This window comes from Pantherophis guttatus, chromosome 11 (genome assembly GCF_059756535.1).
Source record: "Pantherophis guttatus breed Tessera chromosome 11, ASM5975653v1, whole genome shotgun sequence".
In the NCBI taxonomy this organism is placed as follows: domain Eukaryota; kingdom Metazoa; phylum Chordata; class Lepidosauria; order Squamata; family Colubridae; genus Pantherophis; species Pantherophis guttatus.
In genome coordinates, this window is record NC_142073.1 from 20,265,716 (window position 1) to 20,409,176 (window position 143,461).

General features: G+C 38.6%; 6 protein-coding genes across 9 annotated transcripts; all 6 read left to right on the plus strand.

The window, feature by feature from the left end:
* Positions 1 to 4,256: 4,256 nt before the first annotated feature.
* On the plus strand, positions 4,257 to 21,198 carry LOC148112297 (cytochrome P450 2J6-like). Its single transcript, XM_087877110.1, has 9 exons — positions 4,257 to 6,462; positions 7,771 to 7,933; positions 9,945 to 10,097; positions 11,767 to 11,924; positions 12,443 to 12,616; positions 15,113 to 15,251; positions 15,916 to 16,103; positions 16,537 to 16,678; positions 17,641 to 21,198. Exons 1-9 carry the CDS (start codon positions 6,304 to 6,306, stop codon positions 17,829 to 17,831), a joined length of 1,467 nt encoding a protein of 488 aa, XP_087733236.1. The 5' UTR covers positions 4,257 to 6,303; the 3' UTR covers positions 17,832 to 21,198.
* A 2,162-nt stretch (positions 21,199 to 23,360) lies between these two features.
* LOC148112298 (cytochrome P450 2J6-like) lies at positions 23,361 to 49,122 on the plus strand. 3 transcript variants are annotated; one of them, XM_087877111.1, is made up of 9 exons: positions 23,361 to 24,034; positions 28,490 to 28,652; positions 36,361 to 36,513; positions 37,870 to 38,027; positions 38,370 to 38,543; positions 40,804 to 40,942; positions 41,607 to 41,794; positions 42,228 to 42,369; positions 43,339 to 49,122. In XM_087877111.1, exons 1-9 carry the CDS (start codon positions 23,876 to 23,878, stop codon positions 43,527 to 43,529), a joined length of 1,467 nt encoding a protein of 488 aa, XP_087733237.1. In that variant the 5' UTR covers positions 23,361 to 23,875; the 3' UTR covers positions 43,530 to 49,122. The 3 variants fall into 3 exon arrangements, with proteins under 3 accessions (XP_087733237.1, XP_087733238.1, XP_087733239.1); XM_087877112.1 differs by having other exon boundaries at positions 23,619 to 24,034; positions 28,494 to 28,652; XM_087877113.1 differs by lacking the exon at positions 28,490 to 28,652 and having other exon boundaries at positions 23,619 to 24,034.
* Positions 49,123 to 57,303: 8,181 nt separating this feature from the next.
* On the plus strand, positions 57,304 to 73,717 carry LOC148112299 (cytochrome P450 2J6-like). 2 transcript variants are annotated; one of them, XM_087877114.1, is made up of 9 exons: positions 57,304 to 58,074; positions 59,383 to 59,545; positions 61,556 to 61,708; positions 63,380 to 63,537; positions 64,056 to 64,229; positions 66,702 to 66,840; positions 67,505 to 67,692; positions 68,078 to 68,219; positions 69,176 to 73,717. In XM_087877114.1, the coding sequence occupies exons 1-9, from the start codon at positions 57,916 to 57,918 to the stop codon at positions 69,364 to 69,366; spliced, it is 1,467 nt and encodes a 488-aa protein (XP_087733240.1). In that variant the 5' UTR covers positions 57,304 to 57,915; the 3' UTR covers positions 69,367 to 73,717. The 2 variants fall into 2 exon arrangements, with proteins under 2 accessions (XP_087733240.1, XP_087733242.1); XM_087877116.1 differs by having other exon boundaries at positions 57,946 to 58,074; positions 59,387 to 59,545.
* Positions 73,718 to 76,128: 2,411 nt separating this feature from the next.
* On the plus strand, positions 76,129 to 91,724 carry LOC148112300 (cytochrome P450 2J6-like). The gene is made up of 9 exons (XM_087877195.1): positions 76,129 to 76,522; positions 78,038 to 78,200; positions 78,802 to 78,954; positions 82,770 to 82,927; positions 83,368 to 83,541; positions 84,503 to 84,641; positions 85,613 to 85,800; positions 89,131 to 89,272; positions 89,952 to 91,724. The coding sequence occupies exons 1-9, from the start codon at positions 76,364 to 76,366 to the stop codon at positions 90,140 to 90,142; spliced, it is 1,467 nt and encodes a 488-aa protein (XP_087733321.1). The 5' UTR covers positions 76,129 to 76,363; the 3' UTR covers positions 90,143 to 91,724.
* A 2,713-nt stretch (positions 91,725 to 94,437) lies between these two features.
* Positions 94,438 to 121,178, plus strand: LOC117670376 (cytochrome P450 2J6-like). The gene is made up of 9 exons (XM_087877194.1): positions 94,438 to 94,785; positions 101,522 to 101,684; positions 106,708 to 106,860; positions 109,003 to 109,160; positions 109,583 to 109,756; positions 117,324 to 117,462; positions 118,126 to 118,313; positions 119,829 to 119,970; positions 120,672 to 121,178. Exons 1-9 carry the CDS (start codon positions 94,627 to 94,629, stop codon positions 120,860 to 120,862), a joined length of 1,467 nt encoding a protein of 488 aa, XP_087733320.1. The 5' UTR covers positions 94,438 to 94,626; the 3' UTR covers positions 120,863 to 121,178.
* Positions 121,179 to 127,406: 6,228 nt separating this feature from the next.
* Positions 127,407 to 143,314, plus strand: LOC117670375 (cytochrome P450 2J5-like). Its single transcript, XM_034425453.3, has 9 exons — positions 127,407 to 127,609; positions 130,824 to 130,986; positions 132,099 to 132,251; positions 135,014 to 135,174; positions 136,245 to 136,418; positions 138,191 to 138,329; positions 138,528 to 138,715; positions 139,617 to 139,758; positions 140,800 to 143,314. The coding sequence occupies exons 1-9, from the start codon at positions 127,448 to 127,450 to the stop codon at positions 140,988 to 140,990; spliced, it is 1,473 nt and encodes a 490-aa protein (XP_034281344.1). The 5' UTR covers positions 127,407 to 127,447; the 3' UTR covers positions 140,991 to 143,314.
* The last annotated feature ends 147 nt before the right edge of the window (positions 143,315 to 143,461 follow it).

The window sequence follows — 143,461 nt, forward strand, 5'->3', positions numbered from 1 at the left end:
TTAAAGCGAGAAATGTTATTAATAGAAAAAATGTGAATACTTTGAATGAATTCTCTAAAAATATTAATAAGTGTTTTAATGGTTATAGAAAATGGATTTGAAAGTTGTTTAAAATGTTGTTTTTCTACAGCAAACAAGAGAATGGGAATGAATTCTTGAATAACAATAAGATTTGCTTATAGATTCTATAACTATGGTGAGTTGGCCTATAAATGGTTTAAAATGTTGTTTTATAGAGAAAAGTGAGAAACAAATAGGAAATGGGATGTTGCGTAATTTTAAGGATCAGACTCAATAAATGATTCAAGAACGAAGTATTCAAACATAACACTATTTATTTACAGTAGGCATTCTATATTCTCTGAATGATTGTAGATAGAAGCAAGTGGGAGGTCCATACATCCCCTTTTATATTAGTGAGGCGGAGTAATAGATGGGAGTGGTTACATATGAATACATTAAGAAGGAAATATAAATTAACCCCTGATATTCTGTGAATATACATTTTCCTTATTTGAGAATAAGGCATTTACTTGTAACAAATCCCCCTCTAAATGCCGATTCGATATACAACAATAATTACATTCAGATTCAAAGCAATATAAAACTTGTAGTTTAGAAGTTAAATATTTGTGTTGTTTAGATGGCAAAGGCTTAGTTAGTATGTCAGCTATTTGTTCTGATGTTTCGCAGTGAATGGCTTTAATAAATCCATCTTGAGATAACTGTCTTACGTGTTTGAATTTGATATCTATATGTCTGGATCTTTGACCAATAGCATCAGATCTAGATATCTCAATAGCAGCTTTATTATCTTCATGTATGATAAATGGTAATGAAGGATTTTTCCAAATATCTGATAATAAATCATTAAACCATACAAGATTGTTGGAGGCTTTAGACAAACAAACATATTCTGCCTCGGTTGTTGATGTGGCTACTAAATCTTGTTTTCCAGTATACCAGTAGACTGGACAATCGTTAAGAAAAAATATATAACCTGATGTGCTTTTTCTGCATTTAGTATCACCTGCCCAATCCGTATCAGCGTAACAAGTGAGGATGGGCTCTTTAACATTATTAGGTTCCAGTAGTAGGCAGAAGTCTAAGCTGTGCTTTAAATACCTTAATATTCGTTTAACGGCTTCCCAATGATACATTAAGGGTTTGCTAACATACCTGGATAACAGATTGAGGGGTAAAGCAATATCAGGTCTAGTCCAATTAGAAATATACAAAAGGGAACCAATAACTGATCTGTAAAGTGTATTATCTTTAAATTCAGGGGATGATTCATCCATGTTTCTTAAGAAATCTGTCTGCATAGGAGTATCACAAGTCTTAGCATCATTTAAATTACATTTGTTCAGAAGTTCTATAATTTTATCTTTCTGAGAAAGTTTAAATCCTTTTTTGGTTTTACTGATTTGAACTCCAAGATATTTATTTACCTTTCCCAATGATTTTAAAGAAAAATGTTCATTTAGTTTTGTTACAAATGTATCTCTTTTCTCTTTGTGTTTACCGATATATAAAATATCATCCACATAAATTAACACAAATTCTAGAGAGTCAGCTTCTTTTTTAACAAAGAAACAGTTGTCTGCAGTGGTGGCATTGAAATTCATAGTTTTGAGTATGTTGACTAAACATTCATACCAACGTTTGCCAGATTGCTTTAATCCGTACAAACTTTTATTCAATAACCAAGTTTCATTTTTGTTTGTGTATTGGCTATGAGGTGCTCTTACATATATCTCTTTATCAAGCTTTGCGTGTAAATACGCAGTCTGTATGTCATATTGAAATACATCAAGATTAAGTGCAGATGCTATAACTAAAGCTGTCTTAACACTCTCAGTCCTTACTGTGGGAGAGTATGTGTCTGTGTAATCCTCAGGATATTTTTGAGCATAACCTTGTGCAACTAATCTAGCTTTATATAATGTGTTGCCTTCTTCCAGATTTTTAATTTTGAATATCCACCTGGTGCCTATAATAGTTTTGTCCTTAGATGCAGGGGTAGGTGTAAATACACTTAATTCTCGCAAACTGTCCATCTCTTTGGCCATGGCTAATTCCCATTTTTTTCTTTCTTCAATGGGGAGCTTTAATACTTCCTCGTATGTGTTTGGTGTTGATGTTTCGTTATTCATGTACATTAAGTAATCCTTGTATTTACTTGGCACCTGATTTCTGTTACATCTGATTGTTTTTTCTGGTTTGCTATCATTATCGTGTAGGTATCTTGCCTCCTTTTTTGTTAATGAATCTGTTTTTATTCTGAGATGACTGTTTGTCCATGTTTTATTTTTGTTTCCATGTGTGTTGTGATTGAGTTCTTCTCTATCTATTTTATCTTGATGTTCAGTGTCTAAATTTGTGGTTGGGAATATCTCATTAAGATGTATTTTAGACCAATTGGCCTGTTCATGAAATACAGCTGTTCTAGAAATTATGAATTTGTTGTTATTATCAATAAATCTGTACCCTTTTGTGCCTGTTTCATATCCTATGAATCTAAGTCTTCTGGATACGTTCTCTCCTTTACGCCTCAATTGTTTTGGTATGTGTACATCCGCTGTGACTCCAAATATGTGCATGTGTGTTATTTTGGGTTTTCTATTATACATTAATTCGTATGGTGTTTTGTTTATGATGCTGGACCAAGTTCTGTTTTGAGTATAATTGGAATATAGTAATGCTTCTGACCAGAATTGTTTTCCTAAGCCAGCATCTTCTAATGTACACCTAATCATGGTTTGTAGTGTTGAGTTCTTTCTCTCTACCACTCCATTTTGGAATGCAGAGAAAGGGCTAGATGTGAAGTGTAGCATTCCTTTGTTTTTTAGCCATTGGGAGAATTCTTTTGACATGAATTCAGACCCCCTATCTGTCATGATTTGTTTTATTTTAATATTATGCTGTGTTTCTACATGTTTGTAAAACTCTTTAAATTTTTGAAATGTTTCATCTTTGTGTTTCAAAGTATAGACAAATCTGTAACGACTATAGTCATCTACAATAGTCAGAAAGTATCATTTTCTATATGTGATTGATGGGGTTAATGGACCAACCAGATCCATATGTACCAGATCAAAAATTTGATTAGTTGATCTTGTTGCCTTTTTTGGCTTGGGATTAGTTCTGAGTTTTGTGGACTTACATACTGAGCATTCCAAATAATTTTTACAATTTTTTATGTTAACACCTTCAGCATGTTCAATCATTTTTTGTACTACAGGAAAACTAGCATGTCCCAATTTTCTATGTAATATATGTGCACATTCATCGTGGATTGGTTTTCCAATTGTAGGTTTTTTGTTATTGAGTGTGTCATTAATAGATGTGTCTTTGTGGTTATGATTTGTTTCATGTTCCTCATTATCACTATTGCTATTGTCTTCATTTTCTATGTTAGTGTCATCTTCCATGTTTGAATCAATATTGTGTAGCCATTTTTCTTTTATGACCAAATATGGTAGACCCCCTTTGATAACCACACTACCCAAACTTGTTTTGTTTTTCTCTAGTGTTGCTTTTCCTTTTGAGAATACTATATTTATGTCAGAATCTCTACTTAGTTTTATTGCACTAAGTATGTTATGAGGTATTTCTGGTATTAATAATACCCCCTCTATTTTCCCTAGACCGGGTAAGTTTACATTTCCCCTACCAATAACTTGGACTTTTTCTTGATTGGCTACCTTAATTACAAATTTATCTTCTATAAAGGAAGATAATATATTTTTGTTATGTGTTGTGTGATTAGTTGCCCCAGAATCAATGAGCCAATCATTGATTGTTATATGTTAGTTATATTATGTTTATCTAATCCATTTAATGATCCAGACTTTCTATCTCTCGAATTATCTCTGCCTCCTCTATGCTCTCTAAAATTAGGTGAGTTTCTATATCTATGTCTATCAATGGACGATTGTCTGTTATGGTATCTGCTTCTATAGTCATGTTTTTGTCTTTCTCTAAGAGATTTAGGACAATCTCTTCTACAATGTTCTTTGGATCCACAATTATAACATTCAACTGATTCTCGATATTTTTCTTGAAATACTACTCTCTTACTTTGTCTATGTTCTATGTGAGTATTACAACGGCTCCTTCTTAAATTATCTTCAGCTATTAGCTTATTTGATAAATTCTCTATGGATAAGTATCCCAAATTAATTGTGTCTAAATGTGATATGTAGTTATCCCACGATGGGTCTAATGAATTAATGGTAACACTTTTCATTGTTTGATCTGAAATTATCTCTCCCCTTAAATGTAGCTCTGCTCTGATTTTGTTTAGAGATATCAAATGTTCACTTATAGTAATCCCAGGTTTTATCCTAGCTGAGAAGAAATCTTTAGACATTCTTGTAGTGGTCGCTACACTTTCACTATGAAACAATTTAAACATGCAGTGAATAATTTCTGAGACAGTCAAGTTATGCTTAATACTATGGTACATAGCAGGAGATATACTAGATATTAATAGGTAGAATGCTCTGTGGTGCAGGCAGTCCAATTTTAGAGTTCAAGGCCTTTTGGGGGGGTTAGTTATAAAGAATAATAAGTTCTCTTTTAGAAAAACAACCTGAAGTTGTTGACACCATTCCTGCAAATTAATACCATCTATTCTCAGTTTTGGGAAATCATTGGGCAAGTTCCCAATATTAGTTGTTCCATTACTTACAACTGGAGGTTGTCCATGATCTTGTAAATGTTGATAGTTGCAGAATGGTGTGGGTATGCTTGCGATGAGTCTGAATGGCTCTCTCTGCTCTTCATGTCCTCCGTAGTTGTCTGCGTGTGTTTGCGCATGCGCGTTGCTCATTTCGCTTCTGAAGCTGTCGGGAGAGGTTCTCATTGCTGTAGCTCCCTCGTAGTGTTCTTCTTCCGATGACTCGGTCTCCGGTTCGATCTTGGGTGTCCAGGTGACGACTGGCGCTTGTTTCTTTTCGCTGAAATAGTTCCTGTTGAGGTCTCTGGTCCCTGGAATCGTCTATGGCATGGGGGAGTATTTACAGGGTTCTCTGGGTTCAGGCGTCGGTGCTCTCGTCGTTTGGATAGAAGCGGGTGGATTCTGAGATGTTTGCTTGCTTGCTTGTCTTTTCTTTATTCTTTGATTGCTAGCTTTCGTTGATTCTTTTGTAATTCTTAATTTTGGGCCGAATGTTGCAAAGAGAGTTTTCATTGCTGATTCTATTTGCATTTCGATTTAAGTTTCTTCGATGTCTGTATCAGATTCTTCTGAAGAGTAGATTTTTTCTTTTTTACTTTTTGCACTATGTAGGGCTTTTCGCGCCAGACATTTTGAATTCTGTTTTCTGATTGGCTCTGGTTCGCTCATCTTAGTGGTCTGTTGAAACCAAGATGGCCGCCATTCAAAATTTTGTGCGGGACCGTTAGTCTTCTTTTTTGTTATATTCTTATCTACAGGCAATTCGCTCACCATTTTTAGTTCTTTAGATTCATCTGTTACGATGTGTTTTTCTCTCGCTGCTCCGCTGTTTTTTATGATGTCTTGGAGGTTCGCGATGAGATTTTCATCATCTTTTTGGCTTTTCAATAGTTTCAGTATCTCTGATCTGAATTCATTGTTTTCTATCTCGTTCTCTTCCTGGTCATCAGTTTCATCAATTATCTCCTCGTTGTCTGTAGTGCAGTCTTCAGATTCTTTTGTTATTATAGTTGTGGATTCATTGATCATTTCTTGATCCGTTTCCATCTCTTTATTGTGTGCCCTGGTGTTGGGTCTTTCTCTTTGTTTCTGGAGTTTTCTCTTTTAGGCATATCTGATTTTTATTGAGTCAATCCAACCATCCTCTGCTACCAGATTGTTGCGTAATTTTAAGGATCAGACTCAATAAATGATTCAAGAACGAAGTATTCAAACATAACACTATTTATTTACAGTAGGCATTCTATATTCTATGAATGATTGTAGATAGAAGCAAGTGGGAGGTCTATACGTCCCCTTTTATATTAGTGAGGCGGAGTAATAGATGGGAGTGGTTACATATGAATACATTAAGAAGGAAATATAAATTAACCCCTGATATTCTGTGAATATACATTTTCCTTATTTGAGAATAAGGCATTTACTTGTAACATGGGAGAAGGATTGAGAAAGATTATTATTATTAACCGCATATAACCACATTTTCCTCTTTGTTAAGTTGCAGCTTGTGAAATCTGGCTTCTCTTCAAAGTTTATCTTTCATCATGACGTTAAAGATTTAATCTTTACTAAAATCACAGCAGCAAACAGACACACAGAGAGGCGTCTTTTCTACCAACATGGCTATTCTCAGCTGGCTGATCGTTCTTTCCCTCCTGTTCCTCTATTTATGGAAGAACCAACGTCCGAAAGGCTTTCCCCCTGGACCATGGGGCCTCCCCCTGATTGGGAACCTGCTTCAGTTCAGGAAGAAGGACCCTCTCAAGGTCCTGGATCAGGTACGGCTTCTTAACCGATCCCTCATTAATTCCCACTGTGTGAGTCAGCCAAAAACGGAGGACATTTTCTTGCAATTATTTAAGCGTCTTGCTGCAAAAGAGGAGATCAAATTAAGATTTAGGGAAAGAAACTTTCAGAATGTTACCTAGATATTAAAGGATTCTGCTTTGTAGAGATGCATGTTTGATTCAAAGGAATTCTGATAGTTAATGGAATTGGGCTGCTCTCGACAGAACCATTAGCTTTTTGAGATGGAATAAGTTCTGGAACTATGTCTGACTTTCATGGGCTTTGAAAGAAATTTGGTACTTTGGAGAACATAAATACAGATCATTTAAGAAGAAAACAAATGTTTTTTCAGTAATCAAAAGATGGTTATATAGCAGCCACTCTTGATTATTTGAAGTGAAGGTATTGGTGGAGCTTTTTTGTTGTCATTGTTGAATCTTCTCCCTATTCTTGTCCCCTCTTTCAATGGCCTTTCTTCAATCTACATCTGTATTGCAGTGCTTTACATTACATTTCTACTTGTTAATTTATTCTTAATTAAATGCTTGCTTACTGAGCTTAGTTGAATGTCAATTTCATAACCTTGTGTTCTATTTTTTGGCTGTGCTTCTTTCACTTTTAAGCTAGGTAAGGTTGCAATATTTTTCTAGCGCTTATGAAAGAATAATTTGATCTGATCCATAAACTAGGCTAAATTAAGAAAGTAAATTTGAGTTGTGGGAAAGGAGGGAAGTGAGGCTACTTGATAAATGTGATCATCCTGTGTCTATGGAGATTCTCAAGCATCCAGGTCATACTTTTCCCAAAGGTGCTTTTTCCAAAAGGTAAATGGACTTTCTTGATTTTGTTTAGCTTTTCACCCAAGAAGCTTCTTCAGTTATGAAGAGAAGTGAAATATTTTCAAAGGGAAAAAAACCCCCAAGAAAGTCCAGTTGCCTTTAGAAAAAGCACCTTTGAATGACCATACTATATTTTTAAACATCACATTGAAGATAATTTGGCCTGTCTGCAGATGTATTAGAAGAAAATCCAGTTTTGGACGGGTCACAATGTGCAAAAAAGGCCATTTCATTTAATGGAATAATTCTAATCAAGAGATCCGATTATTCTTCTACGTCTAAGAAGTTATATCTATGCCTGAACAGGAGGGGAAAGGATAGGCTGAAGGTTTTTGAAGGAGATGGCATGTGATGGAGGTTCAGGTAATCTCGCCTCTCCTCCGTGTTGCATCCTTGCAAGTGATTGCTTCCAACCGATCTCCTGATGCTTCTAGATTAACCCTGGTGATTTCATTTCAGCTAGCCCAAAAATATGGTCCCGTCTTCAGTCTCAACATTGGAGGAACGCTTGCAGTCTTCACTCATGGGTTTTCTTCAGTCAAAGAGGTCCTGGTCACAAAAGGCATAGAATTTGCTGGAAGGCCAGATAATCCAATAGTAGATGATATCATGAAGAAAAAAGGTACCAATATATCCTTTCCAAACACTGTTTTTCCTCTCTACTTTTGTTGTTCGCTTTGTTGGATCTTTATGTTACATTGGCAATTATGAGATGGATGAATCCAAGGAATGATTGATTAATTGATCAGGTTTTACGATTAGGTATGCAAAAGATAAATACATGTAGTCCTTAATGTACAACCACAGTTCAGCCCAAAATTTCTGTTGCTAAGCAAGGCAGTTGTTAAGTGAGTTTTGCCCCATTTTATCACTTTTCTTGCCGTAGTTGTTAAGTGAATCACTGCCGTTGTTAAGTTAGTAAACACGGTTGTTGGGTTTTTTTGTAGTTTTTTTATTTTTTTAAACAAACATATCATACATCTTTTCTTTTTTTTTAATAAAGTTTTTTTATTTTTAAGGCAAACAAACATTTAGTACTTCATTCATTTCTTCCATGTGACATTTCGCTGTTATCCTCAAAAATTTCTTCTCTTCTCTGTCTCTTCTGTCTTCAATCTCATCAAATCCATTACAAAGGTTTTCCATTAATATAATATTCTAATTACAACAAAAAAAATTTTTCTTCAATCTCTTTTAAAACTTATTTATATCTCTTTTCTAACCAACAGTAAAATTTATTCCATATCTTAAAATATTCCGAATCTTCTCTTTCCTTTATCATCATAGTTAATCTATTCATTTCTGCACATTCTAAATTTTTTTTAATTACTTCTCCCTCCGATGCAGTGGTGGGATTCAGCCAGTTTGCACCACTTCGGGAGAACCGGTTGTTAACTTTCTGAGCAGTTTGGTGAACTGGTTGTTGGAAGAAATCATTAGGGCAGAGAACCGGTTGTTAAATTATTTGAATCCCACCACTGTTCCGATGGTATATTCTCTGCTTTCCAATTTTGTGCATAAGCCATCCTTGCTGCTGTTATTACATGTATAATCAAATATATATTATCTTTACTAATTTTCTCTGGTAAGATACCCAATAGGAATAGTTCTGGTTTTAAGTCTATATGTTGTTGTATCATTTCCTCCACCCATAACTTAATTTTATTCCAGTAGCTTTTTGCTTCAGGACATGTCCACCACATGTGGCAATATGAACCTGGTAACTGGTGGCATTTCCAACATTTAGCTGATTCATCATTAAACATTTTTGCCAGTTTCTCAGGGGGCATATGCCATCTATAAAACATTTTGTATTGATTCTCCTTATATGCAGTGGACATTGTTAATTTATAATTTCTTTCTATAAATAATAATAATTTATTTCCCATAGTTGTTGCCATTTGTCCAATTCAATTGAATATCCAATTTTTTTTGCCCAGGCTATCATTGTTTCTTTTACTTGTTCTTCCTCTAGTTCTATATTTAGTAAAAACTTGTAACATTTTAAAATTAATTTATCTTTTGTTCCCATGAGTATCTAATCAAGCGCAGTCTTCTCTAAGTAAAAATTCTGTAGTTTAATATCTTTTTCGTATCTAGTTTGTATTTGCATATACATATACCAGTCCATTTCAATTCCCTGTTCTTGATTCCCTTTCAATTCCACCTTATCTGTTAACAAATCTTTACCTCCAACAATATTTCCAAAATTAAAAACATTTGGGTGAATTAAGGCTTCCGTTGTTGATAACCATATTGGTATTTTCACATAATATTTATCTCTAACTTTTTCCCATACCAATAACAATGCATTTCTTATATAATGTCTATGAAAGCACGTGTGTATCTTATTTCTACCATACTATAAAAAAGCATGCCAACCTAATTGTAGATCATGTCGTTCCAGTGTTAATAGTCTTCGTAAATATGAGTCAGGTGCCAAGCATCTGAATTTTGATCATGTGACCATGGGGAGGCTGCAACAGTCGTAAGTATGAAAGCCAGTCATAAGTCACTTTTTTCCAGTGCCGTTGTAACTTCCAAGGGTCACTAAACGAAGTGTTGTAAGGTCTACCTGTACAAGGAAATCACTGTAGTTCCATTGCTTCATTTTCCCTCTCTCATTTTTACAGGCATAATCACAGCACCCTACGGCCAAGTGTGGAAAGAGCACCGAAGGTTTTCACTGATGCTTCTCAGGAACTTTGGACTGGGCAAAAAATCAATGGAAGAGAAGATCTTGCAGGAGGCATCATATTTGATTGAAGCAATTGCTGAAAACTCAGGTAAGCTCACCTGGGACATGATCGGATAGCTGGGAAATCATCACACCAATGTTGCTTCTTTTTTTTCCACAGGACAGAATTCAGTTGATCTCACAGTTAGACCCATGTTTGTATGTTTGTGTGTTGATGCAGAATGGGAGGAGTTGTATAAAACTGTATTGTTGTATAAAATTCTTTGTATAAAGAATTGTATAAAGTTGTATAAAATTCTGGTTGTATAAAACTTCAAGCAAATTCCAATGGAAGAGAATATTTGTAGGTTTCAGATATTTCATTCCCCTCCTAGGATGATGTTATGTAGCTGGGTAATGAAATGTCTACAAGCAAACAATCAAGCTCAGAGATCATCAAGGACTCCATAGTTAAAGCACATTAAAATAAAATTGCATCTCAATCAATCAGAATAGAGCTGGAGATCCTATACCATTTCAGTCAAGTGACTGTCCAGTGAATTATTGGTTATTAGAGGTGACGAAGCACCCACAACTTCTGAAGGCAAACTGTTCCTCTGGTTAATTGTCCTCTCTGTTAGGAAGTTCCTCCTTAATTCCAGGTTGCTTCTCTCATTCAATAGTTTCCATCTTTTGTTTCTTGTCCTGCCTTCTGGTGCTTTGGAAAATAAATCGACCCCTTCCTCTTTGTGGCAGCCTGTCAAAATACTAGAATCCTGCTATCATGTCCTCCCTGGTCCTTCTTTTCTCTAGACTAGCCAAATCCTGCAACCGTTCTTCACATGTTTTATATGTATCACATGTTTTCTACAGTCCTTTAATCGTCTTAGTTGCTCTTCTTTGCAGTTTTCCCAAAATATAGATTGAGGATATGAGAATCTAGGTAAATTGAAAACGTAAACTATGAATTTGGTGAAGGATGCACAAAAGACTTGTAACCAACCGACACACTGTTTGCAAATTGAAGATGGTTTTATGGTTGTTTGTTTTAAAAATAAAAATTCTTTTTTTTAAAAAAAAAAAAATGAAGTGCCCAAACGTGGAGCTCCTTTCCATTTTTATTTTTTTAGAAGACACGTGACCGATGGGATAATGAAAGGTGATAGTTCACAAGTACATATAGTTAGTCCTCAACATATGATCACAACCGAGCAGGGGAATTACGGTTGTAAGTCGTGCTTTTGGTTAAGTGGGTCACCACGTGACTGCTCAGATTTTATGAACTCTTGTTGGTTAGTAGAGGTGGTTAAGCAAATAATCATGGTCATTCAGTGAATCTTTGGCTTCTGGCAAAGTGCATAAATTATGGTTGTGTGATCTTGGTATGCTGCAGACAGTTGTAAATGCGGGCTATGAAACCCAAGATGAGATCACATAATTACCTGGGGAAAATGGCCATTGGAACTTCTAATCCCAGTCTAATTACCTTGTTTGTGATCTGTTGTAACTTTGAATGGTTGTAGGTCGAGGATTCCTTGGAGAGTAACCATTTTGGATGGGAGGAAGGCCTAAGTGAGGAGCATTCAATCTCACCTCCCCTTGAGTGATTTAGAACCGTCTCTGGTCTTTCCCAGGAGAAAGCTCCCAGTCTAGGGAGATTCCTGTATTACAGGCAGAGAACAATAAAGTAGCTAGCTTGAATTATACACATATGAATCTGTTTGTTCATGCATCACAGGACTATCTCTAATCTTATTTTCTTTTGCATTGTATTGCAGATTCACCTTTTGATCCTCATCCATTCCTTGAAACTGCAGTCATCAACATAATGTCTTCCATTCTGTTTGGGAAACGTTTCGAAAACGACAGCTCTTTCAACACTGTGTTGGACTTGATACATCAAAATATCGAAATGATGATGGGACCCTGGGCCATGGTATCCTCGATAGGAGGGCAGGAAAATGGTCATGATTCCCAGAATGCTAGTGGGAATTTTATCCAATTTTCCTTGAATAACTTTATTTATTTTTAAAAGAACATCATAATTTTATGACTGACTTGGAGGCGCCAGTAAGAATCAGAGTAAATTAGGGCATGACACCTCTTCGTTGAAATATTAACTTAGTTTAATATTTGTGCTCTATCAAAAGGTGAACATGAAATAACATACATGAACATAAATAGCTGAAGGTATTTTTTTCTCTCCCAACGCACCCTACAGCGTATATTACCCGGTGATCATTTTAATTGATAAAATTCTTTTAATCAGTTTGTGATTTCTTAACTTTCGGGCCAAATTTATATATATTTTTAACTGTTTTTAATATTTGTATTCTATGTTCTTATCTTGGCTGTACACCGCCCTGAGTCCTCAGGGAGAAGGGTGGTATATAAATTGGAAATTAAATTAAATTAAATTAAATTAAATTTGATTTATTTTCTCCTTCTTGGCAGCTTTACAATGCTGTGCCCTTAGTGAGGAGGCTTCCCCTGCCCCATCAGAGAATGGCAAGAAATGGCCATAAAGTCTTTGCTTTCATTGAAAAGGAAGTGGAAGAACACAAGAGAACCTTGATTCCTGGAGAAAGCCGAGATTTCATTGATGCATACCTAGAAGAAATAAAGAAGGTAAAAAATCCACTCCCCTTTGTTTGATTTTACACTCCCCCACCAATTTTTATTTTATTTTATACACAAACAAACACTTAATACATCAGTCAATCCTTTCGTTTGTCATTTCGGTGTTTCTTCAATGGCTTTGTCTTCTTGTTGTTTCTTCTTTCTTCATTTTCTCTTAATCTAGTACAACCTCTCTTCAAAAATACAATATTTTAATTATACCATTCTCTTGCATAACTATTAATTTGTTTATCTATATCTCTTTTCTAGCCAATGGTAAAATTGACCTCATACCTTAAAATATTCTGAATCCTCTCTTTCTTTAATTATCAAAGTTAATCTATTCTTTTCTGCACAGTCTAATGTTTTCTTGATTACTTCCTCTTCCAGAGGTATTTTCTCTGCTTTCCAATTTTGTGCAAATACAATCCTTGCTGCTGTTATTACATGAATAATCAAATATATCTTTTCTTTACTAATTTTCTCTGGAAGGATACCCAATAGGAACAGCTCCGGTTTTAATATGTTGTTGTAGCCATATCTTAATTTTACTCCAATAATTTTTAGCTTCTGAGCATGTCCAACACATATGATAATAAGATCCTGGTAACTGGTGACATTTCCAACATTTAGCTGATTTGTCTTTAAACATTTTTTCCAATTTTTCAGGAGGCATATGCCATCTGTAGAACATTTTATATTGATTTTCTTTATATGCCGTGGACATTGTTAATTTATAGTTCCTTTCCCATAACTGTTGCCATCTATCTAGATCAACTGAATATCCAAAATTCTTTGCCTACGCTATCATTCTTTCCTTTACTTGTTCTTCCTCTAATTCGATGCCAAGTAAGAAATTATAATTTTTTAAAATTATTTTATCCTCTGTTCCTCTGAGTATCCTATCCAACTCTGTCATTTCTAAGTAAAAACCATATAGTTTACATCTTTTTCATATCTTGTTTGTATTTTCACGTACGTATACCAATCCATCTCAATCCCCTGTTCTTCTAATTCTCGTTTCCCTTTCAATTCCTCTTTATCTATTAGTAAATCTTTATATCTAACAATATTTCTAAGATTAATAATATTTGTATATATTAATGTTTCCATTGTTGATAACAAAATTGGTATTTTCAAATAGTATTTATCTCTAACCTTCTTCCACATTAATAACAATGCATTTCTTATATAATGTCTATGAAAGTACATATGCATCTTACTTCTACCATACCATAAAAATGCATGCCATCCCAATTGTAAATCGTGTCCTTCCAAAGTTAATAATCTTGTGTTTCTTAATCCATTCCCTCATCCAAGTCAATACTGCTGCTTCGTAATATAGTTCCCAATTTGGCAGTCTAAATCTCCACATAATCTTGCATCTTGTAGCATTTTTATACTTATGCTTTTTTCCCTTGCCATATAAATTTCCTTATTATCTTGTTAAGATGTTGGAAATAAGTCTTTTCAATTTTTATTGGTACTGTCTGGAATAAGAACAATAGTCGATTTTACACTCTTATATAGTTGTTCTGGTCTTGTATCTGTGGCTACCACATTACAATTGTGTGACTATGAAAAGGAGGTCTCTGGTGGATGGCCCTCACCTCGTTTGATAATCTAAAAGCATACATAATTCATTGCTTGGTCAGTTAAACAACTTCCACACAAAGTCTTTTGAAATTTGTGTGAATTAGAGTTTTGTCCTAAAGAAAGGAACAAGTTATTGTGTTATCTGAACTCATCTATGGGACTTTGCTTAGCCTGTTGCATAAGCCCTGCCAACCCATTGCTCTAAATCAGAACATGAATGAATATGAACTTCATTCAACAGATGTGATTGGAAAATATTCTAGAATAATACAAATGGCCCTCAACCTATAACCCCAGTTGGGACTCGAACTTCCATCACTAAGCAAGGCACTTGTGAAGCAATTCATACCCGATTTTACAACCTTGTTTCCTGTAGTGTTAAGTGAATCACTGGGGTTGTTAACTGAATCACATGGTTATTAAGCAAATCCAGCTTCTCCCATGGACTTTGCTTGTCAGAAAGAGAGTGGAAACCTTATAAAATGGTGATCAACATGGCCCTGGGATGCTGCATCTGTCATGAATGCATGCAGGTTTTCAAGTGCCCGAATTTTGATCCTGTGAATGCAGGATACTGTGATGGTCATAAAGTCCCTAAAACATAAGAGATTGGACAGCCAGTTGTCTGAAATGGTATAGATTTCCTGCCTAAGCAGAGGGTGGGACTTGAAGATGTCCAAGGTCTCTTCTCTTCTCTTCTCTTCTCTTCTCTTCTCTTCTCTTCTCTTCTCTTCTCTTCTCTTCTCTTCTCTTCTCTTCTCTTCTCTTCTCTTCTCTTCTCTTCTCTTCTCTTCTCTTCTCTTCTTCACTTCAGCACTGTCATAACCTCAAACTATCAGTGTACAAATGGTTCAGGACTATATGTTGAGGATTATTTTCTCTTTCTTTCTTTCTTTTAATTAATAAAAGACAGAGAGGAAAGCTTCAAGTTTTGAAGGAGAACAATTACTAGTTTTACTGACAGACCTTTTAACTGCTGGATCAGAGACAACGGCTGCAACACTTCAGTGGGCATTGCTGTATTTGGTAGCCTTTCCAGAGGTCCAAGGTACGGAAATAGCAAATGACGAAGGTCTTCTATTAACCATGCAAAATCAGGATGGGTCTTGAAGGTGTGATTCCAGACCTTTCTAAAAGCTTCATTTGGATTTCGACAGATTCATCCCTTCTGGTATGTTTAGAACTGTAACACCTAGAAGAATTCCCAGATAGAGATGCATTGCTCTCCCACAACTCAAAGAGAGCACCAAGTTGAGAAGGACACGAAACATGGGGAATCAGTGTGAAGTTTTCAAAAATGTATGTAGCAGATGACATGGCTGAGCCTGAAGGAGGAGTCAAGTGCATCATCAGTCTCGAGTCCCTTCGTGTCCACAAGAGGTCTAAGTCCTGCCCACTTTGAATTCCCTTGACTCTTATCTCTCTCCAATTTGCTTTGACCAGAAGAGTCAAAGACCTCCAAGGTCTCTTCCAACTCTATTGTGATTGATTGATTGATTGATTGATCTTGCACATCTCATTTGGCTGGATATCCTCCCCTTCTTATAATCCAGTGAATTAGGGAGCTGTCTTCCAGATACTCTTCTGAATGTTGCCTCGTTGTTCTAGACTTAAAGATGCTTCAGCCCTTTTTCGCAGGGAGCGGTTCCTGCATAATTGTGTTGAAGTCCCTTTCCTTACCCTCCTTAGTAACTAATTTATTTGCACTGCAGAGAAATGCCAGAAGGAAATAGATGCTATTCTGGGAAGTAATTCAAACCTGCAATGTGAAGATCGGGAAAAGCTGCCCTACACAAATGCCGTCATTCATGAAATCCAACGCTGTACAACTGTTGGTCCTCTCGGAGTACCTCACACACCTATCCAAAATGCACAGCTTTGTGGCTATCAAATTCCCAAGGTAAAACTGGGAACTTTCACAGGTGGGCCATGGGTCTGGAGGCTAAACTGTGCAGTGAAGGCTAAGGGAATGATGCATATTTAGCCAAATGAAGGGAAGGATAAGGGGAGGCATGACATCATAGCAGTCTTCCAATACTTAAAGGGCTGCCAGAGAAAAGAGGGGGTCAGTTTATTGTCCAAAGCACCTGGGTGAAAACACATCACAGGGAGCTCCAGACAGGAAATAAGAGGAAATTTCCGGAAAGTGAGAATGGTTAATCAGTGGGAAAACTAGCTTCACCATTGCAGGAGGTTTTCCTGAAAAAGTTGGAGAGCCAACTCTTCAAGCCTTACGATTCCATGAAAGATTCTTTTCACTATCATCAGTTCATTTTTGAACCAGATCTCAAAAGGGCTAAGCCAAATTGATGGTTGTGCCCTGATATTTGCAGGGCACGACCATTTTCACCAACCTCCATTCTGTTCATCACGATGAATCCCAGTGGAAGTTCCCACACGAGTTCAACCCCTCCAACTTCCTGAATGCAAAGGGAGAGTTTGTGAAGCCGGAAGCCTTTTTGCTATTTTCAGCAGGTAAATTCTCTCTCTCTCTGTTTTCCTTTGAATGGGAAGGGCTGCACAATAGGCAGAATCAGGGATTAGACAACCCTGTGAACTCAGCTCCTGTACTTAAGCCTACTTCAGGGCACCATTGGGTGGAGAAAACTAGGATGCATGCTTTAATTATTTTAACTGTTTTCAATTTTTGTGATGGGTTTGTTTTAATATGGCTGTATACCGCCTGAGTCCTTCGGGAGAAGGGTGGTATAAAAATGTAAACAAACAAACAAACAAACAAACAAACAAACAAACAAACAAATAAATATCCTGTGAATGCTGCCAATGGGGAGCAACTGAAAAGCGTATTCACTTTGGGGATAACATCACCCATATTTGTGAAAGCACTCCTTCTCTGCATGAGTGTATCCTTCAGCAGGCTAAAATATGCCGTTTCATCAACCCATTCCAGAAACCAGGAAATACATGTTTTCCTTTGCTATTCTCTCCCTCTCCCCTCCCTCTCCTTCTCCTTCTCCCTCTCCCTCTCCCTCTCTCCCTCCCCTCCCCTCCCTTCTCCGTCCCTCTTCCCTCTCCTTCTCCCTCTCCCCTTCCTTCTCCCTTCCCCTTCCCTCTCCTATTCCCTCTCCCTTTCCTCTCCCTTTTCTTTTCCCTTTCCTTAACCTACCCCTTTCCTCTCCTTCCCCATCCCTCTCCTATTCCCTCTCCCTTTCCTTCTCCCTCTTCCTCAACCTACCCCTTTCCTCTCCTTCTCCTTCTCCCTCTCCTTCCCTGTCCCTCTCCTTCAGCCTCTCCTTCTCTCCCTCCCTCTCTCTCACACACAAAGATATAAATCCATTAATCCTAAGGATACTAGTTAGTTTCACATGACACTACAAAACCACAAGTCTGAGTTTCAGGGGTGCTGTTTTATCATCAAAGTGTGTGCTGCTCTAGATGAATAGCTGTGATCGTTCATCTTGTCTTTTACTTTTCAGGACCAAGGGTTTGCTTAGGAGAAAATCTGGCTCGGATGGAGCTCTTCCTCTTCCTCACCACCATCCTGAGAAACTTCCGGCTATCTTGGCCACATAAATCCCAGGCACCAGATCTCACACCTAAATTTGGTCCCACACAATTCCCATCAAGCTTTAAAATATCCATGAAAGATCTCCAGGAGAGTGACTAGATCAAGGGAAGGTTTTTTCCATCACTCAAAGCAAAGTCATCAACTCCAAAGACACTTGAAAGACCCAGATGAAATTCATAGGCTACGTGGCTTAAACCAATTATGTGAACAAAAGATTTATCCTAAATGATATGAAAAAATTATGTCCAATAGTATAAAATTGATTTAGAAAAATAATGCTGTTTTTTGGATGTAATGGTATGTGGACCTGTCCTTGGGAGACAGGAGGAAGAGCTGCAGACTAGGCAATAGTGAGTTAAGAGGCAGCCGAGCCTGTGGAAAGAATGGAGACAAGGCAAAGATCTTAGAAGGGACCCTCCCTAGTTTCTTGGATTGTAAACATGAGGGGGGGGGAATACTTTCAGACTTACAATATTACTGCCAGCCTTGTGAGGTACTCCAGAGAAGTAGCACACTGAGGACTACTAGCTGTATCGGTAGTCCTCGACTTACAACCACCTGCCTACAAAAAGAGGGGGGGGGAAAGAATAGAGGGAGGGAGGGAGGGAGGGAAAGACCATTCAAAACAACAACCAAGAAAAGGAATCATCCATCCATCATCTCTTGCGTGCTTATACTTTAATTGCTAAGCTTTAAAAGAAAGAGGGGGAAAAGGAAAAACAAGTCAAAAACAACAATAAAGGGGGAAAAAAAGAAATCATCTACCCATCGTCTCTGGCCCGCTTTGATACTTCAATTGCTATGCTGTTTTGTTTTGTTTTTTTACTTACCTCCCCCATTCCTCTCTTAAATCTCCATCTATATCTATTTCTTGGATGTCAAACCTAGGTATTTCTCCCACCTCTACCCTTTTTCACTGCCTATTTTCTAAAGTTTTTACCGAGGCCCCTGTCTCTTTTTCAAGCATATCTTTGCATTTTTAAAAAATATTGCACAAAGTCAGGGGTCCTCAAACTCCTCCCTGGGCCGGATATGGGCAATGAACGTTTGTGTTACTGCAGAGAGTCTCCCCCTTTGGGGTCTTTTTGTGCATGTTGGAGGAGGACAGAAATTCCAACTTCGGGTCTGCTTCGGCCTCCTGATGCAGGGCTTTGGGCGAAGGCTGGAGGGAAGCACCACTGGTAGTGAAGAGCTGGAGGGTCTTGTTCCAGTGGGACTGCATCATGGCCTGGAACTGGCTGACCATCTCAGCCCACTGAGCCTCCAGGCGCCTGTACCTGGCCTTGCACTCCCACAGGTCTTCCCTCTGCTTGGAAAGTCTATGCTCGTAGTCCTCAGTGAGGTGCTTTTGCTGAGTCTCCTTCTCGGTCAGATCCAATTTGAACTGAGCCAGCTGTTTTGCCAACTCTTTCTCGTGGTGGCTGCCTAGCTCCAACAGCTGCTTCCTGTTGGGGCCCTAAGGAGCCCGGGCGGGGAGGCGAGGAGTGGGTGGCAGGAGAGGGGTGAGTAGAGGCCGGCAAGGCGCCCTTTGATGTGAGTGACATTGAGTTGGCCATCAAATTGGCCACACCAGCCCAGTCACATAACTACCTAGCCACACTCACCCAGCCATTCATTAGGTAGATCATATTAGTGGTCTGTGGGATTTAAAATTATGAATTTAGTGGTCCTTGAGGTCCGAAAGGTTGGGGACCCCTGCACTAGTCCCAATTTTTTATATCTCTTAAGTTAACACTCAGTTCTATTCAGTGGTGGGATTCCACCAGTTTGCACCGGTTCAGTAGTACCGGTTGTTAAATAGTTAAGCAGTTTTGAGAACAGGTTTTTAGAAGAAATCTCCTTTTGTTTATTTTCCACTGTACAGGGTTAGTCCTGTAAGGAATTATTGTTTCCTAGCCTAATCGTTTTTGCCCTGCTTACAGAAACTGCCTCTCCATTAACCCTTATTACATTCTTGGCAGTATGCCTAGACTTACTGTCACTTCTGGTTCCGGAGCTTCTCAGAGGGTTTTTTGTTTTTTTGTTTTGGCTTGTCTTTCTTAAAGGGGAAGGGTTGTTTTAAGCTTTTTACACCACTGTTGGGAGGAAATACTCCCCTGTTGGAGTTCTTCCAGCCAGAGTGCAATGATCAGCACTTTGAAGAAATAATTGAATAACGAAGCAGACGCTTTTAATGACAAGGAATCAAGATGAGTGACATTCAGCAAGGCTTCTTGGCTAGCTAGAAAGATTGACATTCAAAAGTGAGTTTACATACCCTTTCTGACTTTTGGCCTAAAACTGGTTTTTGGTGTAGTTTAATTCTGTGCTTGGTGATGTTTAATCCTGTGTTTAGTGATGAGATAATTTTCCCTATTCAGCTTTGTTTGGAAGGAAAAATATTAATCTCTGTTCCTGAAAGGAAGCAGCTTCAGAAATCTGACTAATTCCTGTGTCTAGGACCGATCAGAAATGACTTTTTTTAGCCCTCTGAGTGGTCCCTATGCACATAGCCATGCCCACCCGGTCACATGACCAGCTAGACAACCCCCTGGTCACATGACCACCAAGCCATGCCCCCCAAATAAGCCACAGAACTGGTTGTTAAAAAAATGAATCCCACCACTGAGTATAAGCATGAATTGAATACATAAAATGAATACAATTAAAGGGAATATTAGGACAGGGATGATAGGGGTCTGTAGATATTTCCTCAGCCCTCTTTCTGGTTCATGCAGGGAAAGCAGGCTGGTTGCAGTGTTTTTTCTTTCTTTCTGCCATTCCGACTTTCTGTTGAAGTCTGTACCTGTCCTGTTAACCAAAGATTGTTAATCAAGGACTACCTGAAATAGACTTGTTATTGATCTACCTTTACTCTATCTCACTGTTTCATTTCTTTATATTCTTTCAACATGAAAAACAGTATTTGGGGAGGAGGGGGTGGGGGGGGGGTAGGAACAAATAGAGCTGATTGACATGGTGGGGAATCACCTGAATCATACATTATTGATTGATGAAGACAAACAGAAGCCTTCTTTAACCTTCTAGAGTGCCAAATTTCTCCAGCAGATTTTGGAAAGCCAGTGTTTAACTTGAAAATTTCAAAGGCAAACTTAATTCCCAGCTGATGAATCTTTAAGAAGTTTGATTCAAATGGGAATGAGGATACATTTATATACTGAACAATAAAATAGAAAAAACAATACAAAACCAAACAAACAAACAAACTAAATATAGATAGATAGATAGATAGATAGATAGATAGATAGATAGATAGAGACTTATTACATCATTTATCCTGTTGACGGTACCTGTTTGTTAATTGTATTTTCATACAAACTTTTACATTTATTCTCTTTTTTTTTGACTTATCCAATCGTACCATCTATTCCATACCATATAGTATTTTGAGTCTACCTTGTCTTTTAACTCAAATGTAATTTATCCATTTCCGCACAAATAAAAAAATTTCTGGTTTAAACTCTTATTTCCTCTTCTGTTATTTCTGTTAACCACATTTTTATTTTTTCCCAGTATTTCCTAATTTTTGGGCAAAGCCACCAGACATGAAAGAAAGTACCCTGTGCCTGTTTACATTTCCAACAAGTTGGGTTTAAATTTGGATACATCTTCGCTAATCTCGAAGGGGTCAGATACCATCTATACCACATTTTATACTGATTCTCCTTATAAACTACTGATTTTGTCGTGATATAATTGGTGAAAAAAGTGACACGACTGTTTTTTCACCCTTATGACCATTGTTGCAACCCCATGGTCACAAGAGGCCAGGTGAATAACTTTATGGATATTGGAACTGGAAAAAAGGGAAAAAAAGAAGAAGAAAGAGTTTAGACAGAATGAGAAAAACACCATAGTTTGATTAAAATGGATGTAAATGCTTTTTATGTAATTGATTTCTAAACAATGTAAGGAGGAGAGTTTCTCTCTCCTCTTTCTCTTTCCTCTTTACCTTTTTCTTTTTTTTTACCTTTTCTTACCTTTTACCTTTTCTTATTAACAAGCGTGGTTTAAAATGCTGTAAAATATAAGGAATATGAAGATTATGAATGAATCTTTGATTACCAATAAGAATTACTGATAGATTTAACAATTACAGAAAACTGTCTCTTTAAAATGGTCAAAAATATTGTTTTTTATAGAAAATAAGAAAATGTGAACAAAGCTTTGAATATTGTTAAGAACTACTTATACACGCTCATTTTTAAAGCGAGAAATGTTATTAATAGAAAAAATGTGAATACTTTGAAAGAATTCTCTAAAAAATATTAATAAGTGTTTTAATGGTTATAGAAAATGGATTTGAAAGTTGTTTAAAACGTTGTTTTTCTACAGCAAACAAGAGAATGGGAATGAATTCTTGAATAACAATAAGATTTGTTTATAGATTCTATAACTATGGTGAATTGGCCTATAAATGGTTTAAAATGTTGTTTTATAGAGAAAAGTGAGAAAGAAATAGGAAATGGGAGAATTAATAATTCGGGAGAGAGTAGGAGAGAAGATATATTTCAAAACAATTTACTATTTTAAATTGCTAAAGAAGAATGATTTGGGGAATTAGATGATTAAAATTAAATTGTGAATTTGTTAAATATAAGGTTAGGAGTGGAGGAAAACATCCCCGGAGAGCAGCTAATTAAGCTGTGAACCAGCCAAAAATAAATTTAGGAGGAGTGGAGGAGGCAACGCTGGGGACCAGTTAAAGCTAAACTGTGAACCAGTTAAATATAAGGTAAGGAGTGGAGGAAAGCATCCCTGGAAAACAGCTTATTATGCTGTGATCCAGCAAAAAATAAACTTAGGAGGAGAGGAGGAGACATACTGGGGAGCAGTTAAAGCCAAACTGTGAACCAGCGAAATATAGGTTAGGAGTGGAGGGAAGCATCCCTGGAAAACAGCTGAAAAGCTGTTATCCAGCTAAAAATAAACCTAGGAGGAGTGAAGGAGAAAATGTTGGAAGCAGTTAAAACTAACTGTGATCCAGCCAATAAATAAGGTTAGGAGTGGAGGAAAACATTTGAATAGAATAGAATAGAATAGAATAGAATAGAATAGAATAGAATAGAATAGAATAGAATTGAATTGAAAAGAATAGAATTCTTTATTGGCCAAGTGTGATTGGTCACACAAGGAATTTGTCTTCGGTGTATATGCTCTCAGTGTACATAAGGAGAATAAAACACATTCATTAAGAATAAAAAGATACAGCACTTAGTGATAGTCAAGGTTACTAATAAGCTATCAAATCGTACTAGGAAACAAATAAAAACAATATAATTGAAAGGTACAAGCAACATCGTTATAGTAACAGGTTGCCTGCTTCCTTTCACAAGCACTAACCACTAACAAACCACGTTGCACAAGCCCTCTGGCTCTGGTTCAAGCTCACACTGGGTTTCTCTTCTCTCTGGTCTCTCTACAAGTTATACAAGCTATTTAGAGAATGATGAGAGCTAAATGGCTTGAAATAGATCTATACTAGTCTCCCTTTATTTCTTTATCAGCGAAATGTAAATTTGGTATAAAATGGTTTGTCATGAATGCGACTGCTTGAAGGCTCCTGGATTGGAGCTGAAAGGCGATAGGGATGCAGTACGCTCCCTCCCACATGCTGGGTGTCTCGATAGAAAAACACTTCACACACACACACACACACACACACACACACACACACACACACACACACGTAATACACGTACTAAGCTAAACCAGGCAATCAATGAATCCTCAACTATAACAGGATGCATACACGGAGAGAAAATACACGGAGAGCTCTAATGGAGATAGAACATGAGGAGAGAGAGAAGCCAATGGCTTCCCCTATATAGACAGCTTCTTAATGTGGCAGTAACCCTGCTGACTCATTCTCATTACGTCATCTCGGTTTACAGTCTTACAGCAGGTGGTCAGCTATTAAATCATCCTTACCCTAACAAAAGGCCACTTGTATGGCACTCCTGTTGATGAAGAGAAAGAGTATTTTAATTGCATGTAACCCAAATTTTCCTGTTTGTTAAGTTGCAGCTTGTGAAATCTGGCTTCTGTCCAAAGTTTATCTTTCATCATGACGTTAAAGATTTAATCTTTACTAAAATCACAGCAGCAAACAGACACAGAGAGAGGCGTCTCTTCTAACCAACATGGTTATTCTCAGCTGGCTGATCGTTCTTTCCCTCCTATTCCTCTATTTATGGAAGAACCAACGTCCGAAAGGCTTTCCCCCTGGACCATGGGGCCTCCCCCTGATTGGGAACCTGCTTCAGTTCAGGAAGAAGGACCCTCTCAAGGTCCTGGATCAGGTACGGCTTCTTATCCGATCCCTCATTAATCCCCGCTGTGTGAATCAGCCAAAAATGGAGGACATTTTCTTGCAATTATTTAAGCGTCTTGCTGCAAAAGAGGAGATCAAATTAAGATTTAGGGAAAGAAACTTTCAGAACGTTACCTCGATATTAAAGGATTCTGCTCTGTAGAGATGCATGTTTGATTCAAAGGAATCCTAATAGTTAATGGAATTGGGCTGCTCTTGAGAGAATCATTATCTTTTTGAGATGAAATCAATCCTAGACCTATGTTTGACTTTCATGGGTTTTGCAAGAAATTTGGTACTTTGGAGAACGTAAACACAGATCATTTAAGAAGAAAACAAATATTTTTTTCAGTAATCAAAAGGCGGTGGTTATATACCTGCCAGTCTTGATTATTTAAAGTGAAACTATTGGTGGAGCTTTGTTGTTTTTGCTGTTGAGTCTTCTTGCTAATCTTGTCCCCTCTTTCACTTGCCTTTCTTCAATCTACATCTGTATTGCAGTGTTTTACATTACATTTCCACTCGTTAACTTATTCTTAATTAAAATGCTTGCTTACTGAGCTTAGTTGAATGCCAATTTCATAACTTCGTATTCTATTTTTCCCCCCTGTCCTTCTATAGCTTTTAAGCTAGGCGATTGGTAAGGTTGCAATATTTTTCTAGCGCTTATGGTGGAATAATTTGATCTGATTCATAAACTAAACTAAATTAAGAAAGTAAATTGGGTTGGGTTCATGGGCTTTGAAAGAAATTTGGTACTTTGGAGAACGTAAATACAGATCATTTAAGAAGAAAACAGATGTTTTTTCAGTAATCAAAAGGCGGTGGTTATATACCTGCCACCCTTGATTATTTAAAGTGAAACTGTATTTTTCTTGACTGTACACCGCCTTGAGTCCTATGGGAGAAAGGCGGTATAGAAATGTAATAAATAAATAAATAAATAAATAAATAAATAAATAAATAAACAAACAAACAAACTATTGGTGGAGCTTTGTTGTTTTTGCTATTGAGTCTTCTTGCTAATCTTGTCCCCTCTTTCACTTGCCTTTCTTCAATCTACATCTGTATTGCAGTGTTTTACATTACATTTCCACTCGTTAACTTATTCTTAATTAAAATGCTTGCTTACTGAGCTTAGTTGAATGCCAATTTCATAACTTCGTATTCTATTTTTTCCCCCTGTCCTTCTATAGCTTTTAAGCTAGGCGATTGGTAAGGTTGCAATATTTTTCTAGCGCTTATGGTGGAATAATTTGATCTGATTCATAAACTAAACTAAATTAAGAAAGTAAATTGGGTTGGGTTCATGGGCTTTGAAAGAAATTTGGTACTTTGGAGAACGTAAATACAGATCATTTAAGAAGAAAACAGATGTTTTTTCAGTAATCAAAAGGCGGTGGTTATATACCTGCCACCCTTGATTATTTAAAGTGAAACTGTATTTTTCTTGACTGTACACCGCCTTGAGTCCTACGGGAGAAAGGCTGTATAGAAATATAATAAATAAATAAATAAATAAATAAATAAATAAATAAATAAATAAATAAACAAATAAATAAATAAATAAATAAACTATTGGTGGAGCTTTGTTGTTTTTGCTATTGAGTCTTCTTGCTAATCTTGTCCCCTCTTTCAATGGCCTTTCTTCAATCTACATCTGTATTGCAGTGTTTTACATTACATTTCCACTCGTTAATTTATTCTTAATTAAAATGCTTGCTTACTGAGCTTAGTTGAATGCCAATTTCATAACTTCGTATTCTATTTTTTCCCCCTGTCCTTCTATAGCTTTTAAGCTAGGCGATTGGTAAGGTTGCAATATTTTTCTAGCGCTTATGGTGGAATAATTTGATCTGATTCATAAACTAAACTAAATTAAGAAAGTAAATTGGGTTGGGTTCATGGGCTTTGAAAGAAATTTGGTACTTTGGAGAACGTAAATACAGATCATTTAAGAAGAAAACAGATGTTTTTTCAGTAATCAAAAGGCGGTGGTTATATACCTGCCACCCTTGATTATTTAAAGTGAAACTGTATTTTTCTTGACTGTACACCGCCTTGAGTCCTACGGGAGAAAGGCTGTATAGAAATATAATAAATAAATAAATAAATAAATAAATAAATAAATAAATAAACAAATAAATAAATAAATAAATAAACTATTGGTGGAGCTTTGTTGTTTTTGCTATTGAGTCTTCTTGCTAATCTTGTCCCCTCTTTCAATGGCCTTTCTTCAATCTACATCTGTATTGCAGTGTTTTACATTACATTTCCACTCGTTAATTTATTCTTAATTAAAATGCTTGCTTACTGAGCTTAGTTGAATGCCAATTTCATAACTTCGTATTCTATTTTTTCCCCCTGTCCTTCTATAGCTTTTAAGCTAGGCGATTGGTAAGGTTGCAATATTTTTCTAGCGCTTATGGTGGAATAATTTGATCTGATTCATAAACTAAACTAAATTAAGAAAGTAAATTGGGTTGGGTTCATGGGCTTTGAAAGAAATTTGGTACTTTGGAGAACGTAAATACAGATCATTTAAGAAGAAAACAGATGTTTTTTCAGTAATCAAAAGGCGGTGGTTATATACCTGCCACCCTTGATTATTTAAAGTGAAACTGTATTTTTCTTGACTGTACACCGCCTTGAGTCCTACGGGAGAAAGGCTGTATAGAAATATAATAAATAAATAAATAAATAAATAAATAAATAAATAAATAAATAAATAAATAAATAAATAAATAAACTATTGGTGGAGCTTTGTTGTTTTTGCTATTGAGTCTTCTTGCTAATCTTGTCCCCTCTTTCAATGGCCTTTCTTCAATCTACATCTGTATTGCAGTGTTTTACATTACATTTCCACTCGTTAATTTATTCTTAATTAAAATGCTTGCTTACTGAGCTTAGTTGAATGCCAATTTCATAACTTCGTATTCTATTTTTTCCCCCTGTCCTTCTATAGCTTTTAAGCTAGGCGATTGGTAAGGTTGCAATATTTTTCTAGCGCTTATGAAAGAATAATTTGATCTGATCCATAAACTAGGCTAAATTAAGAAAGTAAATTGGGTTGGGTTCATGGGCTTTGAAAGAAATTTGGTACTTTGGAGAACGTAAATACAGATCATTTAAGAAGAAAACAGATGTTTTTTCAGTAATCAAAAGGCGGTGGTTATATACCTGCCACCCTTGATTATTTAAAGTGAAACTGTATTTTTCTTGACTGTACACCGCCTTGAGTCCTACGGGAGAAAGGCGGTATAGAAATATAATAAATAAATAAATAAATAAATAAATAAATAAATAAATAAATAAATAAACTATTGGTGGAGCTTTGTTGTTTTTGCTATTGAGTCTTCTTGCTAATCTTGTCCCCTCTTTCAATGGCCTTTCTTCAATCTACATCTGTATTGCAGTGTTTTACATTACATTTCCACTCGTTAACTTATTCTTAATTAAAATGCTTGCTTACTGAGCTTAGTTGAATGCCAATTTCATAACTTCGTATTCTATTTTTTCCCCCTGTCCTTCTATAGCTTTTAAGCTAGGCGATTGGTAAGGTTGCAATATTTTCCTAGCAATTATGAAAGAATAATTTGATCTGATTCATAAACTAGGCTAAATTAAGAAAGTAAATTTGGGTTGTGGGAAAGGAGGGAAGTGAGGCTACTTGATAACTGTGATCATCCTGTGTCTATGGAGATTCTCAAGCATCCAGGTCATACTTTTCCCAAAGGTGCTTTTACCAAAAGGTAAATGGACTTTCTTGATTTTGTTTAGCTTTTCACCCAAGAAGCTTCTTCAGTTATGAAGAGAAGTGAAATATTTTCAAAGGGGAAAAAAAACCCCAAGAAAGTCCAGATAAAGCGCCTTTGAATGACCATACTATATTTTTAAACATCGCATTGAAGATAATTTGGCCTGTCTACAGATATACCTGAAGAAAATCCAGTTTTGGATGGGTCACAATTTATTTTTATTTTATTTTTATTTTATTAAATTTCTATACCGCCCTTCTCCCGAAGGACTCAGGGCGGTGAACAGCCAAAAGATAAAACACAAAGATACAAAATTTAAAATAGATTAAAACAGATTAAACAATTTGGCTAAATTTTAAAAATATCCCATAATTAAACAAATTAAAATTAGTGTTTAAAATTTAAATTTAAAAATTTTAAAAGGGAGAAGATTTACAATGTGCAAAAAAGGCCATTTCATTTAATGGTATAATTCTAATCAAGAGATCCGATTATTCTTCTACGTCTAAGAAGTTATATCTATGCCTGAACAGGAGGGGAAAGGATAGGCTGAAGGTTTTTGAAGGAGATGGCATGTGATGGAGGTTCAGGTAATCTCGCCTCTCCTCCGTGTTGCATCCTTACAAGTGATTGCTTCCAACCGATCTCCTGATGCTTCTAGATTAATCCTGGTGATTTCATTTCAGCTAGCCCAAAAATACGGTCCTGTCTTCAGTTTCAATATTGGAGGAACGCTTGTGGTTTTCACTCATGGGTTTTCTTCAGCCAAAGAGGTCCTGGTGACAAAAGGCATAGAATTTGCTGGAAGGCCAGATAATCCAATAGTAGATGATATCGTTAAGAAAAAAGGTACCAATATATCCTTTCCAAACACTGTTTTTCCTCTCTACTTTTGTTGTTCGCATGGTTGGATCTTTATGTTACATTGGCAATTATGAGATGGATGAATCCAAGGAATGATTGATTAATTGATCAGGTTTTACCATTAGGTAAGCAAAAAATAAATAGTCCTCAATGTACGACCACAGTTGAGCCCAAAATTTCTGTTGCTAAGCAAGGCAGTTGTTAATGAGTTTTGCCCCATTTTATCACCTTTCTTGCCGTAGTTGTTAAGTGAATCACTGCAGTTACTGTGTTTTTCGGTGTATAAGACGCACCTTTTTACCCCCAAAAAGGGGGTGAAAATCTGGGTGCATCTTATACGCTGAATGTAGCCCTGCCCACCTGCCGGCCCCCACCCTTCGGCCATTTTCGGGCAGTTCCAGGCGGCAGGGATCTGAGTCGGGGCACTGCCTGAGGAACAACCCTCTTCGGGACGGTCTGGGGAGGGGGGAATCTGCCCGGCAGCTTCGGGGAACAAGGCGGGTGTCACGATTTGCGGCTGGTCACCCCTCTGGCCACCCAGCAGGCAACTTAGGGCAGGCAATGGCCGCAATGACTTCACTCCCCTGCAATGTGAGGTGCTGCCGCCTAAGCCCTCTGTGCCCAGGAGCCGAGCGAGAGCTCCTAAAGAAAAATGCCCCTCCTTTTCAGCCACCGCTGCCCGGATTCCCCAACGCAATAATCAGAGCCGTGTTTCAGGCGGCGGGCAGCCAGTTCCCCTGCAATGTAAGGAGCTGCCGCCTCTCTGCGCCCAGGAGCCGAGCGAGCCGAACGGGAGCTCCTAAAGTAAAACGCCCCTCCTTTCCTGCCACCGCTGCCCGGATTGCCCAATGCAATAATCAGAGCCGCGTTTCAGGCGGTGGGCGGCCAATTCCCCTGCAATGTGCAGCGGGGAACTGGGAACCATTTTGGATTTGGGGAGGGGATTGCAGCGCTGCGACCTGAAAGTGCTTTTCTTCTCGTTGGGAATGTGTAACTGGTGGCATTTCCAACATTTAGCTGATTTATCTTTAAACATTTTTGCCAGTTTCTCAGAGGGCATATGCCATCTATAAAACATTTTGTATTGATTCTCCTTATATGCAGTGGACATCGTTAATTTATAATTTCTTTCCCATAGTTGTTGCCATTTGTCCAATTCAAATGAATATCCAAATTTTTTTGCCCAGGCTATCATTGTTTCTTTTACTTGTTCTTCCTCTAGTTCTATATTTAGTAAAAAATTGTAACATTTTTAAATTAATTTATCCTCTGTTCCCATGAGTATCTTATCAAGCACAGTCTTCTCTAAGTAAAAACCCTATAGTTTAACATCTTTTTCATATCTAGTTTGTATTTGCATATACATATACCAGTCCATTTCAATTCCATGTTCTTCCAGTTCTTGTTTCCCTTTCAATTCCGCCTTATCTGTTAACAAATCTTTATATCTAACAATATTTCCAAATTTAAAAACATTTGGGTGAATTAAGGCTTCCGTTGTTGATAACCATATTGGTATTTTCACATAATATTTATCTCTAACTTTTTCCCATACCTATAACAATGCATTTCTTATATAATGTCTATGAAAGCATGTGTGTATCTTATTTCTACCATACCGTAAAAAAGCATGCCAACCCAATTGTAGATCATGTCCTTCCAGTGTTAATAGTCTTGTATTTCTTAGTTCAATCCATTCTTTCAACCATGTCAATGCTGCTGCTTGGTAATACAATTCCCAATTCAGGAGTCCAAATCCTACTCGTAATCTCATATCCTGAAGCATTTTTAAATTTATTCTTGCTTTTTTAGCTTGCCATATAAATTTCCTTATTATCTTATTTAGATATTGGAAATAAGTCTTTTAAATTTTGATTGGTATTGTCTGAAATAGAAATAATAATCTTGGTAATATATCCATCTTTATGATTACTATCTTTCCCACGAGTGACAATTGATGATTTTTCCATTTCTCCAAGTCTTTTTCAATCTGTTCTTTTAATCTATAATAATTGTGTTCTTTAATCGTTGCACATCTTGAAGTCAAATATATTCCTAGATATTTAACTTTTTTCACCACTTATATGTCTAATGTCTCTTCTATCTCTCTTTTTTGTTTTTCTGTAATAATTTTAACCAAAATTTTTGTTTTTTCTTTATTTATTTTCAGTCCGGACACTTTTCCATAGTTCTCTATTTGAGTTAATAATTTTGGTCCTGTAGCTTGTGGTTCCTCCAAAATGAATACTAGATCATTGCAATTTGTATTCCTCTTTTTAAATTTTCATTTCCTTTATCTCTTTATCTCGCCTAATATTTCTATTCAGTACTTCTAAACTCAGAATAAACAATAATGGTGATAGAGGACATCCTTGTCTGGTATCCTTCATAATTCCAACATTCTCTGTCTTTTCCCCATTTATCATTATCTTAGCAATTGGTTGTCATAAATCGTTTTTACTGTATTTATAAATCTCTCCCCGAAGTCCATTCTCTTCAATTGTTCTGTCATGAATTGCCAATTCACATTGTCAAAAGCTTTTTGAGCATCTAAAAACATCATCGCCATTTTTCTTTCTGAATGTGTTTCATAATACTCCAAAGTGTCCAAAATTACCCTCATATTGTCTCTAATTTGCCTTTTAGGTAAGAATCCATTTTGATCAGTATGAATAAGTTCATTTAATGGTCTTTTTAATCTACTTTTTATTCAAATAGACACTTATCATGGTTGAGGTTAGATATGATATGGATGTCAACAGAATTTATGGATAATATTGAAGAAGCAAATATTGACTCAAACATCTGGGCGGATCATAACCCAATGATAATAACATGGAAAGGTCAAAAGAAAAGGACAAGATTGACTTTAAATGCAACAATATTAAATGAAGAAGACTTTCAATAGCTTATGGAAAAAGAATTAGAGTTTTTCTTTAAATAAAAAAGAGGATATATCACTTCAGATTGTATGGGACATTATGAAAGTTTATATTACAGGACTGGCAATAACTTATTTGGGCAAAAGAATAAAAAGAAAAGACAAAAACAGATAAGATTGGAAGAGGAGTATAAGAAATTAGAAAAAGAATTACAAAAAGATACACAAAATAAAAAAATTAAGAAGTTGATGGAAGTGAAAAAAAATGAAATAAACTTAAATGAGCAGGAACAATTAGCAAATAAATTAAGGGCAACTAAAAAATGCAAATAAACTAGGAAGGTGGTTAGCATATAAATTGAAAAAAGTGAGATAATTGTTTTTTCTTGTAACTTATCTGTTGACACTAATTTCTCTTCTAATTCTTCAACTTTCTTCTCTGTAATATCTGTTTTTTCTTCTACTTTTTGGATTCTCTCTTCATTTTTCCCCATCAACTCTTTCATCTCTTTTAACTCTTGTTTTATATCATCATGAAGCGATTGCATAAAATTTCTTAGTTCCATCATCTCTGACGTTATTATATTATAAACTGGTCTTCAGGGAAGAAAGGAAGAATTATATAAGATCAAAGCCAGAATAAAGGGGAAAAAAGTTCAAAAAGAAGTTCAGAGTCTAATCTTCTCTCCTCCACAGCTGTTCAATTATCTTTCAGCCAAAATGTCAAAGTCAGTTATTTGTTAAAATTTCTTCAATGTATTTTTTCTTTTTTCTTTCACCACTAAATGAACTGCAAAATCAACTTTTAACATTAACACAGCACTTTCCCCTTCTTTATAGTTTGTTGATTCAAAATCGCTGCAACGATCATCCCGATTCTCAGTGGTGAAATCCAATTTTTTTTACTACCGGTTCTGTGGGCGTGGCTTGGTGGGCATGACAGGGGAAGGATACTGGAAAATCTCCATTCCCACCTAACTCCAGGGGAAAGATACTGCAAAATCCCCATTCCCTCCCCACTCCTGGGGGAAGGATATTGCAAAATCTCCATTCCCATCCCATTTTGAAGGACAGCCAGAGGTGGTATTTGGCGGTTCTCCAAACTACTCAAAATTTCCGCTACTGGTTCTCCAGAACCTGTCAGAACCTGCTGGATTTCACCCCCTGCCCATTCTGTAATAGTTCATTCAAATGGGATTTCCATCTTCAATTTAATTCAATTCTTTGTCCCAATTCTTATTATCAGTTTTTAAAAAGAGTTTAAAATTCCCCAAATTCTCTTTTTTTCCCCGATAGCAAAATAGTAACAAGCTTCCCGTTTCACTTTCCTCACCGCTAAAATACTGGAAGTGAGGGTGGATCCCCACACACTCTCACTCCTCTCTTTCAGCTGATCTTTTCCACCCTGTAAATTTTCCAGCTAGAGTTGAAGAGAAACCTTTAGTACAAATAACTCAAAGCACTACATCTTTTCTGAACAGAATATTGGCCCGGTCTTAAATTTGTACAAATTTTTGTTCATTTTTAACACAATTTTATATGTTCAATTTTTATATGTTCAATAACATTTATTTTCTCTATTTTCAAGAAAAATATTACCTTTCATCTTAACTTCTAATCCTGATATAATTCAAATTTTCTTTTCCCTCCCTAAGGTTTGAACCCCTATATTTCAATTCACACAACATAATACAATCCCCAATTATTTCTTTACATTCTCTTATTCTAATGACAATTAGTAGAAACCAATTAAGTATAGATCTTAACCCAAATGTTCCGACTACTACAATTTCATATATTAAACTTATTCATATTTCTAAGTCTTATTTCAATTCTTAAACATCCATACATTTTGTCATTTCTTCATATTGACTTAATTAATTCATTATTGCATTTATCATAATTTCCGTAATTAATTAAGAATATTCAATTAAAAATCAATTAAATATAAGTCTTAATTCAATACCCCTAAATTTAAATTCATATAACATAATACAATTCCCAATTATTTCCTTGCATTCTCTTATTCCAATATCAATTTTTTTAATCAACTGTTCCAAATAATACACTTCAACATATTTATAAAACCAATTAAGTATAAATCTTATCTAATTAATTCATCATCCAATATCATTTCAGCTTTCTTTTTTTAGTTAAATTCCAGATATGTAGTTAAGAATATTCCAGTTGTTACAATTTCCTTAATTTGAAAATATTCCAATTGTTACATTCATCATACATCCATATGGTTTTAAATTACTTAGTTAATAACACAATTTCATCTTTTCTCTAATATTCATTTCATTTATGATTTATGATTTATGATTTATTTATGATTTATTAATTCAATTTATATGCTGCCCTTCTCTGGAGATTCAGGGCGGCTTACAATGCATTAAAAAAAAACCATTATAAAAACATTAAAACATTAAAACCCATTCACATCATTTATGGCTGGATCTCACAAGATCGCCAGGTCTTCACCACTTTTCGGAAGGCCAATAGGGTGGGGGTGGTCCGGACCTCAGGAGGTAACTGGTTCCAGAGAGCTGGGGCAGCCACAGAGAAGGCCCTCCCCCGCGGGCCCGCCAGTCGACATTGTTTAGCTGACAGGGCCCGGAGGAGACCAACTCTGTGGGATCTTACCAGTCGCTGGGAGCTACGTGGTAGAAGGCGGTCTCGAAGATAACTTGGCCCTGAGCCATGTAGGGCTTTAAAGGTAATAACCAACACCTTGAATTGTGCCCTTTCCATATATTCCTCTTCCATTTCTTCCATTTCTTTCTCCCTTTCTATTGCAATTTTTTTTCTTTTTCTTTCCCCTTCTTTTCCTTTGTGCTTCTTTTTTAAAAGTTTTTTATTTTCAAACAAAACATAAAAACATCCATCATCCATTCCAATTACAAGTAGTGTGTTGGTCCGTTACAAATCTTTTGTGCTTCATCTCATATTCATCTTTATAAATTCTCTAATTTCTCACATTATCAATCTAACATATATTTATATCATTATTCTCATTTGTCATTCATTTAACAATGGCATTTTCATCCCATTAAAATCATTTCCATAAATTGTATTATAACATCTATTTTGTATTTCATATTTCATTTCCATGTTTTATTATCTAGCCATTGATAAAATAAATCCCATATTTTATAGTATTGTTTATCTTCCTGTTCTCTAATTTCACATGTCAATTTGCTCATTTCAGCACATTCCATAATTTTCCTAATAACTTCATCTTGTTTAGGTATTTCCTCATTTCTCCAATTTTTAGTAAACACAATTCTAGCCGCTGTCAATACATTCACAATCAGGTAACTCAATTCTCTATTATATGTTTCTGGTAAGATCCCTAATAAAAAAATATCTGGTTTGAAGTCAATGTGCTTTTTAATCAACCATGTATGGATTTTAGTCCAATATCTTTTGGCTTCTACACATGTCCACCACATATGAGCCCGGTGTCTGATGACATTTCCAGCACTTTTCCGATTTGTTCTTGAACATTCTGGCTATTTTCGTTGGGAGTAGATGCCACCTGTAAAACATGTCATACAATTTTTTTTCCTTTGTGCTTTGAACTCCTGAACTCTCTTTTCCCTTTTTCTTATCTTTCCACTGTTAATCCCAGTATAATCATTTTGTTTTTTAAAATCATAGGCTCTTCTACTTTGTTGTGCATTTCCTGTTATTTTCCATCCCTTTTCCCTTTTTCTTATTTTCCCACTGATAATCCCAGTGTAATCATTTAAGTTTTTTATATTCTTTCTATTCCACCCTCTTTTCCTTCTTTGTTTCTTTCCCCCTTTTCTATTTCTTCCATTGTTTATCCCAATATAATTTTTAAAGTCCTCCTTTTTATTATTACTATTCACATAATCATTTAATTTTCCATAATCAATCTCCTTGTCTTTGTCTTCTTCTTTATTGTCAGTCTCTCCTTCTTGCTTCTCATTAGTTGTTTCCTTGTCAGCTTGAATATATCCTAAATCAATTTTTTGCTCGTCAAATTTTGGTTTTCCATGCAACATTGTAGTCATTTCCCTTATTTCCATTTTCAATGATAAGTACATCATTTTCATCATTTCCTTTCCCCACATGTATTAGCCGCTGTTGTACTGCTAGGACATTTATAATTATTTTGAAAATCCTCTTTTTTTCCCTTTTCTCTGCCTATGAGTTAGTTGTCACTCACCCGGCATCAATGTTCTGCTCAGTTCTCCGCTCCTGCACAATGCTTGGTCCGGTTGCCCCAGCTTACTGATGGTCGCAATGGCCGCCACTCCCCACTGCAGAGTCATGGAGAGTTTCCTCTGACCTCCGAGGAACTTGCCTGTTCCTCTTGGTCTTCTGAAGTGCCTCTCCTTCTTCCCTGTCCCTACAGGACAGATCCGGTCTGAAGACCCCTCTGCAGCAGTTTGTCAGTCTGGGATTTCACAAGACTCATCAGAGCCTGCTAATCACCGACTGTCTCGCCGTGACGCTTTCAGTCAAATCCAGTAAACACGGTTGTTAAGTGAATCTGGCTTCCCTGTTGACTATGCTTGTCAGGGGGTCACAAAGGGGAATAACATGACTCCGGGACACTGCAACCATCGTAAATATGAGTCAGGTGCCAAGCATCTGAATTTTGATCATGTGATCATGGGGAGGCTGCAACAGTTGTAAGTATGAAAGCCAGTCATAAGTCACTTGTTTCCAGTGCCGTTGTAACTTCAAAGAGTCACTAAACGAAGTGTTGTAAGGTCTACCTGTACAGGGAAATCACTGTAGTTCCATTGCTTCATTTTCCATCTCTCATTTTTATAGGCATGGTCACAGCATCCTACAGCCAAGTGTGGAAAGAGCAACGAAGGTTTTCACTGATGCTTCTCAGGAACTTCGGACTGGGCAAAAAATCAATGGAAGAGAAGATCTTGCAAGAGGCATCTTATTTGATTGAAGCAATTGCTGAAAACTCAGGTAAGTTCACCTGGGACAGGACAAGCTGTCTGGGAAATCATCACACCAAGAAGTGCCCAAACAGCAGCTAGGATTGTTTTTGCTAAAAATTGGAAAAATAAGAAAATAACAACGCAGGACAAAGTTATTAAGAAAATTATGGAATGTGCTGAAATGAGCCAATTGACACTTGAAATTAGAGAACAAGAAGATAAACAATACTACAAGTTATGGGATTTATTTTATCAATGGCTAGATAAAAAATATGGTAGAGATTTTTACAATACAAGAATTGAAGAACGATGTGAAATATAACATAGAGATGTGTGATTATTGGATAGATTCAGAAGGTTGAAATAAATGTCATAAATAAAAATTAACTCAAATCTTTTGAATGATAATGCGGGAAGAAAAAAATTAACTCAAATCATTTTGAATGATAATGCGGGAAGAAATAGTTATATTTAAATAAACGATTAATGAGGATAACAATATATAAATTGAATCTAGGTAAATTGAAAACTGTAAACTATGAATTTGGTGAAGGATGCACAAAAGACTTGTAACCAATCGACACACTGTTTGCAAATTGAAGATAGTTTTATGGTTGTTTGTTTTAAAAATAAAAATTCTTTTTTAAAAAAAAAAGAAATGGAGTGCCCAAACGTGGAGCTCCTTTCCATTTTTATTTTTTTAGAAGACACGTGACCGATGGGATAATGAAAGGTGATAGTTCACAAGTACATATAGTTAGTCCTCAACATATGATCACAACCGAGCAGGGCAATTACGGTTGTAAGTCATGCTTTTGGTTAAGTGGGTCACCAGGTGACTGCTCAGATTTTATGAACTTTTGTTGGTTAGTAGAGGTGGTTAAGCAAATCCCCACAGTCATTCAGTGAATCTTTGGCTTCTGGCAAAGTGCATAAATTATGGTTGTGTGATCTTGGTATGCTGCAGACACTTGTAAATGCGGGCTACGAAACCCAAGATGAGATCACATAGTTATCTGGGGAAAATGGCCATTGGAACTTCTAATCCCAGTCTAATTACCTTGTTTGTGGTCTGTTGTAACTTTGAACGGTTGTAAGTCGAGGACTTGTTGGAGAGTAACTATTTTAGATGGGAGGAAGGCCTAAGTGAGGAAGCAGCTTGGTGTCCCTACATAAACACCAAGAGCATTCAATCTCACCTCCCCTTGAGTGATTTAGAGCCTTCTCTGGTCTTTCCCAGGAAAAAGCTCCCAGTCTAGGGAGATTCCTGTATTACAGGCAGAGAACAATAAAGTAGCTAGCTTGAATTATACAAATATGAATCTGTTTGTTCATGCATCACAGGACTATCTCTAATCTTATTTTCTTTTGCATTGTATTGCAGATTCACCTTTTGATCCTCATCCATTTCTTAAAACTGCAGTCATCAACATTATGTCTTCCATTCTTTTTGGGAAATGTTTTGAAAACGACAGCTCTTTCAACACTGCGCTGGACTTGATACATCAAAATATCGAAATAATGATGGGACCCTGGGCCATGGTATCCTCAATAGGAGGGCAGGAAAATGGTCATGATTCCCAGAATGCTAATGGGAACTTTATCCAATTTTCCTTGCATAACTTTATTTATTTTTAAAGGAACATCATAATTTTATGACTGACTTGGAGGAGCCAGTAAGAACCAGAGTAAATTAGGCCATGACACCTCTTTGTTGAAATATTAACTTAGTTTAATATTTGTGCCCTATCAAAAGGTGAACATGAAATAACATACACAAACATAGATAGTTGAAGGTATTTTTTCTCTCCCAACACACCCTACAGCGTATATTACCCGATGATCATTTTAATTAATTTTGATTTATTTTCTCCTTCTTGGCAGCTTTACAATGCTGTGCCCTTAGTGAGGAGGCTTCCCCTGCCCCATCAGAGAATGGCAAGAAATGCCCATAAAGTCCTTGCTTTCCTTGAAAAGGAAGTGGAGGAACACAAGAGAACCTTGATTCCTGGAGAAAGCCAAAATTTCATTGATGCATACCTAGAAAAAATAAAGAAGGTAAAAAATCCACTCCCCTTTGTTTGATTTTACACTCCCCCCCCCAATTTTTATTTTATTTTATACACAAACAAATGCTTAGTACATCAGTCAATCCTTTCGTGTGTCATTTCGGTATTTTTTCAATGGCTTGGTCTTCTTGTTGTTTCTTCTTTCTTCATTTTCTTTTAATCTATTACAACTCTCTTCAAAAATCCAATATTTTAATTATACCATTCTCTTGCATAACTATTAACCTGTTTATCTATATCTCTTTTCTAGACAATGGTAAAATTGACATCATACCTTAAAATATTCTGAATCCTCTCTTTAATTATCAATCTATTCTTTTCTGCACAGTCTAACGTTTTCTTAATTACTTCCTCTTCCAGTGGTATTTTCTCTGCTTTCCAATTTTGTGCAAATACAATCCTTGCTGCTGTTATTACATGAATAATCAAATATATCTTTTCTTTACTAATTTTCTCTGGAAGGATACCCAATAGGAACAGCTCCGGTTTTAAGGCAATATGTTGTTGTATCATTTCTTCTAGCCATATCTTAATTTTACTCCAATAATTTTTAGCTTCTGAGCATGTCCACCACATATGATAATAAGATCCTGGTAACTGGTGACATTTCCAACATTTAGCTGATTTGTCTTTAAACATTTTTGCCAATTTTTCAGGAGGCATATGTTATCTGTAGAACATTTTATATTGATTTTCTTTATATGCAGTGGACATTGTTAATTTATAGTTCCTTTCCCATAACTGTTGCCATCTATCTAGATCAATTGAATATCCAAAATTCTTTGCCCACGCTATCATTGTTTCCTTTACTTGTTCTTCCTCTAATTCAATGCCAAGTAAGAAATTATAAATTTTTTTGATTATCCTCTGTTCCTGTGAGTATCCTATCCAACTCTGTCATCTCTAAGTAAAAACTATATAGTTTACATCTTTTTCATATCTTGTTTGTATTTTCAGGTAGATATACCAGTCCATCTCATTCCCTGTTCTTCCAATTCTCGTTTCCCTTTCAATTCCTCTTTGTCTATTAGTAAATCTTTATATCTAACAATATTTCTAAGATTAATAATATTTGGGTGTATTAATGTTTCCATTGTTGATAACCAAATTGGTATTTTCAAATAGTATTTATCTCTAACCTTCTTCCACACTAATAACAATGCATTTCTTATATAATGTCTATGAAAAAACATATGCATCTTACTTCTACCATACCATAAAAATGCATGCCATCCCAATTGTAAATCGTGTCCTTCCAAAGTTAATAATCTTGTGTTTCTTAATCCATTCCCTCATCCAAGTCAATAGTGCTGCTTCGTAATATAGTTCTCAATTCGGCAGTCCAAATCCTCCACATAATCTTGCATCTTGTAGCATTTTTATACTTATTCTTGCTTTTCTCCCGTGCCATATAAATTTCCTTATTATCTTGTTAAGATGTTGGAAATAAGTCTTTTCAATTTTTATTGGTACTGTCTGGAATAAGAACAATAGTCGATTTTACACTCTTATATAGTTGTTCTGGTCTTGTATCTGTGGCTACCACACTACAGTTATGTGACTATGAAAAAGAGGTCTCTGGTGGATGGCCCTCACCTCGTTTGATAATCTAAATGCATACATAATTCATTGCTTGGTCAGTTAAACAACTTCCACACAAAGTCGTTTGAAATTTGTGTGAATTAGAGTTTTGTCCTAAAGAAAGGAACAAGCTATTGTGTTATCTGAACTCATCTATGGGACTTTGCTTAGCCTGTTGCATAAGCCCTGCCAACCCATTGCTCTAAATCAGAACATGAATGAGTATGAACTTCATTCAACAGATGCGATTGGAAAATATTCTAGAATAATACAAATGGCCCTCAACCTATAACCTCAGTTGGGACTGGAGTTTCCATCATGAAGCAAGGCACTTGTTAAGTGATTAACACCTTATTTCACAACGTTGTTTCCTGTAGTGTTAAGTGAATCACTGGGGTTGTTAACGGAATCACATGGTTATTAAGCAATAATCTTGTAAATGGTGATCAACTTGGCCCTGTTGATGCTGAAACTGTCATAAATGCATGCTGGTTTCCAAGTGCCTGAATTTTGATCGTGTGAATGCAGGATACTGTGATGGTCATAAGGGTGAGAAGAGTCCCTAAGACATTTATTTCAGTACTGTAATAACCTCAAACCGTCACTGAACAAATGGTTATAAGTAGATGATTATTTTCTCTTTCTTTCTTTGTTTTAACAAATAAAAGGCAGAGAGGAAAGCTTCAAGTTTTGAAGAAGAACAATTACTAATTTTACTGGTGGACCTTTTAAGTGCTGGATCAGAGACAATGACTTCAACACTTTGGTGGGCATTGCTGTATTTGGTAGCCTTTCCAGAGGTCCAAGGTACGGAAATAGCAAATGACGAAGGTCTTCTATTAACCATGCAAAATCAGGATGGGTCTTGAAGGTGTGATTCCAGACCTTTCTAAAAGCTTCATTTGGATTTCGACAGATTCATCCCTTCTGGTATGTTTAGAACTGTAACACCTAGAAGAATTCCCAGATAGAGATGCATTGCTCTCCCACAACTCAAAGAGAGCACCAAGTTGAGAAGGACACGAAACATGGGGAATCAGTGTGAAGTTTTCAAAAATGTATGTAGCAGATGACATGGCTGAGCCTGAAGGAGGAGTCAAGTGCATCATCAGTCTCGAGTCCCTTCGTGCCCACAAGAGATCTAAGTCCTGCCCACTTTGAATTCCCTTGACTCTTATCTCTCTCCAATTTGCTTTGACCAGAAGAGTCAAAGACCTCCAAGGTCTCTTCCAACTCTATTGTGATTGATTGATTGATTGATTGATCTTGCACATCTTATTTGGCTGGATATCCTCCCCTTCTTATAATCCAGTGAATTAGGGAGCTGTCTTCCAGATACTCTTCTGAATGTTGCCTCGTTGTTCTAGACTTAAAGATGCTTCAGCCCTTTTTTGCAGGGAGCGGTTCCTGCATAATTGTGTTGAAGTCCCTTTCCTTACCCTCCTTAGTAACTAATTTATTTGCACTGCAGAGAAATGCCAGAAGGAAATAGACGCTATTCTGGGAAGTAATTCAAACCTGCAATGTGAAGATCGGGAAAAGCTGCCCTACACAAATGCCGTCATTCATGAAATCCAGCGCTGTACAACTGTTGGTCCTCTCGGATTACCTCACGCAACCATCCAAAATGCACAGCTTTGTGGCTATCAAATTCCCAAGGTAAAACTGGGAACTTTCACAGGTGGGCCATGGGTCTGGAGGCTAAACTGTGCAATGAAGGCTAAGGGAACGATGCATATTTAGCCAAATGAAGGGAAGGATTAGGGGAGGCATGACATCATAGCAGTCTTCCAATACTTAAAGGGCTGCCAGAGAAAAGAGGGGGTCAGTTTATTCTCCAAAGCACCTGGGTGAAAACACATCACAGGGAGCTCCAGACAGGAAATAAGAGGGAATTTCTGGAAAGTGAGAATGGTTAATCAGTGGGAAAACTAGCTTCACCATTGCAGGAGGTTTTCCTGAAAAAGTTGGAGAGCCAACTCTTCAAGCCTTACGATTCCATGAAAGATTCTTTTCACTATCATCAGTTCATTTTTGAACCAAATCTCAAAAGGGCTAAGCCAAATTGATGGTTGTGCCCTGATATTTGCAGGGCACAACCATTTTCACCAACCTCCATTCTGTTCATCACGATGAATCCCAGTGGAAGTTCCCACACGAGTTCAACCCCTCCAACTTCCTGAATGCAAAGGGAGAGTTTGTGAAGCCGGAAGCCTTTTTGCTATTTTCAGCAGGTAAATTCTCTCTCTCTCTGTTTTCCTTTGAATGGGAAGGGATGCACAATAGGAAGAATCAGGGATTAGACAACCCTGTGAACTCAGCTCCTGTACTTAAGCCTACATCAGGGCACCATTGGGTGGAGAAAACTAGGATGCATACTTTAATTATTTTAACGTTTTTTAATTTTTGTGATGGGTTTGTTTTAATATGGCTGTATACCGCCCTGAGTCCTTCGGGAGAAGGGCGGTATAGAAATGTAAATAAATAAATAAATAAATAAATAAATAAATAAATAAATAAATAAATAAATAAATAAATAAATAAATAAATAAATATCATGTGAATGCTGCCAACGGGGAGCAAATGAAAAGTGTATTCACTTTGGGGATATCATCACCCATACTTGTGAAAGCACTCCTTCTTTGCATGAGTGTATCCTTCAGCAGGCTAAAATATGCCATTTCATCAACCCATTCCAGAAACCAGGAAATACATGTTTTCCTTTGCTATTCTCTCCCTCTCCCCTCCCTCTCCTTCTCCTTCTCTGTCTCCCCTCCCCTCTCCCTTCCTCTTTCCTCTCCTTCTCCCTCTCCCCTTCCTTCTCCCTTCCCCTTCCCTCTCCTATTCCCTCTCCCTTCCCTCTCCCTTTTCTTTTCCCTTTCCTCAACCTACCCCTTTCCTCTCCCTCCCCCTTCCCTCTCCTATTCCCTCTCCCTTTCCTTCTCCCTCTTCCTCAACCTTCTCCTTCTTCCTCTCCCCTCCGTCTCCGTCCCCTTCCCTGTCCCTCTCCTTCAGCCTCTCTTTCTCTCCCTCCCTCCCTCTCACACACAAAGATATAAATCCATTAATCCTAAGGACACTAGTCAGTTTCACATGACACTACAAACCAGAAGTCTGAGTTTCAGGGGTGCTGTTTTATCATCAAAGTGTGTGCTGCTCTAGATGAATAGCCCTGATCGTTCATATTGTCTTTGACTTTTCAGGACCAAGGGTCTGCTTAGGAGAAAATTTGGCTCGGATGGAGCTCTTCCTCTTCCTCACCACCATCCTGAGAAACCTGCGGCTATCTTGGCCAGATAAATCCCAGGCACCAGATCTCACACCTAAATTTGGTCCCACACAATTCCCATCAAGCTTTAAAATATTCATGAAAGACCGCCAGGAGAGTGACTAGATCGAGGGAAGTTTTTTTCCATCACTCAAAGCAAAGTCATCAACTCCAAAGACACTTGAAAGATCCAGATGAAATTCATAGGCTACGTGGCTTAAACCAATTACGTAACAAAAGATTTATCCTAAATGATATGAAAAAATTATGTTCAATAGTATAAACTTGATTTAGAAAAATAATGCTGTTTTTTGGATGTAGTGGTATGTGGACCTGTCCTTGGGAGACAGGAGGAAGAGCTGCAGACTAGGCAATAGTGAGTTAAGAGGCAGCCGAGCCTGTGGAAAGAATGGAGACAAGGCAAAGATCTTAGAAGGGACCCTCCCTAGTTTCTTGGATTGTAAACATGTGGGGGGGGGGAAAGTACTTTCAGAGTAACAATATTACTGCCAGCCTTGTGAGGTACTCCAGAGAAGTAGCACACTGAGGACTACTAGCTGTATCGGTAGTCCTCAACTTACAACCACCTGCCTACAAAAAGAGGGGGGGGAAGAATAGAGGGAGGGAGGGAGGGAAAGACCATTCAAAACAACAACCAAGAAAAGGAATCATCCATCCATCATCTCTTGCGTGCTTATACTTTAATTGCTAAGCTTTAAAAGAAAGAGGGGGGCGGGGAAAGGAAAAACAAGTCAAAAACAACAATAAAGGGAAAAAACAAGAAATCATCTACCCATCGTCTCTGGCCCGCTTTGATACTTCAATTGCTATGCTGTTTTTTTTTTTTACTTACCTCCCCCATTCCTCTCTTAAATCTCCATCTATATCTATTTCTTGGATGTCCAACCTATTTCTGCCACCTCTACCCTCTTCCACTGCCTATTTTCTAAAGTTTTTACCATGACCCCTGCCTCTTTTTCAAGCATATCTTCCAACTCCCTTAATAAGTTTCCCCCCTAGTTTAATTCACTAATCATTGTTATTTTCGTTATAATCTCCTCCTTGTCTTCTTCCTTTTTTATTTCTTCTTTTGACTCCTCCGTTTCCTGAGCGCCTTGGTCTGTAATCATCATCCCTTGTATAGTGTTTTCCATTTTTTCCATGATATCCTTAAATCCTTTGTCCATAATGTCTTCTATATTTTGAAAAAGTAGATCCATCTCCTGGACAATTCCACTCATCTCTCCTTCTTCATTATCTTTTTTTAAAAAACTGATCTAACAGTCCAAAAATTATTTATTTAGTCTTTAAACTATCTTTCAAGGAGTACGCTAGTCCAGCGGTCACCAACTGGTGGTCCGTGGACCACTGGTGGTTTGTGAGAAAATTTTGGTGGTCCGCAGAAAAATTATTTGCATTTTTAAAAAAATATTGCACAAAATCAGGGGTCCTCAAACTATCCCCCCTGGGCCGGATATGGGCAATGAACGTTTGTGTTGCTGCAGAGAGTCTCCCCCTTCGGGGTCTTTTTGTGCGTGTTGGAGGGGGACAGAAATTCCGACTTGGGGTCTGCTTCGGCCTCCTGGTGCAGGGCTTTGGGTGAAAGCTGGAGGGAAGTGCCACTGGTGGCAAGGAGCCGAAGGGCCTCGTTCCAGTGGGACTGCATCATGGCCTGGAACTGGCTGACCATCTCAGCCCGCTGAGCCTCCAGGCGCCTGTACCTGGCCTTGCACTCCCACAGGTCTTCCCTCTGCTTGGAAAGTCTATGCTCATAGTCCTCAGTGAGGTGCTTCTGCTAAGTCTCCTTCTCGGTCAGATCCAATTTGAACTGAGCCAGCTGTTTTGCCACTCTTTCTCATGGTGGCTGCCTAGCTCCAACAGCTGCTTCCTGTTGGGGCCCTAAGGAGCCCAGGCGGGGAGGCGAGGAGTGGGTGGCAGGAGAGGGGTGAGTAGAGGCCGGCAAGGCGCCCTTTGATGTGAGTGACATTGAGTTGGCCATCAAATTGGCCACACCAGCCCAGTCACATAACTACCTAGCCACACTCACCCAGCCATTCATTAGGTAGATCATATTAGTGGTCTGTGGGATTTAAAATTATGAATTTAGTGGTCCTTGAGGTCCGAAAGGTTGAGGACCCTTGCATTAGTCCCAGTTTTTTATATCTCTTAAGTTAACACTCAGTTCTATTCAGTGGTGGGATTCTGCCGGTTTGCACCGGTTCAGTAGTACCGGTTGTTAAATAGTTAAGCAGTTTTGAGAACAGGTTTTTAGAAGAAATCTCCTTTTGTTTATTTTCCACTTTACAGGATTAGTCCTGTAAGGAATTATTGTTTCCTAGCCTAATCGTTATTGCCCTGCTTACAGAAACTGCCTCTCCGTTAACCCTTATTACATTCTTGGCAGTATGCCTAGACTTACTGTCACTTCTGGTTCCGGAGCTTCTCGGAGGGTTTTTTGTTTTTTGTTTTGGCTTGTCTTTTTTAAAGGGGAAGGATTGTTTTAAGCTTTTTACACCACTTTTGGGAGGAAATACTTCCCTGTTGGAGTTCTTCCAGCCAGGGTGCAATGATCAGCACTTTGAAGAAATAATTGAATAACAAAGCAGAAGCTTTTAATGACAAGGAACCAAGATGAGTGACATTCAGCAAGGCTTCTTGGCTAGCTAGAAAGATTGATATTCAAACGTGAGTTTACATACCCTTTCTGACTTTTGGCCTAAAACTGGTTTTTGGTGTAGTTTAATTCTGTGCTTGGTGATGTTTAATCCTGTGTTTAGTGATGAGATAATTTTCCCTATTCAGCTTTGTTTGGAAGGAAAAATATTAATCTCTGTTCCTGAAAGGAAGCAGCTTCGGAAATCTGACTAATTCCTGTGTCTAGGACCGATCAGAAATGACTTTTTTTAGCCCTCTGAGTGGTCCCTATGCACATAGCCATGCCCACCCAGTCACATGACCAGCTAGACAACCCCCCTGGTCACATGACCACCAAGCCATGCCCCCCAAATAAGCCACAGAACTGGTTGTTAAAAAACTGAATCCCACCACTGAGTATAAGCATGAATTGAATACATAAAATGAATACAATTAAAGGGAATATTAGGACAGGGACGATAGGCACACTGGTGCTTTTATACACACCCCTTACAGATCTCTTAGGAAAGGGGTGAGGTCAATAGTAGACAGTCTAAGGTTAAAATTTTGGGGGGTTTGGGATGAAACCACAGAGTCAGGTAGTGCATTCCAGGCATTGACCACTCTGTTGCTGAAGTCATATTTTCTGCAATTGAGTTTGGAGCGGTTCACTTTTAAATTTGCATCTATTGTGTGCTTGTGTATTGTTGTGGTTGAAGTTGAAGTAGTCATTGACAGGTAGGACATTGTAGCAGATGATTTCATGTCAAAGGTCCCTTCATTTAGGATTGACATAACTTTGAATGGACATTGAACAAAATTCTTAATTCTTTATTGGCTATGTGTGATTGGACGGACAAGGAATTTGTCTCTGGTACACAAACAACAAAGTGATAGGTCATAGATCATAGATCCTAGTTGCAATCCTCAATCGTAGGATACAACAAGTGATAATCATAGATACCAATAGGAGAAGGTAGTAGGAAAGATGAGAAGATGAGAAAAAGAATAGCAATACAGCCTAGTACATGAGTAAATATCCTAAGACATAAGACAGTACTGGGAGAATTAAGCGTTCAACAGAGTGAAGGCATGAGGGGGGGAAACTGTCCCTGTGTCCAGATGTTTTGGCATGCAATGCCCTATAGCACTATCCTGAAGGGAGAATTTCAACTGGGTGAAATCCAGAAGGTTCTGTCAGGTTCTGGAGAATCGGTAGCAGAAATATTGAGTAGTTTGGAGAACCGGCAAATACCACCTCTGGCTGGCCCCAGAGTGGGGTGGGAATGGAGATTTTGCAAAATCCTTCCCCTGGAGTGGGATGGGAATGGAGATTTTTGCAGTATCCTTCCCCTGCCATGCCCACCAAGCCACACCATGCCCACCAAGCCACGCCTGCAGAACCGGTAGTAAAAAAAATTGGATTTCACCACTGATGTGAGGGGTCTGTAGATATTTCCTCAGCCCTCTTTCTGGTTCATGCAGGGAAAGCAGGCTTGTTGCAGTGTTTTTTCTTTCTTTCTGCCGTTCCGACTTTCTGTTGAAGTCTGTACCTGTCCTGTTAACCAAAGGTTGTTAACCAAGGACTACCTGAAATAGACTTGTTATTGATCTACCTTTACTTTATCTCACTGTTTCATTTCTTTATATTCTTTCAACATGAAAAACAGTATTTGGGGAGGAGGGGGCGGGGGGGGTAGGAACAAATAGAGCTGATCGACATGGTGGGTAATCACCTGAATTATACATTATTGATTGATGCAGACAAACAGAAGCCTTCTTTAACCTTCTAGAGTGCCAAATTTCTCCAGCAGGTTTTGGAAAGCCAGTGTTTAACTTGAAAATTTCAAAGGCAAACTTAATTCCCAGCTGATGAATCTTTAAGAAGTTTGATTCAAATGGGAATGAGGAATCCTCCACCCTCAAATGACAGGGATTGTTCACATGTCCCCAAGATTCTAAATGTTTTTCTCTCAATCCTGAGCCAAGCAGATATCGGTTCTCACGTAGCAAAGTTAAACAACCGCACCGGTCCCTTTTTCAGTTGTTTCCTCAGCAACAAAAAAAGATTGACGGATTCCCCTCGTCCAGTTTAACATGAGAGAAGGTAAAGGGCTTTACCTGGTCCAACTCCTTCAGAGGGAACGTCGTACTGAAATAAATCAGATTCCCAAGTAGAGGCAGCCTCCATGGTCCAGGGGGGAAACCTTTGGGATGTTGGCTCTTCCAGAAACAGAGGAATAGGAGTCGAAAACCGCCATGTTGATAAGAAGGAACACCTTGTTCTGCGTTGCTCTCCTGAGCCAAAGATTAAATCTCTAAAGTCAAGATGAGGGTACACGGTGTTCTGAAGTCAGATTTTGTTCTTTGGCAAGCCATAAAATGGCATTTCAGTCAAGCCTGGGCACATTAGGAACCTCAGGAAAAATACAGCATTACACATTTGTCTAAAACCGCAGAAATCATTTCATCTGTGAATCTGAAGAAGATGGCCCCACAATTAAGTGAATGAAAAGCAATACTTGTCAGACCTGGAAGCCATCTTTTTTTTTTTTTCATTTTAAAAACAAACTTTATTAAACATAAAAAGATAAAATATCATATCAAATACATACAAAATACATTTATATACAGAACAATAAAATAGAAAAAACAATACAAAACCAACCAAACAAACAAACTAAATATAGATAGTTAGATAGATAGATAGATAGATAGATAGATAGATAGATAGATAGATAGAGATTTATTATATCATTTATCTTGTTGACGGTGCCTGTTTGTTAATTTTATTTTCATACAAACTACTCTCTTTTTTTTTTTGACTTATCCAATCATACCATCTATTCCATACCATATAGTATTTTGAGTCTACCTTATCTTTTAACTCAAATGTTAATTTATCCATTTCTGCACAATTATAAATTTTCTGGATTACTAGTTTATCCGTTGGCAATTGATCCGTTTTCCAATGTTGCGCTAGTGCCAATCTGGCTGCCGTAATTATATGTAATATTAAATATTTTATTTCTCTCCTAATATTTTCTTTGATCATGCCTAATAAAAAAATTTCTGGTTTAAACTCTATTTCCCCTTCTGTAATTTCTGTTAACCACATTTTGATTTTTTCCCAGTATTTCCTAATTTTTGGGCAAAGCCACCAGACATGAAAGAAAGTACCCTGTGCCTGTTTACATTTCCAACAAGCTGGGTTTAAATTTGGATACATCTTCGCTAATCTCGAAGGGGCCAGATACCATCTATACCACATTTTATACTGATTCTCCTTATAAACTACTGATTTTGTCGTGATATAATTGGTTTCGCATACCCTTTCCCATTCTTCTAACTATATGTTATGTCCAATGTTTCTTGCCCATGCTATCATTTGTCCTTTAACCAATTCCTCTGCTAGGTCAAATTCTAATAAGTATTTATAAATTTTTGAAATTAATTTTTCTTCCTTGGTTGCTAAGAATTTATCTAATCGATTCGGTTTTGGGTCTATTCCTCCTTCCTCTTGACCCTTTTTATATTTTATTTTTATCTGTAAATAGGGCCACCAGTCTATTGATATTCCTTGCTCTCTAAGTTCTTCCTGTGTTTTCAATACTCCCTGAGAATCCAATATTTCCTTATATCTTATCGTTTTTTGTGTTGCTAGTGTGTTGGGGTGCATTGTTGCCTCCATTATAGATAATCATCCGGGAACTTTCAAATAATGTTTGTTTTTGATTTCTCGCCATGTACAAATTAATGAGTCTCTTATTATATGGTTACTGAAAGGTTTATATGTTTGTTCCCGGTGTTCCATAAGAAGGCGTGCCACTCCTTCATCAGATCATGTCCTTCTAATTTTAATAATCTTTGATTTTCCAAGCTCACCCACTCTCTAATCCATGTTAGACTTGTTGCTTTATAGTATTTTTCCCATGCTGGCAATCCAAATCCACCTCTAGTTTTATCGTCTTGCAAAATACTTAATTTGATTCTTGGTTTCTTCCCTTCCCACACGAATTTTGTAGTTATTCTATCCAAATTAATAAAGGATGTTTGTCTTTATCGCTGCAATCCTCCCTAGTAGTGATAATTTCAATTTCCCCCATTTTTCCAAGTCGTCTTTTATTTTTTGGACTAAGGTTCCATAATTATTGTCCTTTATAGTTGCACTTCTCGCTGTCAGATTTATCCCTAAGTACTTCACCTTTTTTACTGCCTGTAATCCTGATTTGTTCACTAATTCTTCTACTTGTTTTACTGTTATATTTTTCGTTATCATTTTAATCTTTTCTTATTAATTTTTAGGCCCACCACTTTTCCGAATTCCTCTATCTCTTTTATTAGTATTGGTGTTGTTTTTAATGGATCCTCTATGAAGAGGATGCTCTATGGATGCTTTTGGTGCATCCAGAAATACCAGTGCCACCTGCCTTTCCAGATGCACCTCGTAATATTCCATTACATTGATTACTGTTCTTATATTATTTTTAATTTGTCTCGTGGGTAAGAACCCATTTTGATCTGAGTGTATTCTGCTATTCAATAATTTTTTCACCCTATTTGCCATTATATTCATGAAATTTTGTAATCAGTGTTTAATAAATAGATGGGTCTATAATTTTTTATTTGAGTTTGGACGTTGGCTCTTCCAGAAACAGAGGAATAGGAGAGAAAGAACAATCAGCCAGCCAAAAACAGCCATGTTGATAAGAAGGAACACCTGCGTTGCTCTCCTGAGCCAAAGATTAGATCTCTAAAGCCAAGATGAGTGCAGTTGAAACCACCCCAAGTGTCAGCAAGAATGGACTAGCTGTAAAGAGAAAGGAGGAGAAGAGGAAACAGAATGTCTTTTTTAAAAGCTGCGAAAACAATAAGCGGAGGGAGTTTAAGATGGATGCTTGTTAACAGAAGCGAAAGTGGAAGCTGCAAATTGTGTATTCCTTGCTGTTTGAAGAAGAAACTTTGTCTTTTATCTCTCGAACTGGAGTATATTGAGGAAAAACTAAGGAGGTTTGATTTTGGATGTATTCAATTTGTTTTTGAACTACTTATGGACATTTGGGAAGAAGAAGCTATTTGGAACAGTTAAACAATTGTATTCCATATATGGAATACAAAAGAACTAAATCTGTTAGTCTTTATAACTTTATGGATATTGGAACTGGAAAAAAGGAAAAAAAAGAAGAAGAAAGAGTTTAGACAGAATGAGAAAAACACCATAGTTTGAGTAAAATGGATGTAAATGCTTTTTATGTACTTGATTCGTAAACAATGTAAGGAGGAGAGTTTCTCTCTCTCTTTCCTCTTTACCCTTTTCTTTTTTTACCTTTTCTTACCTTTTACCTTTTCTTATTAATAAGCGTGGTTTAAAATGCTGTAAGATATAAGAAATCTTATAGAAGATTTCTTCTATAAAAGAATCTTCTATGAAGATCAAAATAAGAATTACTGATAGATTTAACAATTACAGAAAACTGTCTCTTTAAAATGGTCAAAATATTGTTTTTTATAGAAAATAAGAAAATGTGAACGAAGCTTTGAATATTGTTAAGAACTACTTATACACGCTCATTTTTAAAGCGAGAAATGTTATTAATAGAAAAAATGTGAATACTTTGAATGAATTCTCTAAAAATATTAATAAGTGTTTTAATGGTTATAGAAAATGGATTTGAAAGTTGTTTAAAATGTTGTTTTTCTACAGCAAACAAGAGAATGGGAATGAATTCTTGAATAACAATAAGATTTGTTTATAGATTCTATAACTATGGTGAGTTGGCCTATAAATGGTTTAAAATGTTGTTTTATAGAGAAAAGTGAGAAACAAATAGGAAATGGGATGTTGCGTAATTTTAAGGATCAGACTCAATAAATGATTCAAGAACGAAGTATTCAAACATAACACTATTTATTTACAGTAGGCATTCTATATTCTCTGAATGATTGTAGATAGAAGCAAGTGGGAGGTCCATACATCCCCTTTTATATTAGTGAGGCGGAGTAATAGATGGGAGTGGTTACATATGAATACATTAAGAAGGAAATATAAATTAACCCCTGATATTCTGTGAATATACATTTTCCTTATTTGAGAATAAGGCATTTACTTGTAACAAATCCCCCTCTAAATGCCGATTCGATATACAACAATAATTACATTCAGATTCAAAGCAATATAAAACTTGTAGTTTAGAAGTTAAATATTTGTGTTGTTTAGATGGCAAAGGCTTAGTTAGTATGTCAGCTATTTGTTCTGATGTTTCGCAGTGAATGGCTTTAATAAATCCATCTTGAGATAACTGTCTTACGTGTTTGAATTTGATATCTATATGTCTGGATCTTTGACCAATAGCATCAGATCTAGATATCTCAATAGCAGCTTTATTATCTTCATGTATGATAAATGGTAATGAAGGATTTTTCCAAATATCTGATAATAAATCATTAAACCATACAAGATTGTTGGAGGCTTTAGACAAACAAACATATTCTGCCTCGGTTGTTGATGTGGCTACTAAATCTTGTTTTCCAGTATACCAGTAGACTGGACAATCGTTAAGAAAAAATATATAACCTGATGTGCTTTTTCTGCATTTAGTATCACCTGCCCAATCCGTATCAGCGTAACAAGTGAGGATGGGCTCTTTAACATTATTAGGTTCCAGTAGTAGGCAGAAGTCTAAGCTGTGCTTTAAATACCTTAATATTCGTTTAACGGCTTCCCAATGATACATTAAGGGTTTGCTAACATACCTGGATAACAGATTGAGGGGTAAAGCAATATCAGGTCTAGTCCAATTAGAAATATACAAAAGGGAACCAATAACTGATCTGTAAAGTGTATTATCTTTAAATTCAGGGGATGATTCATCCATGTTTCTTAAGAAATCTGTCTGCATAGGAGTATCACAAGTCTTAGCATCATTTAAATTACATTTGTTCAGAAGTTCTATAATTTTATCTTTCTGAGAAAGTTTAAATCCTTTTTTGGTTTTACTGATTTGAACTCCAAGATATTTATTTACCTTTCCCAATGATTTTAAAGAAAAATGTTCATTTAGTTTTGTTACAAATGTATCTCTTTTCTCTTTGTGTTTACCGATATATAAAATATCATCCACATAAATTAACACAAATTCTAGAGAGTCACCTTCTTTTTTAACAAAGAAACAGTTGTCTGCAGTGGTGGCATTGAAATTCATAGTTTTGAGTATGTTGACTAAACATTCATACCAACGTTTGCCAGATTGCTTTAATCCGTACAAACTTTTATTCAATAACCAAGTTTCATTTTTGTTTGTGTATTGGCTATGAGGTGCTCTTACATATATCTCTTTATCAAGCTTTGCGTGTAAATACGCAGTCTGTATGTCATATTGAAATACATCAAGATTAAGTGCAGATGCTATAACTAAAGCTGTCTTAACACTCTCAGTCCTTACTGTGGGAGAGTATGTGTCTGTGTAATCCTCAGGATATTTTTGAGCATAACCTTGTGCAACTAATCTAGCTTTATATAATGTGTTGCCTTCTTCCAGATTTTTAATTTTGAATATCCACCTGGTGCCTATAATAGTTTTGTCCTTAGGTGCAGGGGTAGGTGTAAATACACTTAATTCTCGCAAACTGTCCATCTCTTTGGCCATGGCTAATTCCCATTTTTTTCTTTCTTCAATGGGGAGCTTTAATACTTCCTCGTATGTGTTTGGTGTTGATGTTTCGTTATTCATGTACATTAAGTAATCCTTGTATTTACTTGGCACCTGATTTCTGTTACATCTGATTGTTTTTTCTGGTTTGCTATCATTATCGTGTAGGTATCTTGCCTCCTTTTTTGTTAATGAATCTGTTTTTATTCTGAGATGACTGTTTGTCCATGTTTTATTTTTGTTTCCATGTGTGTTGTGATTGAGTTCTTCTCTATCTATTTTATCTTGATGTTCAGTGTCTAAATTTGTGGTTGGGAATATCTCATTAAGATGTATTTTAGACCAATTGGCCTGTTCATGAAATACAGCTGTTCTAGAAATTATGAATTTGTTGTTATTATCAATAAATCTGTACCCTTTTGTGCCTGTTTCGTATCCTATGAATCTAAGTCTTCTGGATACGTTCTCTCCTTTACGCCTCAATTGTTTTGGTATGTGTACATCCGCTGTGACTCCAAATATGTGCATGTGTGTTATTTTGGGTTTTCTATTATACATTAATTCGTATGGTGTTTTGTTTATGATGCTGGACCAAGTTCTGTTTTGAGTATAATTGGAATATAGTAATGCTTCTGACCAGAATTGTTTTCCTAAGCCAGCATCTTCTAATGTACACCTAATCATGGTTTGTAGTGTTGAGTTCTTTCTCTCTACCACTCCATTTTGGAATGCAGAGAAAGGGCTAGATGTGAAGTGTAGCATTCCTTTGTTTTTTAGCCATTGGGAGAATTCTTTTGACATGAATTCAGACCCCCTATCTGTCATGATTTGTTTTATTTTAATATTATGCTGTGTTTCTACATGTTTGTAAAACTCTTTAAATTTTTGAAATGTTTCATCTTTGTGTTTCAAAGTATAGACAAATCTGTAACGACTATAGTCATCTACAATAGTCAGAAAGTATCATTTTCTATATGTGATTGATGGGGTTAATGGACCAACCAGATCCATATGTACCAGATCAAAAATTTGATTAGTTGATCTTGTTGCCTTTTTTGGCTTGGGATTAGTTCTGAGTTTTGTGGACTTACATACTGAGCATTCCAAATAATTTTTACAATTTTTTATTTTAACACCTTCAGCATGTTCAATCATTTTTTGTACTACAGGAAAACTAGCATGTCCCAATTTTCTATGTAATATATGTGCACATTCATCGTGGATTGGTTTTCCAATTGTAGGTTTTTTGTTATTGAGTGTGTCATTAATAGATGTGTCTTTGTGGTTATGATTTGTTTCATGTTCCTCATTATCACTATTGCTATTGTCTTCATTTTCTATGTTAGTGTCATCTTCCATGTTTGAATCAATATTGTGTAGCCATTTTTCTTTTATGACCAAATATGGTAGACCCCCTTTGATAACCACACTACCCAAACTTGTTTTGTTTTTCTCTAGTGTTGCTTTTCCTTTTGAGAATACTATATTTATGTCAGAATCTCTACTTAGTTTTATTGCACTAAGTATGTTATGAGGTATTTCTGGTATTAATAATACCCCCTCTATTTTCCCTAGACCGGGTAAGTTTACATTTCCCCTACCAATAACTTGGACTTTTTCTTGATTGGCTACCTTAATTACAAATTTATCTTCTATAAAGGAAGATAATATATTTTTGTTATGTGTTGTGTGATTAGTTGCCCCAGAATCAATGAGCCAATCATTGATTGTTATATGTTAGTTATATTATGTTTATCTAATCCATTTAATGATCCAGACTTTCTATCTCTCGAATTATCTCTGCCCCCTCTATGCTCTCTAAAATTAGGTGAGTTTCTATATCTATGTCTATCAATGGACGATTGTCTGTTATGGTATCTGCTTCTATAGTCATGTTTTTGTCTTTCTCTAAGAGATTTAGGACAATCTCTTCTACAATGTTCTTTGGATCCACAATTATAACATTCAACTGATTCTCGATATTTTTCTTGAAATACTACTCTCTTACTTTGTCTATGTTCTATGTGAGTATTACAACGGCTCCTTCTTAAATTATCTTCAGCTATTAGCTTATTTGATAAATTCTCTATGGATAAGTATCCCAAATTAATTGTGTCTAAATGTGATATGTAGTTATCCCACGATGGGTCTAATGAATTAATGATAACACTTTTCATTGTTTGATCTGAAATTATCTCTCCCCTTAAATGTAGCTCTGCTCTGATTTTGTTTAGAGATATCAAATGTTCACTTATAGTAATCCCAGGTTTTATCCTAGCTGAGAAGAAATCTTTAGACATTCTTGTAGTGGTCGCTACACTTTCACTATGAAACAATTTAAACATGCAGTGAATAATTTCTGAGACAGTCAAGTTATGCTTAATACTATGGTACATAGCAGGAGATATACTAGATATTAATAGGTAGAATGCTCTGTGGTGCAGGCAGTCCAATTTTAGAGTTCAAGGCCTTTTGGGGGGGTTAGTTATAAAGAATAATAAGTTCTCTTTTAGAAAAACAACCTGAAGTTGTTGACACCATTCCTGCAAATTAATACCATCTATTCTCAGTTTTGGGAAATCATTGGGCAAGTTCCCAATATTAGTTGTTCCATTACTTACAACTGGAGGTTGTCCATGATCTTGTAAATGTTGATAGTTGCAGAATGGTGTGGGTATGCTTGCGATGAGTCTGAATGGCTCTCTCTGCTCTTCATGTCCTCCGTAGTTGTCTGCGTGTGTTTGCGCATGCGCGTTGCTCATTTCGCTTCTGAAGCTGTCGGGAGAGGTTCTCATTGCTGTAGCTCCCTCGTAGTGTTCTTCTTCCGATGACTCGGTCTCCGGTTCGATCTTGGGTGTCCAGGTGACGACTGGCGCTTGTTTCTTTTCGCTGAAATAGTTCCTGTTGAGGTCTCTGGTCCCTGGAATCGTCTATGGCATGGGGGAGTATTTACAGGGTTCTCTGGGTTCAGGCGTCGGTGCTCTCGTCGTTTGGATAGAAGCGGGTAGATTCTGAGATGTTTGCTTGCTTGCTTGTCTTTTCTTTATTCTTTGATTGCTAGCTTTCGTTGATTCTTTTGTAATTCTTAATTTTGGGCCGAATGTTGCAAAGAGAGTTTTCATTGCTGATTCTATTTGCATTTCGATTTAAGTTTCTTCGATGTCTGTATCAGATTCTTCTGAAGAGTAGATTTTTTCTTTTTTACTTTTTGCACTATGTAGGGCTTTTCGCGCCAGACATTTTGAATTCTGTTTTCTGATTGGCTCTGGTTCGCTCATCTTAGTGGTCTGTTGAAACCAAGATGGCCGCCATTCAAAATTTTGTGCGGGACCGTTAGTCTTCTTTTTTGTTATATTCTTATCTACAGGCAATTCGCTCACCATTTTTAGTTCTTTAGATTCATCTGTTACGATGTGTTTTTCTCTCGCTGCTCCGCTGTTTTTTATGATGTCTTGGAGGTTCGCGATGAGATTTTCATCATCTTTTTGGCTTTTCAATAGTTTCAGTATCTCTGATCTGAATTCATTGTTTTCTATCTCGTTCTCTTCCTGGTCATCAGTTTCATCAATTATCTCCTCGTTGTCTGTAGTGCAGTCTTCAGATTCTTTTGTTATTATAGTTGTGGATTCATTGATCATTTCTTGATCCGTTTCCATCTCTTTATTGTGTGCCCTGGTGTTGGGTCTTTCTCTTTTGTTTCTGGAGTTTTCTCTTTTAGGCATATCTGATTTTTATTGAGTCAATCCAACCATCCTCTGCTACCAGATTGTTGCGTAATTTTAAGGATCAGACTCAATAAATGATTCAAGAACGAAGTATTCAAACATAACACTATTTATTTACAGTAGGCATTCTATATTCTATGAATGATTGTAGATAGAAGCAAGTGGGAGGTCTATACGTCCCCTTTTATATTAGTGAGGCGGAGTAATAGATGGGAGTGGTTACATATGAATACATTAAGAAGGAAATATAAATTAACCCCTGATATTCTGTGAATATACATTTTCCTTATTTGAGAATAAGGCATTTACTTGTAACATGGGAGAAGGATTGAGAAAGATTATTATTATTAACCGCATATAACCACATTTTCCTCTTTGTTAAGTTGCAGCTTGTGAAATCTGGCTTCTCTTCAAAGTTTATCTTTCATCATGACGTTAAAGATTTAATCTTTACTAAAATCACAGCAGCAAACAGACACACAGAGAGGCGTCTTTTCTACCAACATGGCTATTCTCAGCTGGCTGATCGTTCTTTCCCTCCTGTTCCTCTATTTATGGAAGAACCAACGTCCGAAAGGCTTTCCCCCTGGACCATGGGGCCTCCCCCTGATTGGGAACCTGCTTCAGTTCAGGAAGAAGGACCCTCTCAAGGTCCTGGATCAGGTACGGCTTCTTAACCGATCCCTCATTAATTCCCACTGTGTGAGTCAGCCAAAAACGGAGGACATTTTCTTGCAATTATTTAAGCGTCTTGCTGCAAAAGAGGAGATCAAATTAAGATTTAGGGAAAGAAACTTTCAGAATGTTACCTAGATATTAAAGGATTCTGCTTTGTAGAGATGCATGTTTGATTCAAAGGAATTCTGATAGTTAATGGAATTGGGCTGCTCTCGACAGAACCATTAGCTTTTTGAGATGGAATAAGTTCTGGAACTATGTCTGACTTTCATGGGCTTTGAAAGAAATTTGGTACTTTGGAGAACATAAATACAGATCATTTAAGAAGAAAACAAATGTTTTTTCAGTAATCAAAAGATGGTTATATACCAGCCACTCTTGATTATTTGAAGTGAAGGTATTGGTGGAGCTTTTTTGTTGTCATTGTTGAATCTTCTCCCTATTCTTGTCCCCTCTTTCAATGGCCTTTCTTCAATCTACATCTGTATTGCAGTGCTTTACATTACATTTCTACTTGTTAATTTATTCTTAATTAAATGCTTGCTTACTGAGCTTAGTTGAATGTCAATTTCATAACCTTGTGTTCTACTTTTTGGCTGTGCTTCTTTCACTTTTAAGCTAGGTAAGGTTGCAATATTTTTCTAGCACTTATGAAAGAATAATTTGATCTGATCCATAAACTAGGCTAAATTAAGAAAGTAAATTTGGGTTGTGGGAAAGGAGGGAAGTGAGGCTACTTGATAACTGTGATCATCCTGTGTCTATGGAGATTCTCAAGCATCCAGGTCATACTTTTCCCAAAGGTGCTTTTTCCAAAAGGTAAATGGACTTTCTTGATTTTGTTTAGCTTTTCACCCAAGAAGCTTCTTCAGTTATGAAGAGAAGTGAAATATTTTCAAAGGGGAAAAAACCCCCAAGAAAGTCCAGTTGCCTTTAGAAAAAGCACCTTTGAATGACCATACTATATTTTTAAACATCACATTGAAGATAATTTGGCCTGTCTGCAGATGTATCAGAAGAAAATCCAGTTTTGGACGGGTCACAATGTGCAAAAAAGGCCATTTCATTTAATGGTATAATTCTAATCAAGAGATCCGATTATTCTTCTACGTCTAAGAAGTTATATCTATGCCTGAACAGGAGGGGAAAGGATAGGCTGAAGGTTTTTGAAGGAGATGGCATGTGATGGAGGTTCAGGTAATCTCGCCTCTCCTCCGTGTTGCATCCTTGCAAGTGATTGCTTCCAACCGATCTCCTGATGCTTCTAGATTAACCCTGGTGATTTCATTTCAGCTAGCCCAAAAATATGGTCCCGTCTTCAGTCTCAACATTGGAGGAACGCTTGCAGTCTTCACTCATGGGTTTTCTTCAGTCAAAGAGGTCCTGGTCACAAAAGGCATAGAATTTGCTGGAAGGCCAGATAATCCAATAGTAGATGATATCATGAAGAAAAAAGGTACCAATATATCCTTTCCAAAACTGTTTTTCCTCTCTACTTTTGTTGTTCGCTTTGTTGGATCTTTATGTTACATTGGCAATTATGAGATGGATGAATCCAAGGAATGATTGATTAATTGATCAGGTTTTACCATTAGGTATGCAAAAGATAAATACATGTAGTCCTTAATGTACAACCACAGTTCAGCCCAAAATTTCTGTTGCTAAGCAAGGCAGTTGTTAAGTGAGTTTTGCCCCATTTTATCACTTTTCTTGCCGTAGTTGTTAAGTGAATCACTGCCGTTGTTAAGTTAGTAAACACGGTTGTTGGGTTTTTTTGTAGTTTTTTTATTTTTTTAAACAAACATATCATACATCTTTTCTTTTTTTTTAATAAAGTTTTTTTATTTTTAAGGCAAACAAACATTTAGTACTTCATTCATTTCTTCCATGTGACATTTCGCTGTTATCCTCAAAAATTTCTTCTCTTCTCTGTCTCTTCTGTCTTCAATCTCATCAAATCCATTACAAAGGTTTTCCATTAATATAATATTCTAATTACAACAAAAGAATTTTTTCTTCAATCTCTTTTAAAACTTATTTATATCTCTTTTCTAACCAACAGTAAAATTTATTCCATATCTTAAAATATTCCGAATCTTCTCTTTCCTTTATCATCATAGTTAATCTATTCATTTCTGCACATTCTAAATTTTTTTTAATTACTTCTCCCTCCGATGCAGTGGTGGGATTCAGCCAGTTTGCACCACTTCGGGAGAACCGGTTGTTAACTTTCTGAGCAGTTTGGTGAACTGGTTGTTGGAAGAAATCATTAGGGCAGAGAACCGGTTGTTAAATTATTTGAATCCCACCACTGTTCCGATGGTATATTCTCTGCTTTCCAATTTTGTGCATAAGCCATCCTTGCTGCTGTTATTACATGTATAATCAAATATATATTATCTTTACTAATTTTCTCTGGTAAGATACCCAATAGGAATAGTTCTGGTTTTAAGTCTATATGTTGTTGTATCATTTCCTCCACCCATAACTTAATTTTATTCCAGTAGCTTTTTGCTTCAGGACATGTCCACCACATGTGGCAATATGAACCTGGTAACTGGTGGCATTTCCAACATTTAGCTGATTCATCATTAAACATTTTTGCCAGTTTCTCAGGGGGCATATGCCATCTATAAAACATTTTGTATTGATTCTCCTTATATGCAGTGGACATTGTTAATTTATAATTTCTTTCTATAAATAATAATAATTTATTTCCCATAGTTGTTGCCATTTGTCCAATTCAATTGAATATCCAATTTTTTTTGCCCAGGCTATCATTGTTTCTTTTACTTGTTCTTCCTCTAGTTCTATATTTAGTAAAAACTTGTAACATTTTAAAATTAATTTATCTTTTGTTCCCATGAGTATCTAATCAAGCGCAGTCTTCTCTAAGTAAAAATTCTGTAGTTTAATATCTTTTTCGTATCTAGTTTGTATTTGCATATACATATACCAGTCCATTTCAATTCCCTGTTCTTGATTCCCTTTCAATTCCACCTTATCTGTTAACAAATCTTTACCTCTAACAATATTTCCAAAATTAAAAACATTTGGGTGAATTAAGGCTTCCGTTGTTGATAACCATATTGGTATTTTCACATAATATTTATCTCTAACTTTTTCCCATACCAATAACAATGCATTTCTTATATAATGTCTATGAAAGCACGTGTGTATCTTATTTCTACCATACTATAAAAAAGCATGCCAACCTAATTGTAGATCATGTCGTTCCAGTGTTAATAGTCTTCGTAAATATGAGTCAGGTGCCAAGCATCTGAATTTTGATCATGTGACCATGGGGAGGCTGCAACAGTCGTAAGTATGAAAGCCAGTCATAAGTCACTTTTTTCCAGTGCCGTTGTAACTTCCAAGGGTCACTAAACGAAGTGTTGTAAGGTCTACCTGTACAAGGAAATCATTGTAGTTCCATTGCTTCATTTTCCATCTCTCATTTTTACAGGCATAATCACAGCACCCTACGGCCAAGTGTGGAAAGAGCACCGAAGGTTTTCACTGATGCTTCTCAGGAACTTTGGACTGGGCAAAAAATCAATGGAAGAGAAGATCTTGCAGGAGGCATCATATTTGATTGAAGCAATTGCTGAAAACTCAGGTAAGCTCACCTGGGACATGATCGGATAGCTGGGAAATCATCACACCAATGTTGCTTCTTTTTTTCCCACAGGACAGAATTCAGTTGATCTCACAGTTAGACCCATGTTTGTATGTTTGTGTGTTGATGCAGAATGGGAGGAGTTGTATAAAACTGTATTGTTGTATAAAATTCTTTGTATAAAGAATTGTATAAAGTTGTATAAAATTCTGGTTGTATAAAACTTCAAGCAAATTCCAATGGAAGAGAATATTTGTAGGTTTCAGATATTTCATTCCCCTCCTAGGATGATGTTATGTAGCTGGGTAATGAAATGTCTACAAGCAAACAATCAAGCTCAGAGATCATCAAGGACTCCATAGTTAAAGCACATTAAAATAAAATTGCATCTCAATCAATCAGAATAGAGCTGGAGATCCTATACCATTTCAGTCAAGTGACTGTCCAGTGAATTATTGGTTATTAGAGGTGACGAAGCACCCACAACTTCTGAAGGCAAACTGTTCCTCTGGTTAATTGTCCTCTCTGTTAGGAAGTTCCTCCTTAATTCCAGGTTGCTTCTCTCCTTCAATAGTTTCCATCTTTTGTTTCTTGTCCTGCCTTCTGGTGCTTTGGAAAATAAATCGACCCCTTCCTCTTTGTGGCAGCCTGTCAAAATACTAGAATCCTGCTATCATGTCCTCCCTGGTCCTTCTTTTCTCTAGACTAGCCAAACCCAAATCCTGCAACCGTTCTTCACATGTTTTATATGTATCACATGTTTTCTACAGTCCTTTAATCGTCTTAGTTGCTCTTCTTTGCAGTTTTCCCAAAATATAGATTGAGGATATGAGAATCTAGGTAAATTGAAAACGTAAACTATGAATTTGGTGAAGGATGCACAAAAGACTTGTAACCAACCGACACACTGTTTGCAAATTGAAGATGGTTTTATAGTTGTTTGTTTTAAAAATAAAAATTCTTTAAAAAAAAAAAAAATGAAGTGCCCAAACGTGGAGCTCCTTTCCATTTTTATTTTTTTAGAAGACACGTGACCAATGGGATAATGAAAGGTGATAGTTCACAAGTACATATAGTTAGTCCTCAACATATGATCACAACCGAGCAGGGGAATTACGGTTGTAAGTCGTGCTTTTGGTTAAGTGGGTCACCACGTGACTGATCAGATTTTATGAACTCTTGTTGGTTAGTAGAGGTGGTTAAGCAAATAATCATGGTCATTCAGTGAATCTTTGGCTTCTGGCAAAGTGCATAAATTATGGTTGTGTGATCTTGGTATGCTGCAGACAGTTGTAAATGCGGGCTATGAAACCCAAGATGAGATCACATAATTATCTGGGGAAAATGGCCATTGGAACTTCTAATCCCAGTCTAATTACCTTGTTTGTGATCTGTTGTAACTTTGAATGGTTGTAGGTCGAGGATTCCTTGGAGAGTAACCATTTTGGATGGGAGGAAGGCCTAAGTGAGGAGCATTCAATCTCACCTCCCCTTGAGTGATTTAGAACCGTCTCTGGTCTTTCCCAGGAGAAAGCTCCCAGTCTAGGGAGATTCCTGTATTACAGGCAGAGAACAATAAAGTAGCTAGCTTGAATTATACACATATGAATCTGTTTGTTCATGCATCACAGGACTATCTCTAATCTTATTTTCTTTTGCATTGTATTGCAGATTCACCTTTTGATCCTCATCCATTCCTTGAAACTGCAGTCATCAACATAATGTCTTCCATTCTGTTTGGGAAATGTTTCGAAAACGACAGCTCTTTCAACACTGTGTTGGACTTGATACATCAAAATATCGAAATGATGATGGGACCCTGGGCCATGGTATCCTCGATAGGAGGGCAGGAAAATGGTCACGATTCCCAGAATGCTAGTGGGAATTTTATCCAATTTTCCTTGAATAACTTTATTTATTTTTAAAAGAACATCATAATTTTATGACTGACTTGGAGGAGCCAGTAAGAATCAGAGTAAATTAGGGCATGACACCTCTTCGTTGAAATATTAACTTAGTTTAATATTTGTGCTCTATCAAAAGGTGAACATGAAATAACATACATGAACATAGATAGCTGAAGGTATTTTTTTCTCTCCCAACGCACCCTACAGCGTATATTACCCGGTGATCATTTTAATTGATAAAATTCTTTTAATCAGTTTGTGATTTCTTAACTTTCGGGCCAAATTTATATATATTTTTAACTGTTTTTAATATTTGTATTCTATGTTCTTATCTTGGCTGTACACCGCCCTGAGTCCTCAGGGAGAAGGGCGGTATATAAATTGGAAATTAAATTAAATTAAATTAAATTAAATTTGATTTATTTTCTCCTTCTTGGCAGCTTTACAATGCTGTGCCCTTAGTGAGGAGGCTTCCCCTGCCCCATCAGAGAATGGCAAGAAATGGCCATAAAGTCTTTGCTTTCATTGAAAAGGAAGTGGAAGAACACAAGAGAACCTTGATTCCTGGAGAAAGCCGAGATTTCATTGATGCATACCTAGAAGAAATAAAGAAGGTAAAAAATCCACTCCCCTTTGTTTGATTTTACACTCCCCCACCAATTTTTATTTTATTTTATACACAAACAAACACTTAATACATCAGTCAATCCTTTCGTTTGTCATTTCGGTGTTTCTTCAATGGCTTTGTCTTCTTGTTGTTTCTTCTTTCTTCATTTTCTCTTAATCTAGTACAACCTCTCTTCAAAAATACAATATTTTAATTATACCATTCTCTTGCATAACTATTAATTTGTTTATCTATATCTCTTTTCTAGCCAATGGTAAAATTGACCTCATACCTTAAAATATTCTGAATCCTCTCTTTCTTTAATTATCAAAGTTAATCTATTCTTTTCTGCACAGTCTAATGTTTTCTTGATTACTTCCTCTTCCAGAGGTATTTTCTCTGCTTTCCAATTTTGTGCAAATACAATCCTTGCTGCTGTTATTACATGAATAATCAAATATATCTTTTCTTTACTAATTTTCTCTGGAAGGATACCCAATAGGAACAGCTCCGGTTTTAATATGTTGTTGTAGCCATATCTTAATTTTACTCCAATAATTTTTAGCTTCTGAGCATGTCCAACACATATGATAATAAGATCCTGGTAACTGGTGACATTTCCAACATTTAGCTGATTTGTCTTTAAACATTTTTTCCAATTTTTCAGGAGGCATATGCCATCTGTAGAACATTTTATATTGATTTTCTTTATATGCCGTGGACATTGTTAATTTATAGTTCCTTTCCCATAACTGTTGCCATCTATCTAGATCAATTGAATATCCAAAATTCTTTGCCTACGCTATCATTCTTTCCTTTACTTGTTCTTCCTCTAATTCGATGCCAAGTATGAAATTATAATTTTTTAAAATTATTTTATCCTCTGTTCCTCTGAGTATCCTATCCAACTCTGTCATTTCTAAGTAAAAACCATATAGTTTACATCTTTTTCATATCTTGTTTGTATTTTCACGTACGTATACCAATCCATCTCAATCCCCTGTTCTTCTAATTCTCGTTTCCCTTTCAATTCCTCTTTATCTATTAGTAAATCTTTATATCTAACAATATTTCTAAGATTAATAATATTTGTATATATTAATGTTTCCATTGTTGATAACAAAATTGGTATTTTCAAATAGTATTTATCTCTAACCTTCTTCCACATTAATAACAATGCATTTCTTATATAATGTCTATGAAAGTACATATGCATCTTACTTCTACCATACCATAAAAATGCATGCCATCCCAATTGTAAATCGTGTCCTTCCAAAGTTAATAATCTTGTGTTTCTTAATCCATTCCCTCATCCAAGTCAATACTGCTGCTTCGTAATATAGTTCCCAATTTGGCAGTCTAAATCTCCACATAATCTTGCATCTTGTAGCATTTTTATACTTATGCTTTTTTCCCTTGCCATATAAATTTCCTTATTATCTTGTTAAGATGTTGGAAATAAGTCTTTTCAATTTTTATTGGTACTGTCTGGAATAAGAACAATAGTCGATTTTACACTCTTATATAGTTGTTCTGGTCTTGTATCTGTGGCTACCACATTACAATTGTGTGACTATGAAAAGGAGGTCTCTGGTGGATGGCCCTCACCTCGTTTGATAATCTAAAAGCATACATAATTCATTGCTTGGTCAGTTAAACAACTTCCACACAAAGTCTTTTGAAATTTGTGTGAATTAGAGTTTTGTCCTAAAGAAAGGAACAAGTTATTGTGTTATCTGAACTCATCTATGGGACTTTGCTTAGCCTGTTGCATAAGCCCTGCCAACCCATTGCTCTAAATCAGAACATGAATGAATATGAACTTCATTCAAGAAGATGTGATTGGAAAATATTCTAGAATAATACAAATGGCCCTCAACCTATAACCCCAGTTGGGACTGGAGCTTCCATCACTAAGCAAGGCACTTGTGAAGCAATTCATACCCGATTTTACAACCTTGTTTCCTGTAGTGTTAAGTGAATCACTGGGGTTGTTAACTGAATCACATGGTTATTAAGCAAATCCAGCTTCTCCCATGGACTTTGCTTGTCAGAAAGAGAGTGGAAACCTTATAAAATGGTGATCAACATGGCCCTGCGATGCTGCATCTGTCATGAATGCATGCAGGTTTTCAAGTGCCCGAATTTTGATCCTGTGAATGCAGGATACTGTGATGGTCATAAAGTCCCTAAAACATAAGAGATTGGACAGCCAGTTGTCTGAAATGGTATAGATTTCCTGCCTAAGCAGAGGGTGGGACTTGAAGATGTCCAAGGTCTCTTCTCTTCTCTTCTCTTCTCTTCTCTTCTCTTCTCTTCTCTTCTCTTCTCTTCTCTTCTCTTCTCTTCTCTTCTCTTCTCTTCTCTTCTCTTCTTCACTTCAGCACTGTCATAACCTCAAACTATCAGTGTACAAATGGTTCAGGACTATATGTTGAGGATTATTTTCTCTTTCTTTCTTTGTTTTAATTAATAAAAGACAGAGACGAAAGCTTCAAGTTTTGAAGGAGAACAATTACTAGTTTTACTGACAGACCTTTTAACTGCTGGATCAGAGACAACGGCTGCAACACTTCGGTGGGCATTGCTGTATTTGGTAGCCTTTCCAGAGGTCCAAGGTACGGAAATAGCAAATGATGAAGGTCTTCTATTAACCATGCAAAATCAGGATGGGTCTTGAAGGTGTGATTCCAGACCTTTCTAAAAGCTTCATTTGGATTTAGACAGATTCATCCCTTCTGTTATGTTTAGAACTATAACACCTAGAAGAATTCCCAGATAGAGATGCATTGCTCTCCCACAACTCAAAGAGAGCACCAAGTTGAGAAGGACACGAAACATGGGGAATCAGTGTGAAGTTTTCAAAAATGTATGTAGCAGATGACATGGCTGAGCCTGAAGGAGGAGTCAAGTGCATCATCAGTCTCGAGTCCCTTCGTGTCCACAAGAGGTCTAAGTCCTGCCCACTTTGAATTCTCTTGACTCTTATCTCTCTCCAATTTGCTTTGACCAGAAGAGTCAAAGACCTCCAAGGTCTCTTCCAACTCTATTGTGATTGATTGATTGATTGATTGATCTTGCACATCTCATTTGGCTGGATATCCTCCCCTTCTTATAATCCAGTGAATTAGGGAGCTGTCTTCCAGATACTCTTCTGAATGTTGCCTCGTTGTTCTAGACTTAAAGATGCTTCAGCCCTTTTTCGCAGGGAGCGGTTCCTGCATAATTGTGTTGAAGTCCCTTTCCTTACCCTCCTTAGTAACTAATTTCTTTGCACTGCAGAGAAATGCCAGAAGGAAATAGATGCTATTCTGGGAAGTAATTCAAACCTGCAATGTGAAGATCGGGAAAAGCTGCCCTACACAAATGCCGTCATTCATGAAATCCAACGCTGTACAACTGTTGGTCCTCTCGGAGTACCTCACACACCTATCCAAAATGCACAGCTTTGTGGCTATCAAATTCCCAAGGTAAAACTGGGAACTTTCACAGGTGGGCCATGGGTCTGGAGGCTAAACTGTGCAGTGAAGGCTAAGGGAATGATGCATATTTAGCCAAATGAAGGGAAGGATTAGGGGAGGCATGACATCATAGCAGTCTCCAAAGCACCTGGGTGAAAACACATCACAGGGAGCTCCAGACAGGAAATAAGAGGAAATTTCCGGAAAGTGAGAATGGTTAATCAGTGGGAAAACTAGCTTCACCATTGCAGGAGGTTTTCCTGAAAAAGTTGGAGAGCCAACTCTTCAAGCCTTACGATTCCATGAAAGATTCTTTTCACTATCATCAGTTCATTTTTGAACCAGATCTCAAAAGGGCTAAGCCAAATTGATGGTTGTGCCCTGATATTTGCAGGGCACGACCATTTTCACCAACCTCCATTCTGTTCATCACGATGAATCCCAGTGGAAGTTCCCACACGAGTTCAACCCCTCCAACTTCCTGAATGCAAAGGGAGAGTTTGTGAAGCCGGAAGCCTTTTTGCTATTTTCAGCAGGTAAATTCTCTCTTTCTCTCTGTTTTCCTTTGAATGGGAAGGGATGCACAATAGGCAGAATCAGGGATTAGACAACCCTGTGAACTCAGCTCCTGTACTTAAGCCTACTTCAGGGCACCATTGGGTGGAGAAAACTAGGATGCATGCTTTAATTATTTTAACTGTTTTCAATTTTTGTGATGGGTTTGTTTTAATATGGCTGTATACCGCCCTGAGTCCTTCGGGAGAAGGGTGGTATAAAAATGTAAACAAACAAACAAACAAACAAACAAACAAACAAACAAATAAATATCCTGTGAATGCTGCCAATGGGGAGCAACTGAAAAGCGTATTCACTTTGGGGATAACATCACCCATATTTGTGAAAGCACTCCTTCTCTGCATGAGTGTATCCTTCAGCAGGCTAAAATATGCCGTTTCATCAACCCATTCCAGAAACCAGGAAATGCATGTTTTCCTTTGCTATTCTCTCCCTCTCCCCTCCCTCTCCTTCTCCTTCTCCCTCTCCCTCTCTCCCTCCCCTCCCCTCCCTTCTCCATCCCTCTTCCCTCTCCTTCTCCCTCTCCCCTTCCTTCTCCCTTCCCCTTCCCTCTCCTATTCCCTCTCCCTTTCCTCTCCCTTTTCTTTTCCCTTTCCTTAACCTACCCCTTTCCTCTCCTTCCCCCATCCCTCTCCTATTCCCTCTCCCTTTCCTTCTCCCTCTTCCTCAACCTACCCCTTTCCTCTCCTTCTCCTTCTCCCTCTCCTTCCCTGTCCCTCTCCTTCGGCCTCTCCTTCTCTCCCTCCCTCTCTCTCACACACAAAGATATAAATCCATTAATCCTAAGGATACTAGTTAGTTTCACATGACACTACAAAACCACAAGTCTGAGTTTCAGGGGTGCTGTTTTATCATCAAAGTGTGTGCTGCTCTAGATGAATAGCTGTGATCGTTCATCTTGTCTTTTACTTTTCAGGACCAAGGGTTTGCTTAGGAGAAAATCTGGCTCGGATGGAGCTCTTCCTCTTCCTCACCACCATCCTGAGAAACTTCCGGCTATCTTGGCCACATAAATCCCAGGCACCAGATCTCACACCTAAATTTGGTCCCACACAATTCCCATCAAGCTTTAAAATATCCATGAAAGATCTCCAGGAGAGTGACTAGATCAAGGGAAGGTTTTTTCCATCACTCAAAGCAAAGTCATCAACTCCAAAGACACTTGAAAGACCCAGATGAAATTCATAGGCTACGTGGCTTAAACCAATTACGTGAACAAAAGATTTATCCTAAATGATATGAAAAAATTATGTCCAATAGTATAAACTTGATTTAGAAAAATAATGCTGTTTTTTGGATGTAATGGTATGTGGACCTGTCCTTGGGAGACAGGAGGAAGAGCTGCAGACTAGGCAATAGTGAGTTAAGAGGCAGCCGAGCCTGTGGAAAGAATGGAGACAAGGCAAAGATCTTAGAAGGGACCCTCCCTAGTTTCTTGGATTGTAAACATGAGGGGGGGGGAATACTTTCAGACTTACAATATTACTGCCAGCCTTGTGAGGTACTCCAGAGAAGTAGCACACTGAGGACTACTAGCTGTATCGGTAGTCCTCGACTTACAACCACCTGCCTACAAAAAGAGGGGGGGGGAAAGAATAGAGGGAGGGAGGGAGGGAGGGAAAGACCATTCAAAACAACAACCAAGAAAAGGAATCATCCATCCATCATCTCTTGCGTGCTTATACTTTAATTGCTAAGCTTTAAAAGAAAGAGGGGGAAAAGGAAAAACAAGTCAAAAACAACAATAAAGGGGGAAAAAAAGAAATCATCTACCCATCGTCTCTGGCCCGCTTTGATACTTCAATTGCTATGCTGTTTTGTTTTGTTTTTTTACTTACCTCCCCCATTCCTCTCTTAAATCTCCATCTATATCTATTTCTTGGATGTCAAACCTAGGTATTTCTCCCACCTCTACCCCTTTTCACTGCCTATTTTCTAAAGTTTTTACCGAGGCCCCTGTCTCTTTTTCAAGCATATCTTTGCATTTTTAAAAAATATTGCACAAAGTCAGGGGTCCTCAAACTCCTCCCTGGGCCGGATATGGGCAATGAACGTTTGTGTTACTGCAGAGAGTCTCCCCCTTTGGGGTCTTTTTGTGCATGTTGGAGGGGGACAGAAATTCCAACTTCGGGTCTGCTTCGGCCTCCTGATGCAGGGCTTTGGGCGAAGGCTGGAGGGAAGCACCACTGGTAGTGAAGAGCTGGAGGGTCTTGTTCCAGTGGGACTGCATCATGGCCTGGAACTGGCTGACCATCTCAGCCCACTGAGCCTCCAGGCGCCTGTACCTGGCCTTGCACTCCCACAGGTCTTCCCTCTGCTTGGAAAGTCTATGCTCGTAGTCCTCAGTGAGGTGCTTTTGCTGAGTCTCCTTCTCGGTCAGATCCAATTTGAGCTGAGCCAGCTGTTTTGCCAACTCTTTCTCGTGGTGGCTGCCTAGCTCCAACAGCTGCTTCTTGTTGGGGCCCTAAGGAGCCCGGGCGGGGAGGCGAGGAGTGGGTGGCAGGAGAGGGGTGAGTAGAGGCCGGCAAGGCACCCTTTGATGTGAGTGACATTGAGTTGGCCATCAAATTGGCCACACCAGCCCAGTCACATAACTACCTAGCCACACTCACCCAGCCATTCATTAGGTAGATCATATTAGTGGTCTGTGGGATTTAAAATTATGAATTTAGTGGTCCTTGAGGTCCGAAAGGTTGGGGACCCCTGCACTAGTCCCAATTTTTTATATCTCTTAAGTTAACACTCAGTTCTATTCAGTGGTGGGATTCCACCAGTTTGCACCGGTTCAGTAGTACCGGTTGTTAAATAGTTAAGCAGTTTTGAGAACAGGTTTTTAGAAGAAATCTCCTTTTGTTTATTTTCCTTTCCTAATCCTTTACAGGATTAGTCCTGTAAGGAATTATTGTTTCCTAGCCTAATCGTTATTGCCCTGCTTACAGAAACTGCCTCTCCGTTAACCCTTATTACATTCTTGGCAGTATGCCTAGACTTACTGTCACTTCTGGTTCCGGAGCTTCTCGGAGGGTTTTTTGTTTTTTGTTTTGGCTTGTCTTTTTTAAAGGGGAAGGATTGTTTTAAGCTTTTTACACCACTTTTGGGAGGAAATACTTCCCTGTTGGAGTTCTTCCAGCCAGGGTGCAATGATCAGCACTTTGAAGAAATAATTGAATAACAAAGCAGAAGCTTTTAATGACAAGGAACCAAGATGAGTGACATTCAGCAAGGCTTCTTGGCTAGCTAGAAAGATTGATATTCAAACGTGAGTTTACATACCCTTTCTGACTTTTGGCCTAAAACTGGTTTTTGGTGTAGTTTAATTCTGTGCTTGGTGATGTTTAATCCTGTGTTTAGTGATGAGATAATTTTCCCTATTCAGCTTTGTTTGGAAGGAAAAATATTAATCTCTGTTCCTGAAAGGAAGCAGCTTCGGAAATCTGACTAATTCCTGTGTCTAGGACCGATCAGAAATGACTTTTTTTAGCCCTCTGAGTGGTCCCTATGCACATAGCCATGCCCACCCAGTCACATGACCAGCTAGACAACCCCCCTGGTCACATGACCACCAAGCCATGCCCCCCAAATAAGCCACAGAACTGGTTGTTAAAAAACTGAATCCCACCACTGAGTATAAGCATGAATTGAATACATAAAATAAATACAATTAAAGGGAATATTAGGACAGGGACGATAGGCACACTGGTGCTTTTATACACACCCCTTACAGATCTCTTAGGAAAGGGGTGAGGTCAATAGTAGACAGTCTAAGGTTAAAATTTTGGGGGGTTTGGGATGAAACCACAGAGTCAGGTAGTGCATTCCAGGCATTGACCACTCTGTTGCTGAAGTCATATTTTCTGCAATTGAGTTTGGAGCGGTTCACTTTTAAATTTGCATCTATTGTGTGCTTGTGTATTGTTGTGGTTGAAGTTGAAGTAGTCATTGACAGGTAGGACATTGTAGCAGATGATTTCATGTCAAAGGTCCCTTCATTTAGGATTGACATAACTTTGAATGGACATTGAACAAAATTCTTAATTCTTTATTGGCTATGTGTGATTGGACGGACAAGGAATTTGTCTCTGGTACACAAACAACAAAGTGATAGGTCATAGATCATAGATCCTAGTTGCAATCCTCAATCGTAGGATACAACAAGTGATAATCATAGATACCAATAGGAGAAGGTAGTAGGAAAGATGAGAAGATGAGAAAAAGAATAGCAATACAGCCTAGTACATGAGTAAATATCCTAAGACATAAGACAGTACTGGGAGAATTAAGCGTTCAACAGAGTGAAGGCATGAGGGGGGGAAACTGTCCCTGTGTCCAGATGTTTTGGCATGCAATGCCCTATAGCACTATCCTGAAGGGAGAATTTCAACTGGGTGAAATCCAGAAGGTTCTGTCAGGTTCTGGAGAATCGGTAGCAGAAATATTGAGTAGTTTGGAGAACCGGCAAATACCACCTCTGGCTGGCCCCAGAGTGGGGTGGGAATGGAGATTTTGCAAAATCCTTCCCCTGGAGTGGGATGGGAATGGAGATTTTTGCAGTATCCTTCCCCTGCCATGCCCACCAAGCCACACCATGCCCACCAAGCCACGCCTGCAGAACCGGTAGTAAAAAAATTTGGATTTCACCACTGATGTGAGGGGTCTGTAGATATTTCCTCAGCCCTCTTTCTGGTTCATGCAGGGAAAGCAGGCTTGTTGCAGTGTTTTTTCTTTCTTTCTGCCGTTCCGACTTTCTGTTGAAGTCTGTACCTGTCCTGTTAACCAAAGGTTGTTAACCAAGGACTACCTGAAATAGACTTGTTATTGATCTACCTTTACTTTATCTCACTGTTTCATTTCTTTATATTCTTTCAACATGAAAAACAGTATTTGGGGAGGAGGGGGCGGGGGGGGGTAGGAACAAATAGAGCTGATCGACATGGTGGGTAATCACCTGAATTATACATTATTGATTGATGCAGACAAACAGAAGCCTTCTTTAACCTTCTAGAGTGCCAAATTTCTCCAGCAGGTTTTGGAAAGCCAGTGTTTAACTTGAAAATTTCAAAGGCAAACTTAATTCCCAGCTGATGAATCTTTAAGAAGTTTGATTCAAATGGGAATGAGGATACATTTATATACTGAACAATAAAATAGAAAAAACAATACAAAACCAAACAAACAAACAACCTAAATATAGATAGATAGATAGATAGATAGATAGATAGATAGATAGATAGATAGATAGATAGATAGTGACTTATTACATCATTTATCCTGTTGACGGTACCTGTTTGTTAATTTTATTTTCATACAAACTTTTACATTTACTCTCTCTTTTTTTGACTTATCCAATCGTACCATCTATTCCATACCATATAGTATTTTGAGTCTACCTTGTCTTTTAACTCAAATGTTAATTTATCCATTTCCGCACAAATAAAAAAATTTCTGGTTTAAACTCTTATTTCCTCTTCTGTTATTTCTGTTAACCACATTTTTATTTTTTCCCAGTATTTCCTAATTTTTGGGCAAAGCCACCAGACATGAAAGAAAGTACCCTGTGCCTGTTTACATTTCCAACAAGTTGGGTTTAAATTTGGATACATCTTCGCTAATCTCGAAGGGGTCAGATACCATCTATACCACATTTTATACTGATTCTCCTTATAAACTACTGATTTTGTCGTGATATAATTGGTGAAAAAAGTGACAGGACTGTTTTTTCACCCTTATGACCATTGTTGCAACCCCATGGTCACAAGAGGCCAGGTGAATAACTTTATGGATATTGGAACTGGAAAAAAGGGAAAAAAAGAAGAAGAAAGAGTTTAGACAGAATGAGAAAAACACCATAGTTTGATTAAAATGGATGTAAATGCTTTTTATGTAATTGATTTCTAAACAATGTAAGGAGGAGAGTTTCTCTCTCCTCTTTCTCTTTCCTCTTTACCTTTTTCTTTTTTTTACCTTTTCTTACCTTTTACCTTTTCTTATTAACAAGCGTGGTTTAAAATGCTGTAAAATATAAGGGATATGAAGATTATGAATGAATCTTTGATTACCAATAAGAATTACTGATAGATTTAACAATTACAGAAAACTGTCTCTTTAAAATGGTCAAAAATATTGTTTTTTATAGAAAATAAGAAAATGTGAACAAAGCTTTGAATATTGTTAAGAACTACTTATACACGCTCATTTTTAAAGCAAGAAATGTTATTAATAGAAAAAATGTGAATACTTTGAAAGAATTCTCTAAAAAATATTAAGTGTTTTAATGGTTATAGAAAATGGATTTGAAAGTTGTTTAAAATGTTGTTTTTCTACAGCAAACAAGAGAATGGGAATGAATTCTTGAATAACAATAAGATTTGTTTATAGATTCTATAACTATGGTGAATTGGCCTATAAATGGTTTAAAATGTTGTTTTATAGAGAAAAGTGAGAAAGAAATAGGAAATGGGAGAATTAATAATTCGGGAGAGAGTAGGAGAGAAGATATATTTCAAAACAATTTACTATTTTAAATTGCTAAAGAAGAATGATTTGGGGAATTAGATGATTAAAATTAAATTGTGAATTTGTTAAATATAAGGTTAGGAGTGGAGGAAAACATCCCCGGAGAGCAGCTAATTAAGCTGTGAACCAGCCAAAAATAAATTTAGGAGGAGTGGAGGAGGCAACGCTGGGGACCAGTTAAAGCTAAACTGTGAACCAGTTAAATATAAGGTAAGGAGTGGAGGAAAGCATCCCTGGAAAACAGCTTATTATGCTGTGAACCAGCAAAAAATAAACTTAGGAGGAGAGGAGGAGACATACTGGGGAGCAGTTAAAGCCAAACTGTGAACCAGCGAAATATAGGTTAGGAGTGGAGGGAAGCATCCCTGGAAAACAGCTGAAAAGCTGTTATCCAGCTAAAAATAAACCTAGGAGGAGTGAAGGAGAAAATGTTGGAAGCAGTTAAAACTAACTGTGATCCAGCCAATAAATAAGGTTAGGAGTGGAGGAAAACATTTGAATAGAATAGAATAGAATAGAATAGAATAGAATAGAATAGAATAGAATAGAATAGAATAGAATTCTTTATTGGCCAAGTGTGATTGGTCACACAAGGAATTTGTCTTCGGTGTATATGCTCTCAGTGTACATAAGGAGAATAAAACACATTCATCAAGAATAAAAAGATACAGCACTTAGTGATAGTCAAGGTTACTAATAAGCTATCAAATCGTACTAGGAAACAAATAAAAACAATATAATTGAAAGGTACAAGCAACATCGTTATAGTAACAGGTTGCCTGCTTCCTTTCACAAGCACTAACCACTAAGAAACCATGTTGCACAAGCCCTCTGGCTCTGGTTCAAGCTCACACTGGGTTTCTCTTCTCTCTGGTCTCTCTACAAGTTATACAAGCTATTTAGAGAACGATGAGAGCTAAATGGCTTGAAATAGATCTATACTAGTCTCCCTTTATTTCTTTATCAGCGAAATGTAAATTTGGTGTAAAATGGTTTGTCATGAATGCGACTGCTTGAGGGCTCCTGGATTGGAGCTGATAGGGATGCAGTACGCTCCCTCCCACATGCTGGGTGTCTCGATAGAAAAACACTTCACACACACACACACACACACACACACACACACCCACGTATGTAATACACGTACTAAGCTAAACCAGGCAATCAATGAATCCTCAACTATAACAGGATGCATACACGGAGAGAAAATACACGGAGAGCTATAATGGAGATTGAACATGAGGAGAGAGAGAAGCCAATGGCTTCCCCCATATAGACAGCTTCTTAATGTGGCAGTAACCCTGCTGACTCATTCTCATTACGTCATCTCGGTTTACAGTCTTACAGCAGGTGGTCAGCTATTAAATCATCCTTACCCTAACAAAAGGCCACTTGTATGGCACTCCTGTTGATGAAGAGAAAGAGTATTATTTTAATTGCATGTAACCCAAATTTTCCTGTTTGTTAAGTTGCAGCTTGTGAAATCTGGCTTCTGTCCAAAGTTTATCTTTCATCATGACGTTAAAGATTTAATCTTTACTAAAATCACAGCAGCAAACAGACACAGAGAGAGGCGTCTCTTCTAACCAACATGGTTATTCTCAGCTGGCTGATCGTTCTTTCCCTCCTATTCCTCTATTTATGGAAGAACCAACGCCCCAAAGGCTTTCCCCCTGGACCATGGGGCCTCCCCCTGATTGGGAACCTGCTTCAGTTCAGTAAGAAGGACCCTCTCAAGGACCTGGATCAGGTACGGCTTCTTATCCGATCCCTCATTAATCCCTGCTGTGTGAGTCAGCCAAAAACGGAGGACATTTTCTTGCAATTATTTAAACGACTTGCTGCAAAAGAGGAGATTAACGTAAGATTTAGGGAAAGAAACTTTCAGAATGTTACCTCGATATTAAAGGATTCTGCTCTGTAGAGATGCATGTTTGATTCAAAGGAATCCTAATAGTTAATGGAATTGGGCTGCTCTTGAGAGAATCATTATCTTTTTGAGATGAAATCAATCCTAGACCTATGTTTGACTTTCATGGGCTTTGAAAGAAATTTGGTACTTTGGAGAACGTAAACACAGATCATTTAAGAAGAAAACAAATATTTTTTCAGTAATCAAAAGGCGGTGGTTATATACCTGCCAGTCTTGATTATTTAAAGTGAAACTATTGGTGGAGCTTTGTTGTTTTTGCTGCTGAGTCTTCTTGCTATTCTTGTTCCCTCTTTCAATGGCCTTTCTTCAATCTACATTGCAGTGTTTTACATTTCCACTCGTTAACTTATTCTTAATTAAAATGCTTGCTTACTGAGCTTAGTTGAATGCCAATTTCATAACTTCGTGTTCTATTTTTTAGCTGTGCTTCTATCGCTTTTAAGCTAGGCGATTGGTAAGGTTGCAATATTTTTCTAGCGCTTATGGTGGAATCATTTGATTTGATTCATAAACTAGGCTAAATTAAGAAAGTAAATTGGGTTGTGGGAAAGGAGGGAAGTGAGGCTACTTGATAACTGTGATCATCTTGTGTCTATGGAGATTCTCAAGCATCCAGGTCATACTTTTCCCAAAGGTGCTTTTTTTCAAAAGGCGACTGGATTGGACTTTCTGGTTTTTTGCTTTGCAAATATTTTGCTTGTCATCCAAGAAACGTCTTCAGTCCTAACTGACGTTAGAATCAGCTAGTCCAATTCAGCGTTATTTCTGGTGAGACCCATCTATCGGGGCTACCTGGTCTACCCAATCATGGGACGGAGCATATTGCTTCCACTTTTCAACCCCAATCCAGGAGCCTTTGCAGGCAGTCACTTTCACAGCAAACTCTTTTTGTGTAAAAAAGAGCTAAATATCCTGAAATAGATCTATACAAGTCTTCCTTTATTTCTTTGTCAGTAAAATATAAATTCAGGTCATAGTTATCTCAAAGGTGCTTTTTCCAAAAGGTAAGTGGAGATTGCATTGAGGATAATTTGGCCTGTCTGCAGATGTACTTGAAGAAAATCCAGTTTTGGACGGGTCACAATTTACAGAAAAGGCCATTTCATTTAATGGTATAATTCTACTCAAGAGATCCGATTATTCTTCTACGTCTAAGAAGTTATATCTATGCCTGAACAGGAGGGGAAAGGATAGGCTGAAGGTTTTTGAAGGAGATGGCATGTGATGGAGGTTCAGGTAATCTCGCCTCTCCTCCGTGTTGCATCCTTGCAAGTGATTGCTTCCAACCGATCTCCTGATGCTTCTAGATTAACCCTGGTGATTTCATTTCAGCTAGCCCAAAAATACGGTCCCGTCTTCAGTCTCAACATTGGAGGAACGCTTGCCGTCTTCACTCATGGGTTTTCTTCAGCCAAAGAGGTCCTGGTGACAAAAGGCATAGAATTTGCTGGAAGGCCAGATAATCCAATAGTAGATGATATCATGAAGAAAAAAGGTACCAATATATCCTTTCCAAACACTGTTTTTCCTCTCTACTTTTGTTGTTCGCTTTGTTGGATCTTTATGTTACATTGGCAATTATGAGATGGATGAATCCAAGGAATGATTGATTAATTAATCAGGTTTTACCATTAGGTAAGCAAAAAATAAATAATCCTCAATGTACGACCACAGTTGAGCCCAAAATTTTTGTTGCTGAGCAAGACAGTTGTTAAGTGAGTTTTGCCCCATTTTATCACTTTTCTTGCCATAGTTGTTAAGAGAATCATTGCAGTTATTAAGTTAGTAAACACGGTTGTTAAGTGAATCTGGCTTCCCCATTGACTATGCTTATCAGAGGGTCACAAAAGGAGATCCCATGACCCCGGGACACTGTAACGGTCGTAAATAGGAGTCGGGTGCCAAGCATCTGAATTTTGATCATGTGACCATGCGGGGGGCTGCAGCAATCGTAAGTATGAAAGCCAGTCATAAGTCACTTTTTTCCAGTGCCGTTGTAACTTCCAAGGGTCACTAAATGAAGTGTTGTAAGGTCTACCTGTACAAGGAAATCATTGTAGTTCCATTGCTTCATTTTCCATCTCTCATTTTTACAGGCATAATCACAGCACCCTACGGCCAAGTGTGGAAAGAGCACCGAAGGTTTTCACTGATGCTTCTCAGGAACTTCGGACTGGGCAAAAAATCAATGGAAGAGAAGATCTTGCAGGAGGCATCATATTTGATTGAAGCAATTGCTGAAAACTCAGGTAAGCTCACCTGGGACAGGACGAGATGGCTGGGAAATCATCACACCAATGTTGCTTCTTTTTTCCCACAGGACAGAATTCAGTTGATCTCACAGTTAGACCCATGGTTTTTGTGTGTGTGTGTGTGTGTGTGTGTGTGTGTGTGTGTGTTGATGCAGAGTGGGAGGAGCTTAGAATTCTGGTTGTATAAAACTTCAAGCAAATTCCAATGGAAGAGAATATTTGTAGGTTTCAGATATTTCATTCCCCTCCTAGGTAACAGGATGATGTTATGTAGGTGGGTAATGAAATGTCAGTTGTGGCCCACAAGCGGCCAGCAGAGCTGGCAGCAGATTCGGACAGTGAGGAGATTGGGGAGGAGCATGAGCCAGTCCTGGAGTCTGGGGAAGGCTCTGAGGAGGGCTCTGCGTCAGAGGCAGAGAGGGGGCCAGGGCCGTATGCCAGTTATCAGCTGCCTTCAGAGTCAGACATCAGTGAGGCAGATGAACAGCTGGAGCCTGTTCCGAGTGTACGCATGCACAGAGTTTCCAGACAAAAGGAACAGCTAAAGAACAAGGGTCGACTTGGGAGTAAGGCCACAGATGGACGATGAAGGGCCCCTCCCAGAGGGAATAAAAGAGGAGCAAAAGGGGAGTGGAGTTTGCAGGAGAGAATTTAGTTCACCTAATTGGTTTGTGACTCTCCGAGACTCCTTGCCAAGTTTTGAAGATATCGGCCTGGCAGCTCTCCAAGCCAGATAAGGTCTGTGACTGTAAATTCTCCCTTGAAAGACTTTGCTGAGTGTGAATGAGAGAAATCCACAGTAACTTAATAAAAAGGGATTTTTGTCAGGATAAAGAGTCTGCTTTGTGGTTTGGGAATGCCTAGATCAGAACAATGTCTACAAGCAAACGATTAAGCTCAGAGATCAATGAATTACTGGTTATTAGAGGTGACGAAACACCCACAACTTCTGAAGGCAAACTGTTCCCCTGATTAATTGTCCTCTCTGTTAGGAAGTTCCTCCTTAATTCCAGGTTGCTTCTCTCCTTGAATAGTTTCCATCTGTTGTTTCTTGTCCTGCCTTCTGGTGCTTTGGAAAATAAATCAACCCCCTCTGCTTTGTGGCAGCCTGTCAAAATACTGGAATCCTGCTAAGTTAAGCAACTTAATCATCTTAGTTGCTCTTCTTTGCACTTTTCCCAAAGTCTCAGCATAACATTGTTCATGCTCATGTTTTCATTGTGGCGGTAATAAAGGAGGAGGCCTCTTTGTTCCTTGGTTGCAAAACACAAATGGGAATTCTGAGATAACTCATGGAAACACATGGAGACTCTGAAAGGGAAGGGCCAGGGAATGTCTGCAGAAATAGGCTACCTGTTCTGACCTAGGCTTCCTTAGAAAGCATGAAGCAAAGTCTTAAGTCCGGCCAAACCTCTTTTATTTAAACAACTGTGAATTACTGTCATTCACAGTCAACAAGGTGTAAAGTCCCAAAATACACTTGAGTCACCAGAATGCCAAAGAGAGAGACTCAAGACGAGGCTTGCAAAAAAACAGATTTTATTTATGGCCAAAAACAAAATACTGGGTGGAACTATATCCAGAACATACAGATACAATGCATGCGAGGAGATAGCCACACCTTGGGGAAGGTATGGCGTCCTTTTATACCCTCAGAGACGTCAGTTTAGTACCCAACTCTGGCCTCCCAATCCAGGCCCGTGCATTCCTTGTTGCCCTGCAAGGAGGAATAGAAACTTCCCAATTAGTCATCTTGAGCATTTCTTTGTTTACTCAATTGGCCACTTAGGCACCCTGGCCCTGGAAAGTAGGAGTCTATCCAGATCAACATAAATTGACTGAGATAGTACCATGCTCTTAGATGGCACAAGAAAAAAACAGGGAGAAGATTGATATGGGTTCAGGTCAAATGGTAGGGACATATGTTTGACAAATACCAGATACATTACAGGCCTAATAACAGAATATGTTTGTTACAGGAGATACAAATATAAAGGCATAATATATGTGATACAAATACAAAGGCATATGTGTATTACAAGAACCTAAAGGTTACAGAATCTAGTATACCAGTATATCATATCCTAGCATTATTTATTATATCCTTATTATTGTTTCCCTTCAAAGGCTTTGGCAAACAGTCTTTCAGAGGAATGTTTATCAACACCCACCGTATCTCCTTTGGAACGCTGCCAGAAAATCAATTTCCAAATGCAGGGCGAGGCCAAACTTGGCACAGATTCTATTAGAGTCAGGAACAGAACTTTCCAATCTTGAATCGACCAAATGAACTAATTGCTTCCTGCAAAAGCCCACGTCCCATTCGCTCCTCTTTTATTTATTTATTTATTTTATTTTATTTTATTTATTTTTATTAGATTTATATACCGCCCTACTCCTGAAGGACTCAGGGCGGTGAACAGGCACAAAATAAAATACATAAATACAAAAGTTAAAAGACATAATTAAAACCAGATTAAATAATTTAGTCTGAGACAATTAAAAAATCCCAATAATTTAAAACAGATTAAAATTTCGATTTAAAAGAATTTTAAAACAGGGGAGAAAATTAGGCCAGGCCGGCTTGCTGGAATAGGAGAATCTTAAGAGCACGGCGGAAAGTGTGTAGATCCGAGATCCTCCGTATCTCTGTGGGGAGCTCGTTCCAGATAGTGGGTGCCCCCACAGAGAAGGCCCTCCCCCTGGGGGCCGCCAGTCACCAGTTTTATTTCCTATTAGAGGGGCCAATTATCTCTAAGGTGTGCCCTTACTGAGTCGATCCTGCTTTCTTAAATGCTCTTGTCTTCTGGCAGTTCTGGGAATGGGCTCCAACTGTTCCTCTGCCTCGCTGCTGTCTATCTCCCTCTCTGCCTCCGATGCAGAGCCCTTGTCTGAGCTTACTCAACCCCCAGGACTGGCACAGATTCCTCCCCAACCTCCTCACTGTCTGACTCTGTTGCCAGCTCCACTGGCCACCGATGGGCCACAACACTACCATTGCTTACCTAAATAGGCTCAAAGTTCTAATGGTCACTGCCTTTTCTGACCTTGCTGACTCTTTTCCTTTTTCTGGACCTGGGGCTGCCTTTCAAAAGAAGTGCCCGAACCTGGAGCTCCTTCCCATTTATATTTCTTTACAAGACTTGACTGATGGGAAAATTAAAAGGAATAGTTCACAAGTATAGTTAGTCCTCAACATATGATCACAACTGAGCAGGGGAATTACGGTTGTAAGTCATGCTGTTCGTTAAGTGGGTCACCACGTGACTAATCAGATGTTATGAACCTCTCTTGGTTATTAGAGGTGGTTACGCAAATCACGACGGTCGTTTAGTGAATCTTTGGCTTCTGGCAAAATGCGTAAATCGTGGTTGTGTGATCTCGGAATGCTGCAGAGAGTTGTAAATGCGGGCTACGAAACCCAAGATGAGATCACATAATTATCTGGGGGAAATGGCCATTGGAACTTCTAATCCCAGTCTAATTACCTTGTTTGTGGTCTGTTGTAACTTTGAACAGTTGCAAGCCGAGGACTTCTTGGAGAGTAACCATTTTGGATGGGAGGAAGGCCTAAGTGAGGAAGCAACCTGGTGTCATAAACATAAACATCAAGAGCATTCAATCTCATCTCCCCTTGAGTGATTTAGAGCCTTCTCTGGTCTTTCCCAGGAGAAAGCTCCCCGTCTAGGAGATTCCTGTATTACAGGCAGAGAACAATAAAGTAGCTAGCTTGAATTATACACATATGAATCTGTTTGTTCAGGCATCACAGGACTATCTCTAATCTTATTTTCTTTTGCATTGTATTGCAGATTCACCTTTTGATCCTCATCCATTCCTTGAAACTGCAATCGCCAACATTATGTCTTCCATTCTGTTTGGGAAACGTTTTGAAAACGACAGCTCTTTCAACACTGTGCTGGACATAATACATCGGAATATCAAAACAATGATGGGACCCTGGGCCATGGTATCCTTGACAGGAGGGCAGGAAAATGGTCATGATTCCCAGAATGGTAGTGGGAATTTTAGTTTATTGAAATTAAATGTCCACCTCTCTTAAAGTTGTTGAGGTTGAGCAACACGATTATGCAGGATATTATGGATGAAATGCCTTATCTATTTTGGAATTTCATCCAATTTTCCTTGCATAATTTTATTTATTTTTGAAGGAACATCATAATTTTATGATTGACTTGGTGGAGCCAGTAGGAGTAAATTACAGCATGACAACTCTTTGTTGAAATATTAACTTAGTTTAATATTTGGGCTCTATCAAAAGGTGAACATGAAATAACATACACGAACATAGATAGTTGAAGGTATTTTTTCTTTCCCAACATACCCTACAGCGTATATTACCCGATGATCATTTTAATTAATGTTGATTTATTTTCTCCTTCTTGGCAGCTTTACAATGCTGTGCCCTTAGTGAGGAGGCTTCCCCTGCCCCATCAGAGAATAGTAGAAGATACCCATAAAATCTTTGCTTTCCTTGAAAAGGAAGTGGAGGAACACAAGAAAACATTGATTCCTGAAGAAAGCCAAGATTTCATTGATGCATACCTAGAAGAAATAAAGGAGGTAAAAAATCCACTCCCCTTTGTTTGGTTTTGCACTCTTATATACAGTAGCTGTTGTCATCTTGTATCTGTGGCTACCACACTACAGTTGTGTGACTATGAAAAAGAGGTCTCTAGTGGATGGCCCTAACCTCATTTAATAATCTAAAAGTATACATAATTCGTTGCTTGGACAGTTAAACAACTTCCACACAAAGTCTTTTGAAATTTGTGTGAATTAGAGTTTTGTCCTAAAGAAAGGAACAAATGACCTTCCATCACGAAGCAAGGCACTTGTGAAGTGATTCACACCCTATTTTACAACCTTGTTTCCTGTAGTGTTAAGTGAATCACTGGAATTGTTAACTGAATCGCATGGTTATTAAGCAAATCCACCTTCTCCCATGGACTTTGCTTGTCAGAAAGTGACTGTGGACCTTATAAAATGATGATCCACATGGCCCTGGGATGCTGCAACTGTCATGAATGCATGCTGGTTTCCAAGTGCCCAAATTTTGATCATGTGACTGCAGGATAATGTGGTGATCATAAGTGTGAGAAGAGTCCCCAAGAGATTGGACAGCCATTTGTCTGAAACGGTATAGGGTTTCCTGCCTAAGCAGAGGGTTGGACGTGAAGACCTCCAAGATCACGTCCAACTCTTCTCTTCTCTTCTCTTCTCTTCTCTTCTCTTCTCTTCTCTTCTCTTCTCTTCTCTTCTCTTCTCTTCTCTTCTCTTCTCTTCTCTTCTCTTCCCTTCTCTTCTCTCCTCTCCTCTCCTCTCCTCTCCTCTCCTCTCCCCTATCCTATCCTATCCTATCCTATCCTATCCTATCCTATCCTATCCTATCCTATCCTATCCTATCCTATCCTATCCTATCCTTCATTTCAGCACTGTCATAACCTCAAACATCAGTGAATAAATGGTTCAGGACTATATGTGGACTATTATCTCTTTCTTTCTTTGTTTTAATTAATAAAAGACAGAGAGGAAAGCTTCAAGTTTTGAAGAAGAACAATTACTAGTTTTACTGACGGACTTTTTAGTTGCTGGATCAGAGACAACAGTTGGAACACTTTGGTGGGCATTGCTGTATTTGGTAGCCTTTCCAGAGGTCCAAGGTACGGAAATAGCAAATGACAGAGGTCTTCTATTAACCATGCAAAATCAGGATGGGTCTTGAAGGTGTGATTCCAGACCTTTCTAAAAGCTTCATTTGGATTTCGACAGATTCATCCCTTCTGTTATGTTTAGAACTATAACATAGTTATAGTTATGGTTCTGACCAGTTCTGGAGAACTGGTAGTGGAAATTCTGAGTAGTTCGGAGAACCGGTAGTAAAAATTCTGACTGGCCCCGCCCCCATCTCTTCTCTGCCTCCCGAGTCCCAGCTGATCAGGAGGAAATGGGGATTTTACAGTAACCTTCCCTTGGAGTGGGGTGGGAATGGAGATTTTACAGTATCCTTTCCCTGCCATGCCCACCAAGTCAGGCCACGCCCACCAAGCCATGCCCACAGAACTGGTAGTAAAAAATTTTGAAACCCACCACTGTATTAGACCTAGAAGAATTCCCAGATAGAGAGGCATTGCTCTCCTGCAATTCAAGGAGAGCACCAAGTTGAGAAGGACACAAAACATGGGGTTTCAGTTTGAAGTTTTCAAAAATGTATGTAGGAGATGACATGGCTGAGCCTGAAGGAGGAGTCAAGAGCATCATCAGTCTTGAGTCCCTTCGTGCCCACAAGAGATCTAAGTCCTGCCCACTTTGAATTCTGTTGACTCTTATCTCTCTCCAATTTGCTTTGACCAGAAGAGTAGAAGACCTCCAAGGTCTCTTCCAACTCTATTGTGATTGATTGATTGATTGATCTTGCACATCTCATTTGGATGGATATCCTCCCCTTTTTATAATCCAGTGAATTAGGGAGCTGTCTTCCAGATACTCTTCTGAATGTTATCTAATTGTTTTCCCCTTAAAAATACTTCAGTACTTCTTCCCAGGGAACATTGGCTATATAATTGTGTTGAAGTCTCCTTGCTTGCCCTCCTTAGTAACGAATAACTTAGTAACTAATTTATTTGCACTGCAGAGAAATGCCAGAAGGAAATAGATGCTTTTCTGGGAGGTAATTCAATCCTGCAATGTGAAGATCGAGAAAAGCTGCCCTACACAAATGCCGTCATTCATGAAATCCAGCGCTGTACAACTATTGTTCCTCTCGGAGTAGCTCACGCACCCATCCATAATGCACAGCTTTGGGGCTATCAAATTCCCAAGGTAAACCTGGGAGGCTAAACTGTACAATGAAGGCTAATGGAACTAGACATATTTAGCCAGACGAAGAGAAGGATTAGGGGAGAGATGACATCATATCAATCTTCCAATAATTAAAGGGCTGTCAGAGAAAAGAAGGGGTCAATTTATTCTCCAAAGCACCTGGGTGAAAACTCATCACAGGGAGTGCCAAACTGGAAATAAGGGGGAATTTCCTGAAAGTGAGTTTATTTATTTTATTTATTTATTCATTTGTCAATCATATATAAGATAACAGATATATGTATAAATATGATTATGAATACAGGATAAGAATACGAAAAAATGGGGACAGTAGGACGGGGACGGTAGGCACTTATGCATGCCCCTTACAGACCTCTTAGTTATGGGGTGAGGTCAACTTTAGAGAGTCTAAGGTTAAAGTTTTGGGGATTTGGGGAAGAAACCACAGAGTCAGGTAGTGCATTCCAGGCATTGACCACTCTGTTGATGAAGTCGTATTTTCTGCAATTGAGTTTGGAGCGGTTTACCTTAAGTTTTTTTCTATTCTGTGCTTGTGTATTGTTGTGATTGAAGCTGAAGGTAGGACATTGTAGCAGATAATTTTATGTACTATGCTTAGGTCAGACTGAAGGCGGTGTAGTTCTAAGTAGTCTAAGACCAAAATTTCAGGTCTGGTGGCATGAGGTATTTTATTGCGGGTAGAGGAATGGAGGACTCTTCTCGTGAAATATGGACTCTCTCAATTGTATTAATGTCCAATATGCGGTGTGTGTTCCAGACACATGAGCTGTATTCGAGAATTGGTCTAGCAAATGTTTTGTATGCTCTAGTTAGTAGTATAATATTTCCAGAGAAGAAGCTATGCAAGATTAGGTTAACAACCCTTTACGCCTTCTTGGTAATGTAGTTACAGAGGGCTCTGGCACTTAGATCATTAGAGATGAGTACTCCAAGGACCTTTACAGAGTGAAGGTCGTGTCCATCCAGCTTGTATTTTATGTTCGGGGGTTTTTTTTGCCAATGTGTAGGACAGAGCATTTATTGGTTGAGATTTTTTTTTTTTTAATTTGATTTATATGCCGCCCTTCTCCGGAGACTTAGGGCGGCTTACAATGTGCTAAGCAATAGCCTTCATACTTTTGTATATTTATACAAAGTCAGCTTATTGCCCCCACAACTGGGTCCTGAATTTACCTACCTTAGAAAGGATGGAAGGCTGAGTCAACCTTGAGCCTGGCGAGATTTGAACCTGCAGTAATTGCAGGCAGCTGGTCTTAATAACAGGGTGCTTTAGACCACTGTACTACCAAGGCTCATTTGAAGTTGCCACTTATTTATCCATTCTGACACATAGTCAAGGTGTTTTTGAAGGGTAGTAGCATTGTCGGTAGTGTTGAACAGTTTTACATCATCAGCGAAGAGCACACAGTTGCCTTTAATATGATCATAAAGGTCATTTATATAAAGTATAATGATGTTAGTCCTAAAGTGCTACCTTGGGGAACACCACTGTTAACAGGTACAAGATTTGATAGAGCGCTTCCTATTTTGACCACTTGTTGCCTGTTTGACAGGAAGGCAGCTATCCATTTATGCAGGAGTCCAGAAATGCCATAAGATTTTAGTTTTAGAAGTAGTTTGTCATGTAGCACTGAATCAAAGGCTTTACAGAAGTCTATGTAAATTGAGTCTATTGCTTTGCCCAGATCGAGATGTGTAGTCCATATGTTTTTGCAGTATAGTGGTTGCAGATTATAGGATAATTTTTTTCTGAAACCAAATTGTTTGTTGGAGAGTAGGTTGTTTGTTTCTAGGTGGAAGGTAAGGGATTGGTTAATGATTGCTTCCATGACTTTGCAGCAGTGGTGAAATCTAAAATTTGTTACTACCGGTTGTGTGGGCATGGCTTGGTGGTGGTGGTGGATAATGTGACTGGTTAGGTGAAGAGGTTGTAAAAAAATGCTTTTAAAAGCCTCTGACAATCCCAGCTGAGTTGCCTGATTGGCAGAGACTTTTTTTCTTTTAAAAGCCTCTGGCGATCAGGCAACTCAGCTGGGATCGTCAGAGGCTTTTAAAAGCATTTTTTTTTGTAAATATTTTTTTATTTTTTTTCCCAAACATAAGCATAAAATATAACTTTTAAGAACAAAGTCTTGATCCGGTCATAGATGGTTACCACGGTTACATTCCTTTAACAAGCTCCATTCAATTTCCCATTTCATCTTTTGCGGATAGAAATTCAAAACATAAAAAAACAAATTTTAACATAAAGTCTAGCATCTCCACCTAAACAAATCCATTATATCAATACAATTTTAATTTCAAACTAACTTTCGCTCATTTTTATATCTATATGTCAATCCTGATTTTATCTTGTTCTTCTTCACCTTGTATCTTTTACCATCAGTGTCAAAATAATTTTTAACAATATTCTAACCTCTTATTCCAATTATTTACCTTACAATTTTATCACCATAAATCTTAATTTCAAATTCAATACAACTCCATTTTTATTACACTTTCTAAAACAAAATTCTATCTAATTCTTAAAAGCATTTTTTTAAACAACCTCTTCAGCCGAAGAGGTTGTAGAAAAAATGTTTTTAAAAGAAAAAAAGCCTCTACCAATCAGGCAACTCAGCTGGGATCGTCCGAGGCTTTTAAAAGCATTTTTTTTATAACCTCTTCAAGAGGTTGTAGAAAAAAATGCTTTTAAAAGCCTCGGACGATCCCAGCTGAGCTGCGCGATCATCAGAGGCTTTTTTTTTTTACTTTTAAAAGCATTTTTTCTGCCGAAGAGGTTGTAGAAAAAATGCTTTTAAATTTTTTTTAAAAAAGCTACCGGATTGGGGGATCCGGTCCGAACCGGGAGCATTTCACCCCTGCTTTACAGGGGACGCAGCATAAAGAGATTGGTCTGTAATTTTCAACTAGGTTGGGGTCTCCCTTTTTCAAGATAGGGGTGAACTTTGGCTACTGTCCAATGGTTGGGCAAGGAGCTGGTCCTGAAAGATTTTTCAAAGATTATGCTTAGAGGTTCTGCTATTGCAGTGGAAAGCTTTTTTAAGAAGTAGGCACATAGTCCATCAAGTCCAATAGATAGAGATGGTTTTAGACTGCGTAGTTTAAGCTGTTGCTTGGGAGCGGGGCTGGATTAGAAGATCATCTTGAAGTTCCCCTTCAAGCCTTACGATTCCATGAAAGATTCTTTTCACTACCATCAGTTCATTTTTGAACCAGATCTCAAAAGGGCTAAGGCGAATTGATTCCAGATCCCTTCCATCACTGAGCGTTTTCTTCTGTGTGATCTAGTTTTACTGACGTTTGCAGGGCACAACCATTTTCACCAACCTCCATTCTGTTCATCACGATGAATCCCAGTGGAAGTTCCCACATGAGTTCAACCCCTCCAACTTCCTGAATGCAAAGGGAGAGTTTGTGAAGCCGGAAGCCTTTTTGCCATTTTCAGCAGGTGAATTCTCTCTTTCTCTCTGTTTTCCTTTGAATGGGAAGGGCTGTACAGCAGGCAGAACCAGGGATTAGACAACCGTTTGAACTCAGCTCCTGTACTTAAGCCTACTTCAGGGCATCATTGGGCGGAGAAAACTAGGATGCATGCTAAGATCATATGAATGCGGCCAATGGGGAGCAAATGAAAAGCGGATTCACTTTGGGGATATCATCACCCATATTTGTGAAAGCACTCCTTCTCTGATTGAGTATATCCTTCAGCAGGCTAAAATAGAAAATATGCCGTTTCATCAACCCATTCCAGAAACCAGGAAATACATGTTTTCCTTTGCTATTCTCTCCCTCTCCCCCCTTTCCCCCCTCCCTCTCCCTCCCCCCTTCCTCTCCCTTTCCTTTTCCCTGTCCCAGTTCCCTTCCATCTCCTTCTCCCTCTCCCCTCCCTCTCCCTCTCCTTCTCTCTGTCCCACTCCCCTTCCATCTCCTTCTCCCTCTCCCTTTTCCCTTCCTTCTCCTTCTTCCTCTCCCTCTCTCTCACACACAAAGATATAAATCCATTAATCCTAAAGACACTAGTCAGTTTCACATAACATTACAAACCACAAGTCTGAGTTTCAGGGTGCTGTTTTATCATCAAAGTGTGTGCTGCTGTAGATGAATTCATCTTGTCCTTGATTTTTCAGGACCAAGGGGTTGCTTAGGAGAAAATCTGGCTCGGATGGAGCTCTTCCTCTTCCTCACCAGCATCCTGAGAAATTTCCAGCTCTCTTGGCCAGATAAATCCCAGGCACCAGATCTCACACCTAAATTTGGTGTCACACAATTCCCATCAAGCTTTAAAATATTCATGAAAGGCCGCCAGGAGAGTGACTAGATGGTGGGAAGATTTTCCATCACTCCAGGCAAAGTCATCCTCTCCAAAAACACTTGAAAGGCCCAGATGAAATTCATAGGCTAATTGAAATTATGTTCAATATTATAAACTTGATTTAGAAAGATAATGCTATTTTGGGTGTAATGGTATGTGGACCTGACCTTAGGAGACAGGAGGAAGAGCTGCAGACTAGGAAATAGGGAGTTAAGAGGCAGCTGAGCCTGTGGAAAGAACGGAGACAAGGTAAAGATCTTAAAAGGGACCCTCCCTAGTTTCTTGGATTGTAAACATGAGGGGGGGGAGGGGAAGTACTTTCAGATTTACAAGATTACTGCCAGCCTTGTGAGGTACTCCAGACAAGTAGCACACTGAGGACTACTAGCTGTATCGGTAGTCCTCGACTTACAACCACCTGCCTACAAAAAGAGGGGGGAAAAAAGAATAGAGAGAGGGAGGGAGGGAGGGAAAGACCATTCAAAACAACAACCAAGAAAAGGAATCATCCATCCATCATCTCTTGCGTGCTTATACTTTAATTGCTAAGCTTTAAAAGAAAGAGGGGGGAAATGGAAAAACAAGTCAAAAACAACAATAAAGGGAAAAAAAAGAAATCATCTACCCATCGTCTCTGGCCCGCTTTGATACTTCAATTGCTAAGCTGTTGTTTTTTTTTTGACTTGCCTTCTGAGGTACTCCAGACAAGTAGCACACCAAGGACTCCTAGCTGTATAGGTAGTCCTTACTTACAACCACAACTGAGCCCAAAATGTCTGCTGCTAAATGGTTATCATAAGGTTATCACCTTATGATTAATGATTGAAACTATGATTTATGATCTTATGACCTATCACGTTGTTGTTGTATATTTATATTCTGCACCAGAGACAAATTCCTTGTGTGTCCAATCAGACTTGGCCAATAAGAGAATTCTATTTTATTCCACTATACTCTATTTCTCTGTATCTGGAAGAACTATTCTCAGGATCATTATCGAGCAGATCTTCTTGGTCATTGAGCAAGAGATTAGTGTACTCACAGGGAAATGATTTCAAAGAACTCAAAAGCACAATGTCTTTTTAACGTACAGTGCATTCAGAAAGTATTCAGACCCCCAACACTTTTGTCAATATTTTGTCCTCATTTTTCAGTAGTTGAAAATGGTTTCCCCCCCTTCCTTAATCTCCACTCAGTACCTCATACATTTCAGTGTTTTCTTTTTAATAAATTTACAGACATGTTTAAAATTCTGTTTTCACTTTGTCATTTTGTGGTACTGATTGTAGATTAGTGAGAAAATAATGGATTTCAACAACTGTAGCATCAGGCTGTAGCATCCCAAAATTGACAAAAGTGAAGGGAGACTGAATACTTTCTGAATGGTGTGGGTTTTCATTCATTGATATTTGTAATCTGTTTTATGTATAACTTGCATCTGCCCAGCCAGTCTGCCTTTCACACTTCTTCCTTTCCTCCACCTCATCCAAATTTAAATCCTGTATTCGTCTAACAATAAATCTTCTGCAGTTATTGCTGTAGTTCACAAAAGCTTATACCTTTTAATAAAATGAAAGAAATAATCAAACTATGCCTGACATTTTTGTCCATACCATAGACCAGGGGTGTGAAACTGGATTTCTTCGAGGGCTGGATCAGCATTGTAGTTCTCCTCCATGGGATGGCTGGGGTGAGGAGATGGAGCAGATGCTCCCGTAGCACTTTGCTAGCCAAAACGAGGTGTGAGGGGGCTCTGTGCAGCCCTCCACAACCTGTTTTGGCCGACAGAGGCATCACGGGCTGGTCTTGGAAAGTTTCCATCTTCAAAGATGGAAACTTTGAACTCCGAGGCTGCTAGGTGCCAAGCGTCTCTATGAAATAATAAAAGGATGCAACAGAGGCTAATACGCTGGCTCTGTAAACCTCTTAGAGAAGGCTGTAAAGCAGCGGTTCTCAACCTGTGGGTCGCGACCCCTTGGGGGGGTCGAACGACCCTTTCACAGGGGTCGCCTAAGACCATCGGAAAACACATATACCTGCGTTTTCGGCTTGGGAACAGCTGTCTTGCCAGGGAACGGGCCGGTAACTGGTTGTCCTCCGATAAGAGGCGCGCCGGCTCTCTTGGAAAAAGTGGGGGTGCATGCATGGAGGGGGCACACATGTGCATTGCTGGTTGCATGTGCACATGCGCAGTGTGAGGCGCATGCGCATTAGGAGCATTGGGGGTCATGCATGCTCAAATAGGGGCGCTCATTGCATTATGGGTGCTGGCACGTGAGAGCGCGCGAGCACTCGCACGCTCGGACTTTGGGCATGCATTTTATGGTGGTTGGGGGTCACCACAACATGAGGAACTGTATTAAAGAGTTGTGGCATTAGGAAGGTTGAGAACCACTGCTGTAAAGCACTGTGAAGCGACCTATAAGTCTAAGTGCTATTGCTATCATGGCTAAGGTTTTGTATTTTTTGGATATTTTTTACTTGCTCTAGTTGTTATCGAATCACTTCATGATGGGTTGGAGTGTAGTCTAGACATTGGATATCTGTTTTTCCTTGTTTCACAACATCACCATTATGTTCTGTCCCCGTCCCACACACACACACCAACAGTCGTCCAAGAGTTAAAAACCAAACCAGCCGACAAAATCCTTTTCCTTATGATAACGGAACATGGCAGCAACCTAGTGGCTGCCTGCCAAGAGTTTATTACTCATGAAGGGAAGAGATAACTTCTCTCCGCTTTTGGTACATCAAAGTAAAATGTTCAATAATTACAGAGTAAATTAAGTCCAAATATAATCCAGCAAAGCCTATAGCAAAAGCCCGGCAATGCAGAATGGTGTGGAAGCTTTCAGCTTTGTTTGTCACAAGGTTTGACTGGCCACCACGCTCCCTTTTATACCCTGTGGGGTGTGGTCCAGTGACTCAGCCTAATCTCTGGCACGCCTCCTCTTCTGTTGCGTGTGCTTATCTCTCCGACGCTGGCGTGGATCCAGCCAAGACTCATCCCTGTCACTGTCTGACTGCGCCTGCGCAGGGATACCTGGCTCCTGGCCAATCTCTTCTCCGTCAGGAGACACCTGAGGCATTGATAGAGAGGAGGGTCCTGGAGAGGGAGGCCCAGCCAACTCCTCTCCTTCCCTTTCGGAGCCTTCTTCCTCTGATAAGACGGGCTCGGGGGTCAGAGCCACAACATATTATGTCTCACTTTGGCTTTTATTCTTTCTAACCCAGGGCTTGAAACAAACTAGAGAATGACAAATGGTAATAAATTGAGGACAATATGTTGTCAGGTGCCTGGATCTTAATTTTGTGATTCTGTATTTTGCCTCCTTACAAACAGTGCACCCTAAGTACTTCTTGCACTGCTTTGGCATTTGCTGGAGCTTATGTTACCTAACCAGTGGTGAAATTCAATTTTTTTTAGTACTGGTTCTGTGGGCGTGGCTTGGTGACTGTGGTGTGGCTCGGTGGGCATGGCTCGGTGGCTGTGGCAGGTGAACCTCCATTCCCACCCCACTCCAGGGGAAGGATACTGCAAAATCTCGATTCCCACCCCACTCTGGGGCCAGCCAGAGGTGGTATTTGCCGGTTCTCCTAACTACTCAAAATTTCTGCTACCGCTTCTACGAACTACTCAAAATTTCCGCTGCTGCTTCTCCAAAACCTGTCAGAACCTGCTGGATTTCACCCCTGCACCTAAGTAGGTCTGGCATCTTCTGCAGCCCTCTGAAACTCTCACCACTCCCTTATGCAACAAATGTACACAATTGTCATGTGTGGGAGCACCCGTACGCATTTGGGCACAACTATTCTCATGCCTTCCTAGAATGTACAGGCCATCCTTCTTAACCCCTCATGCATGAATCCTTCCACCTTTCCTGATGGAGTACTCTCCTCCTGCAAATAGTATTTCATAACCTTGCCAGTCTAACCTGGACACACTCAACAGATTATGATCTAATGCAGGTACATATAGGACATTGTACAATGTTTCTCCTATCTCAGGTACATAAACATTACCTTCCTCTTTTACAGCAGCTCCTTGATCATTGGCCAGACTCACATATGTTTGCATAGCTAGTCTCAAACCAGAAAATGTTTGTAGATTATTCGCAATATGTTGACTCACCCCACTGTCCAACAACCAAATTTTTCCTAACCCTACAGCTTCTTTAAGAAGACAGCTTCTTAAAGTGGCAGTGACCCTGCTGACTCATTCTCATTGCATCATCTCGGTTTACAGTCTTACAGCAGGTGGTCAGCTATTAAATCATCCTTACCCTAACAAAAGGCCACCTGTATGGCACTCCTGTTGATGAAGAGAAAGAGTATTATTTTAATCTCATGTAACTCAAACTTTCCTGTTTGTTAAGTTGCAGTTTGTAAAATCTGGCTTCTGTCCAAAGTTTATCTTTCATCGTGATATTTCATCATGATTAAAATCACAGCAGCAAACAGACACAGAGAGAGGCGTCTTTTCTACCAACATGGCTATTCTCAGCTGGCTGATCGTTCTTTCCCTCCTATTCCTCTATTTATGGAAGAACCAACGTCCGAAAGGCTTTCCCCCTGGACCATGGGGCCTCCCCCTGATTGGGAACCTGCTTCAGTTCAGGAAGAAGGACCCTCTCAAGGTCCTGGATCAGGTACGGCTTCTTATCCGATCCCTCATTAATCCCCGCTGTGTGAATCAGCCAAAAATGGAGGACATTTCCTTGCAATTATTTAAGCGTCTTGCTGCAACAGAGGAGATCAAAGTAAGATTTAGGGAAAGAAATTTTCAGAATGCTACCTAGATATTAAAGGATTCTGCTCTGTAGAAATATATGTTTGATTCGAAGGAATCCTAATAGTTAATGGGATCAGGCTGCTCTTGAGAGAATCAATAGCTTTTTAAGATGAAATCAATCCTAGAACTATGTTTGACTTTCATGGGCTTTGAAAGAAATTCAGTACTTTGAAGGATGTAAATACAGATCATTTAAGAAGAAAACAGATGTTTTTTCAGTAATTAAAAGGCGGTGGTTATATGCCTGCCACTCCTGGTTATTTAAAGTGAAATTGTTGGTGGAGCTTTGTTGTTTTTGCTGTTGAGTCTTCTTGCTATTCTTGTCCCCTCTTTCAATGGCCTTTCTTCAATCTACATCTGTATTGCATTGTTTTACATTACATTTTCACTCGTTAACTTATTCTTGATTAAAATGCTTTTCAAGGGTGGCTTACAATGTGCTCAGCAATAGCCTTCATCCTTTTTGTATATTTATACAAAGTCAGCTTATTGCCCCCACAACTGGGTCCTCAATTTACCTACCTTAGAAAGGATGGAAGGCTAAGTCAACCTTGAGCCTTGGTGAGATTCGAACCTGCAGTAATTGCAGGCAGCTGGTCTTAATAACCAGCTTAATAACAGGGTGCCTTAGACCACTGTACTACCAAGGCTCTAACTGAGCTTAGTTGAATGCCAATTTCATAACCTTGTGTTCTATTTTTTAGCTATCCTTCTTTCGCTTTTAAGCTAGGTAAGGTTGCAATATTTTTCTAGTGCTTATGAAAGAATAATTTGATCTGATTCATAAACTAGGCTAAATTAAGAAAGTAAATTTGGGTTGTGGGAAAGGAGGGAAGTGAGGCTACTTGATAACTGTGATCATCCTGTGTCTATGGAGATTCTCAAGCATCCACGTCATACTTTTCCCAAAGGTGCTTTTACCAAAAGGTAAATGGACTTTCTTGATTTTGTTTAGCTTTTCACCCAAGAAGCTTCTTCAGTTATGAAGAGAAGTGAAATATTTTCAAAGGGGAAAAAAAACCCCAAGAAAGTCCAGATAAAGCGCCTTTGAATGACCATACTATATTTTTAACCATCGCATTGAAGATAATTTGGCCTGTCTGCAGATATACCTGAAGAAAATCCAATTTTGGATGGGTCACAATTTATTTTTATTTTATTTTTATTTTATTAAATTTCTATACCGCCCTTCTCCCGAAGGACTCAGGGCGGTGAACAGCCAAAAGATAAAACACAAAGATACAAAATTTAAAATAGATTAAAACAGATTAAACAAGATAGAGGAATATGGAAGAGTCGCAGGGCTTAAAATTAACAAACAAAAAACTAAAATATTAACAAAGAATTTGACAAAGGTACAAGAGACAATACTAGAAGACAAATTAGGAATACAAATTGTAAAGAGAATAAAATATCTAGGAATCTGGCTTACTGCTAAAGCAATAACAATTAGAGAAGACAATTATAATAAATTAATGAAACAAATTAGAAAAGACCTGGAAATGTGGAACAAATTACAACTGTCATTCCTAGGGAAAATTGCATCCATAAAAATGAATATACTCCCTAGATTACTCTACCTCTTTCAAGTAACCCCAATCTGGCCAGGAAAGAACTTTTTTAAGGACCTTAATAAAATAATAACAAAATTTATTTGGAATGGGAAAAGGGCTAGAATCAAAATAAAATGTATGCAAGTTATTCGGGTAAAAGGAGGTTTAGGCCTACCAGACTGGGAGTTATACTATAAAGCAGCGTCGTTGAACTGGATAAGGGACTGGATAGACCTTAAGAATAAAAGAATGCTATCACTAGAGGGCTTTGAATTACAACGCGGATGGCACGCCTTTCTGTGGGAGAGAAAGGACAAGCATCATAGATACTTTCAGCAACACATTATCAGAGAATCATTGTACAAATCATGGCAAGAGATTAGGAAACATTATACTAAGATCCCACGATGGCTATCGACAATGGAAGCACTAATATATCCCAACGCCATGGATATAGAGAAAATGAGGACTTACAAAGAATTACTGAACAGTGAAGGAGAATTACAAACAAGACAAGAATTACAAAATCAGGGTATAGACATTGATTGGTGGCCATACATGCAAATAGAATCAAGATATAAAACTGATCGGGCACAATTCGGATTTCAAAATGAACCAAATGAATTGGATAAAATATTACAAAGTACAGATGAGAAAATGATTACCAAAATTTATAGGTACCTATTAAAATACAAATTAGAAGAGGAAGTTGTCAAAGAGAATATGATAATATGGGCCAAAAATATAGGACATACTATTGAATTGGATAAGTGGGAGAATCTGTGGAAGATAAATTACAAGATGACATTGTCTATACCCTATAAGGAAAACCTTTACAAAATGTTCTACCGATGGCACCTCCCACCGGCGCGCCTAGCCAAGATGTTCCCAAATACATCTCCGATGTGCTGGAAATGTAAATCACAGAAAGGGACATATTATCATCTCTGGTGGCTATGCCGAAGGGCAAAACAATACTGGCAACAAATTAAAACAATGATTGAAGAAATCACGAAACAAAAACTGGAAATGAGGCCGGAAACCTTTTTATTGGGAATAATCACAACACAATATACCAAAGAAATAAAATATTTGATCATCCATATCCTCACAGCAGCACGTATACTCTTTGCCCAACATTGGAAATCTGAACAGTTACCCACAGAAGACAAAATAATAGCTAAAATTACAGAATGTGCAGAATTGGATAAGCTCACAAAAGAAATACAAGAGAAAGATGATACTGATTACTATTTAATATGGCAAAGATGGTACAACTGGCTGGAGGCAAAAATAGGAATATAAAGATGATTTTCGAGTACTCAATAGAAATGTATAGAAGTAAATAAGGAGTCAATTATATATGTACATATATAACTAAGTAATTAGGTGACTGTAAATATTGATACAAATAGAAATATGAAAAATAACCCACCGTTGTAATATCTTCTAAGAATCAGTCATTGGACTGAATTGATGTGTGTTCGTTTTGTATGTTGTTTCAATGTATCTATGTTGGTTTTGTTTTTTTCTTTTTATTATTAATAAAAACTATTAAAAAAAAAAGAAATATTTTCAAAGGGAAAAAAAACCCCAAGAAAGTCCAGTTGCCTTTAGAAAAAGCACCTTTGAATGACTATACTGACCACTGCCCAGTGCGCTCACATAGGACTGCCCTCCTCCGGATGCCATCGGCCAGACAATGTTGGCTGGCGGCCCCCAGGATGAGGGCGTTCTCTGTGGTCGCACTGACCCTCTGGAATGGGTTACCCACCGGGCTCCGGACGGCCCCCGACCTCCGCACTTTCCGCACCGACCTGAAGACATGGCTTTTTCAGCAAATTCCCTGATCTTCCGCGAGGTTTTAATTGTCTGGGGATTATAAATTGGCTTGTTTTAGTACTATTTTATTGTCAGGTTGTTTCTATTCTGTGAGCCACCCCGAGTCCTATGGGAGAAGGGTGGCATATAAATTTGATAAAATAAATAAATACTATATTTTTAAACATGGCGTTGAAGATAATTTGGCCTGTCTGCAGATATACCTGAAGAAAATCCAATTTTGGATGGGTCACAATTTATTTTTATTTTATTTTTATTTTATTAAATTTCTATACCGCCCTTCTCCCGAAGGACTCAGGGCGGTGAACAGCCAAAAGATAAAACACAAAGATACAAAATTTAAAATAGATTAAAACAGATTAAACAAGATAGAGGAATATGGAAGAGTCGCAGGGCTTAAAATTAACAAACAAAAAACTAAAATATTAACAAAGAATTTGACAAAGGTACAAGAGACAATACTAGAAGACAAATTAGGAATACAAATTGTAAAGAGAATAAAATATCTAGGAATCTGGCTTACTGCTAAAGCAATAACAATTAGAGAAGACAATTATAATAAATTAATGAAACAAATTAGAAAAGACCTGGAAATGTGGAACAAATTACAACTGTCATTCCTAGGGAAAATTGCATCCATAAAAATGAATATACTCCCTAGATTACTCTACCTCTTTCAAGTAACCCCAATCTGGCCAGGAAAGAACTTTTTTAAGGACCTTAATAAAATAATAACAAAATTTATTTGGAATGGGAAAAGGGCTAGAATCAAAATAAAATGTATGCAAGTTATTCGGGAAAAAGGAGGTTTAGGCCTACCAGACTGGGAGTTATACTATAAAGCAGCGTCGTTGAACTGGATAAGGGACTGGATAGACCTTAAGAATAAAAGAATGCTATCACTAGAGGGCTTTGAATTACAACGCGGATGGCACGCCTTTCTGTGGGAGAGAAAGGACAAGCATCATAGATACTTTCAGCAACACATTATCAGAGAATCATTGTACAAATCATGGCAAGAGATTAGGAAACATTATACTAAGATCCCACGATGGCTATCGACAATGGAAGCACTAATATATCCCAACGCCATGGATATAGAGAAAATGAGGACTTACAAAGAATTACTGAACAGTGAAGGAGAATTACAAACAAGACAAGAATTACAAAATCAGGGTATAGACATTGATTGGTGGCCATACATGCAAATAGAATCAAGATATAAAACTGATCGGGCACAATTCGGATTTCAAAATGAACCAAATGAATTGGATAAAATATTACAAAGTACAGATGAGAAAATGATTACCAAAATTTATAGGTACCTATTAAAATACAAATTAGAAGAGGAAGTTGTCAAAGAGAATATGATAATATGGGCCAAAAATATAGGACATACTATTGAATTGGATAAGTGGGAGAATCTGTGGAAGATAAATTACAAGATGACATTGTCTATACCCTATAAGGAAAACCTTTACAAAATGTTCTACCGATGGCACCTCCCACCGGCGCGCCTAGCCAAGATGTTCCCAAATACATCTCCGATGTGCTGGAAATGTAAATCACAGAAAGGGACATATTATCATCTCTGGTGGCTATGCCGAAGGGCAAAACAATACTGGCAACAAATTAAAACAATGATTGAAGAAATCACGAAACAAAAACTGGAAATGAGGCCGGAAACCTTTTTATTGGGAATAATCACAACACAATATACCAAAGAAATAAAATATTTGATCATCCATATCCTCACAGCAGCACGTATACTCTTTGCCCAACATTGGAAATCTGAACAGTTACCCACAGAAGACAAAATAATAGCTAAAATTACAGAATGTGCAGAATTGGATAAGCTCACAAAAGAAATACAAGAGAAAGATGATACTGATTACTATTTAATATGGCAAAGATGGTACAACTGGCTGGAGGCAAAAATAGGAATATAAAGATGATTTTCGAGTACTCAATAGAAATGTATAGAAGTAAATAAGGAGTCAATTATATATGTACATATATAACTAAGTAATTAGGTGACTGTAAATATTGATACAAATAGAAATATGAAAAATAACCCACCGTTGTAATATCTTCTAAGAATCAGTCATTGGACTGAATTGATGTGTGTTCGTTTTGTATGTTGTTTCAATGTATCTATGTTGGTTTTGTTTTTTTCTTTTTATTATTAATAAAAACTATTAAAAAAAAAAAAGAAATATTTTCAAAGGGAAAAAAAACCCCAAGAAAGTCCAGTTGCCTTTAGAAAAAGCACCTTTGAATGACTATACTGACCACTGCCCAGTGCGCTCACATAGGACTGCCCTCCTCCGGATGCCATCGGCCAGACAATGTCGGCTGGCGGCCCCCAGGATGAGGGCGTTCTCTGTGGTCGCACTGACCCTCTGGAATGGGTTACCCACCGGGCTCCGGACGGCCCCCGACCTCCGCACTTTCCACACCGACCTGAAGACATGGCTTTTTCAGCAAATTCCCTGATCTTCCGCGAGGTTTTAATTGTCTGGGGATTATAAATTGGCTTGTTTTAGTACTATTTTATTGTCAGGTTGTTTCTATTCTGTGAGCCACCCCGAGTCCTATGGGAGAAGGGTGGCATATAAATTTGATAAAATAAATAAATACTATATTTTTAAACATGGCGTTGAAGATAATTTGGCCTGTCTGCAGATATACCTGAAGAAAATCCAATTTTGGATGGGTCACAATTTATTTTTATTTTATTTTTATTTTATTAAATTTCTATACCGCCCTTCTCCCGAAGGACTCAGGGCAGTGAACAGCCAAAAGATAAAACACAAAGATACAAAATTTAAAATAGATTAAAAGAGATTAAACAATTTGGCTAAATTTTAAAAATATCCCATAATTAAACAAATTAAAATTAGTGTTTAAAATTTAAATTTAAAAATTTTTAAAGGGAGAAGATTTACAATGTGCAAAAAAGGCCATTTCATTTAATGGTATAATTCTAATCAAGAGATCCGATTATTCTTCTACGTCTAAGAAGTTATATCTATGCCTGAACAGGAGGGGAAAGGATAGGCTGAAGGTTTTTGAAGGAGATGGCATGTGATGGAGGTTCAGGTAATCTCGCCTCTCCTCCGTGTTGCATCCTTGCAAGTGATTGCTTCCAACCGATCTCCTGATGCTTCTAGATTAACCCTGGTGATTTCATTTCAGCTAGCCCAAAAATATGGTCCCGTCTTCAGTCTCAACATTGGAGGAACGCTTGCCGTCTTCACTCATGGGTTTTCTTCAGCCAAAGAGGTCCTGGTGACAAAAGGCATAGAATTTGCTGGAAGGCCAGATAATCCAATAGTAGATGATATCACTAAGAAAAAAGGTACCAATATATCCTTTCCAAAACTGTTTTTTGTTCTATACTTTTGTTCGCTTTGTTGGATCTTTATGTTACACTGGCAATTATGAGATGGATGAATCCAAGGAATGATTAATTAATTAATCAGGTTTTACGATTAGGTATGCAAAAGATAAATACATGTAGTCCTTAATGTACAACCACAATTCAGCCCAAAATTTCTGTTGCTAAGCAAGGCAGTTGTTAAGTGAGTTTTGCCCCATTTTATCACTTTTCTTGCCGTAGTTGTTAAGTGAATCACTGCCGTTGTTAAGTTAGTAAACACGGTTGTTGTTGGGTTTTTTGTAAAGTTTTTTTTAAACACACATACATCTTTTCTTTTTTTTTAATAAAGTTTTTTTTATTTTTAAGGCAAACAAACATTTAGTACTTCATTCATTTCTTCCATGTAACATTTCGCTGTTATCCTCAAAAATTTCTTCTCTTCTCTGTCTCTTCTGTCTTCAATCTCACCAAATCCATTACAAAGGTTTTCCATTAATATAATATTCTAATTACAACAAAAAAATTTTTTCTTCAATCTCTTTTAAAACTTATTTATATCTCTTTTCTAACCAGCAGTAAAATTTATTCCATATCTTAAAATATTCCGAATCTTCTCTTTCCTTTATCATCATAGTTAATCTATTCATTTCTGCACCACCTTCCTGGTTTATTTGCATTTTTTAATTGCTCTTAATTTATTTGCTAATTGTTCCTGCTCATTTAAATTTATTTCATGTTTTTTCACTTCCATCACTTCTTAATTTTTTTTATTTTGTGTATCTTTTTGTAATTCTTTTTCTAATTTCTTATATTCCTCTTCCAATCTTATCTGTTTTTGTCTTTTCTTTTTATTCTTTTGCCCAAGAAAGTTATTGCCAGTCTTTTAATATAAGCTTTCATAGTGTCCCATACAATCTGAAGTGATATATCCTCTTTTTTATTTAAAGAAAAAATCTAATTCTTTTTCCATAAGCTGTTGAAAGTCTTTTTCATTTAATATTGTTGCATTTAAAGTCCATCTTGTCCTTTTCTTTTGACCTTTCCATGTTATTATCATTGGGTTATGATTTGCCCAGATATTTGAGTCAATATTTGCTTCTTGAATATATCCATAAGTTCTGTTGACATCCATATCATATCTAACCTTGACCATGATAAGTGTCTATTTGAATAAAATGTATATTGCTTACATATTCATAATCCAGTTCTAATATTTTTTGTGTAATCCTCGATAAAATTCTTCTTGTTTTTCATTTGGTGCATATACTGCAATGAGTAATATTTGTTTTAAATCCATATTTATTTCCACCATCAAAAGCCTACCTTTACCATCATAATTTTGGTTCTAATTTTCTTTTGATATACAGTACCACACATCTTTTACTCTGTTGTATCAGTGATGTAAATAAAACTCCTAGCTTTGGATATTGTAACAATTTCACATGTTGTCTTCTAATATGTACTTCTCGTAGACATATAATGTCCATTTCGAACTATTCAATTTAGTTAAGGTTCTACTCCTTTTTATTGCCGCATTTAGTCCATTTACATTGAGTGATATTGCTCTTATTTCTTCTTCCATGTTTTACTTGTTACTAGTTTTTGATTTCATCGCCCTTGTCTCTCTTTGTTCCATTCGGTCTTTTACTCTTGCTCCCTCTCTTAACACTTGTTCTTCTTTTGTTTTTTCATCTTTTTCTTTCTCCTCATCTCTCTGTTTTGTCTTGCCTACTGCACCCTGATCTTCCTCTAACGGTCCACAAAATTGTTGATAAAACAACTTTTTCAATAGAATCAACTCTATGTCTTTGTTCTTGCCATGTCACAATAATTCCTTCAGGTATTAACCATCTGAAACTCACTCCTTTAAATATTAAGACTGGCACTGCAAGTCAACTTTTAACATTAACACAGGCTTTCCCTTCTTTATGGTTTGTTGATTCAAGATCCTACAACAATCATCCCCATTCTGTAATAGTTCATTCAAATGGGATTTCCATCTTCAATTTAATTCAATTCATTGTCCCAATTCTTATTATCAGTTTTTAAAAAGAGTTTAAAATTCCCCAAGTTCTCTTTTTTTTTTCCTGATAGCAAAATAGTAACAAGCGGTTACTATTTCACTTTCCTCGCTGCTAAAATACTGGATGTGAGAGTGGATCCCCACACACTCTCACTCCTCTCTTTCAGCTGATCTTTTCCACCCTGTAAATTTTCCAGCTAGAGTTGAAGATGTACCTTTAGTACAAATAACTCAAAGTACTACATTTTTCTGAACAGAATATTGGCCTGGTCTTAAATTTGTACAAATTTTTGTTCATCTTTAACACAATTATATATGTTCAATTTTTATCATAACATTTATTTTCTCTAATTTTAAGAAAACTATTACCCTTCATTTTAACTTCTATTCTTGATATAATTCAATTTTTCTTTTCCCTCCCTAAAGTTTGAAGCCCTATATTTTAATTCACACAACATAGTACAATCCCCAATTATTTCTTTAAATTCTCTTATTCTAATCACAATTTGTAGAAACCGATTAAGTATAGATCTTAACCCAAATGTTCCAACTACTACAATTTCATATATTAAACTTATTCATATTTCTAAGCCTTATTTCAATTCTTAAACATCCATACATTTTGTCATTTCTTCATATTGACTTAATTAATTCATTATTCCATTTATCATAATTTCCCTAATTAATTAAGAATATTCAATTAAAAAATCAATTAAATATGCCTTAATTCAATACCCCTAAATTTAAATTCATATAACATAATACAGTTCCCAATTATTTGCTTCCATTCTCTTATTCCAATATCAAATAATTTTTTTAATCAACTGTTCCAAATAATACACTTCAACATATTTATAAAAAACAATTAAGTATAAATCTTATCTAATTAACTCATCATCCAATATCATTTCAGCTTTCTTTTTTTTAGTTAAATTCCAGATATGTAGTTAAGAATATTCCAGTTGTTACAATTTCCTTAATTTGAAAATATTCCAATTGTTACATTCATCATACATCCATATGGTTTTAAATTACTTAGTTAATAATACAATTTCATTTTTTTCTAATAGTCATTTCATTTACCATATATTCCTCTTCCATTTCTTTTTTCCTTTCTATTTTAATTTTTTTCTTTTTCTTTCCTCTTATTTCCTCTGTGCTTTGAACTTCTGAACTCTCTTTTCCGCTTTTCTTATCTTTCCATTGTTAATCCCAGTGTAATCATTTTTTTAAAAAAATCATAGGCTCTTCTATTTTGTTGTGCATTTCCCGTTATTTTCCATCCCTTTTCCCTTCCCAGTGTAATCATTTAAGTTTTTTATATTCTTTCTATTCCACCCTCTTTTCCTTCTTTGTTTCTTCCCCCTTTTCCATTGTTAATCCCAATGTAATTTTTAAAGTTCTCCTTTTTATTATTACTACCTACATAATCATTTAATTTTCCATAATCAATCTCCTTGTCTTTGTCTTCTTCTTTATTGTCAGTCTCTCCTTCTTGCTTCTTATTAGTTGTTTCCTTGTCAGCTTGAATATATCCTAAATCAATTTTTTGCTTGTCAAATTTTGGTTTTCCATGCAACATTGTAGTCATTTCCCTTATTTCCATTTTCAATGATAAGTACATCATTTTCATCATTTCCTTAAATTCCTGCACCATTTTGTTCTTTCTAGATTGATATTATTCCAATTTGAAGTTACATTGTAATCCTCTTTTTTTAATCATCAAAGTCAAAGCGCTGACAAACAAAGCCTCCTTAAAAATTCTCACAGATGTTGTTCCTTTCAAAGTTTTTTCCAAAACAAAGATTCAGTTTTGTAGTAACTTTTTTTTCTCCTGAAGATGGCTCTCTACAATCCACAATTGCAATCAGCAGCCTAGACAAATATCCATTTTGTTTGCAATCCACTTTAACAGTCTTTACTTATTTAATTTTTCCTCTTCTTCTGTTTCACCTTTATATGTACCAAATCAATTTAAAATTCAATCCAGATTTGCAAAGTCCAAATTCCAACTTTACATTCCAATTCAATTTCAATTTAGAGTCTTTAACTGGTCCTTTCTATTGTGGGTTTTTCTTCTTTCTTTAATCTTCCTTCCTTTAAAATTCCCAAATTAGAGAAAGACCTTTTCGGGTTTTTAATTCTTCTAGTATTTTAAAGTTCTCCAAATAATTAAATCCCCCCCCCCAAAAAACAAAACAATTTTCTGATCGGGTTTTGTCACTTTATAACTTCCACTTTAATCTTCTTTTTCCGTCCTTTCCCCATGTGTATTAGCTGCTGTTATACTGCTAGAACATTTATAATTACTTTGAAAATCCTCTTTTTTTCCCTTTTCTCTGCCTATGAGTTAGTTGTCACTCACCTGGCATCAATGTTCTGCTCAGTTCTCCGCTCCTGCAAAATGATTGGTCTCGTTGCCCCAGCTTACTGACGGTCACAATGGCCACCGCCCCTCGCTGCAGAGTCAGGGAGAGTTTCCTCTGACCTCCAAGGAATTTGCCTGTTCCTCTTGGTCTTCCGAGGTGCCTCTCCTTCTTCTTTGTCCCTACAGGACAGATCCAGTCTGAAGACCCCTCTGCAATGGTTCGTCAGTCCAGGATTTCCAAAGGCTCATCAGAGCCCACTAATCTCCGACTGTCTCACTGCGATGCTTCCGGTCGAATCCAGTAAACACGGTTGTTAAGTGTATCTGGCTTCCCCATTGACTATGCTTGTCAGGGGGTCACAAAAGGGGATCACAACACCCTGGGACACTGCAACCATTGTAAATATGAATCAGGTGCCAAGCATCTGAATTTTGATGAGGTGACCATGGGGAGGCTGCAACGGTCATAAGTATGAAAGTCAGTCATGAGTCACTTTTTTCCAGTGCCGTTGTAACTTCAAAGGGTCACTAAATGACATGTTGTAAGGTCTACCTGTACAGGGAAATCACTATAGTTCCATTGCTTCATTTTCCATCTCTCATTTTTACAGGCATAGTCACAGCACCCTACGGCCAAGCGTGGAAAGAGCACCGAAGGTTTTCACTGATGCTTCTCAGGAACTTCGGACTGGGCAAAAAATCAATGGAAGAGAAGATCTTGCAGGAGGCATCATATTTGATTGAAGCAATTGCTGAAAACTCAGGTAAGCTCACCTGGGACAGGACGAGATGGCTGGGAAATCATCACACCAATGTTGCTTCTTTTTTCCCACAGGACAGAATTCAGTTGATCTCACAGTTAGAGTCATGTTTCTTTGTGTTTGTGTGTAAGGGTGTGTGTGTGTGTGTGTTGATGCAGAGTGGGAGGAACTTAGTATTCTGGTTGTATAAAACTTCAAGCAAATTCCAATGGAAGAGAATATTTGTAGATTTCAGGTATTTCATTCCCCTCCTAGGCAATAGGATGATGTTATATAGGTGGGTAATGAAATGTCAGTTGTGGCCCATGAGTGGCCAGCAGAGCTGGCAGCAGATTCGGACAGTGAGGAGGTTGGGGAGGAACATGAGCCAGTCCTGGAGTCTGGGGAATGCTCTGATGAGGGCTCTGCATTGGAGGCAGAGAGAGGACCAGGACTGGATGCCAATTTTCTGCTGCCTTCAGAGTTAGACATCAGTGAGGCAGATGAACAGATGGCGCTTGTTCCCAGTGTGTGCATGCACAGAGTTGCCAGATGAAAGGAACAGCTAAAGAACAAGGGTTGACTTGGAAGTAAGGCCACAGATGGACGATGAATGGCCCCTCCCAGAGGAAATAAAAGAGGAGCGAATGGGGAGTGGAGTTTGCAGGAGACAATTAGTTCACCTAATTGGTTCGTGACTCTCCGAGACTCCTTGCCAAGTTTTGAAGATATCAGCCTGGCAACTCTCCAAGCCAGATAAGGTCTGTGACTGTAAATTCTCCCTTGAAAGACTTTGCTGAGTGTGAATGAGAGAAATTCACAGTAACTTAATAAAAAGGGTTTTTATCGGGATAAGGAGTCTGCTTTGTGGTTTGGGAATGCCTAGGTCAGAACAATGTCTACAAGCAAACGATCAAGCTCAGAGATCATCAAGGACTCCATAGTTAAAGCACATTAAAATAAGATTGTATTTCAATCAATCAGAATAGAGATGGATACCCTATACCCGTGATGGCAAACCTATGGCATGCATGCCACAGGTGGCACGCAGAGTCCTTTCTGAGGGCACGCCAGCCATCGCCCCAGCCCAGCTTCACCGCACATGGTGCACCTCCCGTCAGCCAGCTGGTCTTTGGGTCTCTGCCCCGCGGGGCCTTTCCCGATCTCCGCAGGTTCCACCATCCACAGGTGCCTCTCCATGGCAGGAATGCAGGAGAAAGTTAGAACACGATTGGGTAAAAACTGCAAAGATTGGAGAAGGCAGGAAGGCAGGAGGCAGCTAGGACTAGATTGGGGGAAAAACTCCAGTTCCATGATCTCCAGTTTCTCCCCCCACATCGAGTCCTAGCTTTCTCTTGCCTACTGTGCCTTTTCCAATCTTTGCAGTTTCTCCACCCATCGAGTCCTAGATGCCTCCTGCCTGCCTGCCTTTCCCGACCATGCTGACTCTTTTTCTTTTTCTGGCCTTTGAAAAGAAGCACCCAAACATGGAGCTCCTTCCCATTTTTATTTTTTTAGGAGACACATGACCGATAGGAAAATGAAAAGTGATAGTTCACAAGTACATATAGTTAGTCCTCAACATATGATTACAACCGAGCAGGGGAATTACGGTTGTAAGTCGTGCTTTTGGTTAAGTGGGTCACCATGTGACCGATCAGATTTTATGAACTTTTGTTGGTTAGTAGAGGTGGTTAAACAAATAATCATGGTCGTCCAGTGAATCTTTGGCTTCTGGCAAAATGCGTAAATCGTGGTTGTGTGATCTCAGTATGCTGCAGACAGTTGTAAATGGGGGCTACGAAACCCAAGATGAGATCACATAATTATCTGGGGGAAATGGCCATTGGAACTTCTAATCCCAGTCTAACTACCTTGTTTGTGATCTGTTGTAACTTTGAATGGTTGTAAATCGAGGACTTCTTGGACTCCTCCCATTTTGGATGGGAGGAAGGCCTAAGTGAGGAGCATTCAATCTCACCTCCCCTTGAGTGATTTAGAACCGTCTCTGGTCTTTCCCAGGAGAAAGCTCCCAGTCTAGGGAGATTCTTGTATTACAGGCAGAGAACAATAAAGTAGCTAGCTTGAATTATACACATATGAATCTGTTTGTTCATGCACCACAGGACTATCTCTAATTTCATTTTCTTTTGCTTTATTCTGCAGATTCACCTTTTGATCCTCATCCATTTCTTAAAACTGCAGTCACCAAAATTATGTCTTCCATTCTTTTTGGGAAATGTTTTGAAAACGACAGCTCTTTCAACACTGTGCTGGACTTGATACATCAAAATATTGAAATGATGATGGGACCCTGGGCCATGGTATCCTCAATAGGAGGGCAGGAAAATGGTCACGATTCCTAGAATGCTAGTGGGAATTTTATCCAATTTTCCTTGCATAACTTTATTTATTTTTAAAGGAACATCATAATTTTATGACTGACTTGGAGGAGCCAGTAAGAACCAGAGTAAATTAGGGCATGACACCTCTTTGTTGAAATATTAACTTAGTTTAATATTTGTTGAAATATTAACTTAGTTTAATAAATATTAACTTAGTTTAATAGGTTAAACTAAGTTTAACTTAGTTTAATATTAATTTAGCTCTATCAAAAGGTGAACATGAAATAACATACATGAACATAGATAGCTGAAGGTATTTTTTCTCTCCCAATACACCCTACAGCGTATATTACCTGATGATCATTTTAATTAATTTTGATTTATTTTTTCCTTCTTGGCAGCTTTACAATGCTGTGCCCTTAGTGAGGAGGCTTCCCCTGCCCCATCAGAGAATGGCAAGAAATGCCCGTAAAGTCTTTGCTTTCATTGAAAAGGAAGTGGAAGAACACAAGAGAACCTTGATTCCCGAAGAATGCCGAGATTTCATTGATGCATACATAGAAGAAATAAAGGAGGTAAAAAATCCACTCCCCTTTGTTTGATTTTACACTCTTTCCCCCGCCCCAGTTTTTAAATTTTATTTTATACACAAACAAACACTTAATACATCAGTCAATTCTTTCGTTTGTCATTTCGGTGTTTCTTCAATGGCTTTGTCTTCTTGTTGTTTCTTCTTTCTTTTCTTAATCTATTACAACCTCTCTTCAAAAATACAATATTTTGACTTCCGCTAGCACCGCCGGCGCCGCTGCAGCTCCTTTGTGAGCACCTACTCCCGGGATCTGTAAAACCGCCAAAACAGCGTAAATCAGCTGTTTTGGCAGCTGGAACTTCCCCCTCGGGCAAAGAGGGGGAGGTGAGTGCTCAGGTGTATAGGGTAAAGCCCCCCAAAACCTCCAGGATTAATCCAGGAGGTGCAGAGGGTGAGGGCTCCCCAAACACCTGGAAAGCAGCTCCAGACTCGGGATTCTGTCTTTGACGGATTAAGGCATCGCGACCATCCCTGCGAAACAAGTGATTTTAAGGATTGATTTTTACGCAGGCAGAACAAAACAGGAGAGCTTCTTGCAAGTATTTTTCTTCCTTTAACTCTGATGAATAATGAGTCCTTTCAGATTCAAGTGAAAGTTTTAAAGAGATCCAAAATGGCGCTGATTGAGAACGGAAGCTTAAGAAGAAAGTGATTGTTAAAGCTTGTTTGCGTTTGTTAAGGTCATTATAGTTGTCAGTACAGCTTTGAAGCTTTGCTGAATGAAGTTTGCAGCATAAGAAAAGATGGCAGAGGCAAAGATTTTTGAAGAGAACGGAGGTTTCTCAGCACATAATTCAGCAAGTGTACAAATACTGACAGTGGATTTTTTGGAAGCATGGCAAAAATCATTTATGGAAAGACTGGATGAGATCTTTGAGAAGTTTATTACTCAAATTGATAACAAAGTTGCAATGTTGAAAGAGGAGGAAGAACAAAAAGCGCCTGAGGAACATGGAAAGGATGTTTTCCAAACTATGAATAAACTGATGGGCTTGAAGGAGGTTAATCCGGAGATATGGAGAGAGATCTATCCAGAGGTTTTGATGCAGATGAGAGGAAAAGTACTGGGAGAAGCTTGGATTTTCAAGATATCAAGAAGGATTAGAAATGGAACATTACAATTTCTTTATAAAAATGGACTTTTAATCCTAATTAAAGAGGTGTGTTGCTTAAAAGGAATTACTTTGCGAGCTGCACAGGATTGGAAGATAAAATTACAGTTGAATACACAAAAGCTTGTAAAAATAAAAGATGGTGGAATAAAGCGGAAGAAGAAGGCTCGGAAAAAAACCAGGGGGAAATGGAAGTGGAAGAATTTTATTCCTCTTTGTTAGGCAGGATAACATGGTGAATGATTGTATTGGTATTCAAGATTTTTATTAAGGATATGATTTGTTTGGTTTTGAAAAAAAATTTTTTTTACTTATGCCTGGGTGTTTCAACTGTTATAAAAACGGATTTTTATGATTTAAAGTTGATCTTAGGTTAAAAAAGAAATTTTCTTTTGGATGTTAAATTGAAGGTTATATACATTAATGTTATTCTGTGGAGGTGATTGTATTGGTATTCAAGACATGATTAATTTTTATTAAGGATATGATTTGTTTGGTTTTGAAATTTTTTTTATTTATGACTGGATGTTTCAACTGTTATATAAACGTGAACAAGGATATGATCTCTATGGTTATGATTGGATGGATTATATCTAAAAATTACTTTAAGTAATGGATTAAAAGAGAAACTTTCTTTTGGATGTTAAATTTAAGGTTATAGATTTTTCAATATATTTTCAAGGGCTTTAAATTGTTTGTTTATTGTTGAATTAATTGGGATTAACTACCTTTAAGCAAGAAAAGTTATATTTTGTTTTGAACAAGGAGAGTTAAAGTACAAGTGATAGATAAATCTATAGATAGTTAGTTTGTGGGGTCTTTTATTAAGGTTTGTTAAATGTTTTTACCCTGCATTTGTTCTGGGAAGTCCGGGTGGGGCTTGGGATAGGAGGGGGGAAGGGAGGGGGGGAAAATATATATATGCTCCTGGAAGCACGAAGCCGAGAACACCAGCCTGAAGATGACGAATGAGACTTCGTCGAAACGTCGCCAAGACACTTCCAATTTTACGTGGGAGAAGACCCGAATAGCCAAAGACCTACATACAAACACCCGCAAAAACTTGAGAAAACAGATATATATATATATAATGTTTTTTTCTTCTAGCCAGGTTTTCCCTACGTAACCTAGGTTTTTTTGTAGCTCCAGCTCAGTAGAATCACATCTACTCAGTTCTGGGCTTTTTTCCTTTCTAACAGCTAGCAAGCTCTAACTGCTAGGTGGGAGATCTAAATAGATCCATTTCTAGCTCATTTGCTTTCATCAGTAGGCCACACCCATATCTTATGTATCCTCCCTGTAAAGGTACAGTATCTGGAGCTACAAAAAAACCTTGGTTACGTAGGGAAAACCTGGCTAGAAGAAAAAAACACACATAAACCCTACGAAGAAGTAAGAATATATATATATATATATATATATATATATATATATATATATATATATATATATATATATATATATATATATATATATATATGATTGATTTTTTGTTTAAGATGTATGTTGACTATGAAATAAAAGTTTTTTAAAAAAATAAAAAAAAATCCAAAAATACAATATTTTAATTATACCATTTTCTCGCATTTATTTATTTTATTTTTGAATTTGTATACCGCCCTTCTCCCTGAGGACTCAGGGCGGTGAACAGCCAAATAAAAACATCAAATACAAATATTAAAATACAGTTAAAATATATATATATAAATTTGGCCCCATTAATTAAAACAATAAACCAAACAATTAAAAACACTTAAAAAGAATTAGGCCAGCCCGGCTTGTTGGAAAAGGAAGGTTTTAAGGGCACGGCGGAAGGCACTGAGGTCATGGATTCTCCTTATCTCAGGGGGCAACTGATTCCAGAGGGTGGGAGCCCCCACAGAGAAGGCCCTCCCCCTGGGGGTCACCAGCCTGCATTGTTTGGCTGATGGCACCCCGAGGAGGCCCTCTCTGTGGGAGCGCACGGGTCGATGGGAGGTCGTCGGTGGCAGCAGGCGGTCTCGGAGATAGCTAGGCCCTACGCCATGGAGCGCTTTAAAGGTGATAACCAACACCTTGAAGCGCACCCAGAAGACCACTGGGAGCCAGTGCAGCTCACGCAGGAGCGGTGTTACATGGGAGCGCCATGCTGCTCCCGTCACTACCCGCGCTGCTGCGTTCTGGACCAGTTGGAGCCTCCGGGTGCTCTTCAAGGGGAGCCCCATGTAGAGAGCGTTACAGTAATCAAGGCGAGAGGTCACGAGGGCATGAGTGACTGTGCACAGGGAATCCCGATCAAGAAAGGGCCGCAACTGGCGGATCAGGCGAACCTGATAAAAGGTCCCCCTGGTTACAGCCGTCAGATGTTCCTCCAAGGACAGCTGTGTATCCAGGAGGACTCCAAGATTGCGAACCCTCTCTGTGGGGGCCAAAGACTCGCCCCCAATAGTCAGTGATGGAGTCAACTGACTATATCGGGATGCCGGGAACCACAGCCACTCAGTCTTGGAAGGGTTGAGCTTGAGCCTGTTCCTCCCCATCCAGATCCGTACAGCCTCCAGGCACTGGGACATCACTTCAAGGGCATCATTGGGGTGGCCTGGGGTGGAGATGTACAGCTGAGTATCATCAGCGTACTGATGGTATCTCACCCCAAAGCCACGGATGATCTCGCCCAGCGGCTTCACATAAATGTTGAACAGGAGGGGCGAGAGGACCGACCCCTGAGGCACTCCACATATAAGAGGCCTCGAGGTCGACCTCTGCCCCCCTGTCAACACGAACTGCGACCGGTCGGAGAGAAAGGAGGAGAACCACCGTAACACGGTGCCCCCCATCCCCAACTCGTCCAACCGGTGCAGCATGATACCATGGTCGATGGTATCAAAAGCCGCTGACAGGTCTAACAGGACCAGAACAGAGGAGCAACCCCTGTCCCGAGCCCTCCAGAGATCATCAACCAACGCGACCAATGCCGTTTCCGTGCTGTGCCCAGGCCTGAAACCAGACTGGAACGGATCCAGATAGGATGTTTCCTCCAGGAATTGCGGAAACTGTCGCGCGACCACACTCTCAACAACCTTCGCCAGAAAGCGAAGGTTGGAGACAGGACGATAGTTGGCCAATATTGCCGGATCCAGGGACGGCTTCTTGAGGAGAGGCCTCACCACCGCCTCTTTCAAGGCCGCGGGGAAGTAACCCTCACTCAATGAAGCGTTGATAACACCCTGGAGCCAGCCTCGTGTAACCTCCCGGGAGGCCAGTACCAACCAGGAGGGACACGGGTCCAGTAAACATGTGGCCGCACTAAGTCTCCCCAAAATCCTGTCCACATCATCGGGAGTCACAGCATCAAACTCCTCCCAGATAACATTCTCAAGACTATTCCTCGTCACCCTGCCCTGATCTACCCAGTCAGAGTCCAAGTCCCCCCGGATCTGAGCGATTTTGTCATACAGGTATTGTCCGAAATCCTCCGCCCTGCCTTCCAAGGGATCCTCCCGCGCTCCCAGATGGAGCAGGGAGCGGGTTACCCTGAACAGGGCTGCCGGACGATTCCCTGATGACGCAATAGAGGCAGAAAAGTAATTACACTTTGCCGTCTTTATCGCCACTAGGTAGGTCTTAATATGCGACCTTACCAGTGTTCGGTCAGATTCAGCGCGACTGGCCCTCCAACCGCTCTCTAGGCGTCTTTTCCGGCGTTTCATCTCCCTCAGCTCCTCGGTGAACCAAGGAGCCGCGAGGGATCGACAGCGGGTCAGAGGCCGCAAAGGCACGACTCGATCCAAGGCCCCACCAGCCGCCCGATCCCAGGCAGCTACCAGGTCCTCGGCCGAGTCGTGTGCCAGATCATCAGGAATTGGCCCAAGCTCCATCTGGAACCTATCAGGATCCATCAGGCGCCTGGGGCGGACCCATCTAATTGGGACCGCCTCCCTGCGGCGGGGTGTAGTGGTACGAAGGTCCAGATGAAGGAGTGAGTGATCTGACCATGACAAGGGTTCCATGTCTATATCCCCTATAACAAGATCACTCAACCACTGGCCAGAGACAAAAATCAAGTCTAGAGTGTGTCCCCCCCCCGTGAGTGGGGCATAACTATTAATTTATTTATCTATATCTCTTTTGCTAGCCAATGGTAAAATTGACGTCATACTTTAAAATATTCTGAATCCTCTCTTTCTTTAATTATCAAAGTCAATCTATTATTTTCTGCACAGTCTAACGTTTTCTTAATTACTTCCTCTTCCAGAGGTATTTTCTCTGCTTTCCAATTTTGTGCAAATACAATCCTCGCTGCTGTTATTACATGAATAATCAAATATATCTTTTCTTTACTAATTTTCTCTGGAAGGATACCCAATAGGAACAGCTCCGGTTTTAAGTCAATATGTTGTTGCATCATTTCTTCTAGCCATATCTTAATTTTACTCCAATAATTTTTAGCTTCTGAGCATGTCCACCACATATGACAATAAGGTCCTGGTAACTGATGACATTTCCAACATTTAGCTGATTTGTGTTTAAACATTTTTGCCAATTTTTCAGGAAGCATATGCCATCTGTAGAACAGTTTATATTGATTTTCTTTATATGCAGTGGACATTGTTAATTTATAGTTCCTCTCCCATAACTGTTGCCATCTATCTAGATCAATATAATATCCAAAATTCTTTGCCTACGCTATCATTGTTCTTCCTCTAATTCAATGCCAAGTAAGAAATTATAATTTTTTTGATTATTTTATCCTCTGTTCCTGTGAGTATCGTATCCAACTCTGTCATCTCTAAGTAAAAACCATATAGTTTACATCTTTTTCATATCTTGTTTGTATTTTCCTTATATATACCAATCCATCTCAATCCCCTGTTCTTCCAATTCTCGTTTCCCTTTCAATTCCTCTTTATCTATTAGTAAATCTTTATATCTAACAATATTTCTAAGATTAATAATATTTGGGTATATTATTGTTGATAACCAAATTGGTATTTTCAAATAGTATTTATCTCTAACCTTCTCCCACACTAATAACAATGCATTTCTTATATAATGTCTATGAAAGTACATATGCATCTTACTTCTACCATACCATAAAAATGCATGCCATCCCAATTGTAAATCGTGTCCTTCCAAAGTTAATAATCTCGTGTTTCTTAATCCATTCCCTCATCCAAGTCAATACTGCTGCTTCGTAATATAGTTCTCAATTCGGCAGTCCAAATCCTCCACATAATCTTGCATCTTGTAGCATTTTTATACTTATTCTTGCTTTTCTCCCTTGCCATATAAATTTCCTTATTATCTTGCTAAGATTTTGGAAATAAGTCTTTTCAATTTTTATTGGTACTGTCTGGAATAAGAACAATAATCGATTTTACACTCTTATATAGTTGTTCTCATCTTGTATCTGTGGCTACCACATTACAGTTGTGTGACTATGAAAAAGAGGTCTCTGGTGGATGGCCCTCACCTCGTTTGATAATCTAAATGCATACATAATTCATTGCTTGGTCAGTTAAACAACTTCCACACAAAGTCGTTTGAAATTTGTGTGAATTAGAGTTTTGTCCTAAAGAAAGAAACAAGCTATTGTGTTATCTGAACTCATCTATGGGACTTTGCTTAGCCTGTTGCATAAACCCTGCCAACCCATTGCTCTAAATTAGAACATGAATGAATATGAACTTCATTCAACAGATGTGATTGGAAAATATTCTAGAATAATACAAATGGCCCTCAACCTTTAACCTCAGTTGGGACTGGAGCTTCCATCACTAAGCAAGGCACTTGTTAAGTGATTAACACCTTATTTCACAACCTTGTTTCCTGTAGTGTTAAGTAAATCACCAGAATTGTTAACTGAATCGCATGGTTATTAAGCAAATCCAGCTTCTCCCATGGACTTTGTTTGTCAGAAAGTGACTGGGAACCTTGTAAATGGTGATCAACATGGCCCTGTTGATGCTGCAACTGTCATAAATGCATGCTGGTTTCCAAGTGCCCGAATTTTGATCGTGTGAATGCAGGATACTGTGATGGTCATAAGTATGAGAAAAGTCCCTAAGTCATAAGAGATTGGACAGCCATTTGTCTGAAATGGTATAGGGTTTCCTGCCTAAGCAGAGGGTTGAACTTGAAGATGTCCAAGGTCTCTTCTCTTCTCTTCTCTTCTCTTCTCTTCTCTTCTCTTCTCTTCTCTTCTCTTCTCTTCTCTTCTCTTCTCTTCTCTTCTCTTCTCTTCTCTTCTCTTCTCTTCTCTTCTCTTCTCTTCTCTTCTCTTCCCTTCCCTTCCCTTCCCTTCTCTTCTCTTCCCTTCCCTTCCCTTCCCTTCCCTTCTCTTCTAGTCTATTCTTCATCTCAGCACTGTCATAACCTCAAACTATCAGTGTACAAATGGTTTAGAACTATATGTTGAGGACTATTTTCTCTTTCTTTGTTTGTTTTAATTAATAAAAGGCAGAGAGGAAAGTTTCAAGTTTTGGAGAAGAACAATTACTAGTTTTACTGACGGACCTTTTAACTGCTGGATCAGAGACAACGACTTCAACACTTTGGTGGGCATTGCTGTATTTGGTAGCCTTTCCAGAGGTCCAAGGTACGGAAATAGCAAATGACGAAGGTCTTCTATTAACCATGCAAAATCAGGATGGGTCTTGAAGGTGTGATTCCAGACCTTTCTAAAAGCTTCATTTGGATTTCGACAGATTCATCCCTTCTGGTATGTTTAGAACTGTAACACCTAGAAGAATTCCCAGATAGAGATGCATTGTTCTCCCACAACTCAAAGAGAGCACCAAGTTGAGAAGGACACAAAACATGGGGAATCAGTGTGAAGTTTTAAAAATTTATGTAGCAGATGACATGGCTGAGCCTGAAGGAAGAGTCAAGTGCATCATCAGTCTCGAGTCCCTTCATGCCCACAAGAGATCTAAGTCCTGCCCACTTTGAATTCCCTTGACTCTTATCTCTCTCCAATTTGCTTTGACCAGAAGAGTCAAAGACCTCCAAGGTCTCTTCCAACTCTATTGTGATTGATTGATTGATTGATTGATCTTGCACATCTCATTTGGCTGGATATCCTCCCCTTCTTATAATCCAGTGAATTAGGGAGCTGTCTTCCAGATACTCTTCTGAATGTTGCCTCGTTGTTCTAGACTTAAAGATGCTTCAGCCCTTTTTCGCAGGGAGCACTTTCTGCATAATTGTGTTGAGGTCTCCTTTCTTACCCTCCTCAGTAACTGATTTATTTGCACTGCAGAAAAATGCCAGAAGGAAATAGACGCTATTCTGGGAAGTAATTCAAACCTGCAATATGAAGATCAGGAAAAGCTGCCCTACACAAATGCCGTCATTCATGAAATCCAGCGCTGTACAACTATTGGTCCTCTCGGAGTAGCTCATGCACCCATCCAAAATGCAAAGCTTTGTGGCTATCAAATTCCCAAGGTAAAACTGGGAACTTTCACAGGTGGGCCATGGGCCTGGAGCAGGGGTAAAATCTAAAATTTTTTGCTACTGGTTCTGTGGGCGGGGCTTAATTAGTGGGCGGGCCTTGGTGGTAAGGTGACTGGGTGGGCGTGGCTTGTTGGTCAGGTGGGTGTAGCCAAGTCAATGTCACTTCTTTGCCCTTTTTTAACCTACAAAACACAACACAACACAACTGGCTCATCCACAATGTAAAAGCAGCTGTGCTAGACCCAAAATGGCCCCTGCAACAAGCAGGAACCTCACACAGCCACAAGAAGCCCAAAAAAACAACTTTCACACTTTACACACACAAAATTCCACATACAGCTTTGTGAGATTTTGTGTGTTTGTGTACTTAGAGTGAAACAGTACAGAAACACACTAAATCTGAGAAAGCTGCACAAATATTATTTTATTTTAATTTATTTTTATATAAAAGCAGCTAAATTTAAAACTTCCTAAACTTTAAATGGCTAGGTCTAAAAAAAGAACAACTAAAAAAACCCCCAATTAACTATTTTTTTTAAAGCTCCCAAAGGGGGAAAAACCTTATCCAATAGAACAGGGGTCTCCAACCTTGGCAATTTTAAGACTTGTGGACTTCAACTCCCAGAATTCCTCAGCCAGGAATTCTGGGAGTTGAAGTCCACAAGTCTTAAAGTTGCCAAGGTTGGAGACCCCTGCAATAGAAGGTACAAGGCAGGCAGGCAGGCAGGCAGGCAGGCAGGCAGGCAGGCAGGCAGATAGAGCTGCTCACCGATGAGCTTGATTGCAGGCAGGGATATTCAGTTGCTTGCTGATGCAATGGATTGCAGGGATTACAGCAAGGCGTTGCGACCAGCAGCTAAGGTAAGCAAGCTGCAGGCTGGAGGGGGCGGGGGTGGGGGGATTTTTGCTACCGGTTAGCAGGCAACTCAGCTAGGATCGTCAGAGCTTGGCTCGTCAGAGCCATTTAAAAGAAAGAAAAGGCTCTGATGATCGCGCAGCTCAGCTGGGCATGGGGCCGGGGGCAGGGATTTTTGCTACCAGTTCTCCGAACTGCCTGCTGCCATCGCTACCTACTCGCCCGAGCTGGTCCGAACTGAGAGCATTTCACCCTTGGTCTGGAGGCTAGGGAGAACTAGCCTCCAGTTCTCCCTAGAGAACTATGCATATTTAGCCAAATGAAGGGAAGGATTAGGGGAGGCATGACATCATAGCAGTCTTCCAATACTTAAAGGGCTGCCAGAGAAAAGAAGGGGTCAATTTATTCTCCAAAGCACCTGGGTGAAAACACATCACAGGGAGCTCCAGAAATAAGGGGGAATTTCTGGAAAGTGAGAATGGTTAATCAGTGGGAAAGCTAGACTCACCATTGCTGGAGAAAAAGTTGGAGAGCCAACCCTTCAAGCCTTACGATTCCATGAACGATTCTTTTCACTACCATCAGTTCATTTTTGAACCAAATCTCAAAAGGGCTAAGCCAAATTGATGGTTGTGCCCTGATATTTGCAGGGCACGACCATTTTGACCAACCTCCATTCTGTTCATCACGATGAATCCCAGTGGAAGTTCCCACACGAGTTCAACCCCTCCAACTTCCTGAATGCAAAGGGAGAGTTTGTGAAGCCGGAAGCCTTTTTGGCATTTTCAGCAGGTAAATTCTCTCTTTCTCTCTGTTTCCCTTTGAATGGGAAGGGATGCACAACAGGCAGAACCAGGGATTAGACAACCCTTTGAAATCAGCTCCTGTACTTAAGCCTACTTCAGGGCATCATTGGGCGGAGAAAACTAGGATGCATGCTAATATCCTGTGAATGTGGCCAAGAGAGAGCAACTGAAAAGCATATTCACTTTGGGGATATCATCACCCATATTTGTGAAAGCACTCCTTCTCTGCATGAGTGTATCCTTCAGCAGGCTAAAATATCCCATTTCATCAACCCATTCCAGAAACCAGGAAATACATCTTTTCCTTTGCTATTCTCTCCCTATCCCGCTCCATCTCCGTTTCCCTCTCCCTCTCCCCCTCCTTCTCCCTCTCCCCCTCCCTCTCCCTTTCCTTCTCCCTCCTCCTTCCCTCTCCTATTACCTCATCCTTCCCTCTCCCTTTCCTTCTCCCTCTTCCTCAACCTACCCCTTTCCTCTCCTTCCCCCTTCCCTCTCCTTCTGCCTCTCCTCTCCCTCCCTCTTTCTCATACACAAAGATATAAATCCATTAATCCTAAGGACACTAGTCAGTTTCACATGACATTACAAAACCACAAGTCTGAGTTTCAGGGGTGCTGTTTTATCATCAAAGTGTGTGCTGCTCTAGATGAATAGCCCTGATCGTTCATCTTGTCTTTGACTTTTCAGGACCAAGGGTCTGCTTAGGAGAAAATCTGGCTCGGATGGAGCTCTTCCTCTTCCTCACCACCATCCTGAGAAACTTCCGGCTATCTTGGCCAGATAAATCCCAGGCACCAGATCTCACACCTAACTTTGGTCTCACACAATACCCGTCAAGCTTTAAAATATCCATGAAAGGCCTCCAGGAGAGTGACTAGATCGAGGGAAGGTTTTTCCATCACTCAAAGCAAAGTCATCCTCTCCAAAGACACTTGAAAGACCCAGATGAAATTCATAGGCTACGTGGCTTAAACCAATTACATGAACAAAAGATTTATCCTAGATGATACGAAAAAATTATCTTCAATGGTATAAACTTGATTTAGAAAAACCAGTCTGCCTTTCACATTCCTTCCTTCCCTCCACCTCATCCAAATTTAAATCCTGTATCAGTCTAACAATTCGTCTTCTTCAGTTATTGCTGTAGTTCACAAAAGCTTATATCATTTAATAAAATTAAAGAAACAATCAAAATATGCCTGACATTTTTGTCTATACCATAGACCAGGGGTGTGAAACTGGATTTCTTTGAGGGCTGGATCAGCATTGTAGTTTTCCTCCACGGGATGGCTGGGGTGAGGAGATGGATCAGATGCTCCCGTAGCACTTTGCTAGCCAAAATGAGGTGCGAGGGGGCTCTGTGCAGCTCCTCACACCCTGTTTTGGCCGACAGAGGCATCACAGGCTGGTCCTTTGCTATTTCCAAGCCGCCCCATGGGCCAGATTTAAGCACCCTGCAGGCTGAATCTGGCCTGCAGTTTGACACCCCTGCCAGGAGTTTGACACCCCTGCCAGAGACTAAGATGTCTTCCTTCCTACAATGTTTATTCCTTGAAGAGATTCTGCTGTAGAGAACGGAGTTTTTCTGAACATAAAATACTAATTCCTCAAATTAGCATGTAAGGAACATCCAGTCAAAAACTAGCAGTTTGAAACTTTGAACTCTGAGGCTGCTAGATGCCAGGTGTTTCTATGAAATAATAAAAGAATGCAACGGAGGCTAAATGTGGAGCAGGGAAAAAGCATGCAAATTTGGCTTACAAGCAGTGTTGCACAACCAGGCTTTGTAAATCATAGGCTTGCTTCTTGTAGCCTGGGAGAGGAAGAGGCAGAACTGGAGAGTGGAGTTAAATATGTCATCAGTTTAGAGTGCTTGCATTGCCACAAACAATCCAAGTTGAGTCCCTCTTGAAATCCATTGATTCTTATCTAGCACCAATTTAATGCTAACCATTAGTTGAATAGATTCTGTCAGGTTCCAAACAGAAGGAAATAAAAGGAGACAAACCTGGATGGCTGCTACCTTAGTTTAATCATTTCTTGGCACTCGCTGAGTCTCAGATGAAAATCTTTTTAGGGCTATTTCCCTGTGCTTCCCACCACCATTTATCCATTAGTTATCACCACCCAACCAATTACGCGTGCTGCTTCCTCCCATGTGATCCGGAAGGTGGCTTATGTTTAATTCTTGAGTATTTACAACCAGCATCCAAGCAATTAATCCACTTGAGTATTTGCAACCAGCGTCTAAACAGTTAATCCCCTTGTTATTTTCGGCTGGCCAAGATAATGTCATCCCCCAGCTATTCCCTCCCATCAATGCTGTCAGTTCCTGGGAGGGTCAACGAAGCAGATACTGGGCTGAAATGAGGTTTGTGCATTCCTCCCACCACGAATGGCAGCTCCATGCTGACAGCACACTGGAGCTGACAGATTCTTGTGTTTAAGTTACTTTCTCTTTTTTTCTTTTTTAAGTTTTTTATTTTTTATAAAAGTGTCAAATCAATGTGTGAGAAGTGGGGCACCTGAGTGCCATACATTCCAATACAAGCAAAACTGATCAAATTGAACATTATTATTACATTCAATCGATTTATGTAATTCCCATAACAATACACACCTATATTAGCTTACAGTCTATCATTAGTCAATTATTTCAGCTTTTTCTCGTTATTACTTTCATTTTATCAAATAAAAATATAATACATTAATATTACCTTTATTTCTATCACTTATTCTAGCTTTTAATCATATCATCCTATATTAAAAAACTTTTTCTTTCTGGTCTGGTGTTATTCTTTGTATTTGGGATTCGTTTGTCAATAAGGGTGGGTTTCCAAATGGCTGGTAGGCAGGAGGTATCATCTCTTTTATTCATGCTGTGGGGACGTTTTTCTATCTCGATGGCTTCTCTGATTATTCTGTTGTTAAAATGTTCAGTTTTGGCGATAGTTCTGGTTTTTTTAAAATCAATTTCATGTCCTGTGGCTTTAAGGTGTTGGACTTGGGAAGAAGTTGGTTCCTCTTTTCTGATTGAGTTTTTGTGTTCTTCAATGCATGCATTTATTCTTCTGTTGGTTTGTCTGATGTATGAGGTGGGGCAGGTGGGGCATGGGATTTCATATACTCCTTGATTTTCTAACTCAATTTTGTCTTTGGGGTTTCTTAGGATGGTGGATATTTTTCGGTTTGTGCAGAATGCTGTCTTGATATTGTGTTTGTGGAGGATCTTGCTGATTCTGTCTGTGGTGCCTTTTATGTATGGGAGGAGGGCTTTGCCGTTTTCTTGTTCTCTGTCTTGGATTTTAGTGGGTGTCTCTTTTTGGATTAGGTTGTTAATCTTGTTTCTTTGGAATCAGTTGGATGTTAGTACGTTAGTGAGAGTATGTAGTTTAATTTTTAGGTGTTGTTCATCAGCTAAGCGTCTTGTTCTGGAGATGAGTGTCTTGGCTACGGAGTTGATCTGTGCTGGGTGGTGGTGTGAGAGAGTGCGTGCAGATAGCGATTTGTGTGTGTTTTCTTCTGGTAGATGGTGTGTCCTAGGGAGCCATTGGATTTCTTATAGACTAAGACATCCAGGAAGGGAAGTTGGTTGTTAGCTTCTGTTTCCATGGTGAACTTTATTTTGGGGTGTAGGCTGTTGAGGTGTGTGAGGAAGTTGTCCAGTTTTTCTTTCCCATGTGGCCAGATTATGAAGGTGTCGTCTATGTATCTGAGCCAGAGTTTGGGTTTGTGATCAGATTGTTCAAGGGCTTAGGTTTCAAAATGTTCCATGTAGAGGTTTGCGATGACAGGTGAGAGAGGTGATCCCATGGGTGCTCCTTCTATTGGTTTGTATTTTTGTCCTTTATAGATGAAGTATGTGTTGGATAGGCAGTGGTTGGTCAGATCTAGGATGTGCTTAGGGGGGTTATATTTGTTTTGGATAGCTGTCAAGACTTCTTTGATTGGCACTTGGGTGAAGAGGGATACAACATCGAAGTTCACGAGTAGGTCACTGGGCTGTAAGTTTTGTTTCTTTATGATCTCTATGAACTGGAATGAGTTTTTTACGTGTGAGGTGATGGAGCACAGCCAACCCCCCTCCCAATCAGAACACACCTCCACCCAATTAGAACACCCATGCTCCCACCCAATCAGTTCATACCTCCACTGGCAGTTGAAAAGAAGAAACAACCACGATCACACATTGCTCCTAGAAGCACAAGGCCGAAGACACCAGCCTGAAGATGACGAATGAGACTTTGTCGAAACGTCGCCAAGGTACTTCCAATTTTACGCGGGACAAAACCCGAATGCTTTCTTCTCTTATCGTAGGTTTTTGTATGTATTTTTCTTCAAATAGGAAAATACCCTGTTGAAGAAAAATACATACATACATACATACATACATACATACATACATACATACATACGCAAGTCTTGGTATATTCGGGTTTTTTCCCGTGTAAGATTGAGAGTATCTTGGCAACGTTTTGACGAGGTCCCACTTGTCATCTTCAGGCTGGTTTCTTCGGCTTCGTGCATGTGCGAGCAAATGCAGGAAGCCAAAGACACCAGCCTGAAGATGACGAGTGGGACCTCATCGAAACGTCGCCAAGATACTCTCAATCTTACACGGGAAAAGACCCGAATACACCAAGACTTGCAAACCTGTACCCGTGAAAATCTACGAAAACATATATACTGTATATATATGAAAACCATAAAAAAGAGTTAGTGGCATCTGACTATATATACTCAGCAAGTACAGGGAAGCTTCACTCCCTCTCTGGAATATGGAGTGAGTTTCCATCCCCTGCCGTCACCCTTACCTTCTCAGGTCAGGCGAGGAGTGACTGGGAGGGGAGGGTGAGGGGCAGGGCCAGCCAGTGGTGGGTTCAGCCAACAGGAAGCCACAGCAGGGGGCCAAAAGAGCCACATGCGGCTCCAGAGCTGCAGGTTGCTGACACCCGAGCTAAACCAAAGGGAAGAATGTGGTATGGACCACAAGAAGGAAAGAGTGAATAGAAAGGAATCTTCAGAATTGCTCCAATTGGAGTAGTATTATTTATGCCGTTATTTTAATGCTCCATTCTTCTGTTATAGCTTGGCCCTCTTCCCTTTATGATATGTTGTTGTTCAGGAAAGATGGATTTTTTTTAGCCTAGTGTACTCTGTCCAACTCAGTGACCCCAGATTTAGACTTTTAGAGATCTTTGCAACGACTGTATTCTATCCGGAACAGTGGTGGTTTCAAAATTTTTTACTACTGATTCTGTGGGTGTGGCTTGGTGGGCATGGCATGGCTTGGTGGGCGTGGCTTGGTGGGTGTGGCTTGGGGAAGGATACTGTAAAATCTCCATTCCCTCCCCACTCCAGGGGAAGGTTACTGCAAAATCCCCATTTGTCCCAATCAGCTGGGACTTGGGAGGCAGAGAATAGATGGAGGCTGGGCTAGTCAGAGGTGGTATTTACCAGTTTTCCAAACCACTCAAAATTTCCGCTACCGGTTCTCCAGAATTGGTCAGAACCTGCTGAAATCCACCTCTGGTCCAGAATATTGATGCTTGGGAATAGATTCCAAACCAACAGGCTGTCCATTTCAATACAGATTATATAGCAGCCTGTGTTTTAACCAACAGTGGGAAGTCTCTCAATGAAAGTTAAAACTCACAAAACCATATTAATACTATAAAACTGAACAGATTTGTAATGTCCCAGAAGTTTCCCCGAGCCGCTGAGATGCCAAAGAGAGTGACATTCGAGACGAGGCTTGTAAAAATAACAGCTTTTTTATCCTTTGGCCAAAGCAAAAAAGAGCTGGGTGATACTATTTCCAAAACACAGACAAAAGCATGTAAGGAATAGCCACACCCTGTGAGAGTGTCTCAGAGGATTATATACATTTTACGCCAATAGAAACAAAGTTTATCCAATCATAAACAAAGGTTCATCACCAATGTGATGTAAAGTGTTCTTTGTTCAGGCCCCTGTCTCTGTCCATGCTTTGCTATCTTACAGAGTATCCCTTGTCCTGGCGGGTTTGTGCTCCTAGGCAGCTCCCCTTATCTATGGAGCAGGATGTTCCTGGGAACTGTCTCCAAGGATGGTGCCTAGCTCTGAAGCAAACAACAGAAGTGAGAAACCAGATAGAAAAGGATACAAGTCTCTTACAGAATGAATTGCTAACAAAGGCTTCCTAACCATAGCAAAATACCGTGTTTTCCCGAAAATAAGACTGGGTCTTATATTAATTTTTGCTCCAAAATACGCATTAGGGCTTATTTTCTGGTTAGGTCTTATTTGGGGGGAAATACGGTACTAAATGTATCCATCTGGCTGACAATCTTAACTGGGGCTTATTTTGGGGGTAGAGCTTATATTACGAGCATCCTGAAAAGTCATGCTAGGGCTTATTTTCCGGTTAGGTCTTATTTTGGGGGAAATACGGTACTAAATGAATCCATCTGGCTGACAATCTTAACTGGGGCTTATTTTGGGGGTAGAGCTTATATTACGAGCATCCTGAAAAGTCATGCTAGGGCTTATTTTCCGGTTAGGTCTTATTTTGGGGAAAATACGGTACTAAATGAATCCATCTGGCTGACAATCTTAACTGGGGCTTATTTTGGGGATAGGGCTTATATTACGAGCATCCTGAAAAGTCATGCTAGGATTTATTTTCCGGTTAGGTCTTATTTTGGGGAAAATACGGTACTAAATGAATCCATCTGGCTGACAATCTTAACTGGGGCTTATTTTGGGGATAGGGCTTATATTACGAGCATCCTGAAAAGTCATGCTAGGGCTTATTTTCCGGTTAGGTCTTATTTTGGGGGAAATACGGTACTAAATGAATCCATCTGGCTGACAATCTTAACTGGGGCTTATTTTGGGGGTAGAGCTTATATTACGAGCATTCTGAAAAGTCATGCTAGGATTTATTTTCCGGTTAGGTCTTATTTTGGGGAAAATACGGTACTAAATGAATCCATCTGGCTGACAATCTTAACTGGGGCTTATTTTGGGGATAGGGCTTATATTACGAGCATTCTGAAAAGTCATGCTAGGATTTATTTTCCGGTTAGGTCTTATTTTGGGGAAAATACGGTACTAAATGCATCCATCTGGCTGACAATCTTAACTGGGGCTTATTTTGGGAGTAGGGATTTTATTACAAGCATCCTGAAAAATCATGCTAGGACTTATTTTTGGGTTGGGTCTTATTTTCGGGGAAACAGCTTCTACAAGCAACTTCTTTAACAGAAGCAAAGAGCAAAGGTTAGATTGATTTGTGTCAATATGTCCTTTCAGATTAAAACATGAAAAACAACAAAGTCCCGGTCCAGCTGCAGCTTTGAATGTGTAATTATCTAATCTGATCCCAGTATTGAGGGAGTACACTTCCTCTTTGGCTTTTTGCCAGCAGAGAAATACAGCAGCAGAGAAAGGAGGAAGGGAGCATATTCTCTGCTTTGAATATGGCTGTTTTCAGCTGGCTGAGCATTCTCCTTTCCCTCTTATTCTTCTGGCTTTGGAAAAACAAACGTCCCAAAGGTTTTCCTCCCGGGCCATGGAGGCTGCCTCTGTTTGGGAATCTACTTCAGTTCAATATGACGGACCCTCTGAAGCGCTTTGATCAGGTAAGGCTCCTTAATTGCTCTTATATTAAACTCCACGGAGTCACTTTGCAGAAAAGAAAGAGTTTTTTAAAAGGAGGCTGGCTCAGCGGCAGAGGTGAAATGCTGCCGGTTCGGACCGGATCGCCCGATCCGGTAGTGATGGGGGTGGGTGGTTCGGAGAACCGGTAGCAAAAATCCCTGCCCCCCCCTCCCATGCCCAGCTGAGCCTCACAAGCATCAGAGGCTTTTTTTTTACTTTTAAAAGCATTTTTTCTACAACCTCTTCGGCTGAAAAAATGCTTTTAAAAGTAAAAAAAAAAGCCTCTGATGATCGCGTGGCTCAGCTGGGATCATCAAAGGTTTTTTTTGTTTTTTTTAAAAACCCTTTTTTCTTTTAAATGTCTCTGACGATCCAAGCTGAATTGCCTGATCGTCAGAGGCATTTAAAAGAAAAAAAGTCTCTGCCGATCAGGCAACTCAGCTGGGATCGTCAGAGCCTTTTGAAAGCAATTTTTTACAACCTCTTTGCCGAAGAGGTTGTAGAAAAAATGGTTTTAAAAGTAAAAAAAAAAAATGGCCACGCCCACCCAGTCACATTACCCCCCACACACACCAAGCCACACCCACAGGTAGTAACAAATTTTAGATTTCACCCCTGCTCAGCAGTGCTGCGTCTGTTAAAAGTTTCTGCGTGGGATTGAAAATACAGTCTGCAGCCGATTGAGGAGAAATGTTGAGAACGTTATATGCAGATGATGAAATCCCAGCTACCTTTGACTCCGAGCAATTCCTTAACCCCTAATGGCATTTTGCTGCTTCCAAAAGATTGGTCAGGGTTTATTTGCATTGCGTGGCAGGTTCATGAATGTTTGAGCTGAATTCCAAGAGTCGGCTCTGACCCTTTTCCAAAGCAACGCTTGGAATTGCCTAGGACACAACCAGAAATCTTTCTACACCATCTTAAATACCCCCACCTCACCAATTCTTTGGAGAAGGGAGAAAAGGCCCTGCAGCTGCTGGAAGTCACTGCTTTCACTTTCTTGTAAACATTACAATTCCATTCTGTCCAGGGGTGGGTTCTACTAATTTTACTACTGGTTCGCAACGGGATGGTGCGCGTGTGTGCTTCTGCTTCGCTCAGCTTCTGCGCATGCACCAATTCCCAATGACGACATCTGGGGCTGTGGGCGGGGCTTCCTGCCAGTATTACTACTGGTTCTTGTGAACCGGTCCGAACCGGGAGCAAACCACCACTGAGTCTGTCACTTTGATGCGAAATTTCTATTATGCAATTAGGGGAACTTCAGGGATGAAATCCAGCAGGTTCTAACCTGTTCTGGAGAACTGGTAGCAGAAACTTTGAGCAGTTAGGAGAACCGGCAAATGCCACCTCTGGCTGGCCCCAGAGAGGGATGGGAATGGAGATTTTGCAATATCTTTCCCCCAGGAGTGGGGAGGGAATGGGGATTTTGCAGTATCCTTCCCCTGGAGTGGGGTGGGAATGGAGATTTTGCAGTATCCTTCTCCTGGAATGGGGTGGGAATGGGGATTTTGCAGTGTCCTTCCCCTGGAGTGGGGAGGGAATGGGGATTTTGCAATATCCTTCCGCTGCCACGCCCACCAGGCCACGCCCACAGAACCGGTAGTAAAAAAAAATTGGATTTCACCACTGTCAGGAACTTGTTTTTAAACAAACACCAATGTGTAGCAATTTCCCTGTAGAAAAAGCCCACCGCTCTTAATTTTGGATTTTAACAAGGAGACTTCTGATGAAAGGCTTCCAATAATTGTTGCTAGAGTTTGCACTTTGTCTTTGCCCCAAGGAGGTGTGTGAATTCTCACAAATGGTGAAAGTTAGAGAAGGGAACACATTGTTATTCCTGTATGTTTCTGGCCTGTTCTTAGCCCAGAATGAGTCCAAGGGCACCACCCTCTTGGAAAACATGATGTGCCAGGCATCGTTCTTTGAGGTGAATTAAACTCTACACATTTCTCGTTGCTATTTGAAGGATTAGCACAAAGTACTGCCCAATAGCAAAAGTTAAAAGGTTATTTAGACACTGAAGTGGAATCATGTGGTAAACGAAGTATTAGAATGAGGTTGCTGGAAAACCATGCTCATATTTACTGTATCACTTATAGCTTTTCGGTACAATGAGAGCTTATACACCGAAGACAAATTCCTTATGTGTTCAATCGCACTTGGCCAATAAAAAATTCTATTCTATTCTATTCTATTCTATTCTATTCTATTCTAGTCTAGTCTAGTCTAGTCTAGTCTAGTCTAGTCTAGTCTAGTCTTTATCATTACGCTACTTCTATTCTATTCTATTCTATTCTATTCTATTCTATTCTATTCTATTCTATTCTATTCTATTCTAATTATTATTCTACTCTACTCTACTCTACTCTTCTCAACTTCTCTTCTCTTCTCGTCTCGTCTCTTCTCTTCTCTCTTCTCTTCTCTTCTTTATTATTACTCTATTCTATTCTATTCTATTCTATTCTATTCTATTCTATTCTATTCTACTCTACTCTACTCTACTCTACTCTACTCTACTCTACTCTAAATCTATTCTATTCTATTCTATTCTATTCTATTCTATTCTATTCTATTCTATTCTATTCTATTCTTTCTAATAGTATGGCCCTTTGATATTCACATTCAAATGAGTCTTTTGCCAACTCACAATGTACATTTATACATCCGAACTAGGCTGCATTGTTTCTCTGTGTCATATAATATATGCGGGTATGTGGGTATATGTATGTTTATTTATTTATTGCATTTATTTATTTATTGTCATGTTTATGAAGTGTATATTGGAGGCAGTGACCCTTTGAGAGCTGTATGCAATGAAATTTAATTTTAATGTATGCCGATTAGTGTACATTTAAAGTGACAATAAAGTGATTCCAAGTCTAAGTGGGTCTACGTTAAGAGGTACCATGCCAAAAAGCAGGAAGAAGAGCTATATTATTATCTATAAATAAATCCTTTCCCCTCTAGAATATGGTATACAATATTCCTACTAAGTAGTCCAGTGAACATTCTGCGTACAACATGCTTACAAGTTGAGTAGGGAGGGGGGTAACAGCCGATCACTTTGAAGAATGGAGCATGGTGGAGCTACAGGTCACGGTTCAACTTGGTGAGGCTACGTCGAATCATTGCAGTGATTGGTTCTCAGTGATTTCCTAGTAACTCTTTGCTCATCCTGTTGTTTCGTTTCAGTTTGGGAAAAAATATGGCCCTGTCTTCTCTCTTTATCTGGGAAGCAAACCTGTAGTTTTAACTCACGGATTTCCTTCCGCAAAAGAGGTCTTTGTGACAAAAGGCACAGAATTTGCTGGGAGATCAGACTTTTACATTATGGATATTATCACTAAGAAAAAAGGTAACGATATAATTTTCAAGCCGTTGTATTACCCCTTCAAGTTATTTGTTTTGTTACCTAATGTCCTCTCTCTCTTTTCCTCTGAATGCTAGCATTAAATACTTACTCATTATGTGAGGACCAGCTTCTCACCCCCCACCCGCCTTTCAAGAAAGTACAAACTCTTAAGAATTTTGTATTTCAAAAGGAACCTATACTGAAAGGGATGAAAGCGAGTCAAAACTCAAAGCAAGCTAAGGGGTCCCTCAGGGCATGCAGTTCAGGATAAAGGAAATTAGGAACCCCCTCCCCACCTTCCGATGTGGATTCCAACCAATCCACCAGTGTGAATACGAATTGCACCAGCCTCTCTGAGAAACAGATACAAAGAGCTTCTCAGGGTCATCTTACAATCCACTCGTTCCCCCCCCTCTCCTTTCATTTCCTGAGGTGTGAGAATTCTCCAGGCATTCCTGGCACCAGGCAATGGTTATAAATCAGGGTAAAGTTTATACAAAGAGGATCAGGCAAGAAATTGGATACTTAGGACACATAGGAAAAGAACTAAATATGACAACTCCAACCCCCCCCCTTTCTTCCACGAAGAATGGCAGATACACAGATCTGGCACATTACTTACTTTCAAGTAAGAGAAGAAGTGATCAGTTGAAATTTTAGAATCGGTTAATCAGAAGGACATTTCAAAAGGAATGTTTGTTTGTTTGCTAATTTTTCATTACAGGTAGTCCTTGATTTACAACCATTCGTTTAGTGATCAACGGCAGTGAAAAAAGTAACTTACGATGGTTTTTCACACTTACAACCATTGCACATGACATTGCGGTCACATGTTCAACATTTGGATGCTTGGCAACTGACTCATACTTATGACAGTTGCAGTGTCCCAGAGTTGTGTGATCATCTTTTGCAACCTTCTGACAAGCAAAAACAATGGGGGAAGCTTTTGCTTGACAGCTGCGTGATTCACTTAGATCTGCTGCGATCCTGTGGCAAGGAAAGTTGTAAAATAGAGCAAAACTCATTTACCCACTGTCTCACTTAGTGACCGAAATGTTGGGCTCAATTTGTGGTTGCAAGCCGAGGACTACCTGTATGCATCTTTGACTTGACAGGCATAATCGCACAGCCTTATGGTGAAGCGTGGAAGGAGCAAAGGAGGTTTTCGCTGATGCTTTTCAGAAACTTTGGCGTGGGAAAAAATCTGATGGAGGAAAGGATCGTGGAGGAAGCATCTTATTTGATTCAGGCTTTTACCGAGAACATGAGTAAGCTCTCCCGGGAGAGGATGGGACGGTTGAGAATTGTCACTCTGGGGCTGCTCCCTTTTCCAGAGGACATAGTTGGCCTCAGAGTTGGCCATTGAATTGGTGCACTGATGCAGAATGGGAGAAAGGTAGAAGTACGATTACATAAAATTCAAAGCCCTAGCTATAATTGGCCAAAATGCGACCTACCTTTAGTTTTTTTTTTTTTTTAAATTTGATTTATATGCCGCCTTTCTCCGGAGACTCAGGGCGGCTTACAATGTGCTCAGCAATAGCCTTCATCCTTTTGTATATTTTATACAAAGTCAGCTTATTGCCCCCACAAACTGGGTCCTCATTTCACCTACCTTAGAAAGGATGGAAGGCTGAGTCAACCTTGAGCCTTGGTGGGATTCGAACCCTGCAGTAATTGCAGGCAGCTGTTCTTAATAACCAGCTTAATAACAGGGTGCCTTAAACCCCTGTACTACCAAGGCTCTTTTTAATTGTAATGTTTCTAAGTCCTTAGTTCTTGGTTGGCAGAATGCCTTGAATGTTCATAGACATAGACATTCAAGGTGTTGGTTACCATCTTTAAAGCGCTCCATGGCTTAGGACCTGGGTACTTACGAGATCGCCTTCTGCCACCGATAGCCTCCCACTGGCCACTACGCTCCCACAGAGAGAGACTCCTCAGGGTGCCGTTGGTCAAACAATGTCGACTGGCGACCCCCAGGGGGAGAGCCTTCTCTGTGGGGGCACCCACCCTCTGGAATGATTTGCCCCCGGAGATACGGATGATCCCTGACCTACGCACCTTTCACCGTGCCCTCAAGACGTTGTTATTCCAACAAACTGGGCTGGCCTAAACATTAATTTTAATGGGTTGTTTTAGTTTTTTTAATGATATCGGGGCCAAATTATTTAATATGTTTTTTAAATTGCTTTTAATTTTATATATGTGTTTGTTTTATTTCTTGGCTGTGCACCGCCCTGAGTCCTTTGGGAGAAGGGCGGTATAAAAATTAGATAATGAATAAATAAACAAACAAACAAACAAACAAACAAATAAATAAATAAATAAATAAATAAATTTGGGGATAAGTGGGAAGTTTCACCCTCTATAAAATCCTAGAAAATATAACTAGTCACCAACTTCTAATTTCATGGAATACTCTTTGCCAGCATTTATTGGGTCTGCAATAATAAAACTGCAAAGACGACCGTCTCCATTGTCATTGTGGGAGATTAACACACACACAGCCAGAGAGAGAGGGAGAGAGGAGAAAGAGAGAGAGAAGGAGGGAGGGAGGGAGAGAGGGAGAGAGAAAGGTTGTTTATTAGAAAATGGTCAAAAATAGGAGTACTCACTTCTGTGATATACTGGAGACAGAGGGAGGGAGGGAGGGGGACAGAGAGAGAGAGAGAGAGAGGGAGAGAGAGAGATTAGACAATGGTCGAAAATAGATATTTTTTCATCCTGGTGACTCAGGTATGGCAAATTCATTGTGAGCACTAGACTCCATAGTGGATTTACTTTGTGTTCCTCTGATGATCTCTCTGCAACTCATACACTGGCTTAACGGATATCTTATTGCAACTATTTGAAGGGAAAATGCAGGAGAGTGAATCTATAGCAGATCTGGGTGTTATACTGTCCCCAGGCGACATCCAGCCCTTTAGCTGTCCCCGTCTAGCCTGTGTGGTTGCTTTTATTTTGAAGGCAACTGTTATTTTTTCCCCGTTTATATATATGCGTGCATGTACACTTACGCACCTTCACAGCAGTGGTGGGTTGCTTCCGGTTCGGCCTGGTTCGGGCAAGCCGGTAGTGGTGATGATGTGACATCAGTGAATCGGTTCTCTATGACTGTGAGCTGGGCCCTCCCACCCGCCCCCATGTTATACCTACCTTTATTTGTCGTTTTTTAGCCCAGCTGATAGGCACGGCAGAGTGGATTGCTGCCTCTCAGCTGGGCAGAAATCTAACGCGCTTGCGCAGAGCACAAATCTGGCGCGCGTTCGAGCAAAGCAAGCAGACATGCGGTGATCGCGCGCAAAGCGCGTGTGCGAAGAGAGCCAGTTGGAACCCACCACTGCTTCACAGCCCTATTGGTTCAGCCCTTCACAACCATCCCGGGTTCCCATGTGGCCTCTTGCAAAAATTAATCTGATCTGTCCCCGTCCACACACACACACAAACACAGCCAGCCGAGGGTTAAGGAATCACTTGGAACACACCCAGGTCTTTATCTCCAACTTGGCAGCGATATACACACCGTCTGCCAAGTGCTTTTATTTCCACAGAAAACAGAAAGATAATATACTCAGCGTACAAGAGTCCAACAGAATTAATATTCCTCTCAGCAGTTTCGGATGAGGCTTTAGTGACTATCCAAGGTTTACTTTTGTTCGTCACAGGGATCACTGGCCACCACCCTCTATTATATAGTCTCTGGGGTGTGGTCCAGTGACTCAGTTCTAATCCCTAGCACGCCTCCTGAGCTGCTGCAATCATTTATCACGCCTTCGGAGGCGTGCGTCCAGGAATGACGTCTCTCCCTCACTCTCATCCGAGACACCTGTCTCTCGGCTAATCTCCTCTCCCTCGGCCGGCTCCTGAGACAGTGCCAGAGGGGAGGGGTCTGGAGAGGGAGGCCTGGCTGACTCCTCTTCCTCATGCTCGGAGCTTTCTTCCTCCGATGGGACATGCTCAGAGGGCGGGGCCACAACATAATCCCTTATCCCTGACATAAAGCGATCTCTTTCGTTTCATTCTGCAGGGCTGCCTTTTGATCCTTATGAGTTCATCGACAGTGCCGTCGCCAACATACTTTCCACCATACTATTTGGGAAACATTTCAAATATGACAGCAACTTCCTGAGAAGCCTGCTGGACCTGATCCATCAAAACATCAGACTGCCAGCAGGACCCTGGGCCTTGGTATCCTAATTGAGAATCCAGAAAACCATTTAAAATTAAAGCACAACTGGTGGGAATTTGAAATTCTGTGTTCTTGATGTTACCGTCGCCAGACCTTGAATGAGAAAAGTCTCGCCCATTTGGGAAACTGATTTTCCTTGCAATTAGAAGCCTCTTGTTTTATGGAACTGTCTCATCAGAGTGCCAGGAAGAGTGGGTGAAGGCTCTCTTGAATAACAGCAGTTATCCACATTTAATGGGGTATAATTCTTCCTCTTCTAGTGTCTTCCCCACAAGTTCAGGCTCCACTTTTTTCAGATCAACTGAACCTTGATCCATTGGTTCCTGATGTGGGTTGTGAGAAACTGACTGGCTCAAAGTCACCCAGCTGACTTTCATGCCTAAAATGGGACTAGATTTCGCAACCTCTTGTTTTTTAGACCAACTCCTTCACCATTACCCAACGTGGCTCTGAATTGGGTATAATAGTTCTATAGTTAAACTTCAGTTTATTTAAACATTGGACTCCCTTTCAAATTGTGGGAGATATTTATACGAACCCTTTAGGGCAGTGGTGAAATCCTCTGCAGTTTGCCACCAGTTCGCTGCCTGCGCATGCATGGTTCATGCCAGATGCATGCTGCACGCATGCATGCATGGTGTGCCACAAATGCCTGCTGTGCGTGCGTGCACATCCGCAGTGCTGTGTGCATGCATAGTGCACTCCAAATGAGTGCTTCACGTGGAAAAAGGCTTAAGAAGGTAAGTAAAACAGTGAAGGGGGGGGAAACAGCTGTGCCGCAAGATTTAGATTTGATAGAAAGTACGATTTCCTGCTTTCTAGTGAATATAAATCGCGTGGCACAGCTGATCGTCGGAAATACCAGTTTGGATGAACTGGTGGCTTTTTTTCCCTACTGGTTTGCCCAAACCGATAGCTTTTATCACTACCGGGTTGCCCGAACCGGTGCACACCAGTAGCATTTCACCCCTGCTTTAGGGATTTTCTTTTCTCCTTCAATATATCCTGCAAAGAAGACTCCGTCTTGATCCAATTAACCAATGTTGGCTTTTCTTCTGTTTGTTGGCAGCTTTTCAATGCCGTGCCCTTGGTGAGAAGGCTTCCTCTGCCCCATCAGAAAATACTAACAAATGCCCAACAAATGTTTGCTTTGCTTGAAAAAGAAATGGAGGAACACAAGGCAACATTGATGCCTGGAGAACCCCGGGATTTCATTGATGCATATTTAGAAGAAATTCAGAAGGTAGATTTCTTAGTCTCCTTTTTGATTTGTATATATTTTTGTCTCATCCCGCGTCTCTTTCTCTAACATTACAAGTTGTACAAGTACAACAGTTCTTTGGCATATGGCTGTAATTTAAAATACCACAAAGATCTATCTATCTATCTATCTATCTATCTATCTATCTATCTATCTATCTATCTATATCTATCTATCTATCTATCTATCTATCTATCTATCTATCTATCTATCTATCACTATATCTATCTCTATCTATCTATCTATCTATCTATCTATCTATCTATCTATCTATCATCTATCTATCTCTATCTATCTATCTATCTATCTATCTATCTATCTATCTATCTATCTATCTATCTATCACTATATCTATCTATCTATCTATCTATCTATCTATCTATCTATCTATCTATCAAGTGTTTTTCTATCGAAGCACCTGGTCTACCCCAATACACACACACACACACACACACACACACACACACACACACACACACACACATCTATTTATATATATATATAATATTTGGATTCTGCTATGGGTCTTTGCTTAGCTTGTTCTGTAAATGTAGCAAAGTGAACATCCTCTGTTAAAATCAAACTCTTTGAATCTGAATTCCAGACAATACACAGCTATAAATACTATGCTAGAAATATTATAAATATACAGCTATAAACCCACTGAAAGGAACTCAAAGCCAGAAATCCACATTGGCTCTTCTGCAATATGTGAACCGGCTCACTCATATTTTTCAAGACTTTTCTATCTATCTTGCAGTATCTCTCTTGTGTTGGTCCCCCCGAAAATGAAATCAAATCAGTTTATTTCAGCCATAAAGCCAGAAACGACAAAAATATCTAATTGAAGATTGTTACATGCATTATCCATTTATCAACTGTCTATCTATATATCTAGCATTTATCTAGCATCTAGCATCTATCCATCCGTATCCATCTATCATCCCTCTATCAACCACCTATCATCCATTCATCCATCATCTCTCTCTTTCTCTCTCTCTTTCTCTCCCTCTTTCTCTCCCTCCCTCTCCCTCTCTCTCCTACCCAACCATATAAATCCCCCCTCTCAGAAAAACTATGAGTTTAAACTCTACGTATAAATAAGAACTATTAGAATATAACTGAAAATAGTGTAAAAAGTGAAATAAGTATCCAAACTTAGTTAATGGTGCAATAGATGATAGTGCAAAATGGGACAACCTGGGAGGAGATTTTTGTCTGAAAGAAGTAACAGTAAGCAGAAATTCCACTCCCTGCCTGGAAATTTCTTCAAGATCAATTAAATGAAGATCTGTCTAGAGTCCTCATAGAGCAGAGTTTCTTAACCTTGGCAACTTTGAGACAAATGGACTTCAACTCCCAGAACTCCCCAGCCAGTAAGCTGTGGGAAAACCTCCTTTTCATCATTAAATTCCTGAACTGTTTTCTCCCTGATGAATTGTTAGAGAAACTTGGGCATTTGAAGATTTGTTGCTTCTTTGCTTGCTTGCTTGCTTGCTTCACCACCTCCTCCTCCTCCTTCCTTTTCCTTTTCCTTTTTAGTGATACTTTTCAGAATAAAGTCTTCAGGACAAAGCTTCCTTTCCTTTCCTTTCCTTTCCTTTCCTTTCCTTTCCTTTCCTTTCCTTTCCTTTCCTTTCCTTTCCTTTCCTTTCCTTTTCCCTTCCCTTCCCTTTCCTCCCCACCCCTCCACTTCCAATGAATATATAGGTGGTAAAAATCCTGTTTCCATTCTTTGTTTTAACTATCAACAGCCAGAGAGGAAAGGTTCAAGTTTTGAAGAAGAGCAACTACGAGTCTTATTGTTTGACTTACTCATTGCTGGAACAGAGACAACATCAGGAACACTGCAGTGGGCCTTTCTCTATTTGGTGGCCTTTCCAGAGATCCAAGGTACAGAATCGTGAAACAGTGCCCTTTAGTAGAAATAGTAATATATTCACCAATTACATAAAACGGGAAAGAAGGGAGTTAGTATCATGGCAGGAAATTCAGTAATGTGTATACAGTACTTGGTTGGGAAGCAAACTGATGTCTACTTAAAGTCAATGAAATGTTCTCCAGAAGGTAACTGAGATATTTGTTCCTCAGAGAAATGCTGGAAGGAAATAGACACAGTTCTGGGAAACAAGGCAAGGCTGAAATGTGAGGATCGTGTAAGATTGCCCTACACAAATGCCGTCATTCATGAAATCCAACGCATATCAAGTATAGTTCCTCTTGGAGTAGCTCGTAAAACCATTAATGATGTGCAACTTTATGGATACAAAATTCCCAAGGTAAAGGCAGAAACCTTTGAGTGGGAACGGTGTAGTGTTGGTGATTCTCCAGGCAAAATTGTAGTTGTCTGATGTGAGAGATCTCTGTCTGTCTGTCTGTCTGTCTACATATATATATGTCTTCTAAAGTTTTTGTGGATGTGCATATGCAAAAAATTAAAATCTCGGGTGTTTTCCCGCGTCATTATAAATAAGTTGGTTAAAATATTTAAAATCCTGGTTAAAATCCCATTTTAAGCTGGGATTTTAACCAGGATTTTAAATATTTTAACCAACTTATTTGTAATGACGCGGGAAAACACCCGAGATTTTAATTTTTTGCATATACACGTGTGTTTGTATGTCTCTATTTTTATCTCTATATACTGTATTTATCTCTATATCATCTGTCTACAACATCTCTAGCTCCATCTAAGTACGGTATCTATATCTGTCTTTATCATCTCTAGACTATAACATTACCTATCTCTATGTCTATCTGTCTGTCTGTCTGTCTGTCTGTCTGTCTGTCTCTCTCTCTCTCTCTCTCTCTCTCTCTCACTCTCAGAGTAAGAAATTGAGAGACATCCTGACATTTGATGTAGAAAGAAGACGCTTTCTGGGGAGGGTATCTTTCCATAAAGATTTTTCAACAAGACCAGTTCCTGACCTTTGAACCATTCTTAGTTAGGATTGGTGTGGAGTAGCTCATGGTGACAACAACATCTCCTGCCTTGCTCTCTCACTCCTCGTTTTCTAATACCAAGTTCAGCAACGTTCAGATCTTCTCCCTGCTCCTTCTCACCTTCATCTGCTGTCCTTCAACCACATCTCAATGGGGTCGTTCCGGAAGTTCATCCAGAGCCATGTCTGACAATGAGGGTTTTCTTCAAGAGGACCTTATTTGTTTTGACTTGTGCAGGACACCATGGTTTTTGTTAATATCCAGTCTGCCCATCGTGATGAATCTCAGTGGAAGTTCCCCAATGAGTTCAACCCTTCCAACTTCCTGAATGAAGAAGGAGACTTTGTGAAGCCGGAAGCCTTCATGCCATTTTCAGCAGGTGAATTATTCTCTCCCTATTTCTCCATCTCTTACTGTCTGTTGTGCGATCTCTCTCTCTCTCCCCCTCCCTCCCTCTCTCCCCCCTCTCTCTTCCCCTCTCCCTCTCCCCTTCTCCCTCTCCCCCCCCTCTCTCACACACACACTTTTAACTTTCAACCCCTCCAACTTCCTGAATGAAGCCGGAACCTTTCTTGCAATTTTCTTTTTCTTTTTTTTTTAAATAGTTTTTATTGAATATAAATATTAAAAAAGACATACGTAACATATACACAGCAAACATTTATACAACATATACACAAAAAGAGTGTAATTTCTTCTTAAGTATTTTTTCAGAGTGACGTTCTACAATTCTACTTATAATATATTCCTTCACCTCTCTTTAATCTAATAATATTTTTTATTACACATATATGTATCAATCGGTAATATATCCCCTATATTTTTTGTATATTTCTAATTTTTAACCAATTATACCAATTATTCCATATTTTATAATAGTCTGATTCTTCTTTTTCTTGTAATTCTTTGGTTAACCTATCCATTTCAGCGCATTCTAAAATTTTCCCTATTACTTCTGTTTCACTTGGTATTTTTTCTTGTTTCCAATTTCTTGCGTAGGTTATTCTTGCAGCAGTTAATATGTGGATTGTAAGATATTTGATATCCTTTCTTGCCATTTTCAGCAGGTGAACTCTTATTCCCCCTCCCTCCCTCCCTCCCTCCCTCTCACACACACACACACTCTTGTTCTCTCTCTCTCTCTCTCTGACATGCACACTTTTACTGACAATTCTTGCACCATGCAATGATCCCAAGCAACCCAACCTTTCTTTAGAGACTTTGATTATACTTCAATGTCCCATAGCAAAAGGGAGCCGAAAATATTAAACTTGATCGTAATCATTGAGCATTTCAATTCTGGAACTGTCATGAGATTTGGGATCATACGGTAGAAAACCAAATAAGTCTAGGAATTGCAACAGGTTGCCACCTTTCAACTGTCTGGCTTCCCTCTTTCTCCTTCACTTTATCTTTTCAGGACCGAGAATCTGCTTAGGGGAAATCCTGGCAAGGATGGAGCTCTTCCTCCTCTTCACCAGCATTGTCAGAAATTTCCAGCTATTGTGGCCAGATAAATCCCAAGCTCCGGATTTCACACCGCACTTTGCAGTTACACAATCCCCATCCTGCTTCAAGGTGTTGCTGAAATGCCGCCAGCCAAGTGCGTAGATCGAAGTGAGGATCTGCAAGGCAACCGATTCAAGACCATCCCATTCTCTCCAATAGCCGGAGGTCTTCCCTACTTCAAATTCACCACGAGATCATTTTTTAAAAAAACGGAAATAAAGGGTTATCTTACGCCACATTTTCTAGTGGATGATCATTCTTGTTTATTGGTATTTCTAGACGCACAAAAAGCATTTGACAATGTGAATTGGCGATTTATGATGTTACAAATGGAAGAGATGGGCTTTGGAAGGAAATTTATTCAGGCAGTTGAAGCTATATATACAAAACAGACGGCAAAGGTAATGATTAATGGAGAATTGACTGATGTTATTGAAATAGAAAAAGGTACTCGACAAGGATGTCCCTTATCCCCATTGCTGTTTATATTGACTTTGGAAGTGTTGAATAGAAATGTTAGAGAAGAAAAAGAGATAACAGGAATGAAAATTAGAAAGGAAGAATATAAATTACAAGCTTTTGCTGATGACCTGGTTTTTATTATTGAAGAACCATTAACATTAATAAATAAATTGACAGAAAAAATAGGTGAATTTGGGGAGGTTGCTGGTTTGAAAATTAATAAAGAAAAGACGAAGATAATGACCAAAAATATGTTAAAAAAACAAAAAGAATAATTGAGGGAGATTTCAAAGATGCAGGTCACAAATAAGGTAAAATACTTGGGGATTCAACTAACAGCAAGATGTAGTTCTCTTAAAGAAAATAATTACAATAAGCTTAAGCAACAGATAGGATAGGATTTGGTGAAATGGGGAAACTTGCAGTTATCTTTGATTGGTAGAATTGCAACTATTAAGATGAATATTTTACCTAGAATCTTGTATCTTTTTCAGACAATTCCTGTAAAGCTGGGTAAGGAATTTTTTGCAGACTTAAATAAAATGGTTTTGAAATATGTTTGGCAGGGAAAGAAGGCAAGGATAAAACTCAAACTGTTACAAGATGCTAAAATGAGGGGTGATTTGGGATTACCAAATTTTGAATTATACTACCAAATGGTTTGTTTAATGTGGATTAAAGAATGGGTAACATTGAAAAACACTAGATTATTAAATTTGGAGGGACATGATTTGCTGATGGGATGGCACGCTTTCTTATGGTATAAAGGAACTAAAATTCAGGGGTATTTTAGAAGACATCAGATACGTGAAGCTTTGTTTTTGACATGGGAGAAGATCAAAAAATACCATTATTTGAAAATTCCAGTCTGGGTATCTACAACTGAAGCTTTTTCTTATCCAGTGGTATTTAGAGGGGAACGAATTGTTAGATATAGTGAATTATTGGATGAAAAGGGTGAACTTAAATTGAAACAAAACTTAGAAGACCAGGGAATTAAGATAGATTGGTTTTCATACATGCAAATACTTTCCAGATATCGAGAAGACTTCAAACAAGAAGGTATTTATAATGTTTCGACTGGTTTAGACAAGATATTAATGGATTCGGATGACCATGTAATTAAAAAGTTATATGGATATTTACTTGAAGTAAAATTGGAAGAAGAACAAGTCAAAGAATCAATGATAGCATGGGAGAAAAATTTTGGTTATAGTATTGATTTAGAGAAATGGCAAAAATTGTGGTCACATAATTATAAAATGACAATGTCGACAGCATATAAAGAGAATTTGTATAAGATGTTTTACAGGTGTCATTTACCCCCGACGAGGATAGCCAGAATGTTTAAGAATAAATCGGAGAAATGTTGGAAGTGTCATCAAACTCCAGGATCGTATTACCATATGTGGTGGACATGCGTGAAAGCAAGGAGATTTGGGACTAAGATACATACGTGGTTAGAAAAAATGACAAAGAGACATATTGACTTTAAACCAGAGATATTTTTATTAGGAATTTTACCAGAGACATTTAATAAAGAATTACAATACTTAATTGTGAACATTTTAACAGCGGTCAGAATTGTATTTGCCAAAAACTGGAAAGGAGAGAAGATAATTACCGATGAAGAAATTATTATGAAAATGTTGGACTGTACTGAAATGAGTAGATTGACATTTGAAATAAGAGAGCAGGAAGATAAACAATATTATTTGATATGGGAGATATTTTATCAATGGTTTGACAAAAAAGTATGGAGATGAGATAGCCTATATGAAATGTTTAAATATTTATCTTCAGTTCAAGTAAAGAATAATTGTTATATGATGAGATTTGGAAAATTGTAAGCATGAAATAATTTTAACCGATTGAGATTCTGTCCATAATTGTTTGTAAGGATGATATTTTTATGTTGTCTTTTTTTTATTTTAATCTAAAATAAAACTTTTTTCAAAAAAAAATAGTTAATTGGGGTTTTTTTTAGTTGTTCTTTTTTTAGACCTAGCCATTTAAAGTTTAGGAAGTTTTAAATTTAGCTGCTTTTATATAAAAATAAAAATAAATTAAAATAAAATAATATTTGTGCAGTTTTCTGAGATTTAGTGTGT

What these genes read in the sequence shown, in the direction of transcription:
- LOC148112297 (XM_087877110.1), top strand. Translation starts at nt 6,304, where the DNA reads ATGGCTATTCTCAGCTGGCTGATCGTTCTTTCCCTCCTGTTCCTCTAT. An exon ending in CTCTCAAGGTCCTGGATCAG is followed by an intron (nt 6,463 to 7,770) that starts GTACGGCTTCTT and finishes ATTTCATTTCAG; the next exon opens with CTAGCCCAAAAATATGGTCC. An exon ending in ACCTAGAAGAAATAAAGAAG is followed by an intron (nt 12,617 to 15,112) that starts GTAAAAAATCCA and finishes AATTAATAAAAG; the next exon opens with ACAGAGAGGAAAGCTTCAAG.
- LOC148112298 (XM_087877111.1), top strand. Translation starts at nt 23,876, where the DNA reads ATGGTTATTCTCAGCTGGCTGATCGTTCTTTCCCTCCTATTCCTCTAT. An exon ending in AGCCTTTCCAGAGGTCCAAG is followed by an intron (nt 40,943 to 41,606) that starts GTACGGAAATAG and finishes TTTGCACTGCAG; the next exon opens with AGAAATGCCAGAAGGAAATA. An exon ending in CTTTTTGCTATTTTCAGCAG is followed by an intron (nt 42,370 to 43,338) that starts GTAAATTCTCTC and finishes TTGACTTTTCAG; the next exon opens with GACCAAGGGTCTGCTTAGGA.
- LOC148112299 (XM_087877114.1), top strand. Translation starts at nt 57,916, where the DNA reads ATGGCTATTCTCAGCTGGCTGATCGTTCTTTCCCTCCTGTTCCTCTAT. An exon ending in TGATATCATGAAGAAAAAAG is followed by an intron (nt 59,546 to 61,555) that starts GTACCAATATAT and finishes TCATTTTTACAG; the next exon opens with GCATAATCACAGCACCCTAC. An exon ending in ACCTAGAAGAAATAAAGAAG is followed by an intron (nt 64,230 to 66,701) that starts GTAAAAAATCCA and finishes AATTAATAAAAG; the next exon opens with ACAGAGACGAAAGCTTCAAG.
- LOC148112300 (XM_087877195.1), top strand. Translation starts at nt 76,364, where the DNA reads ATGGTTATTCTCAGCTGGCTGATCGTTCTTTCCCTCCTATTCCTCTAT. An exon ending in TGATATCATGAAGAAAAAAG is followed by an intron (nt 78,201 to 78,801) that starts GTACCAATATAT and finishes TCATTTTTACAG; the next exon opens with GCATAATCACAGCACCCTAC. An exon ending in TGATGGGACCCTGGGCCATG is followed by an intron (nt 82,928 to 83,367) that starts GTATCCTTGACA and finishes CCTTCTTGGCAG; the next exon opens with CTTTACAATGCTGTGCCCTT.
- LOC117670376 (XM_087877194.1), top strand. Translation starts at nt 94,627, where the DNA reads ATGGCTATTCTCAGCTGGCTGATCGTTCTTTCCCTCCTATTCCTCTAT. An exon ending in TGATATCACTAAGAAAAAAG is followed by an intron (nt 101,685 to 106,707) that starts GTACCAATATAT and finishes TCATTTTTACAG; the next exon opens with GCATAGTCACAGCACCCTAC. An exon ending in GTGGCTATCAAATTCCCAAG is followed by an intron (nt 118,314 to 119,828) that starts GTAAAACTGGGA and finishes TGATATTTGCAG; the next exon opens with GGCACGACCATTTTGACCAA.
- LOC117670375 (XM_034425453.3), top strand. Translation starts at nt 127,448, where the DNA reads ATGGCTGTTTTCAGCTGGCTGAGCATTCTCCTTTCCCTCTTATTCTTC. An exon ending in ATTTAGAAGAAATTCAGAAG is followed by an intron (nt 136,419 to 138,190) that starts GTAGATTTCTTA and finishes AACTATCAACAG; the next exon opens with CCAGAGAGGAAAGGTTCAAG. An exon ending in GGCCTTTCCAGAGATCCAAG is followed by an intron (nt 138,330 to 138,527) that starts GTACAGAATCGT and finishes TTTGTTCCTCAG; the next exon opens with AGAAATGCTGGAAGGAAATA.